General features: G+C 33.9%; 18 protein-coding genes, 1 long non-coding RNA gene and 2 pseudogenes across 37 annotated transcripts in view; 12 read left to right on the top strand and 9 right to left on the bottom strand.

Annotated features, from left to right (window-relative positions):
* Positions 1-785: 785 nt before the first annotated feature.
* Positions 786-1,675, bottom strand: LOC111292467 (protein MKS1-like). Its single transcript, XM_022884870.2, has one exon. It carries the CDS (start codon positions 1,555-1,557, stop codon positions 919-921), a length of 639 nt encoding a protein of 212 aa, XP_022740605.2. The 5' UTR covers positions 1,558-1,675; the 3' UTR covers positions 786-918.
* A 1,549-nt stretch (positions 1,676-3,224) lies between these two features.
* LOC111292517 (Ankyrin repeat family protein) lies at positions 3,225-6,693 on the top strand. 2 transcript variants are annotated; one of them, XM_022884940.2, is made up of 8 exons: positions 3,225-3,506; positions 3,631-3,896; positions 4,037-4,516; positions 4,613-4,762; positions 4,884-4,982; positions 5,154-5,201; positions 5,274-5,710; positions 5,817-6,693. In XM_022884940.2, exons 2-8 carry the CDS (start codon positions 3,812-3,814, stop codon positions 6,465-6,467), a joined length of 1,950 nt encoding a protein of 649 aa, XP_022740675.1. In that variant the 5' UTR covers positions 3,225-3,506; positions 3,631-3,811; the 3' UTR covers positions 6,468-6,693. The 2 variants fall into 2 exon arrangements, with proteins under 2 accessions (XP_022740675.1, XP_022740676.1); XM_022884941.2 differs by having other exon boundaries at positions 3,411-3,506; positions 3,795-3,896.
* A 399-nt stretch (positions 6,694-7,092) lies between these two features.
* Positions 7,093-12,971, top strand: LOC111292443 (T-complex protein 1 subunit eta-like). Its single transcript, XM_022884841.2, has 14 exons — positions 7,093-7,161; positions 7,263-7,523; positions 7,736-7,861; positions 7,951-8,154; positions 8,833-9,002; positions 9,082-9,217; positions 9,663-9,779; positions 9,885-10,004; positions 10,086-10,184; positions 10,273-10,362; positions 11,114-11,201; positions 11,314-11,402; positions 11,516-11,590; positions 12,575-12,971. The coding sequence occupies exons 1-14, from the start codon at positions 7,147-7,149 to the stop codon at positions 12,671-12,673; spliced, it is 1,689 nt and encodes a 562-aa protein (XP_022740576.1). The 5' UTR covers positions 7,093-7,146; the 3' UTR covers positions 12,674-12,971.
* A 1,262-nt stretch (positions 12,972-14,233) lies between these two features.
* Positions 14,234-14,715, top strand: LOC149516320 (uncharacterized). The gene is made up of 2 exons (XR_016345494.1): positions 14,234-14,370; positions 14,480-14,715. It is a non-coding gene; the product is annotated as an uncharacterized LOC149516320 (long non-coding RNA).
* Positions 14,716-15,672: 957 nt separating this feature from the next.
* Positions 15,673-16,352, top strand: LOC111292459 (uncharacterized). Its single transcript, XM_022884861.2, has 2 exons — positions 15,673-15,702; positions 15,768-16,352. Exons 1-2 carry the CDS (start codon positions 15,673-15,675, stop codon positions 16,350-16,352), a joined length of 615 nt encoding a protein of 204 aa, XP_022740596.2.
* Positions 16,353-16,448: 96 nt separating this feature from the next.
* Positions 16,449-18,273, bottom strand: LOC111293081 (uncharacterized). Its single transcript, XM_089766327.1, has 2 exons — positions 17,755-18,273; positions 16,449-16,918 (listed from the first exon to the last, which is right to left on the bottom strand). Exons 1-2 carry the CDS (start codon positions 17,892-17,894, stop codon positions 16,738-16,740), a joined length of 321 nt encoding a protein of 106 aa, XP_089622453.1. The 5' UTR covers positions 17,895-18,273; the 3' UTR covers positions 16,449-16,737.
* A 1,804-nt stretch (positions 18,274-20,077) lies between these two features.
* On the top strand, positions 20,078-25,585 carry ATXR5 (TRITHORAX-RELATED PROTEIN 5). Of its 4 annotated transcripts, XR_016345493.1 has the most exons (7): positions 20,083-20,686; positions 20,780-20,860; positions 23,658-23,887; positions 23,974-24,074; positions 24,162-24,374; positions 24,880-24,996; positions 25,225-25,585. XR_016345493.1 is itself a non-coding variant. In XM_022885757.2 (6 exons), exons 1-6 carry the CDS (start codon positions 20,350-20,352, stop codon positions 24,944-24,946), a joined length of 1,029 nt encoding a protein of 342 aa, XP_022741492.1. In that variant the 5' UTR covers positions 20,084-20,349; the 3' UTR covers positions 24,947-25,166. The 4 variants fall into 4 exon arrangements, 3 of the variants coding, with proteins under 3 accessions (XP_022741489.1, XP_022741492.1, XP_022741490.1); XM_022885757.2 differs by lacking the exon at positions 25,225-25,585 and having other exon boundaries at positions 20,084-20,686; positions 24,880-25,166; XM_022885755.2 differs by lacking the exon at positions 25,225-25,585 and having other exon boundaries at positions 20,085-20,686; positions 24,609-25,166.
* Positions 25,586-26,337: 752 nt separating this feature from the next.
* On the top strand, positions 26,338-29,213 carry LOC111292061 (uncharacterized). 6 transcript variants are annotated; one of them, XR_016345492.1, is made up of 7 exons: positions 26,338-26,483; positions 26,611-26,665; positions 26,888-26,938; positions 27,088-27,175; positions 28,201-28,286; positions 28,365-28,442; positions 28,808-29,213. XR_016345492.1 is itself a non-coding variant. In XM_089766322.1 (6 exons), the coding sequence occupies exons 5-6, from the start codon at positions 28,333-28,335 to the stop codon at positions 28,956-28,958; spliced, it is 261 nt and encodes an 86-aa protein (XP_089622448.1). In that variant the 5' UTR covers positions 26,338-26,483; positions 26,611-26,665; positions 26,888-26,938; positions 27,088-27,175; positions 28,201-28,332; the 3' UTR covers positions 28,959-29,213. The 6 variants fall into 6 exon arrangements, 5 of the variants coding, with proteins under 5 accessions (XP_089622448.1, XP_089622449.1, XP_089622452.1 ...); XM_089766322.1 differs by having other exon boundaries at positions 28,201-28,442; XM_089766326.1 differs by lacking the exon at positions 27,088-27,175 and having other exon boundaries at positions 26,344-26,483.
* Positions 29,214-33,641: 4,428 nt separating this feature from the next.
* Positions 33,642-39,383, top strand: LOC111292585 (UDP-glucuronate:xylan alpha-glucuronosyltransferase 1-like). Of its 3 annotated transcripts, none has more exons than XM_089767250.1 (5): positions 33,642-33,753; positions 34,241-34,346; positions 35,843-36,049; positions 36,858-37,486; positions 38,059-39,383. In XM_089767250.1, the coding sequence occupies exons 2-5, from the start codon at positions 34,282-34,284 to the stop codon at positions 39,072-39,074; spliced, it is 1,917 nt and encodes a 638-aa protein (XP_089623376.1). In that variant the 5' UTR covers positions 33,642-33,753; positions 34,241-34,281; the 3' UTR covers positions 39,075-39,383. The 3 variants fall into 3 exon arrangements, with proteins under 3 accessions (XP_089623376.1, XP_089623374.1, XP_089623375.1); XM_089767248.1 differs by having other exon boundaries at positions 38,044-39,383; XM_089767249.1 differs by lacking the exon at positions 33,642-33,753 and adding an exon at positions 33,878-34,001 and having other exon boundaries at positions 38,044-39,383.
* A 1,658-nt stretch (positions 39,384-41,041) lies between these two features.
* Positions 41,042-45,212, bottom strand: LOC111292980 (putative pectinesterase/pectinesterase inhibitor 51). The gene is made up of 2 exons (XM_022885656.2): positions 43,743-45,212; positions 41,042-41,893 (listed from the first exon to the last, which is right to left on the bottom strand). Exons 1-2 carry the CDS (start codon positions 44,812-44,814, stop codon positions 41,208-41,210), a joined length of 1,758 nt encoding a protein of 585 aa, XP_022741391.2. The 5' UTR covers positions 44,815-45,212; the 3' UTR covers positions 41,042-41,207.
* Positions 45,213-45,877: 665 nt separating this feature from the next.
* Positions 45,878-49,564, bottom strand: LOC111292000 (uncharacterized). The gene has a single exon (XM_022884174.2). The coding sequence runs from the start codon at positions 49,163-49,165 to the stop codon at positions 46,082-46,084; it is 3,084 nt and encodes a 1,027-aa protein (XP_022739909.2). The 5' UTR covers positions 49,166-49,564; the 3' UTR covers positions 45,878-46,081.
* Positions 49,565-50,163: 599 nt separating this feature from the next.
* Positions 50,164-57,984, top strand: LOC111291712 (zinc finger CCCH domain-containing protein 38-like). 4 transcript variants are annotated; one of them, XM_089766321.1, is made up of 4 exons: positions 50,164-50,289; positions 54,011-54,467; positions 54,952-57,370; positions 57,647-57,984. In XM_089766321.1, exons 2-4 carry the CDS (start codon positions 54,049-54,051, stop codon positions 57,674-57,676), a joined length of 2,868 nt encoding a protein of 955 aa, XP_089622447.1. In that variant the 5' UTR covers positions 50,164-50,289; positions 54,011-54,048; the 3' UTR covers positions 57,677-57,984. The 4 variants fall into 4 exon arrangements, with proteins under 4 accessions (XP_089622447.1, XP_089622446.1, XP_022739368.2 ...); XM_089766320.1 differs by having other exon boundaries at positions 54,940-57,370; XM_022883633.2 differs by having other exon boundaries at positions 54,922-57,370.
* Positions 57,985-63,456: 5,472 nt separating this feature from the next.
* On the top strand, positions 63,457-65,162 carry HEC3 (basic helix-loop-helix (bHLH) DNA-binding superfamily protein). The gene has a single exon (XM_022885343.2). It carries the CDS (start codon positions 63,663-63,665, stop codon positions 64,341-64,343), a length of 681 nt encoding a protein of 226 aa, XP_022741078.2. The 5' UTR covers positions 63,457-63,662; the 3' UTR covers positions 64,344-65,162.
* A 1,717-nt stretch (positions 65,163-66,879) lies between these two features.
* Positions 66,880-71,795, top strand: LOC111292829 (protein trichome berefringence-like 7). The gene is made up of 4 exons (XM_022885424.2): positions 66,880-68,567; positions 69,976-70,134; positions 70,731-71,036; positions 71,340-71,795. Coding segments are annotated over exons 1-4 (1,329 nt in total). The 5' UTR covers positions 66,880-67,704; the 3' UTR covers positions 71,341-71,795.
* Positions 71,796-72,422: 627 nt separating this feature from the next.
* On the top strand, positions 72,423-73,168 carry LOC111292453 (uncharacterized; the record flags this gene model as incomplete). The annotated part of the gene is made up of 1 exon (XM_089767240.1): positions 72,423-73,168. A coding segment is annotated over one exon (348 nt), but the record flags the coding sequence as incomplete, so codon positions are not given.
* Positions 73,169-75,015: 1,847 nt separating this feature from the next.
* On the bottom strand, positions 75,016-79,018 carry FAS2 (Transducin/WD40 repeat-like superfamily protein). Its single transcript, XM_022885609.2, has 12 exons — positions 78,670-79,018; positions 78,304-78,415; positions 77,847-77,873; positions 77,677-77,749; positions 77,104-77,207; positions 76,809-77,023; positions 76,631-76,727; positions 76,275-76,347; positions 76,028-76,116; positions 75,804-75,942; positions 75,605-75,705; positions 75,016-75,510 (listed from the first exon to the last, which is right to left on the bottom strand). The coding sequence occupies exons 1-12, from the start codon at positions 78,781-78,783 to the stop codon at positions 75,287-75,289; spliced, it is 1,368 nt and encodes a 455-aa protein (XP_022741344.2). The 5' UTR covers positions 78,784-79,018; the 3' UTR covers positions 75,016-75,286.
* A 2,082-nt stretch (positions 79,019-81,100) lies between these two features.
* C/VIF2 (cell wall / vacuolar inhibitor of fructosidase 2) lies at positions 81,101-81,950 on the bottom strand. Its single transcript, XM_022885630.2, has one exon. The coding sequence runs from the start codon at positions 81,784-81,786 to the stop codon at positions 81,259-81,261; it is 528 nt and encodes a 175-aa protein (XP_022741365.1). The 5' UTR covers positions 81,787-81,950; the 3' UTR covers positions 81,101-81,258.
* Positions 81,951-82,789: 839 nt separating this feature from the next.
* LOC111292596 (alcohol dehydrogenase) lies at positions 82,790-86,001 on the bottom strand. Its single transcript, XM_022885038.2, has 10 exons — positions 85,690-86,001; positions 84,878-85,014; positions 84,733-84,779; positions 84,322-84,647; positions 84,163-84,245; positions 83,999-84,074; positions 83,827-83,888; positions 83,638-83,733; positions 83,331-83,492; positions 82,790-83,124 (listed from the first exon to the last, which is right to left on the bottom strand). The coding sequence occupies exons 1-10, from the start codon at positions 85,724-85,726 to the stop codon at positions 83,008-83,010; spliced, it is 1,143 nt and encodes a 380-aa protein (XP_022740773.1). The 5' UTR covers positions 85,727-86,001; the 3' UTR covers positions 82,790-83,007.
* A 1,935-nt stretch (positions 86,002-87,936) lies between these two features.
* LOC111292451 (putative transcription elongation factor SPT5 homolog 1) lies at positions 87,937-93,261 on the bottom strand (annotated as a pseudogene). The gene is made up of 18 exons (XR_016345951.1): positions 93,112-93,261; positions 92,167-92,193; positions 91,923-92,081; positions 91,739-91,822; positions 91,236-91,303; positions 90,765-91,119; positions 90,515-90,670; positions 90,318-90,415; positions 90,032-90,075; positions 89,785-89,948; positions 89,599-89,691; positions 89,378-89,471; positions 89,300-89,307; positions 89,102-89,261; positions 88,936-88,984; positions 88,766-88,833; positions 88,577-88,655; positions 87,937-88,401 (listed from the first exon to the last, which is right to left on the bottom strand). The product of XR_016345951.1 is annotated as a putative transcription elongation factor SPT5 homolog 1 (transcript).
* On the top strand, positions 92,779-94,734 carry LOC111292735 (NAC domain-containing protein 82 pseudogene; annotated as a pseudogene). The gene is made up of 2 exons (XR_016345491.1): positions 92,779-92,917; positions 93,132-94,734. The product of XR_016345491.1 is annotated as an NAC domain-containing protein 82 pseudogene (transcript).
* A 1,207-nt stretch (positions 94,735-95,941) lies between these two features.
* EMB3144 (AAA-type ATPase family protein) overlaps positions 95,942-101,536 on the bottom strand; it is a 12,028-nt gene continuing 6,433 nt past the window's right edge. Inside the window, exons 6-17 of one of the 3 annotated variants that reach the window (XM_022884918.2) lie at positions 100,149-100,223; positions 99,951-100,076; positions 99,759-99,868; positions 99,587-99,665; positions 99,364-99,501; positions 99,137-99,248; positions 98,230-98,393; positions 98,022-98,127; positions 97,750-97,826; positions 96,832-96,975; positions 96,592-96,739; positions 95,942-96,375 (exon numbers count right to left, since the gene is read on the bottom strand). In XM_022884918.2, the coding sequence (XP_022740653.2) occupies positions 96,599-96,739; positions 96,832-96,975; positions 97,750-97,826; positions 98,022-98,127; positions 98,230-98,393; positions 99,137-99,248; positions 99,364-99,501; positions 99,587-99,665; positions 99,759-99,868; positions 99,951-100,076; positions 100,149-100,223 (1,272 nt within the window). In that variant the 3' untranslated portion in view covers positions 95,942-96,375; positions 96,592-96,598. The remainder of the gene's footprint in view (positions 96,376-96,591; positions 96,740-96,831; positions 96,976-97,749; positions 97,827-98,021; positions 98,128-98,229; positions 98,394-99,136; positions 99,249-99,363; positions 99,502-99,586; positions 99,666-99,758; positions 99,869-99,950; positions 100,077-100,148; positions 100,224-101,536) is intronic. The other 2 variants (XM_022884917.2, XM_089766317.1) reach the window with 2 other exon arrangements.

Genomic DNA, 101,536 nt, shown 5'->3' with positions numbered 1-101,536 from the left:
TTTCAGATATCGTCAACTGCTTTATGCTTTTCTTCATAAATAAATATATGACATGCTACGCCACTAATTTAGTAAAGGAGTACACAGAAATCCCATCCATGACTATTAAAGAGCTTGCATTTCAATAACAATCTTAATCCAATCTTTTTCAACACAGAAACACAGAAACACAGAGCTACACATCAAATGGCAAGAATCCAACAAGCCATGATAAGTCTCTCAATCATTCATTTTGTACAGTAACAAGATTCACGTTCTAATTGCAAAAGCTACCAACTAAACACAAGTTGGTTTTCCCCAAGAACAGGTTTTGGAGGCTGGGAAACCCAAAATAAGTGATGGGATAGACATGGGTTACTACTTTTCAACTTCTCTTCAATCACTCGATCCTTTTAGCACAGTTGTTGCATTAAAAATAAATAAATCCCCCAATGAAATAGGAAGATGACGGCCCATATTCTGACCTTTATGTCCTACCACACGTTATAAACATAAAATTCTCAATGATTTCATCTACTCCTTATCTCAGTTCAATAAAGGCTTTAATTACTACAGTTCCTCTAATTTAACAAAAGCACTAATAAAAAAAACTTAAAGCTTTATTTATAGAATAACAATCAATGAAGTACCAAAAAATCACTATCTCCATTATTAAAGAAATTAGCAAATTTTACAATTAAAATCCAAAAACCCACTATAATAAAATTACAAACTCTATTTTTTTTTAACCAAAATCTCTCACAATATCCTAATTTTTCTAACTCTTCCTCTCTTTATATATGTAAAAAAAAAAAAAAAAAGTTAGTATATTGAGACATTAGAAATAACACTACAATTGAAGAAGCCCTTAAATCCGATAATAAAATCTCCAAATTTGTAAAGCCAAAAGTTGATTTAGATATTAAAAAAAAAAAATGGCTAAAGGTTCCAAATTTGAGCATAAAAATCAGAACTTGGAGAAGAAATTAAAGGCCCAGAAAGCAATGTAGAAGGGCTTGCCATGAACCCACTTCCATGTAACATCGGGCTCCACTCATGCCAAGGCGACATCATTCTAGCCTCCGAAGCTGGCGAAAAGAAAGTACCCGTGGGCACCGCCGGCAACGTCTCCGGCGCAGGCGAAAGTATCCCTGGCGGCATCCGAATCAAACCCTCTTCCGTCCCACCTTCCACCATAACCCCCGCGTCCCCTATTTTCTCTCTTGGGCTCAGACCCGCCTTTTCCGTCACTGCCAACCTCGCCGCAGGCGATACGTCGCCGTCGCCTGAGAAGTTGCCCGACGAAAGTCCCGTGTAGCGTTGGACAATTGACATGAAGTCGGATTCTTCGGCGTGGATTACTTTGGGTGAGACGGCGTAGATGATTACCGGCTCGCGACGGCGTTGGTCTCCTGATGCTGCTGCTGGGACCGCAGCGGCGACGGCGTGGGGTGGTGGGTGAGGCGGTTTTCTGATTTTATGGGAGTCTTTGCTGACTTTTAGTGGGGTAGGTCGTGGACCTTGGATTTGTAGCTGACGCTTTGGGGTTGTCCCGCCGGCTGGAAATTCAGAGTCCATGATTGACGATGCTGATGATGAGTGGTGAAGAAAGGTTTTTTTTTTGGGATGTAGAAGGGAAAGAGAGGACCGGTTTTTCTTTTTTTTTCTTTTGGCAGATGGAATGAATCACTTTGAACACTTTCAGGCAAATTATTTGACCTTAGAAAACACGGGGAAAAGAGAAGTCAATGCGATTATTATTATTTTTTATAAAATATTTCTCCAATAGCAATTTACAAAAAAGAAATGTAATATTAATAATTCATATTTCATATAGTTTTTTTATCACAAAAAATATGAATATTTTCATATGAAAATAATACATATTTTTGGCCTCAAGCTTTTCTTTTTTTTTTTTTTTTTTTTTTTCATTTTTCAACACATATATTCCTCTTATGCTCTTTTTTTTCCTCTTACTTCTATATATTTCAAAATTATTTTTCTTGATTTTTTTAATTTTTATGTGAAAAAGTATAAAACATTAATTGTATAATTCTTATTTTTTATTTAATATCAGTTAAACTAAAATTAAGTATTTTTTTCCTTAACAATGTCAAAGTCAAACAGAGAAATAAAATGAAATAGAGAATATTACATGTTAGCATTTTATAGAATTAATTTTATATTATATTTATAGTTGTATTATTATAAGTAATGATTTGGAAGTCTAATTTAACTTGACCATTTTTTTAAATTTTTGTTAAATAAATAAAGGTACAGCTTTTAGTATTATAATTAGGTGTATTAAACGCAAATTATCCGAAGCTTAAAGGTAACAAAAAAAAAAAAAAAAGTTAACACCATCAGATCACACGTGATGTGCAAGGTAGGGGAAATATTTAAATAAAATTTTTTAAGTGAAATTTATAAAATAAATTTTATTAAAAATGATTAAATAAAAATAAAAATTAATAGATTAAAATGTTTCATTATATAAATGAAATTTATAAAATTTATAAAAAAATTAATAAATTTTGATATATATTTTTAGATAAATATTTTTAATATAAATATTAATAATTTTTTATCGTTAAATCAATAATGACTAATTTTGAATTATAAACAATATTTTTAATAATTTTTTACATATTATTTATCTTTATATTAAACTCTATTAAAGTATCGATTTGAATTTTTTTATTAAATTATTTTAAAAAATAAACTTCACAAATTTCATCTAAAAAATTTTATATAACTTTTTTCATGCAAGGGAGGCATATCATATGTACAAGACTTTAATCAGTTTGCATATTTTTCCTTTATTAAATTTATTTATAAAGAGAGGGGCATTTAGCTTTATTCTGTAGGTAAAATATATGGTTGGAGAATTTCGAAATTGACAGATAATTTTTATTATTATTTATTTAATAAAAAATTTTAAATTATATCTTAATATAAAAAAGTAAAAAAATTAAAGAAGAATAGTATATGTAGTAAAGGGAAAATTTTCCAAGTCTTGAAGAACATTTGCATTACTAATTACATCAATAAAAAAATCCAGAAGGAATTGTAACTTGATTCAAGTAATTGCCTTAAAAGAATCTTTAATTTAAAGTGAGACTCCAGACAAGGCATAATAAAAGATGGAAAGACAAAAGGAAAAGGAAAAAGAGAAAGAAAAGAATAGTACTAAACAATTAAGCATCAATCTTCTTTTTCTTTTTGTATCTTTCTTCTTCAAACTTGTACTTCAAACTCACTTCAACAGCCTATCACTTATTCTTTTGGTTATACTTGTAGTAGTAGAGAAGCATGCAGGAGGGCACAAAAGCAATTTCACCAAGAATAATTTAAGCAATTTGGGGACACTTAAAGAAGAAACTACTGCTTTGGGGGCAGCCAATTCTTCATAGTTTTTGTATCATCCCAGACCTTGATCTTTTCCATATAAATAAGTGCCTGGGTTGTCCAATATCTGAGTGCAACCAATTCATATTTGCAGTGCAAAGGCCTGGAACCTCCTGCCTGTAAGTGATAATTAATGAAGTCATATGTTGCATGCATTTTTTTGTGTAAGATCATGTGAAATTATTGTGTTTGCTTTGGTTTTATCATTATATTTTCCTAACATAATATCAAAATATTTTGAAGGGTGTCAAGTATTCTAATGATGAACAATTTATTTTCATCATTTGACAAAGCATGGATGTCCATGCATTCATAGAAGGGAAAAACTGGTCAACCAAAGCAAATAGTTAAGGTCAATTTTTGTTTCTCTTGCAGTTTACTCTTTTTTTTTCCCCATTGTCAAATAGCTGTTTTTCATAAGAAAATGAGGCCTCTGGAAGCTACCCACGGTGCCCTGGCTCCTCCTCCTTATAAGAAATCAACAAGCAATGTTTCAGATGAGGATAAAGGTAATTCAATTTCAAAGTTTTATCAAATTTTCTTTACAATAGATATTGAAACAGGAACTCCTTCAAAATAACTTGGAATTGTATCTTATTGAATAAGCTCCCTTGTGTTTTATTGAAACTACTATGGTGAAACATGACAGATTCAAAGGATGCATCCGTTCGATATCTGCCCTTGTACAAAGCTGTGGATAGCGGGGATTTGGAAGCTACCAAGAAATTCCTTGACCAACATCCGGATGCACTGTACGCTAGCCTTTCCACAGATGGAGACACAGCCCTTCACATTGCGGTCCTAGCTGGCTATGTAGAGGTTGTTGAGGAGTTGGTAGGGCGCATGTCTGCACCAGAAATAGTAGTTAAACAGAAATATGGTTCAACAGCCCTTGATTTCGCTGCCATTGGAGGAGCACCGGAGATTGCTGAATTATTGGTGAATAAGAATAGAGACTTGCTTAAAATTCCGAATGATCATGATCAGATCCCCGTTGTTGTGGCTGCTCTCTATGGACATAGAGATTTGGTGCAGTATCTTTACTTGGAGACTCCGATAGAAGAGCTTGATCCTAGTAAAAATCATGGAGCTATTCTGCTTACTGCGTGTATCATTGACGAATTTTATGGTCTGCCATCTATTTCGATTCTTGAACAAATATATGCTTAATTTTGCTTACTGGTTCAGTGTTTCTTATTTGACCTTTACCGAGTCCTCTCTTTAGATATTGCTTTGGATCTACTCAAGCGCTACCCGCTGTTGGCAATTGCTGAAGACACAGATAAAGACACAGCCCTGCATATTTTGGCTCAAAAACCATCTGCATTCCCAAGTGGAACTCAACTTGCATTTTGGCAACGGTGGATATATAAATGTTGGTAACTTGTCAGTTGAAACAAGAATAGAAATTTTAGCTATTCATATATATATATATATATAATATAGCCATTAAATTGAGAGTTATCTGAGGCTGCTTTACCCATTCTTGACTTCAGGCATTCATTTACGCCAACAAAAGGCCTCTCTCAACGCATCTGGAGATATTGAAAGGCCTCATGAAGGTCCAACTCATCGAAGGAGCTTGACTAACCAAGGTAAATATGTAACAAGACAGATTTTTCGGTAGAAATTTTACCTTTTCTTTTGTTTGGATTGGTTATGACATTATTGTTTTAGATCCGTTTGTGCAAAAATAACTACTAATTTTCTAAATACTGTATCAATCAATTTTTACTTTAGTTGAAAATCTAGTTTCACTTATGCAGCACTTCACCAACTATCAGAAATATTCTGGAAAGGCTTGAAACTTTGTGGTAAGAAACAAACAACTCTACCAATACCTTTCGTATTTAATTTAGTCTAATTGCTCTACTTCTTGCCATCAGTCCCAGGAGTTACAAGCATATATGAGTTAAAGCTGACACATCTTCAAGCCAAAGAGCTTCTAACTTGCATTTGCCGAGAGGTATCAAATTTAGAAGACGAGCACAAATTGGAAGCTCTGATAAAAAAAGCACTATTTGAAGCTGTTAAGCATGGGATGGTCGAGTTTGTCACAGAGATCATGAAACATTATCCTGAAGTGATATGGTTCTATGATGAAAAAGACAGGAACATATTTTTTGTTGCAACCGCTGAACGCCAAGAAAAGATTTTCAGCCTTATATATAAAATTGGTGCTAAGAAGGAATCCCTGGCAACTCATTGGGATAAGGATTTTAACAACATGTTACACCAGGCTGCGTTCTTATCCCCTTCCTCTCAGCTTGATCGTGTTTCAGGTGCAGCTCTACAGATGCAAAGGGAGCTTCAATGGTTTAAGGTGATTAACTACATAAACATATATAAGCTTCTAATTTGTAGGTTTAAAATGTGAAAGAAAAAAGTTTTTCTTTTTAACATAAATTATTTCTTATTTTTAATTGCAGGAGGTGGAGAGTATTGTGCAACCCAAGTATAAGGAGATGATGAACAAACATTATAAAACACCCCGACTTTTGTTCACGGATCAACATAAGATATTAGTAGAACAAGGGGAGCAATGGACCAAGGAAACTGCTGAATCTTGCACAGTTGTTACTGCTCTAATCGTCACCATTATGTTTTCAGCAGTATTTACAGTGCCTGGTGGATATTATAATGACACTGGCGTCCCACTCTACTTGCATCGAAATTCCTTCATGATTTTCATAATATCTGATGCATTATCACTTTTCACTTCCACAACTTCATTGCTGATGTTCTTAGGAATCCTGACATCTCGGTACAGGGAAGAAGATTTCCTCCAGACTGTGCCTACAAAATTGATCCTTGGGCTTTCTATGCTTTTCTTCTCCATAGCAACTATGATGATAACCTTTGGAGTGGCCTTGTTCATAGTTCTCTATGAAAGAATAGCATGGGTTTTATTTCCAATTATTTTGCTTGCTAGCCTGCCGGTTACCCTTTTCGCCCTGCTGCAATTCCCTCTCCTTGTTGAGATTTTCATTTCTACTTATGGACCTGGAATCTTTGACAAACCAAAGAAGCCCTGGTGTAGATCAGGTTCTAGCCGCTCTTCAACACGTTGCATTCGTTAGCTCAGAGCCGCTTACTGCCTCAGTATGACTACCAAGCAACAGGATTTGGGGGCATTAATTAATATTTATCATATGTTTGTTTTTTTTAAATGAAAAAAAAAACTCCTTTTCTTCATATTCTCTTAAAACATGCTTGCATTCGTTTTGTAAACGGCTATATTTTGCTTGAGATATACATATGTTCTGGATTAGATGCTTAGTGAAATAATTCTGACTTTGTTTTGTATGTCCTTATATATATACGATTCAATCGTTGAACAACGAAAAATTTTCTTATCACACAATCATAATTTAATTAGTAAATTAATTATTATTCAAAGCAATTATAGCAACGGAAGAGTCCTAATACATAAGATAATTTTCTAATAAAAACATCACAAGGAAGGATTGAACAGAAACAAAAAAAAACTGAAACACATTTATTATGAAACTTATTTATTTTGGATAATTGAAATTTTATAGCTATAGAGCATTCTTTTAATATTAAAAAGTTCATCAATGATAATGACAAAGGAAGTGCAAAAAGATCCCCAACTTTGGCCCAAAACTGAAAGACTTTCAATAGCGTCGAAGCCCAATAGCCCTCTCAATGAGTTTAAACCCCTGAAAGAACCTGGAAAGAACCAGAACACTCAGCTTCTCTCTCCCTCCTAAAGCGAGAAGCAAAACCCTAGCAGCAATGGCAGCCATGCTGGTACCTTGACATTTCTTTTCACTTATATCATACTGCTTTTTATTAACATGTTGAATTTCTTTTCAACTGCTTTGTAAATCTGCTTCTCTCTTTGGATGCAGCAACCCCAGATCATTCTTTTGAAAGAAGGGACAGACACGTCCCAGGGGAAGGCGCAGCTCGTCAGCAATATAAACGCTTGCACGGCCGTTGCTGACGTGGTTAGAACAACACTTGGTCCAAGGGGCATGGACAAGCTCATCCACGATGACAAAGGGAACGTCACCATTTCCAACGACGGCGCCACCATCATGAAGCTTCTCGATATTGTCCACCCTGCTGCCAAGATCCTCGTTGATATCGCCAAGTCTCAGGACTCCGAGGTCACTCTCTTCACTCTCTTTCTTTTACTTAATCATTTCTAAATTTTTAGTTAAAGTAGAGTTTAATAGTTTCATGAACATTGGATTTTCATCTCTAAACTGATATTTTAGTTTTGAGTTGGTTTTGTCTGTTGGGATGTTATCAAGATCCAATCTTTTTTCCTGCTATTTAGATGATTTAAAGAGCTTTTTTTTTTTTTTTTTTTTTGCAGGTTGGTGATGGAACTACAACTGTTGTACTCCTAGCAGGAGAGTTTTTAAAAGAGGCCAAGCCTTTTGTTGAGGATGGAGTCCACCCTCAGAATCTTATTCGGAGTTTTCGAACTGCTTGCTATTTGGTGAGTTTGTCTTTTCCCCTTGTCATGGTTTAGATGTTGCACTAGTCTTTATGCGTCTATTTATGTTGAATGTCGTACTCAATGGACAGGCAATTGAGAAGATCAAAGAACTAGCTGTTAGTATAGAGGGGAAAAGTCTAGAAGAGAAGAAAGGCTTATTAGCTAAATGTGCTGCTACAACACTCTCTTCAAAGCTTATTGGTGGAGAAAAGGAGTTCTTTGCATCAATGGTTGTGGATGCTGTTATTGCTATTGGTAATGATGATAGGTTGAATATGATTGGAATTAAGAAGGTAGACTCATTTTTTTATGCCTTATTTTCAACCTTTTTAGCCCTTTTCCTTTTTCTGATATTTATACTTGGATCTTTCAAAAAGTTCCTATACTTTTTGTTATCTGGGAAATTATATGCTTTGGAGCCGTTGTGTGTCATATTGCACTATCTTACTGTTCCAGCTGAGCGTAGCACCTGGCTGTTCTTTATGCTTAAACTCTCATCCATTGGTGTTTTGGTATCATGTAAGTGCAAATGTTGCAATGTACGTTTAGGAAATGAGGTGGACAAGTTGCCTCTTTTTAAATTTTTAGAAGGTCTGAAATCAGGGAAAGTTAACTTTATAGACGTCCTTTTTGAGTTCATAATACAACCAGTTTCTGAAAGCTCTAAAAATCCGATTGTGGCTAGATATGAAGTGACATAAGCTTGGATTGATATATATATATATATATATATATATATATATATAAAGAGAGAGAGAGAGAGAGAGAGAGAGAGAGAGAGAGTTTTCTGAAGTTAAAAAGTTAAAATTTGAAATAACTTGTAGTACTACAGGCTCAAAGGCAGCTTTCACATTAAATGAGATTCCTTTGATTCATGAACGCTAAGAAAATTCCCATCATATTTTCTGTCTTGTTTCTTGACATAACAAATTGATTAATGTTTTTGGTTTTTATTTTTTATTTTTTTACAGGTTCCAGGTGGTAATATGCGGGATTCCTTTTTGGTTAACGGCGTTGCCTTTAAAAAGACATTTTCATATGCTGGTTTTGAACAGCAGCCAAAGAAGTTTCTGAATCCTATGATACTTTTGTTGAATGTCGAGTTGGAACTAAAATCTGAGAAAGAAAATGCTGAGATAAGGTAGGAGTTTTTGCTGCCTTTGATTTGAATTATTTTTTAATGTGGATATTGACTTTACCTTCTGTTTTATATGCTACAGACTTTCAGATCCATCACAATATCAATCAATTGTTGATGCAGAATGGAATATAATTTATGACAAGTTGGATAAATGTGTGAAGAGTGGTGCAAAAGTTGTTCTTTCACGGTTGGCTATTGGTGATTTGGCGACGCAGGTGTGAGATTTTGCCTTGATTGTAGATGCTACATTTGTATTTCTCTGTACCTGTCTCTTTAACCATTGATAACTAACACAATCCATATAAAATATGTTTCTTTTGTGGTTATGTTGTGACTAAATTGGTTAATACATGGTTATGGTCAAATATAAGTTTTTTCTGGTGACCATGAAAGACCTATGCCCTTTTTTATCTCTGGTTGCTTTGTTACCTGCTTGTACAAGTGCTTATGGTTGGCATTGTCAAAGATAATGTAACCATGACCATGTTAATATTTGATACTTTATAATTCAGCTATAACTATTTCTTTCCAGCTCCTATGTTTTCTCAATTGATAGTTTTGCATAGAATTTTGAAGAGTGATGTTTGTCTGTAATTGTGGCTAGTTTTTTCTTCTCTCTCTCTCTCAAGTTTTATTACATGAATGTCTGTTTGTTGACAGTATTTTGCAGATAGAGATATTTTCTGTGCTGGTCGTGTAACCGAGGAAGATCTTCAACGGGTTGCTGCTGCAACTGGTGGAACCATACAAACATCTGTTAACAACATAATTGATGAGGTTGCAACTTGCATTCATTTTTTATTTTCAAGTTTACACCGTCAAAAACTGTTCAATGTCCTTTCGAACTTCATGAATTTAAATTTCTTCTTTATTGTTTTGAAGGTTCTAGGGACATGTGAGGTTTTTGAGGAAAGGCAGGTTGGAAATGAGAGGTTTAATATATTCAGTGGTTGCCCATCAGGACGGACAGCCACTATAGTTCTTCGTGGTGGAGCTGATCAGGTCTTTCATATTTTAACTAGTGACTTCTTAATGTGCATCACTTTTCATGCTGATGCTGGAGATTGTGCATTTTTTTTTCAGTTCATTGAAGAAGCTGAGAGGAGCTTACATGATGCTATTATGATTGTTAGAAGAGCTTTGAAGAAGTCTACTGTAGTTGCTGGAGGTGGTGCGATTGATGTATGTATTTATAATAACTAGTGAAACTTTAAAGCATATTTGAAGATAATTTTTTATCTTGATATTTGAAACTTTACTTTGGTGGCAGATGGAGATAAGTCGATACTTGAGGCAGCATGCACGCACAATAGCTGGGAAGTCTCAACTTTTTATTAACTCTTATGCAAAAGCTCTTGAGGTAGGTGTCGTTGCCCTTTGGTTTTTCTTCCTTTTGGCTGCCAACAAATTTGGCTCTTGTTTAATTGATGTTTTGCTTGGTTGAAACTTACTAAAGTTGAACTTGGGGCTTAGCCCAAATGCTTTACCCATCTCCCTTTGGAGATGGATTCCCGTAAGGCTGGGGTTCAATGCCTACTACTTGTGAATTCCGCTTCCATAATTTCCCCCTAGGCATTGGCCTCTTTTGTTCAAAAAAAACTTATTAAAGTTGTTTTTTAAATTTTTATACAAAAGACATGTATGGACCCTGAGATACGTATACACAAGTAGATATGCCAAAACATTAACTTGATGCTAAATTACACTCCTTGATTTTGCTGAACCTTGTGAACTAGGAGTATATTTTTCTTGAACTTAGATTCACAAATTTTATTTCATTTTCATGTCCAGGGGAGAGTCGGTTGTGTGAATAATTACGAGAAACAGTGTATTTGATATATCTGTGGGAAGATTTAATGTTTGGCCCATGTTATTTTATAAAATTTATTGTCCTTGCTTATGTATGCATTCATTTTTATATCACTATATCATACCTTCATAGTATGATTTTCTCATGATGTATGAACGCAATTTTTTTTTATCACGAGGACAATGTATTTGGGAAGGTAGCACGTAACTTTACCTTGAAATCCTCTGTCAAAATGAAACTTTTACATTTAACAATGAGATCAGATATTTGACATCTTCATGATGTATCTTCTCATCTGCAGGTTATCCCACGGCAGTTATGTGACAATGCTGGATTTGATGCAACTGATGTGCTGAACAAATTAAGGCAGAAGCATTCACTACCATCTGGTTGCCGTTCTTTTCAAAATTTTCCCGTTTATGTTTTTTAATTTTTTTTCATCATTTTCTTCCCATTGTCATCAGGGAAAGATTCTCTTTTAACAGTTTGAGATTCTGACAGGTGAGGGTGCACCTTATGGAGTGGACATCAACACTGGTGGAATAGCAGATTCATTTGCAAACTTTGTGTGGGAGCCATCAGTTGTAAAGGTGGCTTGACCAATTTCCAACTAACAATTGGTTATCTGATGCACATTTTAGTTCTTTGCTAATCTTAATTACATAAATTTTGTGCCTCTGGTATCTAAAATGTTTGCTGACAGATCAATGCCATCAATGCTGCAACTGAAGCTGCATGTCTTATTCTAAGTGTGGATGAGACTGTAAAGAATCCCAAGGTAATTCCATGTTGTTCCCTATCTTAGAAGTGTATGCATGCTTTTTATATTTCATGGTGTGTTATTTGCTCCTTTCCATATGAGCCATTTAACTCTATATTGCTCAAGCATTTTTGAACCAAAATGCTTAGAAATTTTTCGGAATTTGGTGCCTTTACAGTAATCATAATTGCTCCTATTTTATTAAATTTGAGGTCAAAATATCAATGGGTTATTGGAGCTCACCCTTCAGTTCAAATTTTTTTACTAAGACCTTTATGTGGTTGATGACCCTTCTTGATGAAGCGTGCATTCTTGAAAAGCAATATACAATCACACACCAAAATCAATCTACAATTTGGGTAAATTAGCTTCTAACGAAGGAGTAAGAAACCCTAAATTTTATGTGAACTAATGTGGAGGGGATCTTAATGCTTCATTTGTCATTCAATATGTGCTAGACAATTATCAATTTCTGTTATAGAGCTTCAGTGGCTAAAGATATACAGTCTCATATATGAGGCTTGATTGTAAATCACTTAAACAAGTAAATGAGATTGTTATCCTCAGCTACTGAAGCTTGATTGCATTAGATTTGATCATTATCAACTCAAATAAGGAGCTTAATGCTGACTTAGCTTGAGTTCAAAGTCTAAACTTAAAATTAATATAATATCTAATTTATGTATGTATTTAATATCTGAAGTAATTCAAAATTTCAAAATCTTTAAGCTTGCAAGCCATTTGAGTTGAGTATTGAAAACCTGTAACATGGCTTGATTTGTTACTAGAGCTTTGAGGTTGATAGTGAACGAGTGGAGCTCCAAGTATTCATAGTGCCAAGCTTGAGTAGCTGAGTGGCAAAACAAAGCCTTAATTTTATTAATGCGGCATTGTGACCCACATTATGTCATTTTAGCTATCTACTTGTCAGCACTAATATGTGCCAATGCATTTGCACTGCTGTACAGCTCTTTCACTGTTTTCCCGTGTTTAATGTTGCAGTCCGAGAGTGCACAGGGAGAAGCTGCCGCAAGTGCCATGGCTGGCAGAGGGCGTGGAGGTGGTTTCCGTGGCCGCGGACGAGGAATGAGAAGGCGATGAGCCTTCCAGTTTTGTTTCCCAACTTGGGGTTCGATTGTTTCTTAAATCTATTTTTCAGAGGAATTTCTGTGAGGGCATTAAAACAAAAAAATCGATTCCTTTCCACAGGAATGATGAAATGGCATGCTTTCCACTTCCAAGAAAAGGGAGTAGTAGTTGTGAGGTATGAATTAGTTTGTGTTACATTTACATATGAATTTTATCTAAATTGAATTTCAGTCGGTTGCAAGATTTCTTGAAATCACGTGTATTCTCCGAATTATATGAATTTTAAAAATAAAAATTTCACTTGTTTTGATTTCTTTTTTATATAATATATATATATATATATATATATTAAAAAGAGAATGTACGTATATACATAAACAGTTCGTAAAGCACCCAGACCAAAAACTAGATCTTTACTGATATTAAGAGAGGATCATTTGAAATACAGGTCCAAGCTAAATACCTTTTATTTTCAAGCCATTCATATGAATCAGATTGAGCAGTGTTATCAGAATTGGATTGGACCATGGACAGGACTATCTCATCCGGACTTTTGCAAACGCTCCCCTTTCTTTCACTTATGCCTAAAAGTAAAATACCCAAATTCTATTCGACCCGAATGGACTGGTAGGGAAAATATGTTGCGAAACAAACGCCCACTTTCTTGGTTTGAATTGAATTACCGCAATGACGCAGCCAAGCAAGCGTCGCTGCTCTGGCAAGAGCTTTGAGCCTTCTAACTTCCCCCAAAATATCTAAACAAACATGTACTCCCTCACCCAAAATCGATACACCAAAGTACGTATAATACTTCAATTTTCATTTTGTCGAAGTCAAGTACCAAAGATTCACAAAGTCTCAGGCACACCTAGCTACTTATATGTCAATTTTAGCAACTTCCTTTTATGTGCAAATGAAAATTAAGGCATTGACTAGAGTTTTTAATTTGGTAGAGAGCTCATTGCGGTCATATTTTATGATTAGAAGATACAATGGTAAAATTTTTTACGAATATATAATAAATAAAATTTATTTTTATAATGTAAACTCGTTTCATAAAATTTTCCCAAAGGGAATAGCGGTCAAGTCAGATTAAGCATTAAGAAAAACTTGGTTCAAAGTCAAGTCAGCCAACTCGCAACGAAATTGGATGGAACTTAATATTTAAAAGCTAATGATACAGAGAAACTTACCATTTTCATTTTAGAAAATTTCCAAGGAAAAAGAAGAAAACGAGTGCCCCATACGCCGTGCTAAGACTCTTGACTACATTGGATTTCTAGATTCTTAATACCTTATTTCACACGTAAGAATTGACCCACAAGTTCAAAACCCTTTGTTAATGTGCTTATAAATAGGCATTGCCCAAGCTGAGGAGATTGCATTGCATTGCTTTCTTTAACCAAATTAATAATGGAAAACAGAAAGGGGAAGAAGAGATCAATTCCCATGATGATGAGTAATCTTGTCATATTTCTCATCATCATTTCTCTTGCAATTCTACCACATATCTGCACTGCAAGGCATCATAATCCATCCCATCTAGCACCAAAAACACCACCATCCCCCCCTCCTTTGCATCAATCTCCACCATCACCATCACCAAAGAAATCTGAACCACATGGAGGAGGACGAGTGTATTATCTGCCTCCTAATCGCGTCTAGAAAAATGTCATCGTGCTCCTGCTAGCTAGCTGGCTATGTATACTGTATGTCATATCGGATTCTTGATTTATGATTTATGATTTATGTTCATATATATATATATATATATGTATTATTTGTGTAACTATGTATCTTTCTCTTTCTCTGGTGCAGGAATAAATAAAAGCGTGCAGCTTCACCAAATGTTTTATATATAAGGGATCGATCGACGAAAGACTTGGATGGAACTCCCAATTACTAGACCAAACACTTCTTAGGGTTGTTGCATTGGTTGGTGTGACCAAAGTTTTCTTCTCGTTATGCATTATATATTAAGTGTTAAAAAAAAAAGCAACTAAAGTGACTTAAAAAAAAAAAAATCAATTAAAGTGGGTTTTTTTTTTTGTCAATCAAATCGAAACTCATGTAAAGCGCCCATTTATTCGTTTGATTTTGGTGATGTTGCCTTTGATTTCATCTTTTGAGGACTGCCATTATTAATTCGTTAACAAGTGATTGGTTGATATCAATAAATACTAGTATTTATTATTATTATATAATAATATTTTAAATAAAATAATAATTAAATTTTAATGAAAACAAAATTAAAAATTTCTTTAGATTGTAATAATTACATTATATTAAAAAATAAAGGTCAAAAAAAATAAAAATCCTTAAATTATAATTAAAAAATCCAAATTTTTATTTTTTATATTATAATTAATCAATCCTTTCAATATTTATTTGTATTCAATTAAATTTTTATTTAAATTAAAATATTAATTAATTAATTTTTTTAATTAAAATAAAATTTTATGTAATATTAATAAAATAAATAAAAATTTGTTTCGTTACACAATTAATATATATTAAATAAAATAATTTTTTTATTTTTAAAAAATTTTCTATTTCACTTTCTCTCCAAAATCTTTATAAGAGTTCAATTAATGTAATTCAAAAATTACTTGATTTCATTTTCAATTTTATCCAATTAAAGATTAATTGAACTAAAAAAATTAAAAATTTGATTGATTACAATAAATTATTAAATATAATTTAAAGACATTTTTGACCTTTTAACCAAAAATAAATAAATAAACAAAGTATTTCAGTGAGCTGATTGTTACCATTGCCCCCAGTACAAATCCGTGTCTGCCCACAGTTTAAACCCAATTAAAAGACGGGCTTTTGAGTCGGAACAATGATGAGCACCGACTTAACAACCGCCTCACCAGCGCATCCATAAATTTCCTGCGGCTTCGGTTTTTTCGAGTTATATATCTTCTTGTTACTTGATTTTTCTTTGCATTCCTCTTTCTTGCCCTAAAAGCAATTGTAAGGATTTACTTTCTTACTTTCCCTAAAACATGTCACAAGATTACGAAAATAGTTGCCATGTATGGGATGTGGATTGGCAAACCCCTGAGGATGAGTCATTCCCTTGTGCTACGTTTATCATCAGGCCACCTTCACTTCTGCTGCTTCCTTCAATGAAGACGAAGAAGATGATGATGATGAACCCTGTTTCATGGAACCTGAAACTGAAAGTGTTTTTGTGGAAAAGACGCATGAGGTGAGGGTCGAGCATTTGATGAACAATAACGGCAACGTTTCCTCCAGCGTAAGAGTAAGAGACATGCTTTTCTCCATGGATATTCCCGTTCAAGATTTCATGGTGGAACAAATCCTGGCCTGCGCTCATCGTATGGGGATGACTGAACGGTACAGAAATCGAAAGGTTTTGAGAATGCGTGTGGAAATCGAGGCTGTTGTTAATGAACTACCGGATGAAGACGATGATGATGGTGAGGACGAGGATTTCGATTCCATGAGGAATGATAATGAAACAGAAACGGCAATAATGACTGAGAAGCTGAAGAAAGTTGTGGCTGAAAGGCCAAACAGTTGCTGCCCAACCTGCTTGGAAGATTTCTTGGTGGGTACAGAAGCCACAAGCATGCCATCTTGTTCCCATCTTTTCCATCATTGCTGCATTATGCCTTGGCTATACAAGAAAAACTGTGTCCCTTATGTCGTTCTCAGTTGAAGTAGGACCTGACTGTTAATTCTATGGAACATCCTTTATGTTTTTATTACGTAGTAATATTAACTGATTCAATTAACAATGTATTTAAATATACAATTTGTTTTTTTTTTGTTTAAAGTTGTTAGCAGTAGCCTAGCCTATGCAATTCAAGCACTTTTATAGATTAAATATTACATCAATCTAATTCCTATGTAATCATGTAACATGTGATGGGATATTTCAATCACTTCAGTCAATCAACCCAGAAAGATCAATTTTACACAAAAATAGGGTTGGACACGCCCTACTATATCAATCATTAATACCTAAGCGCAAAAACTATCATACAACAACTTCTAGTCCCAAGCTATTGATTCTCAAATATTTATATCCGAACATTAAAGGATTAATCTATACTAAGAATATTCAAAGAAGGAGGAGGCACCCATACTCGGGTTGCAAGGGTATACCTTATACCAGAAGCCTTTTTCACACAACATTCACTTTCGATCAAACGTGCAGATGCCCTGGCAACTGATACAGAATCATTTAGTTGTGTAATAGCTGCCTTGTCCGATATCCAAAAACTGTAGCAATCGGGAATTAGCAGACAGTTGTAACTAGAATTGGCCGTATGATTGCCCTACACAGGGCAAAGCCAGACATAAGGCAAAGAGAGAGCCAATCAATAAAATTAATGAAAAAAAGGAGAGATACTGATATTAGATGGACCGAGTTATTATAGAGTAAAAAACATTTGGGGCCCCCTTTGGATTCTCCTCTGGTCCTACGAATAGGTAATCATGCCACGGTAACTGTCGCTTTAGTTCCTAAAGATACCATTATAACAACTCATTTGCTTTAAACTCAGCTTTGTAATTACAAAAAACCGCATACCCTGATGTAATGGGCAGATCTTTCAATTACAATCATAAAAATCACTCAAGATAACTGTTTTCTCGAAATCAGAATGAGAAAAACGTGAAGTAGCCATAGATGATAACTTTCATATCAACCTTAATGGAGAGAAAACAGAATCAGGGAACAATACTCTCAAGAAGTCCCATCTTTCAAAGCTAGCTTAACACAAACAATACTATAACAATTTATCTAAAGCTAAAAATAAAATTGCTAATGCTTCACATTTTCAAAAGCACATCTGCTAATTAGTAATACTAATAACATAATGATAAACAACCAATCAAATTGCAACTAACAAAAGGAGAGAAGCTAAGTCGCAATTGGGCATTGAATCCTACAAAATTATATAAAAATAGAACAGTAACAACAAAACCAATAATATCTGATGATTAAAAAGATCAAAATTTTAGCATAAAACAAAGCTTAAAACACTAAATAAGCCTCAAAATCTTAAAAACAACAGGAACCCAGGTCTCAAAACCTTAACTTTGTGAAAAACCACCTGTTTTCCCCGGTCTTAAACCTCTTCTCAAGCTTCTGCTTAGTAACCTTACAAGCAGAGACTTTCTTGTCCTTGCTTTGGAGAGAGTCGACCTTCACCAAATCCTTCAAGTCCAAATCCAGGGTGTAACGCGTAAGCATCACGTGCTGGTAATTCACAAGCTTTCCTTACGGATAACCTTGCTTGGATATTTCTTACTCCCTCCAATCAAGCAGTGACCGTAAGGGCGGTCACGGGTTCCTTAGTCAACGGATTTCACAACCACCACCTTGCGACCGGCGTAGCGGCCCTGGAGGATGATCACGGCCTTGTTTGGCTTCAGGAAGTTCACCATGGCTGCTGCTGCTGCTGCTCCTCTCCGCTTTTCTTTTTCGCTCCGTTGTCTTCCAAAACGCACTGGTAGCTACGTGTTACGAAAAGGAGAATTGGGTTTTTTATTTTTATCAGCCGAACTGAAACCTTGTGATAATTGATGGGCTCCTTCGTTTAGATGATCTTGGGCTCTATGATTTGATCTTTACCGTCCAGTTGTATATAAATATATTCTCTAATTTGAAACGCACATCTTAATCCCAGGGACGAATCTAGCGGTTGGAAATTCTAGAGATAATATTTTTATTTGCCAATTTTTGTATTTGTATTATATTTCTTTTATATAAAATATAAAATTTATTATATCAAATTTATGTCATCATGTTAAATATAAAAAATATTTTTTATTTTTATTAAAATTTTAAATTATATTAATTTTATATTTTTATATTGTCGCATTGTATTTAAATTATCTAATATTAAAAAGATTTAAAATTCTACTTTAGCCCTCCAAGATTTTAATTCTGTAAAATTTTAAATATTATACGTTAAGATGACAAATATGTTCTTCTCTTTTTTTATATTTATCTAGTTATGCAATTTTTATTTTCATTTTGACAAAACTTTTTTTTTCATTTTGCCTCCTCCTAACACTGTTTTTTTTCCTAAAAAGATTTTGAAATGGAGAAGTTCGTAAGTTTAAAAAGCTTTCCTTTTGCAAATAAATTCTTTTATGAAAATATTTGGCTTTATTTGATAAGAAGGAAGAAAAAAATAATACAATGATAAAAATTGAAAATGATAAATAAATTAAACATTTAAAAAATTTAAAGAAAAAATTTAAAACTTAAATTAAAAAAAAGGAATCAAAGAAAAAAAAATAGAAAAGCAAAAGGGGAGGAAAAAGGCTAGTCGATGACAATTTGATTAATTTGAAACGATTAATCATCTATTTTGAATTAAATAAATCAATATCGATCCAATTAAACAAATAAATTAATATTATTGATTTATCTCTAATTAATATCACCCTTTCACTTATTTCGTATTAATCAAATTTGTCAATGATCAACCTTTTCAGTCTTGCTTTTCTTTGGTCTTTTTAACTCTTTTCTTTCATCCTTTCTTTCCCATTCTCTTTCGTGCTGATCAAATTTGTTAATAACCAAGTCTTTCAATCTTATTTCTCCTTGCTCTTTTTAACTATTTTCTTCCATCCTCTCTCCTATCCCCTCTCACTTATTTGTATCGATCAAATTTATCAATGATCAATCCTTTCAATTTCACCTCTTTATGACCCTTTTAACTCTTTTATTCCATCCCCTCTCTCCCTCTTCCTCTTTCATTTATTTCGTGTCGACGCAATTTGTCAATGATCAATAGTTTTACTTTGACACCTCCTATATCCATCCTTTTAGCTCTTTCTTTCGTCATCTTTCTCTCATTATTATTATTATTATTATTTTTATAAAAAAGATCATAATTTAATAATATAAAAAAAATTATAAGTATTTAAATTTAAATTTTAAATTTGTTAGATACTACTTCAATGATTATATAAATCAATTAAATTAAATTTTAAATTTTTTGATTTAATTTTTAAAATAAAAAAGTTAGAGTGGCTTTTGGTCATATATCATGATTTTATTTATTATATTTTTTGTTATGATAGCTTGCTGTTAACTGAGTTAGTGAATGAAACAATTTAATCGAATTAAAGTTAGTGGCAATGGGAATACCTTATAAACTTGAGATTTTAAGTGCAAATATTACTTAGTGTGAATTTAATTATTCAATCATTTTCAGTTTAAAATTAAAAAAAAAAAATTAATTATGTTACTTGAGTTTATGGATTAATTTATTGATTTAATTATTTAATATTTTTGTATATATAAATATAATACTTAATTATTATTGTAATTTCACCGAAATAATAAAAGCTACAATATTTTAACCCTTTTATTACAACGCTTTTTTTTTTTTTTTTTTTTTTCTCTTGTCACGCCGCGCAACTGCGTGCGGTATGAAAATTTGGCTCTAGTTCAGAAAAGGCAAGAAAATAAAGGAAAAAAAACAAAGGGCCACGTACGCACACTCTTCAAGTGGGTGCGCACATTGAATTCCGTGCGCTCACACGGTGCACGTTAGCACTCTTAGAACTTCTCTGTCTTCTCCGCTTCAGATTTCCCCGCGAGACCAGAAACACACAATTTTCTTTTCCATTCTCCAAAATTCCAATTCGGCCACCTATAATTCCGCACAATTCCTCGTTAACATCTAAAAATGGCTCCAGCCACCACCTTGGCGGCGGCTCGGCGTCTCGTTGGCTCCCGGCGCAGAACCGAGGCCCCTCGACGGCGCCCGTCGCCGTCGTCTCCACCGAGGAAGCTGAGACCTATGTCTGAGATAATGGCACGTGCGAAATATGCGGTGGTGGAACGAACTGACTACAGCAACATCATCTGCGAACAATGCGGCTCCGGTGAACGTTCCGACGAGCTCCTCCTTTGTGATAAATGCGATAAAGGCTTCCACATGAAATGCCTTAGACCGATCGTGGCTCGTGTTCCTATTGGATCCTGGCTTTGCCCCAAATGCTCTGGCCATAGGCGAGTAAGAAGTAGGTTTTATTTTATTTTATTTTATTTATTTCTTTTGTTGCCCTTTTCCCCCTTTTTTTTAATCTCTGTGACAAATGTGGGTTTTTTTTTAGGTTTTTCGCAGAAAAAGATAATTGATTTCTTCAGGATTCAGAAGACTGGTGATGGGAAAAACAAATGCACCTCAAATCAAGGTAAAATTTTGTTGAATGCAATGTTTTTGTTGTGATAATTTGCTACTATATTTGCCCTTTTTTTCGTGTAGAATTCCTGTTGATTTGATAATGGCTACCAAAATTGATTTGTAATGATTAATTTTTTACCTTCTTTCAGACTTTGTACAAAATTTTCGATTGGAAATTAGTATGAGGCATTGAAGGGAGAAAAATGCTGAAAATTTAAATAGATGAAATAAGAATATTAAACCCTTGAGGGTGCAGATATGATCATAGGCAATTTAATTAAGAACATTTGATAGTAATGTGAAATTGATAAATGGTTAAAATATAGAAACTATTAGGAATCTTGCACTAATGGTAAAGTTCTGGTTTCCAACTTGTGAAAAGGGCAGAAAATTATGGCAAAATCATATGTTTAAATCGGCTGAAAACTCTTCAAATAGTAATAGTTATTGATTATTGACATTCGACTCATCTGAATTTTTTCTTGTTTATGATTCTATAATGTGACTAAAGCTACTTGTGAGAGGTGAAAAATAATTGTAATAGTTGGTCATAAGTCGTAAGAGGTGGAATATTGCACACTAGGTCCTCTATTAGAAAGCCTGAAAAAACTGCATAACTACAATCACATATTTCCACTATTTGATTTGTTTGCTCTTTTTTTTTTTTCTTTGCAACGTACTGTTTTCATGTTCAAGTTATAATTTGTCCCCACAAGTGTTATTCTGTAATTAGTACCTTTATGCACGCATATCTGAGTTAAAATGCATGATGGGCAGATATTCTGCATATAGGTTGTTTTGATTGAAAATAAGGGGGTAAAATATCACCTAGTTGTAATATTTACTTCACTATTAAATGCCAGACACGCCTTGTGCTGTAGGCATTTTTTCTTACAGCACCAACTGCTATGCTTAAATACTCGTTATATATTTCATGATTTTGCATGTAGAGTGCAAATCTGTAAAGAATATATATCATGGACTAAGGAAAGGAGTTTTGGGAGGGTATCATCATAGAGCACCTCTCACAGTCTTTTCTACAAATTTTCCTTGGCTCATGGGACTATGAATCCCCTTTACTTTTAGTTTCCAGGCTAAATTATCTAATGGTTCATTGATTTGATGGCTCTCAATGCTGATTTCAATTTCCTCTAATTGCTTGTCTCTCAAAGATGATTTTTAGAAAGGTCAGTTGTTGGAAATTCTCTTTCTCCCCCCACTTATTTAATTGTGATTTCTCTTGCAACTATCACAATTCTTCCTTCATCTTCATCTTTTGACAATCTACATGATATTGCAAATGCTCTTAGCAGTGAATTTTATGACTAATATGGTAACATAAAAAGTGAGAATAAAATTCCTAACTTAGGTAAAAAGGAATAAATATTAACAAGTGGAACAGGAATTTTATGTTGTAGCATCTGCAATCATTCTTTCCCCTATAAGTTTTAGATTTTTCCCCATACACTTTGAAGCAGGGGTATTTAGGAATGATGTTTACTCTATTATGTCGAAATAGATTTATAGATTCCAGATTGGATCATTACCTTCGATGAGGGCAGCACCTGAGTGCAGCTTGCAGCTATGAAATATGATATGTCTGTTTCCACGGAATGAATTCCATAATACATATAAAAATTCTGTAAATATTCACATAAATAGGTTTCTTTTGACACAAAATGGCATCTGGAGGGGATATCCTTAAATTCTAAAACTCAAATGTTCATGATCACTTTTTGGTGGATAATATTTAATGAAGCTTCCACTTTAATATTTTCATCATAAATAGTTCTGTTACAGACTATATCATGGTTTGAAAGTATGGAATATATCAACAGATAAAATACTAAGAATTTGAAGAATATTGACTTATATATTTGTGCTTCTTTTAGCATCAATTAATATATTATAAGTAATAAACTAAAAATAGTACTTTCTTGTGTATAAATTGTTAATATTCTGGAATAAAAAACGGAGATTGTGGCACAAGCCAGTAAATACATTAGTGAAACAATATTATTGAAAATTTAATTACCAACATCTTCTGTCAGGGTTCTATTGGAGATATGATAGAAGAGAATCAATAAGAAGTAAAACCAGTTTATTGTTCTAACATTTTAAACCATTAGTAATTCATTACACAAGGCTGGAGTTGGTCACCTGCAGCATATATCAGAGCCTGGATCAATGTTCTTTTTTCTCGCCCAATAAAACATATATAATATTTGGTGAATGGTTTAGCCATTATCACGAGCAATTTGGTGGGCCATTTACTTAATATAGATGAATCTTTTGTATCCACCCAGATTGCTAGATTAACTTGTATCTATGAAGTTATATACATTACTTAATCCATAAATGTTTAAATAAGTTTTTGAATGGATACTAATTGGTTTATTGCTTAAAGGCAAAAAATTTTGCAATAGCAGAATTAAGAGTTTGTCAAGTGGGTTTCCCTTTCATGCACGGGGTACCAATGAGTGGAGCAATAATTAGCAGCATTGTTTTTCAAGTTGATGATGTTAGATGTATAAAGGGAGAACATAGGATAAGGTACATAACAGGGTATTATATGTATGAATTACACTATATTCGTCCTTCACAAGGTGTTATATATATGAATCACACTATATTTATTTTGCATGGGCTTTTTATACATGTTCACCGACTTGCATTCAGTGCTAAGAGCATGAGACAATGTTGCACAAATTGGATCTTGCGAAGCTTTCTTGATGGCCATAATCATGCCCTTAATTGACAAACATAAACTGATTTTTCTTACTTGTTTCTTCTCTCTGGACTTTTAGATACAAGAAAGCGTCGCAAACGTTCTAGATCATTGGTGTTGCTAAAGAAAAGAAGGAGACTCTTGCCATTTATACCATCTGAAGATCCTAACCAACGATTGAAACAAATGGGCACCCTTGCTTCTGCATTAACAGCAATGCAGATGGAATTCAGTGATGATCTAACCTACTTTCCTGGCATGGCCCCTAGATCTGCCAATCAGGCCAAGTTTGAAAATGGTGGCATGCAGGTTTGAATTTCATCAATTGTTTACATTTTAGAAATTTTATTTCTCTTATGTTTCTTATTAGCTGTGGTTTGTTGTTTTTCTCTCAGGTTCTTGCGAAGGAAGATATGGAGACCTGGGAACTCTGCAGAGCAATGTTTAGGAGAGGCGAATGCCCTCCTCTTATAGTAGTTTTTGATTCATGTGAAGGGTACCTTTATTTTGAGATACATTTTACTGTTGTAGTTATATTGCTGAACTGCATATTTAGTGTATTCATTTTAATAATGTGCTGCAGCTATACAGTAGAAGCAGATGCACAGATCAAGGATATGACATTCATTGCAGAATACACAGGAGATGTGGATTATATTAAAAACCGGGAAAATGATGATTGTGATAGCATGATGACCCTTCTTTTAGCAACAGACACATCTAAAAGTCTTGTAATCTGCCCTGATAGACGTGGAAACATTGCTCGCTTTATCAATGGCATTAACAATCATACTGTGTAAGCCTGTATAACCTATCTATTGGTGTCGATACTGCCACAAAAAATTAAATAAACAATATTCTGTTTTACTTAACCCCTCATATAGCATTTACAGACTATTTTCTCTACTTATCTGCATGCGTTATAGAATAGCATAGCCCATGTATCCCATGTGTTTTTCATCATGTAAGATTCACTCGGAATTTAGAATAGTTAGTGCATTTGCTTAAAACATATCGAATTTTTGTGCAGGGAAGGTAAGAAAAAGCAGAATTGTAAATGTGTGAGGTACAGTGTAAATGGTGAATGCAGGGTCCTTTTGGTTGCTACTCGTGATATTGCTAAAGGAGAGAGGCTTTATTATGATTATAATGGACATGAGCATGAATACCCTACCCATCATTTTGTCTGAATATCGACATATCGTACAGATGTTACTAACAATCCTACAGAGCTGGGATGCAATTTTGGATCCTCATAGATCATCATCTCCTTCAGTCATTTCTTTTTAAAATTTTTGCAGCTTATTCATTGTTGGTGGAGAGTCAAAGAAATTTCTTCAAATTCATGCATGGGCCAATTTATTGTAATTTATGATGTAAAGCTGGTCTATTTTGCAGCCATTAGCGAAAGACGGCAGGCAAGAAAATTTTTCCTTGGAATTTAGATGTTCAAGAAATTTATTTATGAAACAGTACCTTCTTCCATTACAGTTCTCTATGAGGGTTTTTAGTTTTACCAATTCCTGTCATTATACAGGTTTTTAAAATATAATTATTCTCTGGACTGCTACAGAGCATTTTCCTGTAATTATTCATCTTTCAGTCATACTCTTCATCTTTATATCACTCCCCCCTTTTTTTCCCAGTGAGAAGAATGTTTCATTTCTGTGGATCACAATGATACAATGCTATAAGAAATAGCTAAGAGCCATGGAGACAACAGGAATGAAGCTATGAAACCAGAAAACAGAAAGTCATGGTGGATCATATTCAAAATGAACACCAAGAAAGATGGTATTGGTGGTTGTCTTGTCTCATCCAATCAGCTTCGGTTGCTTGTGACATTGAAGGTGCTGCCATAGGCACTGTTAGAATTCAACAGAACAAAGTCATTGTGGGCTTTATTGTAGAGCACAGATTTCAGTATAAATTTAGGGGTTTGGCATGTAAATGAAAATTTACAAAGTTTTAGAATTGAAATAGAAAAATTCTATATTAAAAGCAATATGATGATACTCTTCAAAAACAAAAGCAATATGATAATACTATTAAATAATTTGGAATTAGGATCAAATTTACCATTGTACAATGAACTTATTTGTTAAAATTTTTCATTATACTCTAATTTTATTCAATTCATCATTGTACTTTCAATTTTGTTAATTTTTTAACAAAATTATAAAATTGAAATATTTTACGGAATACTGAATAATTTTATCACTACACTTCCATTTTTTTATTTTTAACAAAATTAATGCAATTGATATATTTTAGGAGATAATCTATTAATGAAAATGATAAATTTTCATAAAATTAGTTATTTTTCATTAAAAAAATTAACAAAATTTCAAAAAAGTAACAAAATTCAATGAAATTGAAATACAATGATAAAGTTCAATATATGGATTAAAAGTAGAGGAGCAAATTCAACCTTAATCCCAAGTAATAGTTAGTAGTAACTAATTAGTAGTAAAATTATGTTATGGCAACTAATTATTTTTATTTTTGAATGAGATTATGTTGTACCGATTGCTTCTTAAAAATACTAAAGTTTAAACTCCAAAAAGTCTTCGGCCCAAAAGATCCATAAAAGTCCAATGGCAAAAAAGCCTAAAGCCAAAACCTGAAAATGAGCTTTCGCTGGCTTTGTATTGGGCTAATGAGTCCAGATAAGGCCATCAAAGCGAAGTCAGTGGTGTTTGGACTTGAGCAAGTCCAATCTTAGCATTTCTGAGGGTTTCTGATTAGGGTTTTACATTGCTCTACTTTCTACTTCACACTCTCTCTCTTCGTTTTCTTTCAATTCCCACACCCCCCCCCCCCCCCCAAAAAAAAAAAATCATAATAAAATGACAAAATTCAGGAAGCTTAATCGACCCACGGGTCATCGTATGGCCATGCTCAGGTTCTTCTTTCTCTTCAATATATCACCTATTTTTTCTTTTTTAAGTTATAAATTTGATAGTTTGATTTTTTTTTCTCTTAATTTCATTTTTTTTTTCAATTTCTTTCAATTTTTTTATAAATTGCAGAACAATGGTTTCCCAGTTGGTAAAGCACGAGCGCATTGAAACTACTGTTGCCAAGGTTCTCTCTTTTTAAGGGTGTTCCTGGGGTTTTAATCTTTGTAATTTTTTTTTTCTTTCAAGGCTTTTTCTGTTATTGGGTTTCTTCGAATTCAGTAATCAAATCTGGGTTCTATTTAATTTTCCTTAATTTTATCTAATTTTATGTTTCTTTTAATATATTGGTATTTCATTAAACTTTAAATGAATATGATTGCCTTGTTTCTTATTCATTCCATTGCAGGCGAAGGAAATTCGTAGACTTGCCGATAACATGGTACAACTTGGGAAAGAGGTATTTGCAACCATTTACTTGGTTATTTATGTTACCATTTATGTTTATTTTTATAATTGTTATAATCAATTAGAGCAAGTGTTTCTTTAATATGTTGACATAGGAAAAAACGTGCTTCCTTTCTAATATTGGCATGGATAATCTTTCAGGAGGGTAAAATGAGTGTGGCTCTTTCATTAATTTCTAGGTGATGTGACATTTGTCAAGTTGTGGCTTAATATTCACTTTAGAAAAAATGTAAGTAAATTGTTACTTCTGTGTGGAAGTAATTGATTTTTTTTAACTTTTATGCAACAGAATTTCACTGATTAAGGCAAAGGATTTTAGGTTTGATGCCGATTGTGGGTTTTGTTTATTTTAGAAACCCATTGAGGGTTATAGCTTGGAATTTGTGAACTTTTAACTTTGACTATCTCTAGTTCATGATAGAACATTCGAAGATTACTAAACTCCTATTTTAATTGATATCTAAAAGTTGGACACAATGGGATAGAAGGATGAATGGTGTTGCAAAGGTGTGCTATGTGTGTTCTTATATAAGTATAGGCATCAATCTAATAAATCAAAAGCACTAAGGATTACTTGTCCTGATATTTTGGGGCTAAATATATGGACTTAATATTGACTTTACCAACATGGGAAATTGTTAAAATAGCCTGAGATTCTAATGTGTGCTCAATGTTGATGCTGAAGTTGCCTTTTGGAGGTGGACATTATAGTTTAATTATCTGCTTAAGATTCTCTGAAGCTCTTTTAGCATTAAATTTGAACGTGTCATGATGTAGTTGTTGGCCATATCTTGAATTTTTGAATTGGTCAAGATTGATGAGAATGTATAGAGGGGTGATTGATTATCTTGGTCGGCTTTGTGGTGTTTAAAGTTGTTAAATACTAGAGTAAGTGCATAGAGCCTTTCTTAGTTGTTTTACAAGATATCTATTCATAAGATATCTGAAAATGATGCGGTGGTCATCAGAGGTTGTGGTTTTTAAGTATCTGAAGATGATTCTATGGTGTCTGTGAGAAAATCAATGAAAACCTTTCTTGGATGCTTGTATTATTTGTTAGTTAAAAGTGCAACAAAATGACCAATTCTTTTAACAAATTAATACCTGTCTTTTGCTGACCAATTAATAAACTGGGTGTTGGATACTTAATTTCTTTCTTCGCAGTATTAACTCTGCCGTTATAATGTGGTATGGTTTCTTTTGATTAAATCTCATTTATCAAAATTGTCTTGTTCCCTTTCAAAATTCTTTAAGGGATCACTTTCTGCTGCAAGACATGCTGCTGCTTTTGTGCGAGGGGATGATGTCATTCACTAGCTATTTACGGAACTGGCAAATCGGTACAAGTGAATACTCTACCTGTTTCTTTCTTTGTTATTTACTGTTATGTCATATTGGTTCAATCCTTTGTGTTACAGAGATAGAGCAGGTGGATATTCAAGACTGCTTCGAACTCGCATACGAGTTGGTGATGCTGCTCCAATGGCCTATATAGAGTAAGACTACTATCTATTTTGCTAATTGCAAGTTGTTTGTTGAAAAAGAATGTTGGCCTATTGCCACATTGAAGAGCTCCTCAGGTTGGATGCATTTTGAGATTTGGGATTTTTGAGTTCAAAATATTTGGCAGTGCAGACTAATGTCTGGTGTCAGACATCTAAGATGAGTTGCGCTCTTCATGTACATGAACAGATGTTTTACTTCTGTTATTGTGCTCATGTTTTTTATTCTAAGAAATGAAGTTAACAATCATATTGAACAAATGTTTAGCTGTCCTACTGAAGGCTTGATAGAATTTGCATGTTGATAAATCAAAGACGTGGAACATACATTTTGATAATTTGGTTGCACATTTGGCTAGGTTTATTGACAGAGAAAATGAGCTTAGAGAGTCAAAACCACCAACTCCTCAGCCACCACAGAGACCTCCCCTTGATCCTTGGACAAGATCCCGGCTTAGCAGGCAGTTTGCACCCCCTAAAGAGGAGAAAAGCTCTGAATCTGAGATATAAATCATGAACCCTTATTCTCAGTGTTTTCACCATTTCTTGAGATACAGCATCTGCAAGTTATATCCTGATGTAGCATAGTTTAGCAGACTGGGCAGACTAGCTGTTGTTATAACTTCTTATGTGTTGCCGGTGACTGCTATTTTCTTGGGAGGGTCCTTTAAGCATGGAACAAAGTGTTGCTTTTGTTTTCTTAATATTCATGTGAAATTATTTTAATTGTTATACAAATTAAGTGTATTTTTGGTTCTTAGTGTCTACGGAAACAGTTCAGTGCAATAAGTTGTAGCACTTTGTTTTGTACGAGATTATTGACACCCAAGCAAGAGTGGCAAAAATATTAGTGAGCCAGCCTGGCTCAGGCTCTTATGTCCAGCCACAGTGTGCAACAACTTGAGGAAATCAAAATTGCAAAACAAGGAAACTTTATAGCATGCAAAAGAAAAAAGGAGTGGTGGCACAGCAAGATGTGGGCGGTGACTTGAGGTGCAAGTGAGGAAACTCATCACTTATCGAAATCCTACCCTGCCAAATTAGCCTCTTTTCCAGGCAAGTATTCTCCTATTTGACCCAAAAAAAAGCAATCACTTTTCAATCTACAATTGTCGACTACCTTATTGATGACGATTATTCATTATTATTATCCACCTTAAAATGTTACGTTATGCTGCCTCAAGGTCAAAATATGATTGCATGATACTATTATTTTTATTCAGTTTTTTTTTTTTTTTTCCAACGTTACATTGCTGCTTTCATAATAATAATAATAATAATAAAAAGACACTATTACATCCAGAATATTTGACTCGATTAGTGTATATCTCTCCACTCCACGCCACTTAAAAGTTTTAAAATTTGAATCTCCTTAATTATATCCTGAATATATGTATATATAGAGATCGTTGCTAAAGAAACAAATCTTATTGTATACTACAAATTAGTTGGATTGGTCTCAATTTGAATATATATGTTATTATTCGCCATCATATTTATTTATGTTGTTAGTTGAAATTTAAAATCAGATAATTGGTTGGCTTTATTACTTGAAAAAAACATTGAATCATACATCAAATTTACAATTAAAACATGAAATATGGTGAGGGATGTAGTTAAAAGAAGGTATAAATGTAGTGTCCAAAAATTAAAAACGCTTGTGAAAAAAGCCACAAAGGTACAGCCATTAATTATATATTTATATTTATATTTATATTTATAGGTCATCCGTCCTAGTTTGTAAAGTAAAATATATAGTTGAGATTTGTTTGATGAGTTTAGGTTTGGGGCTTTGCCGTGCATAATACTGTCAGTGGGACTGAGTTATCAATCGGTTCAACCTAGCAAGCAAGCAAGCATTAGCATCGAAATCAAAATGATGAGACAGATACCCAACTTTGAAGTACAGCATTGGTCTTGGTAATTGGAATACAGTCATCGCGGATATAAGGAAGCTAAGCCATCAGCCATTGCTGTCGCTAATTACCCTCCGGTCCATAACTTCCTTTGCTTCAAATACAAAAATACACGCACGTTGTCACATCCCTGTATTCTCATCTCTCCACCATCTATTATTCTTTTTCTCCCAATAAATTCAACAATTATTCCAATCCTAGGTTAAGGTGCTGCAGTTATGTTGGAAATTAATTTCTTTATCAGATAGCACCATAGGTTATCACCTTTTTCGTTTTTTTTTTTTTTTTTTTTTTTTTTTTCTATTGGATCACATTAGATACGTATTATATTTTTTTTAGCACAAAAAATATTATAAATTAAAAATATATGAGAACATATTATAAATGTTTAAATTTGAATTTCATATTTATTAGATGTTAATTTTTAAAAATAATTTCATGAATTAATTAAAATAAATCTTGCATTCAAATACATAATATAAAATCATTTACTATCAAGATAATCTTATTAATTGAGTGAATTTACAATTATTTTTAGACTACTATTTGGAAGACCAAAGGGTATTGTAAAATATTAGATTACTAGTTTTTTTAATCCGTACAATGTATGAGAATTTTTATTAAATTTTTTATAATTTTAAATTTATTTTTTAATTATTTATCTAATATATAAGCATATATTTATAAATACTAAGTTACAATTAAATGATAATTTATACATAATATATTATAAATGATATTGTTCATCTAAAAGAAGTCTAAAATTTTGTAAATTTTCAAGAATTATAAAAATTTTTTTCATTAAAAATTATTAATTTTGTTATAATCATTTGCTTTTTATTAGTTCTTATTTTTTACATACTTCAAGCAATTATTACACAAATATAGTGGGCTAACAATTATTTCTATATATGTCAATAAAATAAAGTAATTTTTTAGATAAAAGGGAAACAATAATTCTTCATGTTATGCTTAAAAACTTTTTTTTGAAATATTTTTTATTTTTAATTATTTTTAACATAATTGATAATATTTTTTGTGAGTTCGATATAGTAGTGATCATTATTCTTCTCATATTATCCATTGTAGACAAAGAAATTTAATAATAAAAAGTATAGCAAAAAGAAATAAAAAATATTAATTTACATATTAATTTGTCAAGATTAAATATATACAATAATAAAAGAAAATATGTTAATAAATTAATAGAGAATAAAAACATTGAAGAAATGAATAAAACAAAAAATATATATAATACAAAAAGTTAATTATAATCAATCTAAGCAAAATTAAAAAAAGGTTGTGGAATAAAGAGAAACAAATAAATTAACCATATATGTAATATAAAAATATTTGAATTAGAACATAAATAAAGCATTATATTTGTTTTCAAAGCAAAAGCATACTTTTATCTAACTTTTTTATCAACATTCAAATATCTCATATTTTCATATAAAGATTTAAGCTTTTATTACTTTAAAAATACATGTTTTCTAGTCAATAATTCATTAACTTATTTAAAAGTATTAAATTTAAATAATCTATTAAATAATTTTCAATTTTTGATAGATTTTGATTTAAATTTAAATAATTATCTAAAAATATTAAATTTAAATAATTTGTTAAATAAAATTATTTGACAGAAAATAAAATTTTATTAAGTATATATATATATATTTAAAACTATCATTAAATTTAAAAAGAAAAGATAAATTATGATTTAATATATTTGAATTCAAATCTTATGCAAAAATTTCAATCTTAGATAAATGTTAATTTCAATTTAAATAATTACCCAAAATATTCAATTTAAATAATTTATTAAAAGAAATTTATGTGATAAATAAAATAATATAAATATTATCTTATGTATCATTAAAAGAGATTATCCACCTAGCCAGGCATCCATATAAATAATTTTGATCATATAATCTTGTATGTTGTAAAATAATATGTATAGTAGATTATTTGAGAATAGTTTTTGCATTGCATGGGATACGTAGCGATGGGTGCAAGGTTTCCATCATACAAACAAGTCCCACCTTCTTTATCTCAACGCACAAGTTTGTGGTTATCATTTGGCCTTTTGGTGCGTCGTTGCCATTTTTTGTTCAGCTTAAAACTTAAAAAAGATATCTTATCGGCATCATTATCTTCAATAATAATGCCTTTTAATCAACTCATTCTACAACATATATTTGTTTTACATTTGGGCATTTTCTCCAAATTATATATGGGACAATGCATGCTTCACTTAATTATAATTTATATGCTAATCTTTTGTTTCAATTATTTATCATAAGTTTGTTTTGATAAAATAATTAATCATACTTTTGACTAAGTATTTAATTGTGTGTGTTTGGTGAAATATAGTTGTTGAAGGGACCCTTAAACCTATATGTTTTCCCCATTATTCATATGACTTTTGCAGTAAGAAGATGGAAGATCAAAACAGTAATAGAATTCATTAAAACTTAGTTAATATTGTTATCCACGACACCAACCTCTGATTTTCCAAAAAGATTAACGAAAACAGAACTGAAAGAAATGTGTTACAAAAATTGTCTTGTCTTGTCTTGTCTTGTGAGGTAAATAATTAAAAGTGAACTTAATAACTATTTTTTTTTTTTTAAAGGATTGAATTGACACTCACGTTTGGGGTTGAATTTTAAGAAGCTTCCATTAGTTTTTTTTTTGCTTAATTAAGTGAGATTGGGACATTTGATCATCTTTTCTCTTAATCCAAATTACTTCTATCATCAACCCATCTAGTTACTTTCATTAACCTAATCTGTCAACTACTCTTAAAACATGACAAACATTTCTTTTATATCACTTTTTGTTTTTCTGTTTTTAACTGCAGGATCAAGAACATATACAATTTGCCAGAAATCATTTCAGCACCGATAACTTAGTTAATGGCACAACAAAAAAATTAATGACTTGATGTAATATCTTTTGGTGGCACTGTCAATTAGAGATTTCAACAATCATCATAGGGAATCAAATTGGGAGGACCTTATAGGCTTTAATTAGTATAATTTAAATGAAATATATTAAAAAAAATGAAAGAGAATTATCCTTTAGTATCCATCTAAATTAGTAAAGAAGTGCATGATGGATGCGTAAGTAGTTATGGTGTAGCCCCACGATGAAATTTGTAAAAAGTAAAGGTTTATAAACTAATAAATAGTAGAATTATGAAATATATATACATATAAAAAAAAGTTGGTAAGAAGTCAAATTAAAATGATATTAAAAACTGAAGTAAATAATATAAAAATTCAAATAGACGTTACTCTATTATATTGCCTCCATTGATTTGTCTAGTTTTCAGGGCTAGCCTCCCCTCCATCTTTCTGTCAACACGAAAGACACAAAGATCAGAGGTTTAGTTTTTGCTCTCTCTCTCTGATCTCTAAAACATTGGTTTTGACTGTTTACTTGATTCTGGTGGGAATTCTTGGTTTACTTGATTAAGTACATGATTGCTTTCTTTTTGCAAAGTTGCTCATTGCAAGAAAAAAAAAAAAACCTCCCTTTGTTTTATGCAATTCTTCTTCAAGTTCTTTGGAATCCTTTCATAAAGAAGTTGATTAGTATGATTTATCCAAAGCAAAATAAAAGAAGTTGATTGGTATTTTAGTGCTTTATTAAAATGATTTTCTTAATCATTTCCCTTCATTATATCACTTTTTAATTGGTCCTTAGAGAATCATTATGTTGGTTTCTGTAGCTTTGATACCTTATGTTTTCGTTGTTTTTGTCTCTCAACTTTATGGATTTTCTTTTCTTTTTGCTATGGTCTTTTGTCAGAGGCTTTCCCCATAGACTAGGACCTAATTGCTTTTTTTTTTCGATTTCTGTGTGGATCAGATGTTGCATGCATGCCCCTGTTGCTAAAAGCTTAATTAGAAATGAGAGGAGTTATGGGAAACTTACCTGGTTCTGTCGAGACTAGACATCGATTATCTGCGTCAATGTGAGTTCCATCTTTCATTGGCATCTTTCTAATTGTTACTTAAATTTAAATCGCAATTACAGTTTCAGTATTGACACTTTCCTTAGTTTTTAGATCATTACAAGTAAGGCCAAATTAAAATATTTTTTAGAGGAATTCATTACCGAATTTTTCCTGGAAAACCCTTTTTGTTATAATGTGTATTCATAGCTTGTACTATGATTTGAGTGGACTGACTAACCAAAGAGCCTTGAGTTTGATATTTAATTCAGCAGTCTTAGCTTCTCCTCAGGTTACTGGTTATTGGGTCTTTCTTAGCACCAAAACTGGTTGTTAATCTTAGTTTCTTATGAATTAGGCAAGTATCTGGTTATTAGTAAAACCAGCAACTTCTGTTTCTAATGGTTGACCAACCGGACGAGGCTGCTTTTAACCATGCGGTTTTCTTCTTGATGTGACAAACCAATTTTGGTCAGAAAAGATTTCCGCTGAGCTACAAATGCCGAAATCACTGCTAATATTTACATTACAGAAGAGGTCTCCAAAGACATTGCTTCAGCTTTGCAAGATAATGATATGTGAACTTAGATCTTAGCTTTAGTTGCAACTCATGTTTTAAATATAAATCTTCCAGTTTACCTGCAATTTTTATTAATGTTGAGGTTGTTGAAGACCAACCTTTGAGAGATTTAAATTTATTTTGCTCAATGAAGGAATAATTTAAGCTTCTCAACTAGAATGTTTTCATTGCATTGATACTTGAAATTAATTAAAATAGGCCTGGCCTGGAGTCTGGAGTAAAATTAACCATGTGGTCTGGCTATCAGAAATGCAGGTGGCCTAATTGTCAGTATTCATCCTTATTCAATGTATGAATTAGAATCTCCACTGGGACATTTGGATGCTTTAGGTCTGAAAATAACTCCAACTAATTACCGTGATTATGTTCATGTCCCCCATTAGCATGTTTAATAGGCTTAGGATAAAATTATGAGCCCAAATTGACTTAAAGAGAGCCTCTCTAGCTAGACTTGATCTTCTATTCAAGCCCTTCACATCCTTTCTTAATTCAGGGATTAAAAAATAAACGTATGTAATCTTTCCCCGGGTAGGAGGGAGTAATATGAGTGGAACCTAAGATTTTTATTGGCTTTAACTCACTGGTGTATCCTTTTAAGCCACTGTTTCTTAGATGGTATGTTAACTTTAGGCTCACGTTTGAGTTACATTCTATTTTTTTTTTTTTTTTTTTCAAGGTTTTCGTTGGATCTTTTGGACTCAATAAAACGGGACATGGTTTGTTTTTACGATGGTGATCAGGGACATTAATTTTGTCTTAAACTTGAAAGATAAAACTTCAATTATTTCCATAAGTCATATCTGAAAGATTGAAAATAAGAAGCCACCAATAGAAGATTTCAGTCTACTACATATAAACAATATGCACTGAAAGCATACCCATTGATTTAAGCTGATTTATGCTGATTTTTTTTCCCCCAATTCTACACTCATTGCAGTGAGGCCATATACAAAAGAAGGTTAAGTAAAATTAAAGTAAAAGGTGTTGAGAAGCCTCTCCACATCCCAATCCAAGATCGAAACTCATGCTGCAAATATCCTCTGCTGAAACTAGTCTTGGTTGTTATTGTATGTGGCACTTTTCTAACGCTTTTGTACTCTCCAGAGGTCTATAACCATGACCATCTATCAGGCAAAAGTTCTCGGTATGTGTCTCTTATATACTTTCATACTTTTTGCTACCAAAATGGCTGAATCGAATTTCCCAATTCCTTGATTTTAAGGAAGTTATAGAAGCTGGGTATATGCAATCAAAAGCACTGGTTTGCCTCCTACTTTTTGCTCTAATTGTTTAAGCATGCATTACCTCTAATTTGATGATTCATGCACATCGTGATGCATGTGTACTTGTCTTGACTCTTGATGGTTAACCTCTTTTCATAAATACAAGCTGAGTTCTGTTCTGTATTAAAGAGATTTTCACACCTTGTCAAACCTTCAAAACTAGAAAGAAACACATGGTAATCAATCCAACTTGACACCCTTCCGGTATCTTTGACTGCTAAAGGTAACTAGCCCTTGCTTTATTCAAGACTAGGTTTGAGATCATAATTCAAGAATTATTATTATTATTATTATTATTATTATTATTTTCCAAGGAACGTTTGTAAGCTGCTAGTAAGTAGTCCTTTTTATCATGCTTGTATGAGGGGAGGTTTGAGAGTTTGGAAAGTTTAGGCCTTCTGTTTCTAATTCAAGCCTATATTGTTCTAAAATAAAGGTTTCTTGAAACTATAGAGTAGACAACTGACATTCAATAGTTGATTCTCTAGGCCCCTCTAAATGCCTGAAAACATATTTTCTTTTTCTAGTTAGTATATTGGTCCCCCGGTGTCTCTTTCAGTAACTTACAGTATCCAAGTAAATTGTGAATGCATTTTAGCAAATCAAAACAGGACATTTTAGGAAATCAAATAGTGAAGCAATGATTAATGAAAGGTATACTCCATGCAGGCGAAAATTTATGAACAGGTGGATATGGGGAGAACCAGATTTTCGATATGTATCAGATGTAGATACCAATTGGGATGATGTCATGAAAGTTATTGAGAAGATGGGACAACAGAATGACTACCAGGGAATTGGACTTCTGAACTTCAATACTACCGAAGTCATCCACTGGAAACACCTCATACCTGACGCCAACCATAATGTTCTACACTTGGAACATGCTGACATGAATGTAACCTGGGATTCCTTATATCCGGAATGGATTGATGAGGAGCAAGAAGAAGATGTCCCGGTTTGCCCGTCTCTACCTAAGCTTGAAGTCCCGGGAAAACGTCTTGATCTGATTGCTGTCAAGCTTCCTTGTAGAAATGAGGGGAATTGGTCAAGGGATGTAGCTCGGCTGCATTTGCAGCTGGCGGCTGCCAGTCTTGCAACCTCCGCCAAGGGCTTTTATCAGGTTCATGTGCTTTTTGTTTCGAAGTGCTTTCCTATTCCAAATATGTTCACTTGCAAAGAACTTGTGGCACGTGAAAAGAACGTCTGGTTATATAAACCAGACTTGAATGTGTTGAGAGAAAAGCTCCAGCTTCCAGCAGGGTCTTGTGAACTTGCACTTCCTCTTGGGGTCAAAGGTCAGTTCTAATCCAATTTTTACATGCATGCCCCCAAACTTCTGATTGCTTTCTTCTGTGGGAATTCTAGCCTTCAGGTTAGCACTATCTCTGAAGTAAATTTAGAACATTTCTTCATTTTATAACCCGACACGTTGAAGAAGGAAAAATTATTGTCATTATTTTCATTTTCGTCTTTCTCAAACTAGATAATATATCTATCATCATTCCTCTGAATCAAGATCAAGAGTGTACATTTTCCCCTGATCATAAACACAACATGCTAATGAACCATAAATGCATGCCCTTAAGATTTAACAGGAGGTTAGCTGCGGTTGAGTTAATGCTTCTTTCTTTTAAAAAATTAATAACCAAATAAATTTTCTGCTTTATTATTGTTATTGTCATCTAAGTTAGCTAGTTTTCTGTCATAATTTTTCAAACAATTACCTCATCCTACTCGAGTTATATCTCCACTAATTTAAAATGTTATACAATTACTCGAATTTACAGATTCTTTATGTTTCATCACTGTATATAGTAGTTTAAAAAAGGCTAATACAGTATGTTAAATACAGAGCCAATATATTCAGGGAACGCATCTCGAGAAGCATATGCAACAATTCTGCATTCAGCTCATGTATATGTATGTGGAGCTATAGCTGCTGCTCAAAGCATCCGCTTGTCTGGCTCCACCCGCGACCTTGTGATACTTGTAGATGAGGCAATCAGTGTTTATCATAGGAGTGGACTTGAGGCAGCTGGATGGAAAGTCAGGACTATTCAAAGGATCAGGAATCCTAAAGCTGAAAAGGATGCTTACAATGAATGGAACTACAGCAAGTTCCGCTTATGGCAGCTGACAGACTATGAGAAGATCATATTCATTGATGCAGATCTGCTTATACTTCGAAACATTGATTTCTTATTCGGGATGCCCGAAATATCAGCTACAGGAAATAATGGCACACTCTTTAACTCCGGTGTGATGGTGATTGAGCCTTCAAATTGCGCCTTCCAGCTATTGATGGAACACATTGATGTGTTTGAGTCTTATAATGGTGGGGATCAGGGATACTTAAACGAGATTTTCACATGGTGGCACCGGATTCCACGGCACATGAACTTTCTGAAGCATTTTTGGATTGGTGATGAAGAAGAGGTTAAGCAAAAGAAAACTCGCCTTTTCGGTGCTGAACCTCCAATACTTTATGCACTTCACTACCTAGGGATAAAGCCATGGTTGTGCTACAAGGACTATGATTGCAATTGGAATGTAGATATAATGCTAGAGTTTGCCAGTGATGTGGCCCATGAAAGGTGGTGGAAAGTCCATGATGCAATGCCAGAGCAATTACACCAGTTCTGCATGTTAAGGTCAAAGCAAAAGGCACAATTAGAATTTGACAGAAGGGAAGCTGAGAAGGCAAATTTCAGTGATGGTCACTGGAGAATCAAAGTTCAGGACAAGCGTTTAAAGAAGTGTATCGACAATGTATGTTCCTGGAAGAGTATGCTAAAACACTGGGGTGAGAGTAACTGGACTGATGATGAATATTTTGTTCCAACACCTCCTGCTATCAACACGGCGTCTCTCTCAGGCTTGTGACTTGATGCCTTGTTTATGTAAATTATCACACACAGTTCTATAAGTGGGTTCACTTTTCTTTTCATTCATTCATAAAGTTTGTTTTAGATCCATTGTGTAGGGGAAAAAGTACCTTTTTTGATTTTTCACCGGCTCTTTAATTAAACTTGGTCATCTGTTCAGTCAATCAAACTGATACATACATGGGTTTAATTAATAGGATGGTTTTATATCCAATTTGGTCTTAAATCTGTAAATCATTCTGAATATTAGTTGGCTATATGTAAAAAAATAAGAAAAAGTTGTAATTTGAAAATGTTATCCCTTTCTTTGCCCTTATTCTTAATTGCGGAAAATGTTATGCAATTACTGAATATATTAGTTGAACAAATAATAAAAAGTTGCAATTTGAAAAAACTTATCATTTGTTTTACTAAAAATTTTGATCATTACTAGTTCTTTTTATTAGCTAAATAAGCATTTTATTTAGTTGCTGAATTTATTGGGTGAATCAATAAGAAAAAAATTGTAACTGTAAATTTAAAAACTATTACATTTTAGTTGAAATAATAAAAAGTTACCACTTATTCTTCCCAATTACATAGTTTTGTTACGTTTTTACTCCATATGTCATGCAAACAATTAAGAAAATTTTTAATTTGAAAAATTATCACTTTCGTTTCTATCTTGTTAAAAATAGAACAACACTAATTCTTATCAGTTTCAGAAACTTGTTATTCTGTTACTAAAAATATCAAGTGAATGAAGAATAAAAAGTTGTAATTTGAAAAATTATCATTTTTTACTGGTTAAAAAAATTAATTAAAACATTACTTCTTTTTTATATCAGTTACAAAAGCCTTCAATTTTGTTAATTTTCTAACTTTTTCTGATTATTTCAATATTTATTTACCATTACATAAAATTTATTTATTATTTATTTTTTTGAAGTAACCATTACATAAAAGTAATTTTATTGCAATTGATTTGAGTAATTTCTTTGGCGATGGTAAGTTTACCAAGACAAAAAAAAGGAAAGTTTTTATCCTTTGATAGACTTGATGCACGTTAACCCAAAAGTCCACAATACATTATGGTCTATATTTTTGTGTGCACGTGATGGAAAGTGTCACACATATGCAATTGTCCATAAGCCAAGTAGTTGTTCAAGCATAGCATTGAGTAAGCAACCTCAGAAATGGAAACTAATGGCTGTAGTCATCGGCATACTCCATTTGAACAAGACAAGGGTTAATAATGGGAGAATGTGGAAGTGATGAGTGATCTATGATAGCTAGCATACATAGCATACACGCCTCAATCTCATGATGTTCGGCAACCGCCCAACCACAATAATGTTATTACTGCAAATGCGCAAATGCAAGAAGACTAGTGGAGTTGAAGTGAAGTACATTTTTTCTGGAAGCGGCTGCCCAATATCTTAAGCTATTAGATTCATGTAGTGGAGTAGCACGATGGGTCTCGTTCACTAATAGGAACTACTTCAGCTAAATCTTATCCAGGAAGAATGGAAGAAGCTCGGGCAGCACTTTGGTTAATTAAAGGGGAAATGAATCAGAGTGTTTTTAATCATAGTTGTTAAATCATATATCGTGAATTGAAACGGTATTTTTGAGAATATCGTAACATGATATGCGTCAAATTAACCCATAAGGCAAGCCAGCTGACGCTAGGAAATGTGAGGTAAAGGCGTAAAGCAATGACCAACCTAACACAATTAAACAATGCAATATGCAACTTGGACTTTCTTTGATTTCCGTGTCACCATAACGCCTTTGCCCATAAGTCAAGAAAAAACAGTTGGCCATTGTCAAACTATGTCATTCTCCAATTACCACTACCAATACCACTATCACGGAAATCTTGTCTAAGAGGGCCGCCTCTCCTCTCTGGCTTGCATTGCTTCATCAACGGATGCTATCTATTTGCAAGGTGAACCATCGAGGGACCAAAGGAAAAGTAAAAAGGAAAGTCAAACCTTTTCTTTGCCTGCTATTAGGATTTATAACATTGCAGTATCATCCACCTATCAAGATTTTGTAACAGATGATTGGCTTTATAATCTTAGAATTCTTATAATTTCGACTTAAACAATCAAGATGATTCTCATTAATATTTATGGGAAAAAAAGTATCAAGATGATGTTGGAATCCACTGATCTCCTTGAATGAAATTCTGGACTGAATATGTATATACATGCTGCGATGGAATTTGTGTACTCCATGGAACTCTCTTCGACACATTCGATCCTGGTCCAGAACTCCTGAATTCTCCATAGAAAAGTGTTTTCAATGCAAAGTCACCACTCCATGGCATCCAACCGTTTGGAGAAACAAGCGCTTCGATGACACAATTTATATAAACTGTCCTTGAATATTCCTTCCATGGCCTTCCCAAATAATTCTTGTGCACTTTAGGTTTGCTATAATAGTATCTCATGTATTCATCTGTTCCATTGAGCAAGCAGTTCTGGAAAACTAGACCAGTTAATTGAGCAGGATCTGTTCTGCCATGAGCTGTGATGGCATTGTTCTCACCTTTTTCTGGCTTTAACTGCCGGGGAGCAACCAAAATTTCACAATCTTGGAACACTGAAGCAGAATTTCCAAAGATGAAGTCCACATTCCCCTGAATACGGCACTTCTTGTAGAATTGGCGGAGTGAATGAACATAGAGTGTATCTTGATTGCCTAAGAATTCACAGTTCTCAATGACAGAAAGATCACTGTCGGATCTGAAGGCTACTGCTTGGTGGGCATCAGGACCGGCTGTATTCTTAATTGTGAGGCCACTGGCCATAAATCCATCCCCAAGAATTCCTGCAACACATCAGAGTTGGGATAAGCTGATAATGCAGCAAACTTGATTATAAAAATTCTCTGGCTAACTAATCTTCCATCTCCACTATATATCAGCAATAATGGTATCTACTGCCTCAACAAAAATGGGTACATCATTTGGTTTAGACAAGCGAGCAAGATTTATCCAATGAGTTAAATCTGGAAATTTTGCTCAAAATGGGCTTACAGGCAATATAAACTAAGTGAAACCATGAAAATCTAGATGCATGATTTCATTAAAGCTTTAAATGGAATTGAGATTGAATGTATATACAATTCTATACCAGTTGGTTATGTATTAATTATCAAAACAAGTTGCTTACTTATCAGTCACCTCTTTAACAACATCGAGATTGGTTCATAATTTCAAAGCCAGAAGGGGTGAATTAATTCAACAGATCTAGCCCTGTTAGTGTATACTTGCATGAAAATGCGAAATTGTATGAAAACAAAGGGCAAAATTTGTCTCCACAAGCTTATACATTTGAAAGAGAAATCTTAAACAAAGTTAGACATGTCCTGAAATAAGGACAAAGAACAAACACCGTGACAATTCCGGTAGAGAAGTTAATCATGTCTGAATAAGGAACCTAAACCATGTGGTTGGTTTGTGAAGAAGGTGAAGGTGAAGGTATAAGCTATATTTTTTAATCACCCTCAAATAAAATTGACTAAAGTTAACACTCGTCAAATATGGACGTAACTACTACGCCTAATTTTTTTTGAAAAAGTGACTTTACTTTCAGCTTCACAAATTAACTACCCAAACCTCTATGCGCATTAGTTATTCTATTTCTATCATGTGCATAAGAAATCCACACATGAAATATTGATTTAGACGCTATTCTTCTCTTTATTTAAAAAAGGTAGATTGAATATATGACGAGATAGGATGAGAAAAAAAAATTGAAAAAATCTAATTTCAAATCATAGTGTTTGGTTTGGTGCAGATTAATTTTTTTTTATTTAATTTGAATCAAATTCGAATGTTAAATGTATATATTAAATTTTAATAAATTTTGAATCGGGATATGAAAAATCCAAAAAAACTAAACCAAACCAAATCATATATTTTTATTAGTTTTTATATATATTTTAAATTTTTATAAAATAAAAACAATTATTCTATATATACATTTACTTAAATATTTAAAAGTCATACTAAAATAATATATTAAAAACAAAATTTAATAAATTTTAAAAATTAACAAATCACACTGACAAAATTTGATTTGAATCAATTTATAAAAAAAATTGATTTGAATTAAATTTTAAAAATTTATAATATAACATATTATAAAAAAATAAAATCGGATTGATCAATTCTTAATAGTTATCATGTCTAATCTCAACCGCATCTAACCATTACCACTCGGATTTAAGTCAAGTAGTAGGAAATTATTCATATACAATGAAACACGCAGTGTCATTTTCCACATATTTTATGAAATTTTGGGCAATTTGCTAACATTCACAAATCTTTCCAAGTCTACGTTGAATTATACATTACTTTTAGACTTTTCCAACTAAAAGAAAGATCAAGTATGAACTCGTCTCTTGAGTCTAACGATCCTCCTACGCCAAGTCCAACATTAGTATATTTATGGAGTCTTGAATTAAACCCAAGTCATCGGTAAAAACTCATGACTCCCCACCTTTATACTTTCTAGTGTTACAAAAAAAAAAGAAGAAGCTAAAATAGGTTGCTCTGTTCTATAATTGAAGAGACCAATAATATAGATGTAATATGTTTGTTGAAAATTTAATGGTAATTAATTATTTGAATATCTAAAAATGGTTGAAAGTAATAAAAGGAGAGGGTACTCACCGACTGTAGCAGTATTGTAAGTGGTGACTCCAGGCTGCCCCACATTTAAAGAACCCGTGATGATCGTTTTACCCATCCCATCACCCAAGAACACCACGTTTTTCTTCTCAAACGGCACTCTTACCGTTTCCTCGTACACCCCTTCCTTTATGTGTATCACGAAATAACGTTTCGTTTCTGCGTTATCCGGTGCAGCATTAACGGCCTCTTGCACCGTCTTGTAACACCCTCCGCTCCCGTCTTTACACACCGTTACGTCCACCTCTAAGTCTGACGGAAAACCCCCGTTAAACCCCATGTCCGTCCCACCCGACCCCTTCTCGTAAAACCCTTCCCGTTCCGTTTTGGGAGGGGTCCACGAGGCTATGTCATCCCCCTGATTATCGTAAGCGCCCATCATGCTTAACGCGTTGCTGCTGTATTGCGTTAGAGTGTCCAAAAACGCCATCGTTTGGTCGACCAGTTTGGTGTCGTTCACGTACTTGAGCGCGCTCCAACAATCGTATTGGTAACAAAGGGCCGCGCTCATCCATGCACGTGAATCTTTGATCTTGCCACCTGTTAACGCGTCGTTGGCTGATTTCATGCGGTAATCTGAGTAAGAAAGGATCTCCAGGCAGATGGTGGCGGCGTTTGTACGGTTAAGGTTGCCTTTGGAGGAGTCAAGGATGGATTTTACCATGGATTGTCCGGTTTTGAGGTTCTGGGAAGAGACGGAAATGGCTGAGTGGATGATTTGGAGGGAGGTTGGATTAGGAGGGAGAGGGGAGGAGGATTGTGTTAGGGAAGTTTCACAGGGTTGAGGGAATCGAGTGGATTGGCATGCAAGGCGGATTTGAGTGGAGTTTGAGGCGGAAACAGGGGAATTTCGAGGAGATGAAGGTGGGTTTTGATGGTGGTGGCGACTGGAAGAAGACAGGTTGAAGAAAAGGGTCAGGGAAAGAAGGGAAAGGAGAAGAAGAGAGGACATTGAGATTGATAGAAGGAAAAAAGTGGATTTCCAAGCTGGTTTTTTGGAAGGTTTTTTGTGCGATAGGTTTAAGGGAGGAGGTGGTGGTGAAGATGTAGGCATGGACTTTGGGGTTGGGGGGGTATTTATAGATGGAAGGGATGGGGAGGTTGGAAATTATAAGGAAAGTAGAAATTGGTGGTGATTAGGAACATGGGACTTTGAAAACTTTTGGAATTAAAAGGGGATTCACGAGACGAGAAGAGAGTGAAAGTGAGAGTCACGGGGATTATAGGTTTCGGATTTTGCGAATGGAACAAAGCGAAACAGAGCGAAGAGGAGACAGAATTTTTAGTCTGTTATGCGATGAAATGGAAAGCAGATTAGGAAAGGTGTGGACGTGGAAGAAAATAAATGGAATGGTGATCTATAATCATCAATGGTGCTGCTGCAGATCTGTTATCAAAAGGGAAAGACCAACACAGAGGAGGTGGGCTTTGTAATTTTGGGTGGGAAATAATGAGTGGGTATTTGCTGTTTTCTAACTATTTTAGTATTATTAGAGCGGTGAAAAAAAAAAAAAGTAACCTTTTTGAAACAGAGTTGAGTTGTTAAAAGGCTGGTCTTGACTCTTGACTTTCGAATAACAAGAGAACGATGCCAAGCCGAGAACCCTGGCTATCGTGCTTGGTGCTGGGCCTGCTTTTGTTTTCAATTTTTTTTTTCACTAAACAGTAATGTTTTATTTAGCAACGTCTTTAAAGCTTAAAACTCAAACCAAATTCAGCTCCGTCCATTTATTTAAGTCTAGACTATACTAGGCTATTTGAAAATATATATTTATATTAATATATTTTATATTTAAAATATATCATCTCAAATTTATTACAAAAGTACCTTTAAGTATCAAATTAGTTTGTATTAACAAATATTTTACTTTTACAATTAAAAATAAAAATTCTAAAATAAAGTTTAACAATTGTTGTGCATATTCATAAAGCATGAAAAAGTTATTGTTCAGGTCTTCAGAGGCAGGCAGAACCACCAAGTACATCAATATAGAGGCAAACACACTGCGAAATCAGAAAAAGAAACTCTATGCTTAAGAGAACAATCTATAGTCAGCATGATAAAGAAGAATAAATAGGAGAACAGCTCCTCTACGAGAAAATAAAAATGGGGGTAGTGACACAAGTGCTACTTGTATAAAAACAAACGATCAATTGTTCAGGACAAACTTCCATTTCAACAAGAGTGCTACATTTTCTCTCAGGGGAGAAAAATAGAAAAAAAAATGGATTATCGATCATATTGAAAATTAATTTGTGTATGATCATAATAATCTACAGCCTATGTATTTGGAGATAATAGCATGGCTTCTGAACAACTTTTACACTTTACGAGCTAGTGTCCTCTGCTTTGTTGCATGCTGAACTACTTTTTCTTCTACAGGAAGACCCTTCCGCCGCCTCACAGAATCAATGAGCTTTCTTGATGTATTTGGAAGAACACTAGAACCATCTCCAAATTCTTCTATCTCCTCTTCTGTTTTCGGTACAAAAAAAGGATCCTCAGGAAGTGCTTCCCAATGGCTAAGCACAAGAAGGGCACTAGAAGCCCCAGATGTCCATCTCCTTAGTTCATCAGCAAAACCAAAACTTTCAGAAACTGGCACATAGGCATGCACAGTAAAAAGTGGAGAGCCTTCCTGCATTTCTTCCTTCAAAACTCGGGCTCGCCTCCGAGCAAGCACAGCATACATAGGGCCCAAATATTCAGTTGGAGTATTCAACTCACAAAAGTACATGGCTTCAACAAGCCTAGGCTTCCTCTGAAGCACAGCTGCTCTACAGGCATCCTTGACTGCTGTCATTACCTGTCCAGTAAAAAGGCCGTACTGCTCAGATTGTTGGTTAGGTTCTGACTCGCTGGCCTGCACAGTAGAGGGAGAGATAGATGCTTCAATGATAAATGCTAGTCCCCACATTGGCTCATCACATAAGGGGCCAGCTGCAGTAGCCATTTGAAATCCAGATATCACACTACTTTCAAGATTCTTTGCTTCTATGTAGAGTGGTTGTATCACTTCCGAAGATGTAACAGCAGCTATATCCCCAGCACTAGAATTATCAGCTAATCCCAATCTCACAGATACATGAGGGAAGCCATGTATCAGAACAGAGCTATCATTGTTCTCCCTTTTGTAATCCGGAGTGAAGAGGAGGTTAGGACCAACCTGCCTTGGTCCAAGTGCCCAGATCCTGCTAAGAAGCTTGAGCCATTTACCTTTGCATTTTTCAAACTGATCCTCGTTGTTTTCATTTCCATACGAAATATAACCCTCCAGAGCATCAACTATGCGTTTTCTGAGTACTTCAATTGGACTCTCATCTTCACCCACACTTAATCTATGTATTTCCAAGCTTTTACCACTCTGCCCCACTTTACCTCCAATAACATCTGAGAGCAAATCAGCGCTTTCATCAAGCACCTTGGTTAGTGTAGATGGAAGTTTCATGACTTGAGCACGGATGACACATCTTCCATTTGGAGTAATTTTTTCAACATAATCAGAGCTAGCACTCAACAGTTTCAAATCCTCCAATGGATTAGATAAATCACCCTCAATAGTCTCTTTATAGGACACAAGAGGTGGAGAGACTTCTAGGCTCACCTTTGCAAATCTCTCCTTCAAATCCTTAATGCATCTTTCTAGATGAACCTCCCCAGCAGCAGCTAACACATGTTCCCCTCTAGATGAAACAGTGACCTCCACAAATGGATCTGCTCGATTCAGAAGCCTCAAACCTTTCATAAGAGCACCCATATCTGCTGGATCAGAGGGCTCAATTGCAACCTTTAGGGTGGGGGCAACCTGGAATGCCATACTGGAGAAAGGCCAACAGTTTCTTGTGGATGAGAGAGTTGCACTTTTTAATATATGCTGGCCAAGTCCACGAATTGCCACAATATTCCCAGCCCTTGCACAGGTCACTGGTTTCAGACCTTGACCCATCATTAAATATAAGGACTGCAATTCAGCTTCCTGCACATGCTTCTGCATTGATTGCCCTCTCAATGGATCATATAGAGCTGAAAGCACAAAAACTCTTTGTCCTAATGTAAGAACCCCACTAAAGATCCTAGCAAATGCAAGGAAGCACTCATCTGATTCACTAGTTCCACCTTCATCAGTGAAATTGTTTAAAATCTCCCCATGCGGACCCCGTTGCGGCAGCATCTTTGTTGGGACTGCAAACATCTTAGATACAAAACCAACACATGGTGCTTCAGGGCTAGAATCACAAACTTCAACCGACTTTCTCACAAGATTAGCCTCTGCAAGCACATTAGAGTCCACCCCTTTATTGAGAATCTCTCTATTGGGAAGCAAGCGTGAAATCCTAAAAGATTGGGCAGCAATTGGATCTGGCATACACTTCACCACCATTGACAAAACTGCATCTGACAAAGGAAGCCATCTGCTCATGACAGCTTGAAGCAAAATCTTTGAGTCCTTATTCTGCAGTTCACGAGGAGGAACAGACAAATTAAAAGATTTAATCACTTTCGCAAGCATCCCTTTGCCCCCATCTGGCTCCGAAGCAGCCTGGTAAACATGCCAAAGTGGTTCAAGAACAAACTGCACAAACATTGGCCGCGCCTTACTTCCTCCACCTAATCCCTTCTTCCCAACAATCATCTTGGTCTTGGGATTGAAATACCGAGGACCCCAGAAAGCCTTTTGAAGTGCAGCTGTACTTGCCCCAAGCTTAGAAGCATATAAATCAGCAAACTCATTAATTGTAAAACCCCACCCATCCAATGCACACACAAATGCCACATTTCCTTTTTGAGGCTGAAAGGTATCCTCTTCATCATCCTCTATAGACTCCAAATTATCGTCACTCACCTCACCAGAAGGGCCAGCAAGTATGGAATCAACATCAGACAAATATTTCTCCGACTTATACGTACTCATAATCCCATTTACCTCATGAACAATCCTCAATAAACGATTATAAGCTTCCATAGGGCTCAACTTCAACTCACATATCAACCTATCAATCTTATTAAGAACTAAACATGGGGTAACCTTCTCAATCCAAGATTGACGCAAAACCGCATGAGTTTGAATATGAACACCCTCAACAGCATCAACCAAAACCAGTCCACCATCACTCAACCGTGCGGCAGTAGACACTTCACTACAAAAATCCATATGACCAGGAGAATCTATAAGGTTAATCTCATAGTCTTTATAATGAAGAGCTATGGAAGAACTCTTCATTGTTATTGCTCTCCTTTGTTCTTCATCAAGATAATCCATAAACCTAAGCTTACCAGCTAATTTAGGGTGAAGTACACCGCCCCCCGTGGCGGCTATCAAATGATCAGCCAATGTGGTTTTACCATGATCAACATGTGCTAATATGCATATATTTCTAATCTTTCTTGTATCAAAGTCACCCATTTTTATGTTCTTCTCTAAGTTACAACAACAACAACAACAACAACAATCAGAGCTAAAATAACAGAAATCTGATGTAAATGTATTGGGAATCTTAAAACAAAGCAAAAAAAAAAATTGGGTATTTTAGGTATATTGATTCTCAGGCACTATACTACAAAGGGAAAGAATTAATATCTCCGTTCGGCAACAGATTTTAGCTGTCGTCGCAGAAACAGTGTTCGGGTGGATCTTCAGTGGCACGATTGGGTTTATTTGACAGCGTCACCCCTGCCAATAGCCAGTGGTCTCGAAAGATGCAGTGGCTTCCTCGCGCCGCAGATCCCTTCAAGCTTTCTTTTTGACCCTGTAGAAGAAGAGAAATGAGAAAGAAAAATAGGGCAGCAGGAGAAAGGGCGAAAGGCACGTGCAATCAAGGAAGGAGAAGGGAGTGGTTTAGCTGCCACACGTGTCGGGCTATATTTTTTTTGGTTTTTTTTTTAATCTTTTGTTAATAATAAAAGGGGTTGTTTTAACTTTTTAGGGATGCTTAAATAAATGGAGAAAACTAAAATTAAAAAAAAAATAGCTTGTAAGTGGTTTAAAATAATGTTAAAATTATAATTATAATTATAATTATAATTGCCAGAGTGTAATCATCAAAATAAAATAAGGAGAAATTTACAAATTTTAATAGATTCCATTAAACAAAATTCATATTAAGCTAAATATTTAAGTACCAAAAATTGTAGCATTATATATAAAGAAAAATTAAAATTTTACTTGATATTTTTATTAATCATTTCTTTTTTTACCACATTATCATCATTGTTTTTACAATTAGTTTCAATCTAATCACTGTAATTTTCAATCTCATAAATTTATTTTATGAAAACCAATCATAATTAATTTTTTATTGCAAAAAAAAAATTCAATAATAGAAAAAGAAAAAGAGCGGGGCCCAATGACTACAAGGGGGCAGGGGCAAAATCTAAACAAGATATTATCGGTACTATACAGTCGAGCTTGTAAAGTCTTCAACCCGAACTCCACAATCGCTTTTTCTCTCCATTGAAGATCAATTGACGGTTCAACTCACATTTTCTCTCCTCCTTTGCTCGATTCTCTCTCTCTCTCTTGTTCTCATGGTGAGTCCTCTTTCGATCTATTAACGAGTATGTATTGTTTCTAGGGTTTTGTTTCTTGTCTCTCTTTCAATAACTTTGGGTTTAAACCTAACAAGGCATACAAATTAGGGTCTTTAGGGTTCTGGATTAATGGGTCTCTGTTGATTTCTTGGGTTTCTTTGCTTTCTTGGGTTTCTTTGCTTTTTGACCTTTACTTTTTTTTTTTCGTTTTCACGTGAGGAACTTTTTGGGTGCTTTTAGTTGATTGATTCTTGAATTATTCGAAGGTAGGAAACCCTTGATGGGTTTTTGAGTTCTTGTTGGTTTTTCAAGCAATTGAGTTGTTTTGCAACGTATGTTAAAAATTTTTCTTTTTTCTTGTGATTGTATGTGCTAGTTATATGCTGGTTTCATAAATGATTTAGATGCAAATAGGAAGCAGTTGACAGAGCGGATGCTTGGGACAATTATTATAATGGATCCAAGTAACTTGTCTTTGAGTTTTTTTGCTTAGACTGGAAGCTCATAGTTTTTTCATAGTTTCTTAGTTAGGCAATTGGATTGTTAAATTTCTAAACATTAAGTGAACTAATATTCTACAGTTCCAATAGCTAGATAATCGATTTTACAGAGAGAGATGTGTTGTGCAGTATGTTTTGCTAGAAAATATCAGTAGGAAGCTGACTAAGAATACCTCCCATCGTGTTGAACTTATTGCCTTACTGAAATTTTTGCTGTGAAAATAATATGTTTTTTATTGTTATCACTTATCAGTGGAAATTAGACGATAAAGTTTTATATAGTTGTGATAGATATGGACTTTTTTTTTATTTGTCTAGATAGTTTTTAGGCACCTATTGGGTAATCAACAATATTTTCTACCGGGGTTTGTTATGTTCGTTTGCTTTAGTATTTACTCTTTATTAGCTTTTCATCTCTATGCCCACAAACATTGCGTAGACAATGAGACTAGGTATCAGGATAGATAGTCCTGCATATGCTTTAGTTCTATGTATCTCATAAGAGTGCATTTACCAGGGTGCTAATATCAGACATGATTTTGCTGCAGTATTTTTCACAAGGTCTGTGGTTGATGGAATTACCAAGTGCATTTTGCAATGGCATTCTCTCCTTCCTCAAGTGGCACATTGGATATGAGCCCTTATTAATGCATTATAGCAGTTTGTTTAGTGGAGAATGCCAAAGATTTTGACATAGCAATATAAAAATCTGGATCATAATTCAAGAGTAAAGAGTCTCTTAAACTTTGGAGTGTTTTTCTGCTGAATCCTCCTGATGCTCAAATTACTTCATTGTCATTATGGAGTGAAGGTCTGGTTTGGAAGCAAGATACATCCCTTTCATGCATGAAAAGGCTAAACAATGCAGTTTGGTTGGTTGGAACAAATGCTTACGAGTACATAATCTGAATGTACTTCTCAACGTGATAGAAAAGCTGAGAAAGTATATAAGATGGTGGACCATTTGTGTAGAGCAATTGACTTTTTCTAACAATATGAAGAAGTTTCAGATGATATACATACTGAATTGGAGATAGGACACAAAAGTATCTTGTTTGACTATTGCAATTCGAATTTGACTCTTGTACCAGATTTTAACATTAGTTTTTCCTTTGTGAGAATAAATTGCTATATTTATGAGTTGAATGACTCAAGACTATGCGAATTCTTACTATTGTTTGGAGCAATGGGAATTCAGGTTTTTATGGATCTCTGGTTTTGCCTCATTCTTTGAATTGTTTGATTGTATTGATTAGGTTTATGCCTGTTCATACAAAAATGATAATCGCTAAATCTGAGGATATTAGGCACTTGATAATGTTGAAACATGGGCCATGGGCTACTAGAGCTTTTTGTTATTGCAACATGCAGTTACCTCTTTGTACCTTGGCATATGACTTGGATTCTTAACAACTCATGATGGTGCTATATTGGAGCTTTTGGCATTATTTGTATATTTTGGGCTTTAGACTTATGCACCTGCCTTGCCCGTCACATTCTGGAAAACATATTTTTTCCACTATTTGGCGGGGTATTTTCTGTAAGACTCTTGGATGTGACACGTTTCACGAGGATAAATTGGAAAGTTTTAAGTTTGTCTATCTAATTTTTGGAGTAGGGCATAGTTTTAGTTAACTCTTCTCATTTTGTATGTTTTCTAATTTACTTGATACAAAACAAGGTGCTAATCTATAGGCTATATATTTTATGTATCAGCAGATTTAAGGAATTTTGCTGCAGTTGCATTGAATTCTATTACATTCTACCACTTGTCTTTAACATACACTTGATGGAAACCTTCTTGCCACTTTTTGAAGTTAAAATGCAAAAAGCACGTGGGAGACCAATGTGTCCTCAAATTCTTTGAAAGCTTTATGGAAAATGTAATTGGATTTGGAGGAAGGCGTGGTAATGTTTTCTACTATTTGATTTAAAGTGGTGGCACTTGAGATTTAGTCTAACATGTTATTATTTTCAAGGCATGCTATGTGCAGTAGGTGGTTCTACCAGAGTATAATCTTTTGGGTTACTAGATTTAGGACATATCATGTATAATCACATTTCTATTGTTTTAGCCCTGCAAGTGACTGAAAAGTCATAGGCACTATCTGCTGATATCTTATGTTGAAAATCTTAATGTGCTAATTCTATGGAGGTGTTTTCTAGTTTGTTAATGTTAGTCACCATTTCGTAGAGATATATCCTTCGTGTAGTTTGCATTTGCAGCATGCAGTCAGCCTTTTGTAAAAGGCAGGACAGTTAATTGTCTTACCTGTATTGTTGAGTAATCAGATCAACAATATTCTTTTAATATTTTTTTATTGTTTCTTCATGCCTTTATTTAACATTCAACCTATATGTTTCTTTTTAGCAAGGAACATGTTTAGCAAGACATCTCATCAAGAAGGGGTCCATGCATGGGTTCATGAGCCCTACATGAGTCTCAACTTTAAACTTGGTTTCCTTCAAAACACCTACCTTTCCGTCCATGTCTCTTTGTTCTCTTTTCAATTATCTAAATTCTTTTGTGATATACATAAGAGATATTCTGGAAACATTGAGAAAGCTAGTTGGTTAGAGAAGTTTTATTATATTGGGTGACTTGTTCTATCACCTTGTTCCGCATGAAGGTATGTTGCCCAATTTCTTGATCTACTGTATGTTTCAAAGAGACAAGATGGAGAGATTTACATTGACCTAAAATTACTAAAACTTTTCCATTGTTCTATAGCTTTTTATTTTTTATAAATATTTTCCTAATGAATTATTTATGTGCAATGTACATGCTAATTTTCAAGCAAATTCATTTTTGTAACAATTTGATTGATAAAATTGCTTTTAGTATATACGTGTTACGATTGTAATTTGTGATACAAGGTAAATAGGCTTTGAGAGACTAAATAGCAAAACAAAGCAGAATCTAATTTCAAAATAGTATAGCAATGCTATTCACTAGCGCTTGCAATTATATCAGCAGATTGACTTCTGAATGTTAGATATATTTATTGCCTTCATGTTGTCCTTGTTCTCATTTTTGTTTTTGGAAATTTGACATTTGTTTAGTGGAATTAGATTTTTTCCCTATGGGAATTAAATCAAATAGCAGAGTGGACATGAGATTGACTGGCATGTGAAATAGATCCTGCCATGAATTAAATCAATGTTAGGCACGAAACAGATAGAGGTGGCAGTTTATTAATATCTTACTTCCATACTTCCAGATCATACTGCATTCATAAGAATAAGTGCAACCGGTGAAATGAGCGGAAGCAGAAAACGCGGTTCCAAGTGGGATTCAAAAGAGGAACGCCAACATTCTCTTGAAAATGTACGAGACAGCGCTTGGCCTGCGAAAGCAGGTATGTCTTTTCATGATAGAGAATCAGAACATGGATATTTCTCTCCAGAGGTTGGTAGGAATTGCAACAAGTGGTCTGTTGCCAAAGCCAGTGACATGATGAAATCTAAGCATGGACTGCCTTCAAGGGAATCTTTACCTGGAAGCAGAGGTGGCCAAAAGGATGATAACATCAATGTTGACTGTGTCAAAAATTGGAAAACTACAACTCTGTGGGATGGGGATGAGACTTACAGCATGAAAATGTCACCTGGCCTTGAGGATTGGAGGCAACAAAATCGCCACCATTCTCCTAAAAGTGATTGGAGCAGGTCTTACAGGTTCGATTGTCTACTCTGTTTATCCTTGATTGTTTTTATCTTCTTTTTGAAAGTGTTCTGCATTGTTAGCTTTGTATAACATGACTCCATCATATCAATGCCATACCCTAAATATTACACACTGATTCTTCAATGTTGCTAAGAAATTGAGAATCAATTACTTATTGCTTCTTTTTGGCATTTTCATTTATGTTGGAAATGCTTCTCTATACTAAAAGAATTAATTTTTTTCCCAATTAGTTTGTGATTCCCCCCCCCCCCCCCCCTTGTTGGTTTGCTTAAAAGTTTATGTTGTGAGGTTGCATCTTAGCTTAATTTGTTGAGCACAATACTGTTGAACTCTCTAAGTAGTATTATGGTTTATGCTTATTTGCCTGGATAAAGGTTCTGTTCCTTCTTGTCTCTCTTTCCTCTATATCTCTCTTCTTCCTTTTGAATACTATTGGTTTTTTAGTATGTCTCCAATCTATAGTTTTACCCACAGAAGCAGGAGTAGGAGCTGGAGCAGAAGTCGTAGTAGAAGCAGGAGCCGAAGTCCAGTTCGTGGCATTAAGCGGCAATCTGGATTCCATGAGAGAACCAGAAGTAGATCTGGAGTGTCAACTCAATTATGTAAAGATTTTATGGCTGGGAGATGCAGGAGAGGCAGTCAATGCCACTTTCTTCACCAAGATATTCAAAGTGATGAGGATGGTTGGGATAATAGACAAAAGAGAGGTGGCATGTCAAAATATTTTACTCCCAATGATGGTAAAGATTATCTGATTAAGAGTGGAAGATCCACTGATTGCTGTGCTGATTATCTGAAAGGTAACTGCCGTAAGGGCGCATCATGTAGGTTTGCTCATGATGGTGCTTCTGATGGCTTTAGTAGAGGATCAATAAACGAGGTAAGTAGGGAAAGAGAAAATGACAAGAGGAACAGAGTTACAACTCCAGAGCAATATGTTGAGCATGAAGCTCGAAGAAGCATGGATGTTCCTTGCAAATACTTTGCTGCCGGAAACTGTCGTAGTGGAAAATATTGTAGGTTTTCTCATCATGGTGAGGCACGTGCAAGTCCTGAAAGAAGGTCACGAGGTGATAGGGGTGGATGGGGTCAAACTTCTGTTAGTGTGGATAAGTTGCTGGGTGGTGCAAAATCAAGAGATGCAGATGCTTCATTCAATGTGGAGAAATCTTGGAATGCTCCAAAATGGAGCAATGCTAATGCTTCAAATGAAGGTGAGAAATCCTGGTCTGGTCCAAAATGGGGTGATGCTGATGCTTCAAATGAGGTGGACAAATCATGGACTGGTTCAAAGTGGAGTGATACAGGTGCCTACTTAGGGGCTAATAAGTTGAACAAGGAAACAAATGGAAAAATGGGTGCCTCTGAACCAAGATTCTCTGATTGGTCCTTGGATGATAGATGGCAGCATGACTTTGATGCAAGTGGAAAGAACGGTGAGAGTAACGTGCATTATAAAACAGTTGATATTGACAAGGATGAAGCAATTCCGAGGAAGATAGAAAATGCCGGTGTTAGTATGGGTGCTGGGGAGTCACTTGGTGACATGGAGATGTCTCCTGAGTGGAATTACGGGATCCACTCTTCTGTTAAAATACAACATTCTCGCAGTTCAAAATCAACACCTGTGGACTCATCTGTACCAGCCCAGGAAAAGAATATGACTAAAGACGCCTCAGGTTGGGTGCATGATGAGCTTGCAGCTTCGCAGCCACTGTCAACTGAGAAATCTAACTTTCAACAGGACCACATGATGAGGGGCAGCAGTGCTGTTGCATTGCCATGTGACAGTAATGATATTAGCAGAAATACTTCTGTTTCACGCATTGATCTAAATTTTTCTACCAACAACCTGTCAATGCCAAGCTTTGACCAGCCTGGGCCAAGTTCAAGTTCTTTACCTTATTCAAGCTTAGGTGCAGTTGGACAAAGTCAAGTGGCAATCCCTTCTAATGAAGTAAATATGAAAGTTATGCAAAACAGCCTGCTGTTTCAAGAGGAGAAACCAAGCAACAAACTAAATATTGGAGATACAAATCTATTACCCGGTAATTCTGGAACTCAGTCAACTCAGAAAATGGTAAGCAGCGAACAGCTCACCCAACTTACCAATCTTTCAGCCTCTCTAGCTCAGTTATTTGGAAAGGGGCAGCAACTTCCACAACTTCATGTTGCTCTTACTGCCCACGATCCAATGCAGGTGACTTCTTTTCCGAACTCTGGAGGACCTGTTGAGCCAGATTCTGTGCCAACTGTACAGCCAGGTCAAGACATTATATTCCAGGAGCAATATGACCCTATATCTGATAGCATTGGGCCTGTTAAGACACAGGACACAAATACTAAGGCTTTAGTGATATCAGTACATCCTGTTTCTCAGAAAAATACTACAGATGGTAAACCAGAACTATCAACTAATAAGTTATTATCGTCATCTCATGTGGATAGCACAAATGGTGGTGATTTTCCTAATGATCACAGTTCCAAAAGAGAGCCTGATTTTGATAGTCATAAGCTAAATCAACTGAAGCCTCTTGCAAGTTCTGAGGTGACAAAGGAAAATGGAGTTGAGGAAACCAAGAAAGCTGAAGACGAGAATAAGAATGGTCCATCAGAGAACATAGACGCAGAAGACAGGACTGATGAGGGCAAGAAGAGCAAGGATGGTAAGGGAATTCGTGCATTTAAATTTGCATTAGTTGAATTTGTCAAGGATCTCCTAAAACCAACATGGAAGGAAGGTCAAATTGGCAAAGAGGCTTACAAAAACATTGTCAAGAAAGTTGTTGACAAAGTGACTGCTACAATGCAAGGAACTAATATTCCTCAAACACCTGAAAAAATTGATCAATATCTGTCATTTTCAAAGCCAAAGCTTAGCAAACTTGTACAGGTGAGTGCAGCTTACTTTTAAATTGAAAGGGTTTAGAATTTTGGATGGGAAAGAAAAAGAACATGAAACCTTTCTTTTGTTGTCTTTTCCATGTTTACTTGGCATTGTGCTCTTGGTCAGATGAGTTACAACTCATTGAAAGATGCCCTATGTCTTGTTAATAGTTGAAGTTGATGGAAAATTCCATTCTATAATTTAATTATTTGTTTATCATAGTTTGTTTCATTTTGTGCATAGTTTGCTGACATCATTATACTGTTTTTGATTCTGTTGCAGGCATACGTGGAAAAGTTTCAGAAGAGCTAAAAGAAACAGGGATAGCCATGTCTTCTTGCTTTATTATTTTTGCAGCTTCTAGAAATGCTAACGTCTTAAATTTCAGTTTATATGTTTTATTCCTAGGAGGCAGGGTTAAGTAGTGACTTTTTAAACTCCATGTAGATATATATTCTGTATTACAAGTTTAACATATGATGTTGGCACTTGCTTCTGCATATGTGTGGGTAGTTTGTAGCAGTTGTGATCATTTTCTGAATCTAGTGTCTGAACTGACAGTGATTGTTTACTCTTTTATCATCCTGCTTATTAATATATCTAGGGTTCTGTGTGCCTAAGTTTGATGTTTTTGACATTTTTGAAACTTGGCACCTTTTGGTCTGTCATTTATATATTTGTCAGTGCAGAGAAAGAAGGGTGGTTCTTTTTATGATTTCATATAAAAATGAATGAATGAATGAAGTACAGCAAAAAGAACTAATAAAATGAGGGGAAAATGTAGTAAATTAAGTAATTTTTGTTGTAAGTTTGAATATATATAGATAAGCAAAAAAATATGATATTTTGATTTAGTGAGCAACAAATAAAATTTCCTTTTATAGCTCGAGCTGGATTGGGTTGAAATGGTCTGAGGGTGTATTTGTGAATATATTCTAATATAAGTTGCATGTGTCATTCATAAATATTGAAATGATGAAAAGGGTTTACTGGGTGAAGTAGGAGATGAATATCTTACTTTCATAGATGCCTAAAAAATGCTTTAAACCACACCATACCATGCCTTCAACTTCTTGGTCCTTGTTGTAAGTACATTTGAGTCATTGATATTAATTTAATTCATTAATGCGGGTAGTACAGAAAAGAATTAACTCATTAATTGCAGCATTTATGACAATTGTACATTTTGGCTGTTGAGATTGCCCCGACTTATATTTAATTAAGTCATGGGGTTGCCTATCAAGACTCTAATCCCACGACCTACCTGTACTTCAACCCAAATATTTGTTGGTAATTAATTGAACATGTATACTTGTTTTTTTTTTTTTTTTTTTTTTTTTTTTTTTTTTTTTTTTTAAAGAAATTTGGTTGCTGTTACGGGTGAGGTTTTATGTTTTTTTTTTTATTTTTTTATTTCTTTGGAACATGCAGATGCAATTCCAATGTCATAAAATTAGTGCACCCAACATTAATATTTGTAGTTTTAGGTCATTTGTTACACATTTTCTCTTTGACGATATCCTGACTTGAGCATATATCGGATCACCCTAACTGACGGACTATGTCTTTTGCAGGTGTTGAATAACGTTGGATAGTTGGGTCTTGATCAAACTACATCTTAGCAACAATATTAGTGTTTCAGTATATGAAAACAAATAAAATTAATGCCTTAATTTGTATTTATTTTATTAAATATATAATGATTGAGTTTCACTTTTGTTTCTAGTTATTAATAATTAGTATCATTTTTTTTATGATTGAAGTTTAAATTCGAGATCTTCAATTTTAAATTCATAAAAAATCAAAGTCAAAGAAATTTAATTATTCAACTGATCATCATGATGATTTTTTATGAATTTAAAATTGATTTTTTATGATTTTTATGATTATGATTAACACTATGTTTTTAATCACTAAGATACAGCATTTTTTTTTTTTTTGAGTTGAAAATATATGTACTCTAGATATGTTTCTATCATAAATAAAGTAGTTAATAATTAGTAATTTTGTTTTAAAAAATGAGTAATGCAATGTGATGTTGGTCTTATTGGATTCAAATAATGTTTACTATCAATAATTTTGAATTGAATTAAAGTAACGTTATATTAAATATATATATATATATATATTAAAAATTAATGGAGAAGGAGAATGCTTTTGTTAAGAAATTAAAATAAAAGGTAGCTAGGCAAGTAGCAAAAAAAGTAACGAAAGACAAGAAAAGCAGCCTTTGAATTTGTTTGTGCATGCATCTTCCCAATGCTAGGTAGCCTAGGAGAAATGAGATTGAAAATGAGCTTTTGAGGTGCTAATTTAGGACCCGACAAGCGAGATGTTCACTTTTTGCTAGCTTTTCCCCTAATTTGAAAACTTCTGAAACTCTAAGGCGCCCCTAAGCAACACCTACCAAGTCACTGTGTGGTCCGGACTCTGAGGAGAGGAAGGAGATGAGACCCAAGGTGGCATGGGGAGTCATAACCATAGCTGTACCAGGACTTCTTCTTTTATAATTTCTTAGGGAATGAAATATAAATGAATGAATGAATATTGAATGGGTGTCAGTCAGGTCTCACCCAATCCTTCTCTCTCGTAACATGTTCTTCCTAATTTATCAACTGTCTTCGATAAAGTAAGACTCCTGACATAAGGGAAAAAAAAGGGCCTATAACACACGTCTTTTTGTAGGACAACTTTTTTGCGGGAATTGTCTTGCATGTTTCCTCACCAATCTAGTTGGAAGAGCGAGATTGCTACTCGGTTAGCAGTTTCCATTGTGGTAAAGGCCAACAAGACACAATAATGGCATGCATTGTAATTTGACGCAACTCCAAGGCTACTTGGCCTCATGAAATGGGGTCATGATGGAGATTTATTAAGTCCATTTAATTAGCATATGATCGATCTCGTTTCTTTTTGTTGACTACATAGTTTAACAACTAAAAGAATGGGCCATTTCTCTCTCTTTCTCTCTTTCTCTCTCTCTCTCTCTCTCTCTCTAATCATAATTAGGTTATTGCCTTTGTTGTATGACAAAATGCTTTTTCTAAAACAAAACAAAAATAAAAAGATAAACAAGCTAGGGCCAATAAGTTCATTCCGTTTAAATTTCCATCCTACCACTTATTATTTCCTAATATGAAGATATCTTATTGTTTTTGTTATTCTTTTCAATTTGGACCACACATATAGCCATATTTAGCAATCTTTTTTTTTCTTTTTCATTTTGTTATCTCTAGCTTGGAACTTCATAAAAATCATCATGATGATCAGTTGAATAATTAAATTTCTTTGACTTTTGGAAAACTATCTCATAATATATATGTCCATATATAACTGTGAAAATCTAACTGTTAAGATATTAATCTAAGAGTCTTGTTAGCTAACAATGTCACATGAGTACATGTGCATAATCAATGCATGGGTAGGCAACTAATCCATCTATCCATGGCAATGACACATCTCACTGCAAACAAACTGTAATCTACACACTTTATCTATTAATAGTCAAAGGCTTTAGAAGGTGAAGTGCTATACCCTTAGATTGATGAACCCCCTTATTAGTCTCTTGTTACTATAACCTTTGTCAATGGAGATGCCTCATATCTTTGACTAGGAATTTCTTAGTTCTCACAAGGTCATTATATATATATGTGTGTGTGTGTAGATGTAATCATCAAATATTATACGTGTAATGTGATGCTTGAAGAATTTGGTTTCTCTACAATGCCTTAGTTTTATATTTTATGTCACATCATGGGGATTTTGGGAAGAGGCAAGTGAAACCCTAGCAAAAGATATGATTGCTTTGTGCATGCGCAAGTGGAAGAGCAAATAGAAATTATAACATAGATATTCAATGAAAGTGTATTGTATATTTTAAGAGAAAAAAGAAAGATGATATAAACAATTAGTTCTACCGTGTGATATAAGTTGGAAGGTATGATGCAATATAGTGTTGGCTACTTAAGTAAGAAACCCTTTCCTTTCATTCCAGAAGCCACAGTTGTTTCATGATTGATTGTACCAGATGAATCAGAAAGACAGTTTCAGACCTTGTTGGAAATTATGTGGTTTTCAAGCCAAAATTCATTATCATTAACCAGCCCTGATTCAACTTTTATTGCATGATAGCTGTAACTTTATCAATTTTCTTCCTTTTTCCCCCTTTTGGTCTATATATGTTTAAGAAGACTATGTTCACTCTTTCTCTTCCGCGGGGGGTGGGGGTGGGACATGAGCAGCTGGGCCAAACCCCAGCAGTTAGAGAAGAAAAATATTATAATTGAGAAGAAAGACGAATATATTCACAAAACTCTTCATTGCCACCTATGCTTCAGTCCACAAAAAGAAAAACTATGTTCTAGTTTTTCATTAATTAGACTGTTTGAGGATATTGTATACATAGAACTGATTATTTAGGTTGTTCAATTCAACCTAATTAGATTAGTGTTTTAGCTTTCAGCAGTCTTGTTGTGGCAGCTGCAATGTTATTTTGGGCTTTCTAAATTATTTCTAAAGAACCTAGTTAGTTCTTGTATAATCAATGCACCTTCTTTCTCTCAAACTTGCAAAGCCGTACACATATATAAATATACCTTAATGTGTAAAACATGAAAAAAGAGTAAAAAACTAAAGGTAAACTTAACAAGTAGGTCACAAGACTTTTATAATTTGCTTTATACAATGTTAAATGAACTTCATGGAAATTAAGCAGCTCTAATAATGTGAAATCATCTTCTTCTTTTTTCATAACTTGAATTACACGATATTAAACCAGACAAATGACCGAAGATTATTATCTTGATGCGGAAAATCAATCGTCAATGACAATGACGTACCGAGCATATCACATTTTGATGTTTTTTTCTTTATTAATAATTATGATGGTAGGAAGAGTTTGATCACCTAGGCAATATATGGAAATTTTGATTAACATGCATATATCACTTTATGTGAATGATATAAGAGCAGCATCTATGCCAAATTGACAGCAAAAGAGCAACAAGATTTCTCGATTTGAATTTTCATGCTTTTCCAAACAATTACATGGTGGCTTTAAAATCGAATGGAAAAATTAATTGGTTGTAAGTATCAAAAGAAATTCAAGCATAAGCAAAAAATTATTACCAATTTCCTTGAAGAAGGATGGCTAATTTATATATTGTTATTATATTTTATTATATGATCTAAATCAACTCAGTTTTTATTTAATAATAAAACTAGAGACCTCCGGAAATATCAGTGATAAACTTGGCCAAATGCACAAAAAAAATCATATAAATGAATAAGAATATGGACCCCTAATCATTAAGAATTGATAAGCACTTGCTTTTTAACACATATTAATCAGCAGTAGCAAGAGTCAAAAAGGGCAGAGGAGTAGGGCTAGGGCAAAATGTTATGAGAACATATAATAATGAGAAGTAAAGGCTTTAAATTTATTACACAAACTTAATGGTAAAATAGTATACGTACCAACCTTTTAAAAAGCCAAACAAAACCATCAAAAACATCGAAAAACAAACCCTGAGTAAAAGCCCCAAAATTTCAGTGCTTGTTATGGATCGGTATGCCATAAAAAAAAATTAAGAAAAATAATGAATGAACTCAAGAAATATGGCACAGCCTCCTAGCTTCACTAGGTGCAATTCAATTCTTTAGTACTTTAGCTAGAGTACTTGTGACAAAAAGAAAAGAAAAATCTCAATCCCTTGATGATATCATTTGATCCAACTAGGTCCAAAAATCTTGGCAATCTTTTGCCAAATATTTTTCTAATATATATTACATAATATAATCAAAATATAAATTTATATTTGATGTATTATTTATGTATAAATTTAATATAATATATATTATAAGTTATTATTTTATCAATTTACTTTAAAATAATTAAACATTTAAAATTTAAAAATATTTATTTTAAGAATTTTAAAATTTTAAATTTGATAACCAATGAAATGATTGTGATGGATTGAAAATATAAAATATCTATAGAATATCAATACATGAAATATAAAACTCTATATATATCCCATGCCATGCTTTCTCTCTTTTTCTAACCCTTTAGTCATGGCTTATGGGACTTCAAAGCTTCTTAAAGCTACAGAAACACCAAATGAGGGTTTTCTTTTGCCAATAACCAAACCCTTTAGCATTGGGTCTTTTATAGAAAGAAGGGCAACCCTTTAATGTGTTATTATAATAACTGCAAACCACTTCAACAAGTCATTGAGGATTTCTCTCTCTCTCTTTTTTTGAACAGAGAAAACCCAAAAGCTCTCTCTCACTCTCTTTGATGGATATCAATCAAACAAAGCTCCCAAATCACACTTGGAATGTTGAAATGTCCATGGAAGATCATATCCTCCAAGAACAAGTTCCTTTGCATCCAATTTGGCCAAGATACCCTCTTCAAACGCCATCCTCAACTGCAATATCCACACAAATACCGACTAGTGCAACAACTTTTTACAGTACTCATGACCAAATAGGCCACCTTGTTGAAGAGGAAGAAGAGCCAGAAGAAGAGCTAAGCGCCATGAAAGAAATGTTGTACAAGATTGCCGCGATGCAGCCTGTGGACATAGATCCAGCCACTATCCGAAAGCCCAAGAGACGCAACGTGAGAATCAGTGACGATCCCCAGAGCGTGGCAGCGCGTCACAGGCGAGAGAGGATAAGCGAAAAGATCAGAATTCTACAAAGACTTGTCCCAGGGGGCACCAAAATGGACACGGCTTCAATGCTAGATGAAGCTATCCGCTATGTCAAGTTCTTGAAGAGGCAGATTCGGGTGTTACAACAATCCAATAACCATCAGCCACCACCATCCCCTGTGGACTGGCAAGTGACACCAAATAAGCCTCTTGTTTCCACCTCCTCAACCTCCCTGGAGACTCAGCCAGGCCCTGGATTCACTTTTGCTGACAATGGGGGAAACCCCTTGTGCTTTAATCATGAGGTAATTAGTGATTAATGTCCCTAAATCAACATGTAATTGTTGTATTAATGATGATATTAGTGAAGAGATGTATATATAGAAATATACATTAAGATTTTATATAGAAACAATGTAAGGTTTTAGGGGGGTGTGAGGGAAAAAGGGTTTGTTATGATTTTGTTGACTCATGTGTGGAATAATCATAACGGTTAGCTTGAGTTACGTAGAGCCTTATATAAATATATAATATGGTTATTGAAGAGTCTAAAATGGCCGGAAAGTTTGTTTGGGCGACTCTCTTTCCGGGAATAAACACAGTGACGTGATAAAGCTATTGAAATCATTGTTCTTTCCCTTCTCTTTCTGCAATACTATATTATTTTTCGCTGTTTGAAGACATCAGCACATGTATGCAAAATGCAAATATACTTTGTTTATATATATATATATGCATGAATACATGTGACATGGAGAAGAAAAAAAACCTCCTATATAGGACAGTACTTAAACCCTAGATGATTACAAGCTAAAATGAAAATGAAGAAAACTTGACCCACCTCTTGGGCTTAATTTGTTAAATTGGTAATGATGGGTGTAATTTGAATCGCCAGAGATCTTATGTTTAACAGCAGTACTCCCTCTTATATCGGAAAAGAAATTGAAGAAAACCTCGCTAATTTAGCCCTTGGAAAAAGTATATATTGCATCCTATATATTTTTCCTTATTCTTTTTAGTATTTCTTTTTCTCGAAGACTTGGCAGCCAAAATATGATGAAGATAAAACTTCCTCGTGTGTTTTCTCAATCATTGAAAAATAAGTTTTAATAATGTTCATTTACATGAAATTAAAGAAGTTGATTAGGATTGCCATATATATATATATAAATATAAATATAAGCCAAATGAAGCTTTTGGTTCCCCTTTTTACTTTCCTGCTTGCAAGATAAGGTGATAATATGAGGTCATTACGTTCTTCTTCTAGCTATATGTAATATTTATTCTACAGATGATCGAAAATATATATGTAATCTGTTAAAGAAATAGTTCTGATTTGAGTTAAGATCAGTTATTCCCTGTTCTTGATCCACTTTACCATCACTTTAGAGTTAGATTCCGCAATTATTTATTTCAATCAAATGTAGCTGTATAGAAATACCAATTAGCTGATTCTTATACATAGCCCATCCGCACAATGATATGTGGACAGAAGGTGAGCATCAAAAAATATGTTATATATAAGGAGAGGTTAACTTATGAGTCCATTGTTGTACTTTAAAAGGGTTCATATATTTGCTTAATTACTTGTTAGATGCTACTTGAATAAAAACCTTATATTCTTGGATTAATTTTAATGTAAATTTTTTTAAGATTTATTTTTGTTTTTTTTTACTTGAGGTGGTCAAAAAATTGAACTTTTAATGCTGAAACTAAGGGTTTAATGTTTTACTAATAGATGATATAATTGTTGGCTTTGCATCTTGTTTTTACTTATGCCATATATATAATGGCATTTACAATAATCAATTTCGTTCATTTTTTTTTTTTGTTTATATTTAAGGTTGTCATAATTAAATATTGAACATTAAAATTAAGAGTTTAATATTCTATTGATAGATCATTCAATTGTTGATTTTAGTATCATTTCTACTCATGCCATACAATCACATTTCAATTATTAGTTTCAGTCATTCAATTGTAAGTTGTAAGCATGCTCTTTTTAAGGATAATTTAAGTTGTCAAGAATTTAATCTTAATCATTAAAACTAAAAGTTTAGTACTTTATCAACAATTCAAATAACTATTAATAAATTATGCTTTCCTATGTAATAAATCATAATTATGTTTATTCCAACTGCAACTCTTTTTTGGTTTAGTGAGATATATATATATATATATATTAATTTTTCATGACCAAGGAGTGACTTCCAACTTTTTTTTCGAAAATAAGAAAACTTTTAAACATGTCTCTAAACATTAGATTCAATAGTAAATTTAAGCTACCATAATTTTTTATGTTCAAACTTCGAAGAGTTTGATTAAAACAAAAAAAAAAAAACTTAAAAGAGTCAAGTTTCAACTCCAATTTGCTGAATTAAAAAAAAAATGTTCTTCTAATGATTTTTATGCTAAAATGGATAAACTATCTACACTAAAAGTGAAAAAGATTAAAAAAAGACTATTCTGTTGAAAAAAAGAATTATGTAATTAATATTAATTTTAAGACAATACAGGAAAACGAAAAAAAATTATTTTTACAAAGACAAAATTACATAGACGCCATGTCTTTTTTTTGGTACCTAAATCCCGAAGCATGACACTTTCCCCAAGCTTAAGCAGGATAATAAAAAGAAGGCCATAAAAGGATATTGGCCAGAAGGCAGAACTCTTTACTTTATTTAGTGGCCACTTCTTATTAAGATATGGTTTCCCATCCGAAGTCTGTGCTGCTGTTAAAGGATTTGTTGCTTTGTAGTTCAAATAGGTTGCCATGGATATACTTGTTCAAATAGGATGACACGGGTACCCAAGCCCCAATTCTATTTCCTTGATGAATTGGTACACGCGCCCTGGCCTTGTCTTTCCAACTACTTATTAATTTATTATTATGTTCATTATAATGCCATTATATTATTCTTTGTCCAGCTTTTGTTTATGAATTTTCTTTCCTATATTTTCATGTCCTCCTGTCTCTTTCTTTTAACCACCTCCCGATCTCCTTCGTTTCGCAGCCCACTTATCTCTCCCATTTCTTTCCATTGAAGCGTTCTGTCAATCCTCTCTTCACCTTTCTCTTTCATTCAATGCTATATTTCTCTCTAACTCTGCCTTCATTCACCAGCTAAGTAAGATCTGTTTTTTCCCTCTTAAATTCATCCAAGATTATTGGATTTCTCTTTTTTTTTTTTTTGAATCTGGGTTTGTTTCTATTGAGATTTGGGAAAAAACCCATTTTGTTTTATTGGCCATTGTTGCCAAATGAGTTGTTATAAAGGTGATAGCTTTCAGCTTGAATTTTTGAAAGCGCTGTAATTTGAGTATTAGATATGCATTGATATGTTGGTTTCTTTTTACTTGAATGATTTACTTTTCTGTAATGTGTTGCTCTACTTTGAAACTCTTATATTTCTGTGAGGTGAATGTGAGGTATTGATTTGAACTGATGTTGAAATTTTGTCAATAGATAGAGTGGTACTTATATTGGATCAATTCTATAATGGGTTTAAAGTTGTTTATAGGGAAAAGAGTTAGTGAAGATCTTGAAGTTATAATCTTTTCATTATGGATTGCTGTTTTGATTGGGAGTTTGTTGAATGCTGGTCATATAAGATGGTAGAACAAAGATGCTTATTTTCAGGAGTGGTACTTTGAATATATTGGCGTTATAAATTGATTGAGATGGTGAATAATTTTAGTAGGAGTACATCATTCAACCGAAGGGCGTTGAATGTTGAAAGCCCGAGATTTTTGAGTATTCCAAGCCCCAGAGCTTTGCATGTTCTAAGCCCTAAACCTTTGGGATTCGCTAGTCCTAGGGTTCATCATAGGTTGGCCTGGGTGTCGCACTTGTTTCCTGTGCTTCTTCTCATCGGGGCTTTGATTTCATTTATTATAGTACTTGGTGGAGGTTATATGTATGTTATCCCTAGTCTCAGTCAAGCATTTCTTGGATATGATGTTTTAAAGTTCAATGATTCCAGCAATGTTTGTGATTTTTTTTATGGAAGTTGGGTTATAGATGATGGTTACCCCTTATACAATGCTTCAGAATGTCCATTTGCAGAACAAGGATTCAATTGTTTGGGAAATGGCCGGGAAGACAAAGATTATCTAAAATGGAGGTGGAAACCAAAAAATTGTGATATTCCAAGGTTTAATGTGCACAATGTTCTGGAAATGCTTCGAGATAAGAGGATTGTTTTTGTTGGAGATTCTATGAGTAGAACACAGTGGGAATCATTGATATGCTTGCTCATGACTGGAGTGGAAGATAAGAAGAGTGTTTATGAAGTTAATGGGAATAAGATAACAAAGCGGATCAGATTTTTAGGTGTTCGGTTTAGTTCCTTCAATTTTACTGTTGAGTTCTTTCGCTCAGTTTTCTTGGTGCAACATGGTTGGATGCCTAGACATGCACCAAAGCGTGTTAGGTCAACCCTTAAGTTGGACAAATTGGATGATATTAGCAATGAGTGGATTAATGCAGATGTTCTCATATTCAACACAGGACAATGGTGGGTACCAGGGAAGCTCTTTGAAACGTAAGTTGCCTTCAGTCTATCTGTAACTAACATGATGAGATATAATTAAATTCATGTTGATTTCTAAAGCAATGTGTTCAAATTTGTGGGTTCTCATGAATGATTTTGATGGCACATACAAAGCAGTTCTCTAGTCTCTGTTATGATGCCATTTTCCAAACTTATATAATTTGTGTAAATGATGCTCTATATTTTGGATTATGCATTTTTGTCCATCTTTCAAAGTCCATATGATGATATGAATGTTACTGATCTTAAAAGGATTTTTTTTTTCTTTCCTTTCCCCTCTTTTCCTTTAATTATAGTAGGGGAAAACTAGCAGTGGCTACATCATGTGGATGGTTTCCTAGGTAGTTGTATTATATATACTCTTTGTATTTTCTACTTATTGTGTACCATTTATTGTATTGTCACTTTTTCCTATAGATGTGAGAATTCTGACAGTGAAGGATGCCTTAGTGCAGGAATACTTACCCTGTTGCACTCCACAATCAGGGCAAATTATGAAACTGACAATCTTTCTTTGCAAATAAGAGTATTTTAGTGTTTGCTTCAAGGAGACTAATATGAGTTGTGATTTGTCCACATTCATTAATAATATTTATCTAGTTTTTTAGGTTGTGATGATTCAGTCATTTGGTACTGCATCCTTTGGCTACAAAGTGAATAATATGAGACCAAATTTTTATAATATAGTAATAATTACGGAAAATGTTTCATTGCTTCCACATGAATGCTTATGGCACTTCTTTTTCAATTTGAATCCTACAAGCATTAAGCTTGCAACCTCTGCCATTTTTTGGAGGTGGGAAAGCAAAAACCTTTTTCCTCATGGACAAATAGATTACTGTTCTTGTACCTTTCCCGAAGTGAGGATTAAAGTCACTTCAAAATATACAATTCAAATGTTATAAGAGAATGCCGATAGGACAATAAGAAAATAGTTCCTGATTACCTTCATGTATTTTTTGTTCTTACTTTTTTCCTTCTTGCAGCTTGTTTCAATTAAGGTTTCTCTTTTTGACTGCCTCCTCTAGTTTAGCTTCAGTGTACTTGAAAAGAATAATGGTATATGAAATCCTTGATCAATAATTACATCATCTTACAATTTTGAAAAACTCAAAGTAGGTATCAGTTCCTATCCCTAAGTTGCTCAAAGCAAAAGAAAAGAATAGTTAAATTGATGCTTGAAATATACAATTCAAAATTTTCTAAATTGAAAGAGAATCCTGGTGGCACTTCACTGCCCTTTATTTTATTCTAATGTTTACTTGTATGCTTGATTTGAAAATGTTCTTTTTTGGCCATGCAGTAACCAATGAACTTACTATGACTAGCACAGGAGGCGTTTTCCAGATGCTTTTATATGCAACATGTAAGAAATGTTACTAAATTACTTCTTTGGCAGTGGTTGCTACTTCCAGGTTGAAAATTCAATAAAGCTTGGAATGCCAATTCCTGCTGCATTCAGAATGGCATTAGGTACTTGGGCATCATGGGTTGAGAACATGATTGACCCAAACAGAACAGTTGTCTTTTTCCGGACATTTGAGCCATCACACTGGAGGTAATCAATGATACCATGATGCTCTTTCTTCTGTCCTTTTTTCCCTTTCATCGAGCATAATATTGGGGGAAGGGAGGATTTGAACCCATCTCTTTGAACTGAGTTGCACCATGATTCTCTTTCAAAAAAACACATTACTCAAAATGAACTCCTTTTACGTGCTAAAATAAATATGTTTTATTCCTAATTTTGAACTGTCCTCTTGTCACCAGCCAATATATATAGAAACTGTCCTCCTGTTTATTCTTCATTAATTGAATGCCATAATGAGCTGTTCTCTCCCTCTCTTTCTTCCACTTCCCTCAAACGGATATAACGTTGCAGCATTTGCTCTGTGTCAGCAAACAACCCTGAATTGGCTGATATGTACAATTTGAATAATTTCAAAACTTCATTCTGTTTAACAGTTTCCTAATTATTCTTCTGATGAAAGGCTTTGGAGTTGAATCTATTTCTTGTTGGTTGCTGATGCAGTCAACCATCTAATACCATTTATCTATATATTATCCATTACATTGTTTGCTTATCTGATTAATTTCAAAATGAGATACGTTTGTCAATTTACAAAACATTAATATTTTTGGTTTCTGCATTAGTGAAAAATCCCGCAGGTTTTGCAATGTGACTCAGAATCCATTATCAGAAACTGAGGGGAGAGATCAAAGCATTTTTTCGGAGACTATATTCGAGGTGATAAAGAATATGACTGTTCCTATAACTGTTCTGCATGTAACTTCCATGTCAGCTTTCCGAAGGGATGCACATGTAGGTAGGTGGAGTGACAATCCATCAATACCTGATTGTAGCCACTGGTGTCTTCCCGGCGTACCTGATGTCTGGAATGAAATTTTCCTCTCATACCTGCTTGCTGATTATGAACTTCCTGTAGTGAATGGAGAATAGTGAGTACATTTCCTTTCTGATTTCACTTCCTTCCACCTTTTTCAGTTATAATTTTATACACTGCCTGTATACTCATGTTCTAGGATGAATGTGAATCCTTAGAGGCTTGATGAATCTATCCCTTGGAGAATGGCTTGTGCTAGTGTTCCTTTATTACAATGGTTTTTAAGACTTTTATTTGTTGTTAATTGCTTCTGAAAATCCATTCCATCTCCACCAGCAGCAGAGTTAGGAAGGAAAACTTTGTATGTCTTTCATTTGGTAACAATAACTTGAATGAATTCTCTCAATGATTGATGCAGATTGGATAAGCAAGCACGATGATTGAACTCTGGTCTGCATTCACCTCCTCTCTGAACTCGAAATTAACATGGATTGAAATTTCTGGCCTCACATTTAAGACCTATAATCCTATGGGAACCAGTATGACCAGTCTGCAATTCTTGAGAAATCCCCAATTTTTTATAGTGAAGATGTAGAGTTGCACCATAAAGCAATTTGTAAGAGAAACTATATATATATATATATATATATATATTTCCATTCTTTCTTGCCCTTTTCTTACCTTTTACATGTGAGAAGCGGCCAAATTTGGGTATTCAAATGTAACTAGTTTATCCATATCTGTTCAAATATAAAAATTTTGATGATTCACCACATAAAGAGAGACTTTGTTGTTGTATTTGCTATTACTGTTGTTTCAACATACTGTCGCTAAGATCATATATTCAACTCTTGACATATTTGTTTCCGTTTTATTCTGCGGCCGTATGATAAGAGTGGCCCAATCTAATCTACTCACTGCAAATCCAAGGAAATGAAATAATATTCATAGTTTCAAGAAAGTTACGACAGATCCTCTGGTCCTACAATCTTATTAGCTCATTTTGTCACTTTCAAAAGATTGCAAATCTCCAGTTAGTCAATGGAGAAAGTAGCACACAAGTCAAACCTCACAACGCTAGAAAACCTCCAAAGGTAATAGATCTAGTGTTTTTCAATGCAATCAATGACAACTCAACAACAATCTTAGCATGAACGAGGCAGCAGCAGTCATCAATGTACTACAAACTGGCATCTATATATAATAGTACGTGCACTTCCTCCATCTCAGACTACCCTAACAACAGCAAAAAGAAAGTCTATCAGCCGCTTCCATAACCATCCCTTTCTCACATACCAATAGCTTGTATTAAAACCAATTATTTTCCATGTTTTCCTCTGCCGCCACCACATGATTATCCTCCATCTCCTCCAAAAGTACTGCCACCACCTCCGAAGTTGACGCCTCGTTATAAACCTCCAACTCCTCCAACTCCCAATGTGGCATCACCCCATTATATTCCAAACCCTCCCAAAGCGCAACCACCTCATCCTAATGCCCCATCCTTCCCCCACGTACCACCATCTCCCACCAACCCTTCCCCCACGTACCACCATCTCCCACCAACCCTTCCCCCCCAAAGGTACCTCCACCGGCGCCACATAATCCATTCTATCCACCACCACCAACTACTGCAAAACCACCTCCCTCTCCTATTGTGACACCACCACCTCCACCGCCAGCACCCGGACATCATTCAACTGTAATAGTCGTTGTATTTGTTTCTCTTGGCGGTCTATTCTTCCTTGCGTTCCTCTCAGTTGCTATATGCTGCTTCATTAAGAAGAGAAAGAAGGAAATGGTTCAAAAAACAGAAACAATTAGCATAGACGAACATGTGAACCTCTAGGAAGTCATTGCAACAGGCCCTCATGCTGAACAAAACGCGGTATTACTCAAAAAAGACGATACTCATGCTGATGAAGAAATCAAGAAAAATAAAAAGACTAGTGTAGGAAAATCACATCCACATGATCTCAATAAATCTTCACAAGAAAATTCTCATTCTCAAGCTTCCGATGCATAAGGCGGCAGCAGATCCTCCTGGCCCCACTCATCATCACCATCTTAAGTTGTTAAAATCAATGGCATCAGAACCAAATTAATTGATGCTAGCATATTACGCTTCATATATTTCGTTATAATAATCCTGCCATGTTAAAGGCATTGAAGATTTTTATTCTATTCTCCATATTTTCTATAGTGTTTTGATGGAATAAAAAATTAGTAATGTATACTCTTTTGCTTCTTAATTAACAATATCAAATTAAAGAAGATTGATGTGAATGTGAACTAAAATGATGACTGCTGATTTACTCAGACTACGTAGTTTTTTTAAAAGTGAAAAAATTTCAACTCACTATTTAGTTTTAAATAATTTGTATAACACGTTAATTAAGAAATAATATATATTATAATTAAAATTAAAATCTCGACATTTATTATTATTTTTTCTATCATAAGCTATAACATCCTTTGTACTAAAAAAATTACAAATTTTTTTATAAAAAATTCTCATTATTTTTGTCTCAAATATTTGTACTTTTAATATAATATATCATGTAACATAATTTATTTTTTTAATAATATTTTATATTAGCCGACATGCCAATGAATAGATAGATTATATCTTTGAATTTATTTGATAATTGTATGTACGGTTAAAGAGTGCAAAATTTAAAATAAAATTGGCAGGATAAGTAACAAAACTCTTCCTTTAATTCAAGAGAATATTTTTTAATAATGTGGAGACAGGCATCTCCAGATTTTACTTCAGTTTAACCTCTATTTCAGGTGATCATAAGAACTAATTCTCTCACAACCACTTAATGCATTCAAAATTTTACTTCTAAAGTACTCTTATATAGACCTTGGTTGAAAAAAAAAAAGAAGAAAAAAGCACTCCTCTCCTTATCAAGATGAACTCTTGTACGTCTTTATCAGGTTACCATTGAGGCAAAACTTGGCCACCCTAGCTAGCATTATGATTTAAGACTCGGTAGTGCAAATTATTAAAATATCAATCTAACAAAGATATATATACTTCTTAAAATCGAAGTTCACTTCTTCCCAACAAAAACATTGCAAACAAACTCAAAAAAATTAATCAATGGATCGTTATCGGATTGATCTAACTATCTAAGCAAAAAAATGGGTCAGCTAGAAAGTTAGGCTCTTATTAATTTGCCAGTTTTATAAGAACTAGTTTTTTTGTATTTTTTATTAGCATTTTTGAAAATATATGACATATTGCAAATTTACCCAAAATGGAGCTTGTATGTAGTCATTTATCACATAACAAAACATTGACAAATTGAATTCCATAATTAGTTTTCTCTTGAAAATTTTTGAGTTTGTATTTGATTTCGTAAACATATTAACACACATAAAAAAAAAAAAAAAAAGGCATTGAATTCCATAATTAGTTTTTTCTTGCTAATATTTGGAGTTTGTATTTTCATAAACATATGAACAGAATAAGGGCTTATTTGATCAAACTAAAACTTCAGAAGAAATAGAATTTAAAACTTCAGAGTTAAATACTATAAAAAAACAGAAATAAGCTAGTTAAGTAATTATTGTGAAAGCTATATAAATAGAGTTGAAAATTATAATCATGCAGGTGATTTGATATTATGATTAGAATAGCTAAAACCTAAATAAAGAATAATTATTTGCTTAATGAAAACATAAAGATGATGATGAAATATATAATGTCTTATCTCAATACCATGAGATAAAGAGAAGAAATAGTAAATAGATAACAAAAACGTGCTGGCTCTTCACTTTTCATTGCTTTCTTTCTTTTTGTGCAAATAAAAGACAATAATATGAATCATGCAGGCAATCTTTCTCTTCAATTTTTGGGTTGTCTAAAAAGAAAATGTTGCCTACCAATCTCTTTTATACTTTTTTCTCATTCAAAGCAAAACCTAATTAATCTTTCTGTTGTTTGAAGGAGTCGAATTCATGTTTTTACTGGGGTTGTTCATTAACTGATTTAATTTCTTTTTGTTATGGTTGCTTGACTTGTTAACAATTGCTATTAGCCATTCGAGCTTAAGTAAGAAATCATTAAACAAAAAAAAAAAAAGGAAAAAAAATCCACTTGTGTACAATAATGTGTCCATTTCTTTTGCTAATTTGTTTGATATCATAGTTGTCTTGTTCAGTTGAATGAATGTATTTTTGAAGTTACTAACAGCATGTATACTGCAATTTTTCACGAACCATAGGTTGCATTCAATTATGTATACCATACATGATACATCCAGTTTTAAACGGATGATAACCAATTCAGCACCTTGCAGATGGAAAGCTTGGCATATCAACTGCAGAAGATTGACCGATTATAGCATGACAAAATCATGGATCGATTGCCATGGGAGTAATACGCCTCTTGGCTGGCTTATTTGAGATGGGAGCATTCATCAAACTCGGTGATGCCTGTTTCCCTTCTAACCTTTCTGTACATTCCGCCTTTGTGTTATCTGCCGTAATTGAATCATCAACTCTGGCAGCTTCAATCACCATGTCATCAGGTTTATGTACAATGGGGCTCTTGTTCTCAACGTTCATGATTTTAGGTTCTAGAAAAGAAACTTGTCAGAAGCAATTAAAGGCCAAAGGAATTGAAAATTGGCAGATAAATATAAGAACATAAATGAAGAAACAACACCAAACCTGAAAAAGAAATGGGTAGTCCCAGTTCGTCCTTCTCAAATTCTACCAAAGTACAGTAACCATCTTGAGATGACAATGCTAAATAACCTGCGTCATATGACCTTTCAACAACAAATAAAAGTAGCCGCTCAGAACTCCAAAATGGTAAAACTCAATCAAAGAATGATAAACATTAAACTATCTATGTCATAATACTTACCATGCAATGTCAGTTATCACAGCATAGTGAAGACCAGCCAAAATTGCTATTGGAGGAATACTCTCTGTATCGTAAATATACAACGAATTCAAAGTTGCAACAGCAAAAACAATGCGGTAAGGAAGCTTGAAAAAGCCAGCTGCAAAGTTGACATACAGAAATCAGATAACCATTTAAATTCATGGTGGCCTCCGGAACAATGAAGCATAATCAGCCCAAGATACCTGGGTTTGATCCCCGAAGGTTGAAAGCTAAAGGGCAGAAACGAACTGCAACAACTGGTTTGCTAGCACTAGGGAGCTGCAAAGAAGGTCTACCACCCAGAAATAACAAAAGCTAATGTAAATAGAATTCAGTCCAAACAATTTAGGTGCCAAAATTCTTACAGTAGAGTGAATATGGCTGATTATGCACTTGGAAATGAAGATTTCACTCCTCCATAGTGACAAATAATAAAGTAAATGTCTTTACCTCGAAAGGTCCTTTCTGGAAAAGACATAACTAGTGTTTACTGTTTCAGTTGAAGCTGACATTTTATAAGAACCTGCAATGCAAGAAATGTCAAACAAAATGCACTGCTATCAATGGAATTGGAACAAATGCAACAAGTCCATGTTCTATAAAGTATAAATGATGTGAGGAGCTACAGTTAAATTCTGTAAGTGAAATTGGTTCAGAACTATTAAGGATAGAACTTTAAATTACTGCCCACAAATGACAACAGGGAGAAGGTTAGTAAAAAGACAAAATAATTTAACCAGACTGAAAAAGAATAAAACTATAATGATAAGTATTTAATTGAACTGGACATGCATTTATGTCAATACCTGCTGGCACTAGTAAAAATGATCCATCAGGTGACCAGGCTAATCGACGGAAGAATGATGGCAGTGTTTCATCATGAAAGAGGTGGTTTTTTACAGACTGTATCTCAAACCACGTGTGAAGTTAGTTATCGGTAACAAATATATCTAGAATACAAAAAAATAACAAGATAGTTTCAACCTTAGCATCATCGGTCGATTGCTGTTCTGCCTTGACTATGGTATGCTGACAGATATAATTCAACTTCTCAACACCCTTTGTTTTGGTTTGAGGCTTATTGACATAAATTCGGCAAGTCCTATCAGAACTTAGAGAAGCAACATACTTGGACAAGGGATCCCAGGCAACACCTTGGACATAATGGAAATGACCATCCAATATCTGATGGACAGAACCTGAATATTATAAAAAATAATAAGCATGATGATGATAAGAGAACAAACAATATCAACATATTCTATATTCTCTTTTTTACCTTTGTTAACATCCCATATGATGCAAGAATTATCAACAGATCCAGAGATGAGAAACGCACCATCAGTTGACCATTGCAAGTCTAGAACATCTTTCCGGTGAAATCTAGGCATGAAGCCCAGTCACGAGCACAGAAATCACACCAACAAAATTAGACCATAATAAAAGCTCCTAAACTGGAAAATTTACATCAATATAAACAATCTAATAGGTGAAGGAAAAGTCAAAAGTCTTTGGGTGAATAATGTTAGCTTAGACCTCCGGTCCCTACCAGCTTTGTAATCACCATTTTTACGTTTGCTTTTATGTTGATATAGTCTACTTCATGTTTTCATCACATTGCATTTATTTGTTATTTTTCAGAATATAATCAATTTGATACAATTATATCTCAACCACAACAATAATTAAGATTCAACCTATAAGTTATTAATTGAATAATAAAAAGAATGGTTTTAATACAGGGAACATTCATCCTAATCAAGATTTCAGCTAAACGCCAAAGTGAAAAACCAAATTGTGAGAAATAACTATCTTATAGAAGCTTTATAATACATTAGATTAAAGGCCTTACAACAGACTCTTGAAAACTTTCCAACTTTGACCAGTTTCTGTAGCGTGCAATTTCCATATGATCAGCTCACCTCCTGTCCCATAGAAAATTCCTTTCAAGAATTTGCTACCACTACCATACTTTATTAACAAAAGAAAAGAAATCCTAATCATATGATCAAAAAGTCATACCATCAGCACCAGAGGCAAGTTGTTCTCCTGCAAAACATAACTGGGCAAGATTATCTCCACTATCGAAGAGAATCACAAATTTAGATAGCATAACAATTATTTGTATCTTAGATAAACACATGGCTTCAAAGAATAGTCATAAATTTACTAAAACTAGGAACGACATTTATTTTGAAAGTTATAAACAGAGTGCAAGAAGACATTTGAAAATTGGAACAACAATCAACTTCAGCTCAAGTTACCTGTTGCTAACACACAAGAACAATTCAATCAAAATCATACTACGAGAAAAGACTGAAGATTTTGAAATTCAGAACTTTACACAATAGGTCTTACATTTGATTTGAATACACAACTCGAGTAGTCTATGCGCAATGAGCCTAAACATATAATCATCGGGGAATTTCGATATACAATAAAATTTATGAGCTGAAAGGAGGGGTTTTTCGTGTATTACCGGAGGGAGAAAACCGAAGGGCATTAACAGCGGAGCCATGGTAAGAAAGACTACTTTGATATGAAGCAGATGGGATTTTCTTCTGCACTTTGCCTGAATTAATCAACCATAGCTGAAAAGTTCAATAAATAAAAACAATAATCTAGTCAGCCTGGCTTGACCCACAGTTACTAAAATAAAATTGAACTTAAACCCGAATCCTTTGCCTAAGATATTGTTTAACACCGCATTTTGATTGAAGAAACTAACATACTTCCTGATTATGGACTTAAGAAATAAAAAGTGACTTTAAATTAAAAGAAACGAAAAGACTGGATCTATTAAAATGAAATAAGAAATAAACAAATGTTACAAAGAGAAAAGAACCTTGATATCAAAATCGGCGCCGCCGGTGGCGAGAAGACAGGAGATGGGGTGGAAGTCTAGGGTTAGAACGGGTTTGGTGTCGTGCCAATTTATCTGAACTGTGCCTCCTTTCATCTTTGTTTTTTTTGAAATTGTAAAAAAAAAATAATAATAATAAATACAAGTGAAGGGTCTGTGTTTTAGGGTTAGGTTTGAGAGACTGAAGAGTAAAGAAGAGAAGAGGAGGGGATGTGTTGGCGCCTTGCTTTCATTTGGCGGGAAATGATACGCCCTCTTTCTCTTTTCACTGAAACTTAACCGTGTTTGCACATTTTCTTCTTTGTTTTCTTTAGGACTAACAACTAATTTGTCATTATATTCTAACTCAATATTTTAAACTAAAATTAGTGTCTCACTCCTCCGAAAGGCAACGGATCGAATCGGATAAGATTTTTGTTCTCTCCGCACCAACTTGATTATATTTATAAATATATAAAACATTTAAATTTGATTCGATTTTATTTTTTTTAATTTGTTTATATTTTCGATCTAATATTATATAAAATCATATCTAATTCGATCTTAAATTAATAAAATATTATTTTTTAATATAAATATAAAATTAAATAAATATAAATATTTAATTAATTAATTAAAAAATAATTTATATGTATATTGAGTTGAGTAAATTTTAATTTGTCTAAAATTCGACTTCAATTTTTTTTTATCATTTGATCTGATCTGATTTGATATTCAATTAAAAAAAATTAACCCTATAAGATTAGGTTAGGTCAAAACTCGTTGTATACGAATCAAAACACGTTTCCTACTCACTCTTCTTTGATTATTTTTTAATATAGTTTATATTTGATCAAATAGTATCAATTCATTAATAAAATTAGTTTTTTTTAATTAAATACTAAAAATTTTTTTGAATTATTTTATTTTTCTTAAATAATCACTATATTTTTATTGTATTCAAATAAAGTCTTATACTTTGATTTTTATACAAATAAACTTTTATTTCAACTTAAAGAATGATTTATATTAAGGATTTTTTTAGATATAAATTAAAAGTTTAAAATATTTATTTGGATACAAATTAAAAATTAATAATTTATTTGAGTGAAATTAAAAATTAAGGACTTATTTGAATGCACTAAAAATATAAAATTTTAACTAAGTAAAGTTGTAAAGTTTAAGGGTTTTTTTTTATTATTTTAGCTTAAAATTTTAATTTTTGATTTTTTTATTTTAAAGGTTAATAAAAATTTTTATTTGATTATTAATGAATTGACATTATATAATTCACTATAACGTATAAAATGTATACCTTGCATCAAATATAAGTTCTTTTTAATAAACGTACAATATTAGATTAATAATAAAAAAAAATAAAAAGAGATGATTATTGTAAAGTACTTAATTTTTTAAGTTATCAATTACATTATCAATATATAATTTCTCTTAAATAAATATAATTTATTTTTATTCGATATAAATTTACCATTGTATGTATATTAGTGTAGATGATAAAAAAAAAAAAAGCAAATTAAAGAAATATAAGTTTACTAAATGAAAACTTAATTTTATTTATTTTATCGCTTTTTTCTTTCTCAATAATATTTTTTGTTATATATTTAGAAGTTTGATAACATTTTTTTCAAAAGATATAATTATCTTATGAAATGTAAGTTAGATGTATGTATTTTAGATATCATAATTTGTGAAAGCTGAGATATAATTATGTAAAGAATGCTAATTTCTGTGTATAAATCTGTGTATAGCACGACCACAAACTAATTATTATAATAAATAAATTGAAGAAAGAAGAAATTGAGATAAAATTTGTTACACACAATTTTTTTTAATAAAAGAAAATATATTATAAATACATGAAATGTAGGATTTGAATCTAATAGAACAAGTCCACATGATTTTAAACTAAATAAATTCAATAAAGAAGAAAATTGAGATTAAATTTGTTACACACTATTTTTTTTATTTATTTATGTTTGACATGGTTTTTTTTTTTTTTTTTTTTGTTAAGTTGCGAGTTTAAAATGATATTTTTTTCGAAGTGAATTAAAAAATAAAGATTAAAGGTTACAAGTAAATTAATAATTAAAAAAAAAAGTAATTGCTTTGTGTTTATCCCTTGCTGCAAAAGTTGAAGCTAAAAAGAGATTCAAGGTAAATAATGTATAAAACTAAAGTATATTTTTCTATAATCAAGCAAATTTGAAACAAGGTGGAAATTGTCGGACAAATGCTATCGGATCAGCTTATTGAGAGAAAGAAATCAGTTGCTAGAGGAAGACAGAATCAAAGAAAAAGTTAATTAAAGATTTGAAGAAAAATGCATCGTCTTCATCTTTTTTGCGCACTAAATTCAGTCCAACAGCTGTCCTTTTCTAATTAGACACAGACATTATAGAAAAGCATATAATAATAAGTGTAATAATAAATAATATTTATATTAATGGATCTAGCACTAGCTGTTGGCTGGCTTCCCAAAGGTCACGTTATTGGAACTCAACTAAGGCAACCAAATCAAAACAAAGGAAATTAACTTCATTTGCATCAAAAGGTTGTGACAAACCTAAAACATTAAAAACCAAGATTATCAATAATGCCTAAAACCACATCACAAATACGCTTTAAACCATCTTCTCTGCGCGCAATCTCTGGCGGATAGATCAACCTCGGATACCTTCTAAACGCGTTATGGCAAGCATTTGGATAATCGGCGGCCGCCATTATATGCATGTAGGCGTAATCATATGCCTCCGACACAAAATCTTGAACAGAAGCTTGAAGAGCATCGCCCGCATGAGCATACTTGTCGGAGCATTCTTTCAGTACTTTCTTCAGGATTGTGTCATTTGCGGAACTAACCAATCGGGACGATAAGAAGGTTGATGTGGCTGTGGCATTAGCCATTCCAACTCCAATCATAATCATAGCCAAACCCTTTGTGTCTGAATTCACGCTCCTGGGATCGGATTTGAGGGAGGAGACACAAAGGTCATAGTACTTGGTGGTTTTGCAAGTTTTTTGGATTAAACCAGCATCTCCATTGACTAATGTTAATGCTGGGGAGACAAGAATAATGAAAAAGAAAAAAGAAGAGCCCATTTGAGAGGGTGATAATCAAAATTTGATATTGTGGGGAGGAAGAGAGTGAAATTTAGTGAAGCAAGGGGAAGCTAACAGGAGATTATAGTTGTTTTTTTTTTTTTGGGGATGTGGGGGGGGATCTATCAAAGGCTTCTTTCTGTCTGTGGTAATGGTTGCTCTGTATGGTCACAAGACAATCGCACGTAATTATAGTTGTGTGTCTTTCGTTCAATGAATGCAAGGGCTAAGGCTTTGTTTGGCAGCAACCCAAATGCCAAACTATTGGGTCACGGGGTACATACTGATAGATTCGTAGATCCACTGCATTTCCAATGTAATCGCATTGAGCTTCTGCAACTTAGCAACAATATTGTGAAATTGGAAGCCACATCACATCACAAACAATCTGGACTGGACCCACCAATAATTGCACCATTCTAACGATCTTTCATTAATTTTATGATCAAATAATCTATTAATTGGCACCACATTATATTAGTATTATGGACCTTTTAAGTTTTAATGTAGAATGTTAGATCCTCCCAAACCAATCAATGGATATGGTGATTCATAACTGTTCTCTTTAGTGCATGTACTTTTGTTTGTTTTTACATATAGGGGCAATGAAGCATAAAGTAGTTGTGGATTCAAATTTTGAATCTCATTAATTTTTTAAAATTACAACAATTTAATTGTACATTTAACATAAAAAATAGTTTTTAAATTTAACAATTTGAAGTTAATATTTGACTAATTCATATTATATAAACTAAATTTGTCTATGGATCGGGAAAAAAAATTGTTAGGCTCATGATTAAACTCAATGTAGTTGTGGAAAAAGATTTTCAAATTCTGAGTAAAAATTTTATTACAAAATAATTTTTGTAAATGGGCCGCCGTTTGATAGAGAAGCTTGATTTTGCATCATTGAGCATCCCCCCTCTGACAATATTGATCCTTGGGAGATCATACTTGTTGCTTACCTTAGGAGATCAGTTACAAATGAATACGAGAAACAATATACCTAGAAATTTTCAATCTGTATAATTATGATTAAATTAGATCCCAGTTTGCATATATGGAGTGAAGGCATGCATGTGTGCAGCATTTGAGAGACAACAAATAGAACAGAAATGGAATTTGTTTCATGTACAATGCATAAAAATAAAAACGTTTTCTTTCATCACCAAGCTTCAAATAAAAACAGTTGATACAGATGAAGTTGGTCTTCGTTCTGCCTTACGCCTCCATGCGTATGATACACCGGAGGCTCTCCCCACGAAGCATGTACTCGAAGGCCTTGTTGATCTCTGAGAAAGGGACTTCATGGGTGATAAATTTCTCCAGCTCAAGCTCCTGCATATATTACAAATAGTAGGGTTAGAGTTAGACATCATTCCGCTTTTAATGTTCCATACAGAAAATTTGCACGATATATACACACATATATATAGTTTTCCAGAGGATACTACCTAAAACTGAGTTGCTCTGTTTTACTCGAGTTCAAACATACATGGAAAGGGTCAAGTACTAAAAGTAATTAGGAAGGAAATTAAGCATACTTTGTTCATGTACTTTTCCACCACTGAAGGAAGGTCAGAGCGGGGCTTGTAGTTGCCAAAGAAAGTGCCCTTGAGAGTCCTTTCGTTCAACACATTCATGGGATGGGTTTTGAACGCATCATCTTTGTTCGGCACACCAACGAGTACAGCAACACCCCACCCCTGCACAAACGCAAACAAGTAAGGAAAAAACATATCCCAATATGTCAAACATGATAATCTCCATCTGTTAATTGCTTCATTCTACTTTCTATTTTCTATCAAGTCTACAATACAACAACATGAAGATGTATTTAAGGGGAATTACATCGTGGACACATTCAAACGCAGAAATCATGGCATTGATGCTTCCAGTACACTCAACGCTTCGATCAACTCCACCATTTGTCATTTCGGCTAGCACCTGGAAACAAGTGAGTTAATTTTGTGAAAAAAAATATTGTTTTTATTAATTAAATATATTATACCCTAAAGCAAAGGTTATGTTTTCACAAACCTCTTGAACGGGTTTGTCATGATCTTTCGGGTTCACAAATTCAGTGCAACCAAATTTCTTGGCTGTTTAAGATACACAAGGAAAACAAACATTAGAGGAAGCATTTACAAGGCAGTAAATCAAGAATTTCCTTCTGGGTTGAGGGTGTTTGTCAATAGTGTTCTTAATTTACCTTCCTCAAATCTCTTGGAGTTCAGATCAACCCCAATAATCCTAGCAGCGCCTGCAATTCTAGCTCCTTCAGCAGCCTAGTTATAAAGAACACAATAAAAATGTCCAAGTTAGCAGCCGCACGGGTGAATATTTAAACCATGATATACCAGAAGAGATACTCACAGCAAGGCCCACTGCTCCCAATCCAAAAATGGCCACAGTTGAACCCTTAGTAGGCTTTGCAACATTCAATGTGGCACCAAGTCCTAGAAAATGATCACAAATTAAAGGGGAAACGGAAATGTTAAATCAACTAACAAATTGGTAAGGTTTCTTTCTCACCTGTAGAGATTCCACAGCTGAGAACACAAACTTTGTCAAGTGGAGCAGTAGGATTGATTTTGGCTAAACAGCCAACATGAACAACAGTGTATTCACTGAAGGTAGATGTCCCAACAAAATGATAGATGGGTTGTCCCTTAATAGAGAACCTTGTCTTGCCATCATTAAGCATCACTCCTCGGTCAGTGTTGATCCTTAGCAGATCACACATGTTACTTTCCTCTGACTTGCAATGACGACAGTCACCGCATTCTCCAGTGAAGACAGGAAGCACATGGTCACCAGGTTGAAGGTCTGTCACACCCTCACCTACACTTTCAACTATCCTATAAACCAATAGATGGATATCTAAATGAGTGTAAACAGATAACAGAATTTAAAACATCATTCCATCCATTAAAATGAACTTACCCCCCTGCTTCATGACCAAATATGCGAGGGAATAATGGAGCCTGCCCCTGTAAGATGACAATTAATTATATTAGTTCCAAGAACATGACTAATGATTAATGAATATTGCTTTGCAATGCCAATGAATCATTAAGAGGGTAATTACCTTGGCTTCCCAAAAGTAAACATCAGTATGGCAAAGAGAAGTGAAGAGGATCTTCAGACGAACCTCCATTGCCTGTGGTGGTGCCACCTCCACCTCTTCAATCACCAGTGGCTTTCCGGCTTCCCATGCCACGGCAGCTACAATTGCAAATTATTCCAATTAAAGTTTAAAGAAAAATATATACAATATGAGAGCAATAAGACCTTCCAGATCTTATCAAGAAAACAAAAAAAAAAAAAGAATCAAGACAACAAAAAACAGTACAGGAAGAACCCGCAAGGCATGATCATTACATTAAGGACAAGCAGAGAGGTTTTCTTAACTGTAGTTAGGAAAATGGATGGCAAGTCCTATGACTTGGTATTGATCATTATATTTTAGACAAAAAAAAAATGCACAAATGATCTCGGAAACTCTTGGTACCCATTTTATCAAGCTGGTGATCCATTTATTTTTGGAACTAGAGTACTAGACCACTCAATCAGCTTGGAAGGAATGCAGTTCAGTTTTCAAAAGTGATTAACGTTTGTTTACTGGACCAACTATCTAGATATATAGAAAGGAAATCAAGTTTCTTGCTTAAGTTTACTTGACTTTGGTCTACAGTTAAGGCTTTGTTCGTATATATAGTATTCGAGAGGTAATTAGTTTAATCATTCCATCAGTTCTTCAGCCGTCAATTATCAAGCCTTGTCTAGTTAAAATTCCATAAGAAAGAAAACTACAGAAACAGATGAGATAAAAAAAGAGACTAATCATATCTAATTAGTCAAATAAAAGAGAAATGAAAACAGAAACAAATGAGTAAGTACCTTTGCAACGAATGACTTGACCAACAGTGCTTGACATATTTGCTTGGAAAAATATTAGCAATTGGTTTTTGCCTCTCTTAAGAATTCTTTGGAGAAGCCATGCTTTTGAGAGGGTATTTATAAGATACAACTATTGAGTTGACAAGGACATGCAGAAAAGAAAAGAAAAACCACCAACTTAACCGCTGTTTTGTTCCTTGGATTTTCAATTGATGGGTAAAGGCTGAAACCAGCAACCCAACGGCCCCTTCGAATTTCTGGTTTCCCACTTTCCACTTCTGGTTTTGTCCATTTTTTTTTTTTAGTGTCAGGACTTTGGAACCTACACCATACTACTGCTAGTTGTATTTTATTTTATATTGTATTTTATAGTAATATTTTATTTGGCTGGTAAGGCTAGCGGGCAACTAAACATAATTCAATATGCACCTTAAAGCCTGTGGCGCCTTTCTTCCTTTAGTGGGTATGGATTTCATGCACTTTCGTTATGATGCAGTTAAATTTATTTTATTATTATTAGTTAAATTTAAATATTAATTTAAATATAATTTATTGAATATAAAATTTTTAAAATTCTTTTAATTATAATTACATTATTTTTTTAAAATTAAAATTATTATTATTTTTAATCTCATTAAAAGTAATTTTTTTCGACTAAACCCTTAATTTCCTTACCGATAAGGGCTAATCCAACGCACTCTGCATTACTCTGCATTTTATATTACGCAGTGCATCACCGCTGACGAAAGTCTTAAAATTTTTTACAATTATTTTAGTACATTTGAAAATATTTTTTTAAAAAAAATTGTAAGGTAATTAGAAAACATTTACAGGACCAAAACTATTCGTAGTTTCACTTTTATGTATAAAAATACGAACGGAAAGCTGTGATGCCATAATTGACCTTGACAATACCAATAAAACTTGGAAAACATGCAATTATTGTTTGTATAACAAACAGAGTAAAAATAATATTAAACAAATTAAATGATACAACTAGATGAGATACTTACTACCATATAAGATATGGAACCAATAATTATGGTCTGTGTTACTGTCAATCCGATTCTATCTGGGTGACTTGGGTCCTCCATATCAACTGAGGCCGGAACTTCGTGGCTGGAGTTAGAGGAAAATATTAAGGCTAAGAATTAAGTTTTGCTGTTGCTTTATTATACATGAGATTGGCAATGGAAGAAGCACTTCTTTTGGGTTGGATAACTGGCATGGCATCCATATGGCCCTCTCTCGCATTATTATTTATACTCAAAACTCAAAATATTATTATGATTACTTCTGGACTTGACAAACAAGTGAAAGTGGCTGCATGCAGTCATTAAAGGAAATGGATGGCTCTGGTGACTGGCCTTACCAGTCTACATCCCAGCCTTGGCTATCAATGCTTCTTCAGCCTTAGTAGCTCATGAAGCTACAGCTGTAAAAGAAGGGGTTACTTAAATTGGCTATTGACAGGAATTTTACCGAGATGTGGTGATTGGAGACCGACTCGAAGCAGGTCTGCCAGACGGGTGGTACGATATGGGGTCTGTGGGCTTGAGAGATTGCTCCATTCATAGAGGATGTTTGCAGCTTTAAGATTCTTCTTTTATCAGATTCTGGTTTTTCTTTTCAGTGGGGCTTTTTTTTTTTTCTTTTAAAATATCTAATTTGCTACAAACTGTGTTAAACATGTAGCAGCACATCCTGCTCTCTTTGGATATTAAAAGTCATTGTTTATCAGAAACAAAGATACTTTACTATATAAGAGAGTGTTCTCCTTTATCATCATGGAAATTTGTAAAAACCTACAATATTTAAAAAAATTTTGAATTATTTTATTTTTTTAATAAATTTTTATATTTTTATTATACTTAAATAGGTCTTTATTTATTGATTTTTATTCAAATAAATCTTTATTTGAAATGAAAATTTTATTTATATTAAGAGATTATTTAAGCAAAAATTAAAAATAAAAAACTTATTTGAGTATAAAATAAAAGTTAAAAACTTATTTGAACGTAAATTAAATATTAAATGGCTTATTTGAGCACAATAAAAATGTATGGATTTATCTTAATAAAGTGAGAAAATTCAAAAATATTTTTATTATTTTAGTCTATGTAAATACACTGAAAATACAAAACTAATTTTTTAAAAGGGTTTTGTATATCTATACATACTCTAAACAAACACACTTAATTTACAATCACTGAACTAATGCAATTCAATATTTATGGAGGCAAAGAAGCATAGTAGGGAAGGCTTAAGAAAACTTGATTATTGGAAGCTAGATAGATTATGTCAATATTTTACAAGAAAGACAGTTTTGCAATAAGCAGACCTTAGTATCCTTGGCATCTTTGCAAAGCATTTACATAAATTTTTTAGATCAATTATTCAATTCAATCCAACACCACTCGCCATGTCGCTGTTAATCTCATGGAGTGCCTACTAGGAGTTGAGGGCTCCTGATTAGGCTAGCAGTATTAGCTGAAAACATTAGCATATAATTATTAGAATTTACAAGTTAATTACACTAGGGAAAAATAATTAAAAATAAACAATTAAGTTGGAATGGGAATTTTATCCAAATTACCATGAGTTGTACTGCTGCTGCTTTCTCTTGGTGTTACAGGAGGAGCACTGCAATATCTGCTACCCCAGCCAGACACTGGACTAGCTGCTCTATCTAGTTGTGAAGCAGGACAAATTCTGTCCCCAAAAATATAACCAAAAGATGTAGTTAAAGACAAGAAAACAGGAAACTTTAAGGAAATTTTGGGAAGAAAAACTTGGAGCTCATCCTGGTCGTCTATTATTTAGCAACTCAAGAAAAATTAAGAGTAAAAGACATATATAAAACTCTTTCTTTGTTTTTAATCCGAACCTTGCAGGACTCATTGGTGCATAAGGATTCCAAGCCCAGTTACGCATCGGCGTTCTCATGCCATCGTGTAAAGGTGTAGCTGTAAAAGAAAACATTATTGGACAATTTATAAAAGGATTTCTAAGTAGGCCCTAATGCAAATAGCAACTAAAGCATATAGTTTTTGCAAATGAAGCTCCCTCCAAGCACCTGGTTCTCTCATGGATTCACGCATACGCATTGGAGTCTCGCTTCCAAGACCATATTGGGGTGTCTCGCTGGCAAAAACAAATAAATTATATTGAATTAGTTATAATCCAGTATGATAAAGCAAAGGGAGAGTGAGAGGGATAGAGTATGAAAGAGAAGCAATTTCTTACCAGGTTGGGGTTGTAACTTTAACTTCATCAGAAATTTGGCCACGATCCACTGGACATACAATCAGCAGATATCACAGTCAATACCAGCAATACCAAAAAGATTGCCTCCACTTTAAGGCTCGAATTTAAAGTTTGGTCAGGACTCAAGGTGACTGGAGAAACTTGCCTGTTACAATCCTCATCTGAGACTCCAATTCAACTCGGACTGACTGACCTTTAACGTCTACAACACGACCATGGGATCCCTTGTACTGACCCTTGCAAATTTTCACCCTAGTACCAACAATGGAATCATGACCTCTTCTTTCACTTTGATATCTTGTCATCTGAACCAAAAAGCAGTCAAGACAATTCTGTTACTAACAGCAAAGTCTTTTTATACATACCCATCATTCATAATCTAGGTCAATGGATAAAGTGAATTTCAACTGTAGGCACTCACATTGAGGACCTCCGGTATTTAGTGGTCTCCCTGAGGATTGCAGAATGCGGGTTGATGATCTTAAATGCGAAATGCATGAGTCCACGACATCACCCTGCAATATAAATGAATCAAAACATTACATTTTTTTATTTTTTTATTTTCAAGTACTTCTTTAGAAATAGGCTAAAAGATCTTTACTTTTATGCCACCTCTAGCGTATAAACCCTCCAAAACTATGCTTTAACACAAATAAAGCCTCCGTGCTCAAGATTATTGCGATCATTGATGAAGACAGTCTGATTATATATGTGTTAAACGGGTCCTTGTTTTCCCTAATAGAAAAGATAAAAATGAATCATTTTCCATATATATAAACAAAAACAATTACATTAAGATCAAGTCAAGGCTAGAATAAAAGAACTTGCTTTAAATGGTCCCTCAACAATCCTCACAACGTCTTTAACAGAGATTCTGTTTCTAAACTTGTCTTCTGCAGTACCCATAATCTCAATCTTGGAATTGATATCTTGGTACTTAAGAACTCCGACCTCAGCTCGCCCTGGAATTCCTTTTAGGACCTGAGAATGAAGTGATAAAAAAAGTATCCTTAGAGAGAACAAGGAACATAGAGGGAAACGACAGTGATGATTGTTGAAAAATTAATTTCGTGATAAGCTTTGCTATCCACTTGTATGATTATGCCAAAGCTGGCATCACTGCACCAAAATGATCAGACAAATAAGGGACACAAAATAAATGGGAAATTAGATAAAATATGGGAAAGAAACTCAAGTCAAAAGAACAGAGAGATGCATATAAATTCAGTTTGGAAGGCTTTTTCAATCAAAAGCACTCAAGAATTTATAAGTTCTGAAGTTCAAATTCAGAAGAGTTGTGTGGATAATAAGAATGAGGAAAAGGGGAAAAAAAAGAAAAAACAACTGAAACAAGAACCTGCTTGAGCAGAACAAGATCGTGTAAATGATAGTCCTTGTTTTCATTGGCTGTAGAAGTTACGTCTCCACTTTTCATAACATTGTCTGCAAGTACGTGGATCTGAATGCAACATGTATGATGAATTTAATAAGTTAAGAGTTAACAAATCAAAGCTCTTCAGTTCCCCCTTCTTGAATACTCAATGAAATTGTCAATTACCTCTTCCATGTATGCATCAGATACAATGACAAGAACATGACCGTCAACTTTTGTAACCATACCAGTAACACCTTCATGTGCACCAGAGACAACTGTCACATGATCCCCAGTCTCAAAGTACTTGCTAACATCTTTAACATTGAAAATAAGCGTTTCCTGCAGAAGGTGGGCAACAAAATGGTGATTTTCAAGCCAGTTTTTCAGATATTGTCTGTTGATGGATGAAAAGAAGGTTCGAACAGAAACATACCGGCAAATCCTTGATTTCTGGTCTGATACAAACATACTCTTCCTCTACATTCTTAATGATTCCCCTCATATTTTTTAGATCACCCTTGACTACAAGAATTTTATCACCCTTCAAGAAGCGTGCCATTTTTGTATCTCCCTTTAATAAAGAACCTGTAAAATCTCCATCTCCATTCTCCCCTGGCTGTTGAAATCTTTCAAGCTCATTAAAGATTGGCTGTATGTCATGATAAGTAATTGATTTCATGGAGACTGACTTATACAGAAAACCATCTTTGAACAGCATTCCAGCAATTTTTTCAAAATACTCCCCAGTGAAAGGATCACGCTTTCGCTCAACATGTATATTCTTTTCTCTGATATAACAGAGCAATGAAGCAGCCGCAAAACATATGAAACCAGCAAAGGTTTAGTCACAGCACATCCTATTATACTATTGTTATCCAGAAAGGATTAAAAGAGCAGATAATACCTGAATTCTTTAGTGTAAATTAACCTTGGAGGGGGAACAAATGCTTTCTTCACAACTTCCAGACCAGCCTGAGTTCATAAGAAGCAAGAACATGTTTGTGTTCTTCTTTGAAATCCTTCGGGGAAATAATCACCGGCTTATTCTAGCTATGATTAAAACAATATTTTGGTGGAGCAAAGATTAAGGAAGGGCGAAAGTCTGATAATTAAGTGAAATGATGCAGAATCAGTTTAGTTAGATTTGTACCAAAATCTAAGCAACATCGTAAAAGCATACCAAGTAATGCATAAGCGCAAACTGCAAAATCTATGAAAGGCAGTATCCAACAATGAGTACATGCCATTTTTAAAATGCTGATCTGGTTCTCATTAGGCTATGTAGTTTTGAACTAATTAGTAATACCTTTCCAGTTCCACTGATCTATTGGACCAAAACCTATCTTACTTCAACACTTCATCAAAATCAATAGACTTTTACTCAATAAAGAAGCAAAGAATGTGTACCAATTTATCAGCTAATGCTTGTAAGTCAATCCGTGGAACTAGCTTCACAGTGACTCTTTGCTGAATATCATCAACATCTGTAACCTATATACAAAAGAAAGCTTATTAAATGATACAAAGAGGAGGCAAAAGACCAACTGTTTGCACAACCTCATGCAAGATGATAGACTAAATTTTTATGTACTTTTCCAAGGCCGCCTTTGTACATTCCAATATTCATTCGTATCCATGTATCTTTAGATACATCAATGGGTTTGCTTTTAACTGATAGAACACCAGCCATTTCTTTTATGGGCACAATCATTATCTTCTTGTGATTTATATATCGAAGACCTTTGCAAGCCTAAAACAGAAACAAGGAATTAGTGCTGATTAATTCCTAAAATTAAATAAAATGAGGGGGGAAACTGATTACATTTCGTATATACCTCAATCACATGTGCTTCTTTTTGTGCCTCGGTATCAATTTGATAATATGATAACAAATAAAAATCATAAATCAATGCGAATTGATTATATAAATATAATAAACTATTTAAAAATTTATATTCAGTGACCCATATGATAAATAAGATTTGATATAAATCACATGATAACTAATAATCGCTTTTATTTATGACTAAATCTTATTTTTCATAAAATGATTCATTTTTTCCGTTTAACATTTATCAAATATTAACCATTTTAATTTAATCAATTTAAAAACAATTGGTTCCGATATCACAATGGGGGTTCCAAATTAATCAAAGTACTTATATTTTAGTTTTATATAATCAATTTGAAACAATTGATTTAATTATCACAAAACAACTCCAAAATTGGGTTCATACGAAAATGATCAAAATATTTATATTTTATTTTTATCTTATAATAATTTAAATAATGAAAAATATCAAATGCAAACATTATTACAAAAATATATTTTTATATATTTAAAAGTGCCAACTTTATTTCATAATAAAGTAATTTAAAAACAATTTCTTCTCAAACAATATGGTCCACTTGTTAAAATAATACAGGGAAATTTTCGTAGCCAAAAAGTTTCCTTTATATATAAAAAAGAAAGAAGGAGCGGTCTATAGCTTCACTCGACTCTTTTCTTTTTCGCTCGTTTCAGCTGTAGCCTAATTCACTCGGTCTCCGTCGGTGCTCTCTCTTCCGCGGCTCCCTTCTCTCCGGGTAATTTCTAGGGTTCCTCTTTTTCTACTAATTATAATTCTTGTTTGCGACAAATACCCATTGATTAAAGGCCATTGCTTTGATCTGTTACTCCTTTTTTTTTTTTTTTTTATCTTCTTTGATTTTGCGATTTAGGGTTTTTTATATGAATGATCTGATTGTTGTGCTTGATGAATATATAATGATATGGGAACCTTAATGATGTTGAAAACAGGGTTCATATTGTACGCCAAATGACTTTTGACCTCAGTTGGGAACTGCCGCTTTCGTTTCTTTGGTATGATTTTGGGTTTATGAACCGTGGGAGGCTGTGGTATTTTTCTCAAAAGATCTCTTTTAGGCATTGGACTTGGCCTGTTTTCTACGCCTCAATTTTTATTTGATCGTTTTCTTTTTTTGGATTCTTTGCTTTGGTTCTGCTTAAGTGGAATCACAATTTTCATAATTCACTTCTTGTGATTTAAATAATTTCTTATTGGATATTGGATCTTCAAATTCTTAACTTTGGTGATGGGGAAAAACTCGTTGGCTCCGGGGTTTCGATTTCACCCCACTGATGTGGAGCTCCTTAAATATTATCTCAAACGGAAAATATTGGGCAAGAAGCTTTCTTTCAAAGTAATTGCTGAAGTGGATATTTATAAACATGCTCCATGGGACTTACCAGATATGTCGATTTTGAAGACTGGGGATCTTAAATGGTTTTTCTACTGTCCAATTGAGAAGAAATATGCAAGAGGGGCTAGGTTGAATCGTGCTACTGTATATGGGTATTGGAAAATCACTGGAAAGGAAAGACCTGTTAAGTACAATGAGGGAGTTGTGGGGATGATAAAAACATTGGTTTTTCACCAAGGTAAAGCTCCGTGCTGGGAAAGAACAGATTGGGTAATGCATGAATACAGACTTGAGGAAAAAGATTTGACTGACAGAGGGGTTATTCAGGATACATATGTGCTTTGTGTTGTTTTCAAGAAGGATGGTATGGGCCCAAGAAATGGTGCCCAGTATGGAGCACCATTTAAGGAGGAGGATTGGAGTGATGATGAGGATGCAAATTTGCCTGGTACTGGCTCTTTTTCCGGTATGCCTACAATAGTCGTTGGTGGTGCTAGTAGCTCATGTGTCCCTGAGAGCCTATGTGCTGTACCATCTGTTGAATCAAGTGGGTTGTACATTCAACCTCTGGAGGTTCATACTAATGATTCTGTTAATGTTACAGCTGATATTGATAGTAATGCTTGTGCTTCCCCTAAATCCGTGGATGCTCCTCAAGTTCCAGTGGTTGTTGATGCTAGGGCTGTTCCTGCATTGATGGAGGCTTCTCAACTTGCTAAGGGTCCTCAAATACAAGAATCAAATGATAACATTTTATCAATGTTGGAGATCTTCACTGAAGATGATGCATTCATTAGATATGACAGAGATCCAATGACTGGTATTGCTAATGATTCTTTCTTCAAGGCTCCTCAAGTTTCTGATGATGATGATGATATTTTATCCTTGTTGGCATCCTTCACGGAAGACAACAATTTGAACAATGTGTTGTATCCATTTGAATAAGACGACACAAAATATATATCCTTTTAACTATTGAAAGTGAAATAGCTAGTTTGCATTTAGGCAATGTTTTTAGATGAGTTATTGTATTACTGGGAACAAGTTTTTAAATTGTGTTGCTGCTGTTTGGTTCACCACTGTTCTTAGCAAGTGTTTAGTTTGAGATAGAAGTTGTAACAACTACCTTTGGGATTTGGGTTTGATTATCATCTTATGCTTTTATAATTGCTTTATGGAATTTCAGTTTGAACATGCAATGTTTGGTGGCCTTGACTGATAGATATGCGGTACATCTGTCGAATTAATAGTTCACAATGGCTGTGTGCAAATGTGTTTTTAAGGTTTGGAGATTTTCCTGCATGCAATATTGTGCATGTTTTTAGCTGCTTCGGCCTTTATTTGTATTTGGATCATAGGAATCATAAGAATGCGTGACATTTTGTATTTATAACCATCAATACTGACGGATGAACTATTTCATTCCAAATTTATTGCTGCTCTGTTCAGTAGATCACATCAGTAGCTACTAGTAGTATAACTTATTCTAGTCTCTTTCTTTTACGGGTTTTGAGAAAAAAATAATACTTACCAAAATCCCCTACATGCAGATCTTTCTACAATTTGTCGATGTCCTGTTTTTTGTGGTCATTTTTTATTTTAGATTTATTATTGATTATAATGTGAATTTTTTTTTTTCAAGTCTTGAGTTTATTTATTTATTTTTTAATTAAAATTTTATTTTAATTAACTAAAATATTCCATCTTTATTTTTTTTTAATTAGCACGATTCTTTATTTATTGGATAAAAGCAATCAGCACATTTATAAAATCAGCACAAATTGGGCCGGCTGTATGTGAAAATATTTGCACCTGTGTCTTCTTGAGCAGAGTTTACTTTTCCACGTGTACGCCATGGAGGCTTAAGAAATCCTTGCTTGAACTGTAACAGAGCCAAGGAGATTTTATCGCTTTTCGGAAAAAAAAAATCAAACATATCTTCTTCTACCATTAAAAGCAATGAATCACGTTTTTATATCTATATCCTTGTAACACGTCTTATTCTACCTTGAGTCTTGAGAATGTGGGAAGGAAAGAAAATGCACAGAAAAAATAAATAAAGAAAGAAAAGAAGGAGACCTTGACAAAATTGATGCAGAAAAGAACGAATAGTTCCGTCACAAAGAAGCTTTCAGGAAAGAAACAGATCTTACCTCCTTTCTTTCAAGGTCTAGCCATGCTATCGACAATCGATTTGAGTCCAGAATCAAATTTGTTTATTTTATTTTTTTCCTCACGCTTTCATTGGAATGTTACCACAATGCAAATGCAGAAAATTAAATTAGCTCAGATTTTCCAATTACCCGAAATTTCTTGCAGCAGTGCCTGACAAAATAGCCGATAGGTAATCCAATCCTGTTAAGACATGTCTAACTAACAGTGGCCTTGTTTCGACTCAAGAAAATATAAAGACAAACAAATCAAAACCATTTTTCATTGGAAAGGCTTTAAATGGTAAAACCAGTAAACTTATAGTTCTTACATAATTTTTGTAACTAAAGGAATGCTATATATGAACAACACATGGATTAATTTCAATAGCCTCCCTTAAATTCTCCCTTTGGATTACTCACAAAATCCCTTTAAATTGTACAGCTAATAACATAACTCTGTTCTCAATGCCTTGTACTGCAATCTGTCAACAAACAGACCTCCGATAAAATCTGCCCAGTAGCATCTAGCACTTGCAAACATGACAAGACGTATTGATTTGTGAAAAAACTTCAATTAACTGCATGTTAATCAAGCAAGAGTTGCCATTAAGAATCATTTCAACTCTCTAGCAGATTATGCACAACCCAGATAATCAAGGAAAAGGCTCCCAGTGATTGTATGCAAAACTGTTTCCCGAAAAAAGATATACAGTTAAATTTAACAAACAGGAAATGCTTTACAACATAGATCATAGAATACCACTATTTGTACTAGAAAAGAAATTATATATATGTATATATATATTTATTGAGAGAGAGAGAGAGAGAGAGAGAGAGAGAAAGAGAGTGTAAAAGGAACACTTCAAAGGAATTATTGCTCAAGAATTAAGAATAAAACATTACCATGATTTCAAAAGAAATGACAGGCCATCAAAAGTTGTGGCATCTCCTTGTCTTCAACCTCCATTGAAGCTTCAGCTTTTATCTCTTCAACCCTCTTATCCCAAATATTATCTATCACCTTCCATGTTTCATCATTAACTGTTTGAGACTGTACAAATAAAGAGAAAAAATTTTTAAAAAAAAATCAGCAGTATTGTCACAAGTTAAAAATATGATTACATAAAAGTCCTTCCAACTTGCCTCCATGGGACGTGGTGCACCAAAAGTTGAAAACCCAGCATTTCCAGGTGCAAATGTAACCCGTCCTGGAAGTGTGATACCATGGATTCCCCATCGCCCAGCATAAATTAGTGCTCCATATTCATCAACTGACTTGACAGCAGGCTTTACAACGGGCAAAAGCATCATTCATGCAATCATCAAAAGGGATGCAAGATAATTGCATCATCAAAGATAATAAACTGGTAGTCATAATCAATAAGCATTCTACCATTTAAACTGGGGAAACGTTAAAGCACTAGTTAAGGTGATGTTTGAGGAAAGAAATTTCTAATTACTGCATTATTTCGTCTTAAATTTAGTGAAAGTAGTGCATTAAATACAAAAACCTTTCCTTAAATAGTACTTCAACTTTCCTTAACCAGTGCTCATAGGCACCCGTTAACCAAACCCGTTAAATTACATCTCTATGGGAACTTCTATTTGCATCCCATTTTTTTCTAAATACACCACATTTCTATTTACACCCAAAATTTAAAACATAATCCTTAATTTATACTTTTACACACCACAAATATTATTCTCCTTTTCCTAAAAAACCCTTCATACCTATTTCCCCCATTTCCTTTTCCTTCTCCTTCTCCTTCTCCTTCCTCCTTTCCATTCAAACCCTAATCCAAAACCAAACCTAAAACCTTCAATCAAACCCTACAATCACAATTTTTGGATTTAATCTAGCTACTCAATCCCAATATAGAGGTAAATTGCCTTTGATTCATCTACGCAAAGAAAACATAGCAGTTTTCTCAAAAGAAGAAAGTATTATACTGAAGCCAGGAAAAACAGCAGAATAGAATGTAACTATCCAATCCTAAGCCGTAAAGGCTTTTATGCTCTTAGGTTTTCTCTGTATATGTCATTCCTTCGACCAAAAGCTACCTGAGATATTCGAGGGGCTCTATTGTATATGTCCCAGATCTCCTCAGCTTTAATCTCCTCCTTTTCAAGTAAAATATCTGCAAAATGTGTATATAGAATCAAGCAATAACGCGTTTTACTATACATAATTCATTTTTCAATTCCAAACTATAATTAAAAAAACTTGAAACTTTCTCAGTATATTTAAGCTAACTGAAGTAATGGTTACAATTTTATGCAAAAGATCAGTTAATTTAAAGAACATAGGAATCAATTATATCAAGCAAAATAACCTGTAATTGTCTCTACAGCCGATCGGAACTCTCTCAGCACAGATATACATTTTTCCACAGCAAAATGCATGTATTCATCACGAAGTGCTTCAAGTTTCGTAGCAAGCTGTATAAACATGATATCATTAGTTATGCAATCTATATTAACTCATGAAAGATCTTCACAAAATGCTATAGAAATTTAATCAGCTACAAACTGCAAACATACATTAGGCACAAGATCACTTTCATTTCTGTAGTATGCTTTCCCAAAAGCTGTCATCCCTGTCTGCAAAATTAAAAACTCTGCAAGCCTTGAAGCTTCTAATGTAGCTGTTGCTGAGATCCAACACATGTTTTCAACCCCAAACATCTCCTCCTCAATTAATCTTGCTGAAAATTTGAGCTATCAGTGAGCCACACTATACTTATTGAATTAGAGGGGAGAAATAGTAGATACTATAAAATAAACTAGTTGCCCAACACAAGCAGGCAATATTAGATACCATAAAATAAAACAGATGTCGAACACAAGCAAAGTATTCTTAGTGGAGTTATTGAGATTATATTTAATAACTTATAAGACCAGACAGGATTTAGAGGCCAACATATAGGGGTAAAGAGCCTCAGTTAAGGAAGTTGAGGAGGTGGGAGAGGCTTACAAGATGATATAATTAAACTTTATTATTCCTCTAACCAAAAATGTATCAATGATATTTTAAAAATAGGTCCTTCACTTAATTAGTTGCATCTTGTTTTCAAATATACAGAGCTCTATTTATGAGATGTCAAGCTTACATGAATGGAAATGCACATGAAAAAGAGAGTCCACATTAGGATCTTCACTTTCTAGACCAGATTTTTCCCCCTTCTTTTACACAACAAAGCGGAAAGTGAAATGTGAACTTCAAATTCACAGAATTTTGTGGAAACCAAAGACAAGAATAAAAAGCCAACAGTCATGTGGTCTGTTGGTAGAGTGCTGGAATCCTCATTCCAGTGACCAAAGTTCAAATCCTGACGCCTCAAGTACCAAAAAACGACAAGAATAAGACAAAGTGTCATGCTTATACTAGCAAGTAAACTAATCAAAAACTCAAATATGATGATTATGGAGACAAGTTTTGACTACTTACGAGCACATGCACGCACCATCGAGTTTATATAATCTGATTTTCTCAAGAAAACCTTGCCCTTAAATTCAGCATAGCGCATATTTGGTTGGCTACGGATAGACTTTATATCTGTCTGTAGGAAATAAAAATAAAGATTTGATTAATAAATGAGCAAACATAGGAAGATATCACAGAAGCAAATGGTACTACAATTATATCAACAGCTGATATTATATTAATGCAATGACCTCTGTAAATGGGCGATAGGGATCTGGAAAGTAGCAAGCAAGAACTGCAACAGCTGCTTCTCGGTATGCCAATCTCAACTTCAATTCCTCTGGAATTTCTTTACTATCTTCTTGGCCTGTTTCAAATGTGCCCTTTTGCTGGAAAGTAAAATAATGAACAAAGTGAGAAAGTGACAATCAATATGTTGAACCAATATCCATATATAAGGAATGCAGAATTAACCCTCTTCAAAGCCTCTAGAAGTTCTTCACGTCCAATGTAATCAAGATCTTTTCTGGCAGTCAAAATTCCAGCCTCGTTCCTGTCATCCAAGTTTAGGAAACATTAGATCTCTCCCAGTCCCAGATGTTTAGTAGTATAAAATAAAAGTAACTAGAAGTATAGGATTATGTACAGTATATTTTGAAGCTCTGCCCCAGTAAAATCTTCCGTAAGCACTGCAACTTCCTCCAGCAGAGTCCCTTTCTCCTCCTCAGAGCGAAAAAATTTATTTCTAGCATGGACCTGTGGGGTACAAAATTAAAATCATATAACAAAAGATACAAAACTTACATGATAACATGAAGGCTTCACATTAAACAAATACCTTCAATATGGCCAATCTACCATCTTTAGATGGCAACCCAACTCTTATTATCTTGTCAAACCGACCCTTTCTCAGGAGAGCAGGATCAAGGATATCCAGTCTATTTGTTGCACCTATAACTAACACCTGACAAGCCCAAATTTAGCGGTTGAATAAATAAAACTCCTCTTCAATCCAAGTGAACACATAAATTAATACCTGTGATGTAGAAACTTTAAATCCATCCATCTCAGTAAGTATCTGAAGCAGACCCTGTTCCCTTTCTGCACCACCCTATACAGAAAAATTACACACGAAGACCCATACACAACAAAGGCTAAGTCAGGATATTAACATGACAATAGGGCTTTATTGCAAAACATCTATCATGAGAAGATTTTTACATTAATATGACATAACAAAAAGATAGAGGTTCAGAAAGGAATTTGTATGGCAATCCATTGAATTAAGAAGCCTAGCATGAGCTTGGTTGGTTGGAGAGAATATGCATCTAGAAAAAATTCCATAGCAAAGTTCTATGATAATGTATGTATGCTTATATGCGTATCTATGCTTTTGTGAAAGTATGTGTATATGTGTACATATGGGTCCAATCACCCACCTTTCCAATCTCTAACTTAACTGTAAATTTGGGAGTACAGGAAAAAGGGGGGCAATGCAATCAGATGTAAAGCAAAATAAAGTACAGACATCATCCTCTACCCTTATTTGAGAAGAATAGAAGCATGGTAAAGTTACATAGAACCATCATTACACCTTTCACTATTATTACACAAAATTACAAAAAGAAAAAGAAAAAAAATCAGAACCAAAGAATCCTAGTAACCTCATAGATGACTCACCCATACAGATTTGCCTCAAACAGCATAATATTTATCCAACATAATCTTTATCAGCATGCTGTTATTATACATTAATTATCAATTTAAGCAAAATGTAGCAATGAATGAAAAGGTCCCAAAATATTGTCAATGCCCAAGCCTAGTGTTAAAGCACAATGGAAATCAACTAAAGCACATGCCTGATCGATTTTTTTAAGGCAAAAGGTGCTTAAAAAGTGAACCTGAGTTTAGTGTCCCTTTTGTTCCTTTAGTTTTTATTTCTTTTATTACTTGTACTTTCCATAACTAAAAATGGACAATACCAGCTTTCCTTACAATAACTTAAAAAAAAGGTAATACTCAAGCCACAACTTTTCATTGAAAGAGGAAGTAAAGGAAACATTAGCAAATGTATGATAAATTATGATAATGCTTGACAATCGGACCAAATTAGACACTGTAATGAAGTAAACTCATTAACAAAATAATATATTTTAAGATTAACAGATATGATAAGAGAATTTTCTTTGTTTTATGTATATAGTGAGTTTTCTTTAGAAATTAGTGCCTTCACTCGAGCAACCCCCTCTTTTTTTTTTGCACCTTGAATCTCAAGTGATATAAGGGTCCTAGTAGCAGGAGTGCATCTTGCAGCTTTGAAAACAATAAGTTATCCATCTTTAAAGTTCTGAAACTTTTTATTCTATTCTAAGCTGAATTCTGAACATTTTCTATGAGAGTTTTGTCAAAGGAAGTTCTATTATG

The sequence above is a fragment of the Durio zibethinus genome, chromosome 10 (assembly GCF_047325235.1).
Source record: "Durio zibethinus cultivar Kanyao isolate XHJ-2024 chromosome 10, ASM4732523v1, whole genome shotgun sequence".
Classification (NCBI taxonomy): Eukaryota; Viridiplantae; Streptophyta; class Magnoliopsida; order Malvales; family Malvaceae; genus Durio; species Durio zibethinus.
This window is presented reverse-complemented; position numbering and strand designations above follow the sequence as displayed.

What these genes read in the sequence shown, in the direction of transcription:
- LOC111292000 (XM_022884174.2), bottom strand. Translation starts at nt 49,165, where the DNA reads ATGGGTGACTTTGATACAAGAAAGATTAGAAATATATGCATATTAGCA.
- LOC111292459 (XM_022884861.2), top strand. Translation starts at nt 15,673, where the DNA reads ATGTCACAAGATTACGAAAATAGTTGCCAT. An exon ending in ATTACGAAAATAGTTGCCAT is followed by an intron (nt 15,703 to 15,767) that starts GTATGGGATGTG and finishes GTTTATCATCAG; the next exon opens with GCCACCTTCACTTCTGCTGC.
- LOC111292517 (XM_022884940.2), top strand. Translation starts at nt 3,812, where the DNA reads ATGAGGCCTCTGGAAGCTACCCACGGTGCCCTGGCTCCTCCTCCTTAT. An exon ending in GAAAGGCTTGAAACTTTGTG is followed by an intron (nt 5,202 to 5,273) that starts GTAAGAAACAAA and finishes TCTTGCCATCAG; the next exon opens with TCCCAGGAGTTACAAGCATA. An exon ending in GGGAGCTTCAATGGTTTAAG is followed by an intron (nt 5,711 to 5,816) that starts GTGATTAACTAC and finishes TTTTAATTGCAG; the next exon opens with GAGGTGGAGAGTATTGTGCA.
- LOC111292467 (XM_022884870.2), bottom strand. Translation starts at nt 1,557, where the DNA reads ATGGACTCTGAATTTCCAGCCGGCGGGACAACCCCAAAGCGTCAGCTA.
- FAS2 (XM_022885609.2), bottom strand. Translation starts at nt 78,783, where the DNA reads ATGAAAGGAGGCACAGTTCAGATAAATTGGCACGACACCAAACCCGTT. An exon ending in CCTTCGGTTTTCTCCCTCCG is followed by an intron (nt 77,874 to 78,303) that starts GTAATACACGAA and finishes TATGTTTTGCAG; the next exon opens with GAGAACAACTTGCCTCTGGT. An exon ending in TCCAGAAAGGACCTTTCGAG is followed by an intron (nt 76,117 to 76,274) that starts GTAAAGACATTT and finishes TCTGGGTGGTAG; the next exon opens with ACCTTCTTTGCAGCTCCCTA.
- C/VIF2 (XM_022885630.2), bottom strand. Translation starts at nt 81,786, where the DNA reads ATGGGCTCTTCTTTTTTCTTTTTCATTATTCTTGTCTCCCCAGCATTA.
- LOC111292980 (XM_022885656.2), bottom strand. Translation starts at nt 44,814, where the DNA reads ATGCCTACATCTTCACCACCACCTCCTCCCTTAAACCTATCGCACAAA. An exon ending in TTACAATACTGCTACAGTCG is followed by an intron (nt 41,894 to 43,742) that starts GTGAGTACCCTC and finishes GATGTGTTGCAG; the next exon opens with GAATTCTTGGGGATGGATTT.
- LOC111292061 (XM_089766323.1), top strand. Translation starts at nt 28,333, where the DNA reads ATGTCATATTGGTTCAATCCTTTGTGTTACAGAGATAGAGCAGGTGGA. An exon ending in GCTCCAATGGCCTATATAGA is followed by an intron (nt 28,443 to 28,807) that starts GTAAGACTACTA and finishes ACATTTGGCTAG; the next exon opens with GTTTATTGACAGAGAAAATG.
- LOC111292829 (XM_022885424.2), top strand. Translation starts at nt 67,705, where the DNA reads ATGGTGAATAATTTTAGTAGGAGTACATCATTCAACCGAAGGGCGTTG. An exon ending in CCAGGGAAGCTCTTTGAAAC is followed by an intron (nt 68,568 to 69,975) that starts GTAAGTTGCCTT and finishes CTTCTTTGGCAG; the next exon opens with TGGTTGCTACTTCCAGGTTG. An exon ending in TTTGAGCCATCACACTGGAG is followed by an intron (nt 70,135 to 70,730) that starts GTAATCAATGAT and finishes TTTCTGCATTAG; the next exon opens with TGAAAAATCCCGCAGGTTTT.
- LOC111292585 (XM_089767248.1), top strand. Translation starts at nt 34,282, where the DNA reads ATGAGAGGAGTTATGGGAAACTTACCTGGTTCTGTCGAGACTAGACAT. An exon ending in CATCGATTATCTGCGTCAAT is followed by an intron (nt 34,347 to 35,842) that starts GTGAGTTCCATC and finishes CACTCATTGCAG; the next exon opens with TGAGGCCATATACAAAAGAA. An exon ending in CTATCAGGCAAAAGTTCTCG is followed by an intron (nt 36,050 to 36,857) that starts GTATGTGTCTCT and finishes TACTCCATGCAG; the next exon opens with GCGAAAATTTATGAACAGGT.
- LOC111292596 (XM_022885038.2), bottom strand. Translation starts at nt 85,726, where the DNA reads ATGTCAAGCACTGTTGGTCAAGTCATTCGTTGCAAAG. An exon ending in TCAAGTCATTCGTTGCAAAG is followed by an intron (nt 85,015 to 85,689) that starts GTACTTACTCAT and finishes TTGCAATTGTAG; the next exon opens with CTGCCGTGGCATGGGAAGCC. An exon ending in ATGACAAACCCGTTCAAGAG is followed by an intron (nt 83,734 to 83,826) that starts GTTTGTGAAAAC and finishes ACTTGTTTCCAG; the next exon opens with GTGCTAGCCGAAATGACAAA.
- LOC111292443 (XM_022884841.2), top strand. An exon ending in AAAGAAAATGCTGAGATAAG is followed by an intron (nt 9,003 to 9,081) that starts GTAGGAGTTTTT and finishes TATATGCTACAG; the next exon opens with ACTTTCAGATCCATCACAAT. An exon ending in GGGAGCCATCAGTTGTAAAG is followed by an intron (nt 11,403 to 11,515) that starts GTGGCTTGACCA and finishes GTTTGCTGACAG; the next exon opens with ATCAATGCCATCAATGCTGC.
- LOC111291712 (XM_089766319.1), top strand. Translation starts at nt 52,664, where the DNA reads ATGGAAAATGTAATTGGATTTGGAGGAAGGCGTG. An exon ending in TGGATTTGGAGGAAGGCGTG is followed by an intron (nt 52,698 to 54,010) that starts GTAATGTTTTCT and finishes CCATACTTCCAG; the next exon opens with ATCATACTGCATTCATAAGA. An exon ending in GATTGGAGCAGGTCTTACAG is followed by an intron (nt 54,468 to 54,951) that starts GTTCGATTGTCT and finishes TTTTACCCACAG; the next exon opens with AAGCAGGAGTAGGAGCTGGA.
- LOC111293081 (XM_089766327.1), bottom strand. Translation starts at nt 17,894, where the DNA reads ATGCTTACGCGTTACACCCTGGATTTGGACTTGAAGGATTTGGTGAAG. An exon ending in TTTAAGACCGGGGAAAACAG is followed by an intron (nt 16,919 to 17,754) that starts GTGGTTTTTCAC and finishes CGATTGCTACAG; the next exon opens with TTTTTGGATATCGGACAAGG.
- HEC3 (XM_022885343.2), top strand. Translation starts at nt 63,663, where the DNA reads ATGGATATCAATCAAACAAAGCTCCCAAATCACACTTGGAATGTTGAA.
- ATXR5 (XM_022885754.2), top strand. Translation starts at nt 20,350, where the DNA reads ATGGCTCCAGCCACCACCTTGGCGGCGGCTCGGCGTCTCGTTGGCTCC. An exon ending in TTGAAAATGGTGGCATGCAG is followed by an intron (nt 23,888 to 23,973) that starts GTTTGAATTTCA and finishes TTTTTCTCTCAG; the next exon opens with GTTCTTGCGAAGGAAGATAT. An exon ending in GGCATTAACAATCATACTGT is followed by an intron (nt 24,375 to 24,608) that starts GTAAGCCTGTAT and finishes ATTTTTGTGCAG; the next exon opens with GGAAGGTAAGAAAAAGCAGA.